Here is a 144,179-nt window from a genome sequence, read left to right as displayed (position 1 = left end):
GCATAGAGACGAGCATTCGGTACATCCTGTCACTTGCAAAACTTGCCTTTGAACAGCTGGAAAAAAGGAACCTGATCTTCTATGAAAAAGATCTCAAAGAGAGTGGCATTGAGTTCAATGAAGCCTCTGTGTACTCTGGAGTGTTCACGCAGATCTTTAAAAAGGAGCGCCACTGGAAGAAGTACAAGGATGCGGACAAGATGTTCAGCTTTGTCCATCTGAGCATTCAGGAGTTTTTGGCTGCTGTATATGTAGTACAGTCACTCATTAACAAAAACAAAAATGTAATGGCAAAACAGCAATTCAAGTTCCGAAGTGTGCACACGCTTTTCAGCAAACTGTCTATTGTAGAAGTCCAAAGAATGGCTGTTGACAAGGCCTTACAGAGTCCAGATGGACACCTGGACTTGTTCCTTCGCTTCCTCCTGGGTCTCTCCCTGGAGACCAATCAGGATAGCTTACAAGACCTGCTGAAACAGACAATAAGTACTTCAGAGGCCAATTTGCAAACAGCACAGTACATCAAGGAAAAGATTCGAGAGAATCTGTCTCCAGAGAGATGTATCAACCTGTTCCACTGTCTGAATGAACTGAATGATCATTCTCTAGTGGAGGAGATCCAGCAGTGCCTGAGTTCAGGAAGTCTCTCCACAGAAAAACTCTCTCCTGCTCAGTGGTCAGCTCTGGTCTTCATCTTACTGTCATCAGGAAAAGATCTGGAAGTGTTTGACCTCAGGAAGTATTCTGCTTCAGAGGAAGGTCTCCTGAGGCTGATTCCAGTGGTCAAGAACTCAAATGTATTCTTGTAGGTATACACATGGCAACTGTGACATGACAACATTTCTGTTGTATTTTATCGTTTTTGGCTAATGTTAATGTTATTTGTCATTACATTTTCTTCAGCCTGAGTGGTTGTAATTTGTCAGAGAGAAGCTGTGAAGCTCTGGCCTCAATTCTAAGCTCCCAGTCCTCCAGTCTGAGAGAGCTGGACCTGAGTAACAATGGCCTGCAGGATTCAGGAGTGAGGCTGCTGAATAGTGGACTGGAGAGTCTCCATTGTCAGCTGGAAATTCTTAGGTCAGCTTACTCAAACAGTTTATAATTTTGTAATTCACTTTTGCATGATTTATGTTCTCTGCTTCAGTCTCGTTTGTGGACATAACTAATATGCATGTATCAGTGTGTCCATGTAGGTGTGAAGGTTTGACGTGAAGCTAATTGTGTCCAGTTTCAATTTTGATTTCTCTTTAGGCTGAGTGGCTGTAACCTGTCATGGAGAAGCTGTGAAGATCTGGCCTCAGCTCTCAGCTCCCAGTCCTGCAGACTGAGAGAGCTGGACCTGAGTAACAATGATGTGCAAGATTCAGGAGTGATGACGCTCTCTACCGGACTGATGAGTCCATGTTTGAAATTGGAAACATTCAGGTTAATGTTCATGAAATGTAAAAGTATATCTGCGAGTTTTAAGGCAGATTGGAGGTTTTTAAAATATGTTGTAAAGCATGAGGGTAAGAGGGCGAATGTGGGTTAGAGAGCTGGTTAAAAGATGATGAAATGCACTGTTGTAATACTGACAGTTATTACTCATTATTCTTGATCCAGTGACACATTTGGAGGGCTAAAGGTGTGGCAAAGAATTGCACAAAAATGGCTAGTGGCAGTGTTGAGCTTTGAAGTATGATCCATGTTTTTTTGTTTTATAACTTTTGTACAATGTACGATCAGTGATTAAACAAATCCCTCAATATCTGATCATTTTGACGTGCTAGTGAAACGATACAGAGCTGATTTAGAACCTTATACATTATATGTGACCTTAATTTATGTTGCAAACTAGCTCTGTATCATTCTTATATGGTCTTCAGGTTGAATGTGTGTAACCTGTCAGAGAGAAGCTGTGAAGCTCTGGCCTCACTCCTCCTCTCCCAGTCCTCTAGTCTGAGAGAGCTGGACCTGAGTCACAACGACCTGCAGGATTCAGGAGTGACACAGCTCTCTGCTGGATTAGAGAGTCCACACTGTAGACTGGAGACACTCAGGTCAGGATTCCTCACTTTGAGTATTTAAATCTCATGCATAGTACAAGTTTTGGAGTAAGACTGTGACCCTTTCTCATGTTTGTGTAGGTTGTCAGGTTGTATGATAACAGAGGAAGGCTGTGCTTCCTTGACCTCAGCTCTGAGCTCTAACCCTTCCCATCTGAGAGAGCTGGATCTGAGCTACAATCACCCCGGAGACTCAGGGGTGAATCTCCTGTTGGCTAGAAAGGAGGATCCACAGTGGAGACTGGACACTCTCAGGTTTAGCTTCAAATTGAAAACATTTTCTCTACAAGGTTATTATTGAAATTTCTTGTAAAAGTAAAATACAACAGTCTGATTTTGTTTATTTCTCCAGAGTGGACCATATCGGCATACAGTGGTTAAAACCTGGTCTGCGGAAATGTAAGTGTGGTTACAGTTTGACTCATTAAATTTAAGAACACTAAGTCTAAGTCATTTTATTAAGTCAGGCAAACTGTGTTAAATTGACTTGTATTTATAGAGTTATTTTTTTATTTATTTTTTTTACAACACTTGTATCACCCATTCACACGTATTTATACACTGACAGCACAAACATCAGGAGCAATTTGGTGTTCAGTATCTTGCTCAAGGATACTTTGATAGGACTGTGGGAACCAGGAATTGAATCAGTGACCCTACAATTACTAGATAAACCAGCTCTAGCACCCGAGTCTTCAATCTGAAAGTGCTATCATTTGTTATTCAAATGAGAGAAAATCAAATATTTTAACTGTAACAGAGGTGGAGTGGGAATTAAAATCTTACTCAGGACACTGAACACACCTGGAGGTACACCAGCAGCACCCTTTACAGACCATGTGACAAGAATGAAATAGTGAAGATTTTTTAAATGAACTATGATCATTTGTACAATGATACAACAATGAAAAAGAAATAGAAGGCAGGCCCAGCAGACTCAGCCAAGTAACCAAACTTGATTGACATGAGGGAAATACAAAACCATACAGAACCACAGCAGAATTGACTGAGTGGACTAAGACCTCCTGGTCCTCCCAATGGCCACTCTGCCCTTTATTTGTAATGATCTGTTCAAAATCAAAATCCAGTGTAGAAACGTGACAGGCCATGTCTTTCATTCCAGGGCATGCACTGTCCACCTGACCCACTGCTGTCCTGTCAGTAAACCAGGCCATTGTTGTACTGCTTAATAACACATGATGGAGAAAATAGAATGGAAGAAGCACAGCTGATTGCTAACTGTAACCGTCTCTTCTCTCCATAAGATGCCTGTGAACTCACCCTGGACCGAAACACAGCAAACAGATACCTCTCCCTGTCTGAGGACAACAGAACGGTGACACTGGTGAAAGAGAAGCAGTCATATCCATACCACCCAGAGAGGTTCCAAGAATGGAAGCAGCTGCTATGTATGAATGGTCTGACCGGCCGCTGTTACTGGGAGGTAGAGATGAAAGGGTGGGTGTCTCTAGGAGTGACTTACAGAGGGATCAGAAGGAGAAGAAGAGAGGCTGACTGCTGTCTCGGGCTCAGTGACAATTCATGGAGCGTGTGCTGCTCTCATGGCCGTTACTCTGTCTTTAACAATAACAAAATGAGAGACATTTGTAAGACCCCCCCTGTTTCTCAGAGAGTAGCAGTGTATCTGGATTGGCCTGCCAGCACTCTGTCTTTCTACAGAGTCTGCTCTGACGCACTGATCCACCTCCACACCTTCAGCACCACATTCACTGAACCTCTCTATCCTGCGTTTGGGTTTGAGTACATGAATCGGTGTGACTCCACAGTGTCTCTGTGTCCGATGTAGGAGGAAGAGTCACCTCCTGTGAACAAGCGTTAGTGTTGAAACAAGACTGCGCAGGATCACTGTACACGGCAAAAAAGTACGTCTTAAGGTGTGGCTATTAGCCCTTGTGTTTTTATGTGATTCATCAGTGAACATGGTTGTAGCATAATTTGTTAAAGTTAAGTGATAAAGTTCTTGCATGCCTGTGAATTATTGACAAATAAAAATATTGTATTTTTATAACTCACCTTCTCAGCCAAAGACTCATGTTAAGTCCGTCTCTCAATACGTTCTAATGTTAACAATCTATCTGTCCACTTAAAAATGCTTCACAAATATAGTTTATTTATTTTTAAAAAGCTCAATCATTTTCTAAAACCCCTGCTCACTGTAGCTTTTATCAAACAAACAGGAGGAAATAGTGCATTTGTTAGGGACTATTTTCAGCGGTGGATAAATCCACATTTGGTGCTCTAGTACGGAAGCGTTTGTTTTCCGGGGTAATTAATCCCGCGAGAACATCCAACCTGCAAGTGACTTTTTTTTTATCTAAACAAACAATATTACATGAACAATGACAAACTCAGACATATCAACACTTGTGTATATAATATGAGGATTACTTCTGTGCAAATATTTTGAGAGGACCAGAGGTCCATGTCTCTGGAGCTGTACAAGATCAGGTCGTGGAGAGATTTCCACAAATTTTGGACAGTCTCGCATTCATAAAACCTGCGAGTGACTCCCGTGGATCTATGGTGACTCCTGCCCTGCACTTTCTACCGTACAGGGTCAATAAAGGTAAGGCATGTGATTACAGTTACAGTTACACACAGGGTATGATACTCTTGTTATGTTTTAGACTTTATCCTTCTATTGTAAGCCTATTGCTCAAAAATGTATCGCCTTTCTTTCATTATATTGGCATCTGAAAAAAATACAAACTGTTTTTTATTAATATTAACCAACTACTATTATTATTTAATCTAAAATTCCCATTCCCACCATCCAGTTTCACAACGTTCTGTCTGGCTTTACTCCTGAAAACAAGAGTTAGAAAAAAAACACTAGTCAAGCCATTCAGGACTGAACAACATTTTATTCTTTTCCAGAACCTCTGTACAATACCAACATTTTTAAGACCTGGAAATAATCACTTCTGCCAGGAATCCTTTATAGAGCCACAGAAGAACCCTGCTTTAAGCACAACACAACACAACCAAACAGGGATATGATTTCTTTACTTCAGGAAGCGTGTTGCAATCAAACATTTTGGCAATCACATATATTCTGCTAGGAGCTGCTTCTCATATAACCATTCTATAACATAATAAAACAAATAAAAAGGAATGCCCTATATTAGTGATCCCATTTGAATCGTTAGCGACTGAACCCTTGCCAGTGGACCAGGGTTTGGACAAAAACACTAACAGCAGAGGCAAACTTCTCTCTTCATCAATGTGGCTGAAGAGAGCACTAAAGGCAGACACTGGAGGACAATGGAAGGCAGAAAGGAAATACAAAGACACCTTGCCTCACCATGTTGGAAAGCATCTTGGGTAGAGTATTAGAGGGGCGGTATGCTGATACTTTTGGATTTAAAGGAGCAGTTCAACATTTTGGTACAGATGTCATGTCTATTCAATATGAAGTTACAGCCATCAGCAAGTTAGCTGAGTTTAGCACAGAGATTGGAAACAGGGGCAAACAGCTCGACTAGCTCTGTCCAAAGGTATCAAAATCCTCCCAGCAGCACCTCCAAAGCTCGCTAACACTTTCTACGTTTCAATGTTTCATCTGAATAAAAAACAAAGTGTAAAAACCTTTTATGGTGTTAAAGGGGATTGTGATCTCCCTGTAAAATGGCCAATTATCATTTTTACATTTTGACTTTGTACCCATAAAACAAACAAGATGTAATGTGAATCATCACAGGGTGTGGTATGTGGATTTTGTAACCTTTGGACGGAGCTAAGCTCCAGCTAACCAACTGCTAGCTGTACCTTCGTATTACCTGTACATGTGACCATGTGACATAAGAGTGACATCAATCTTCTTATTCAACAAATAAGCCGATGAGTGTATTTCGCAAAATATAAAACTGTTCCTTGAAAACATAGGTTCAACTCTATCACAATACAAAACTCACATCCTGTGCATGCATTGAAAGAGTATAATCATTCCTCCTCTCCATACGAACTGTGAAGAGATCCCTTCCTAACATCGCATAAAAGTCAATCTGAAGCTTATACGAGGCTTCAGGGGTCAGTGAATAAAGTCAGATCGGTGGCTCTCCGCTTTGTATAACTTGAACTGGAACAAGGACTGTCAAGCCTTACAGTTGAGTCAAGCTAGAAAGGGATCTCCGTTGCAATGATTACAACAATCAATGCGTCAATGTACAACAGGCATGTGAGTATTGAGATTGACTTAAAGTCTGTAACGTTTCCTTTTGGAGGGTTTCCACTGCTCAGAAAGCCCCCACATACTCTGCTTGCTTCTTTTCTTTTCCTAGAGAACATCTCTCACTGTGTTCAGACTGCAAGCAACGCTGTCCACAAGTTGATTCATTTTGGAAATGTGTCGTTGATGAATGAGTTTGTTTGGTTTCTACTAAAACGGACTGAAAAATATAAATGCCCTGATTTTTGTTGCCAACTACAATTATATATAAGCCATATCCCCTGATACAGATTTTTGTTTTGTGGTTTGGTTTAGCAGTATTTCAAAATAGAGTTTGGAATACCTTGACAATAGACCCTTTTTTCAGATGCATGTTAACAAATGCCAATTTTAAATGTTAAATAAAATATGTAGAGAGCAAATCCAAGCCGTGAAACAGCTTGATTTGCCTTCTGCGTCACCTCTGTACAGATAAAACCAAAGCCTTTGCTCTGGCCCTTTATTCAGTCAGAACGGAGTCACTGAGTTACTTGCAGTATGAACACATGGAAAGTTATGTATGCTTGCCTCCATCAGGTCCCCAGGGCCTGGGCGAATCGAGCTAAAGCATCAGATGGTTTGGTTTGTATCTTAATCACGAGAGCCAGCAACCCAAAGAACAGCAGGGTTTTCCAAATAAACAATGTACCCTACAACACACTGCAAATTAGCATTAGTTTCAGCACAACAATGAGAAACAGCATAACAAAAGGGTATAAAGGTGGATGTCAATGAAACTGACATTTCTCTAATGGCTTCTTATCTGGTAAACAGATTTCAATAGCACTATTAGAAGTGAAAGTTAAGCAGAACCTTTTGTATAATACACTGGAATCATTTAGAATCGCGAGCTGCTGTTGTTTTTTGTGGCCTGGCTGTACAGGCGGCTGAAGTCCAGTCTGAAAGAGCTGCGGCGTGGCTTCACCCTGGCCGGAGGAGACAAGGCACGTGACTAGCAAATCCTTGCCAAACAGTCACTATCTCAAACTACCTTCCATTGATAAAAAGGTTTGTCTTTCCTTCCTCCCCTCTTGAATTGATGAAGGAGAGCCTGATGAACGCCATCACCTTCTGCTGCTACAGCCAACTCAGGCCCTGACTGTCCCTTCTTTTGGTCCAAACCTGTCTCGATTTCAAAGCATGACCAGATTGTGAAAGCTTGTGGGCTTTTTGTCCATTCCTACAGTGCGTTCTATAGCCACGAAACTAACCTTTTATATCCACAAGCAACAGTGGCTGGTTAATCTCAAAATCTAACAGGCATTCGGGCAGTCAACTTGGGTTTTAGAATCAATCTGACAGCATCAAAAATAACAGCTGGTTAGCTACGAAAGTAGCACAAATACACCACTCCAGGCCAAATTTACCAGCATTTGACTAGTGGACGGTGCTTATTTCTCATCGCCAAGAGACCGCTACCATTTCTTCTCCCTCTCTGCAACATCCGTACAACAGAAGCTTGATTCCAATCCTGAACCCTGGACTCACTTTAGCGTAGGTGTTGCATTCTCTTCTGTGATTTTGTTCCTCCACTGCACACAAAACAAAAAAAGGTCCCTTTGTCTTTAGTTCTTGGCCTGGCTTTAAATCCAGCGCAGTCATGGCTGGGAGCTGCCCTGGCTGTCAGGGTCTGTCCCAGAAGAGCTGGTGTCTGAGTCTGAATCGTCATTGTTGTGCTCGTCCTCTGCCAGGCTTTTCTCCCTTATTCGCCTGTGGGTGGCACTGAGGCGAGCCAGCAGGCCCTGGTAGTCAAAACGACCGCGCTTCTCGCCAAATGGGTCCTAGGCAGAGGGACAGACACAAAGTGACGTGAGCCTGGTTTAGGCACAGGGTGCAAAAAGGCATTCAGAAATAAGAGCTTGTAATGATACGTGAAACCATCTGTATCTACATCAGGAAAGTTGTTTTATAAGCCTCATAGGTAACGGTTTCAGTTAATTGTTTAAAAAATAAGCAAACAAAAAAAATTTATAAATTAGATTTTAAAGACGTGGTTTGTGCCTTTATCAGACAGTTAAGAGGGAACCCTTGACAGAGTCATTCACAAGCAGGGATGAGTGTGAGTGTGCACGGGCAAATAGTCCAACAGTTCCCCTTTAACGTCTCAGGCAGCGCTGCATTAAAAGCCAACATGATTCTATAATAATTCTTTAGAAAACCAATGTCAGTAAACACCATCAAGACTGTCCAATGCAAAGAGAAAGATAGATCAACAACATCCAGAAATGCCGCTGACTTCTTTGGACTTTAGCTCATTTGAGATGGAAAAGTGTGCTGTGGTCTGCTGAGTCTGTTTTTTGGAAATCGTGGACGTTATGTCCTCTGTGCTAAAGAGGAAAAGGACCATCCAGATTGTTAGCAGCACAAAATTCACAAGCAGTATCGGCGATGGTATGAGGGTGTGTGACTGGCCATGCCATGACGGTAACTTGAACATCTGTGAAGGCAAACATTAATGCTGAAAGGTGGAGTAACAGGGACCTCCCTGCTTATTTCAACAAGACGATGCCAAGCCAACATTGTGCACGTCACAGCAGCGTGGCATTGTAGTAAACAAGTGCACGTATGAGGCCTGCCTGCAGTCCAGACCTGTCTCCCATTGAAGAAGTGTGGCACGTTATGAAGCTCAAAATACGACAAGAGTGAGAGACTGGTTTTATGACTGAAGTTGTATATCGAGCTAGAATGAAGAACAATAGTTGGACAAGAAGAAAAGGGTGGTGTAACACAGTGCTAAATATGATTCTGCTCCAACTTTCTGGAACGTATTGCAGTTAAAGTTTATCAGTTTGAACATGAAGTATCTTGTCGTTGTAATGTATTCAGCTGAATATAGCTCAAAAAGAATTTGAAAATCAGTGTATTATTTTTTCATTTGTGTTTTACACTGGGTCCAGATTTATTTTGGAATTGGGGGTTGTAATTAAATTAAATAAATAATAAAAATAAATTTAAATGATTTAGAATCAGGAACTGCTGTTGTAATTGTGGAAATATATGTATAGTTTGTTGTTGTTGTTGTTGTTGTTGTTGTTGTTGTTGTTGTTGTTGTTGTTGGATAATGCAGGTCTTTTGGAGGATTGAGCATCTTTAACTGAAAATATGGCAACATCTGAAATACATATTTACCTGCATGTTCTGTCCCTGTAGGTGCAGTCTCTCTTTACAGACTCCCTCGTAGAAATCATAGTATTCTAGGAAGGACTTTTCCATCACACTCCTGAAAAACACAAAACCTTTCAGAAAGACGAGAAGAGACTGAAGAGGAAGCGAGAGGAGTGAACGAGCGAGTGAGTGAGGAAGGCAGGAAAGGAGTGCAGGGAGGAAAAGATGAAGGAAGGAGAGTAAAGTTAGTTAGTCGGGCAATTCTCACCACAGAGCCTCGGGACAGGGGACTTTACCCTCCAGCATGTCGCACACAGCCACCCTCATGGTTTCGTGGCGGATGCACTCGTTGTAGTTCTTACTGTCCCCTGGGTGGCGCTCCTGAGAGAGAAACAGGCACACACACATTTCAGAAGTACTCCCGTACGAACGTAGTCTTAGGGCACATGCACATGTTGTTTTGCCCATGGAAACTAGAGATTGTGTGGGACTGTTGGAGAGTGCATAATGAGTTAAAACTACAACTTTCAGGTGGTGTAGGTCTGTTCTCGTCTACACTCTGTACCTGCAGGAGTGATCAACAGTGGGTTTAGTACGGCGTGATGAAGCTCTGGAGAGCTAGTTAGTGGGGTGGGAGTTGGTCTGGTGTCGCTCTGTATTCAGACCAAATCAGGTCTTTTGAGTTGTGAAGGTGTGCTGGGGTTGTTGATTCTGTTTGGTCACTGTGTTTGCTTTTCTGCGATACGCTGCAGCCCCCACTGCTCCAAATGAAAAGGAAAAACTGTTTGTGGCCTGATTCGGTCTGAATTCGACTCTCTGCTTTATTCTGTTTATTTTCTGGTGCAGGTGGAGCCGACAAGGAAGACAAAAACCAGCCAGGCTGGTTTAAAGAGCCACATCGCACACATACGAATACCAAGAACACCAGGAGTACCTGTTCGAATCCAGGTTCATTGTGATAAGGGTTCTCTGTCATCAGAGACTGGATGGAGATGAGGACAGATGAAATACTCTGAGCTGGACTCCATGCTGGGCCTGTCCATGTCCTACAAACACACACACACACGTCAGTCATCAGTTGACAGTGTCTCAAATTGTAAGACAGAAACATCCTTAATGGATTCCTGTGGACACAAATACAAACTCTAAAAAGAAATTAACCCGCACTCACCCCAGGATGCTGAGGCACACCTTGCCGTTGCGGTAAAAGTTGGGGTTGAAGCGGACAGTGTTGTGTCCGGTGGTGATAAGCTTGACCCGCGGTGGATGGATGGGGTAGTCGGGGGGGCAGCGGAACAGGAAGAGGAAGAAGCCTCCCTCGTACGGTGTGTCGAATGGCCCTGTGATCAGGGCGTGGATCTAAATGAAAATGAAAGAAAAAAAATAGAAGTCAGCAGGCAGAGACGATGGATTAATGGGTACATGGGGAGAGAGAGGAATGCTGGGAGGTGAAAAGACCCTGAAGCAGAAAATCTGACCTAGAATCCATCTGACACCGTCCACATCAGACCATGTGATGAGGAAGAAAGGACCAGATGAGGAGCTCCAGTGACATAAACACTTCCCTGTTTGTTGTTGGTGATTCCCAGTCAGAAATGTGAGACTCTTTTGTCAAATTCATATTTGGACATGCTGTGTTTCACGTCCATAGATTGAATATAGGTCCTGCTTATGAAACTTTTAATAATAATCCTGCAGTTTGCATGAAAACTAAAATCAATCAAAAGTATGAAAAACTTTTTTACCTGTTCATTAATTAAGTTCATATTTAAATATATTTCACATTTGTGCTATGTGCAGTTTTATCATTTATTTATAGTGACTTCATTATTTACCACCTTTATATCAGTATAGCAGTGATCCTGAAATAAAACCAAGAAATACTAGACTGAATTGTTTTTTGGAAATATGACTCCTCATATAAAGTGTCAAAAGGTGTACGATTAAACCTTTTTAGACATTGTCTAGTAAACCCGCTAAAAAGTAAAATGGATGATTTATTGTGAAAATCATGGTGATAAGACTGAATCAGGAGAAGAGCACAGCGTTCCCGCCCTGATAAAGCCCACTTTGCTGTGACTTTGCTGATGCAGTCTGGAGCCTTGGCCCCGACAACAATCAATCGGAATAGAAGGAAGCATTAATCAAGCTTGTCACAGACTCCATTTACACTTTGTCAGCTCATGCATCTTTGGATGGACAGGACAGCTACTGGACCAAAGAGGTGACGTGTAAGAAAAAAAGAGAAACCGGACCGAAGTCTGTTTGCATTCCAGCCACATGTTGAGAAGATGTAAATACATCTGTCTGTCTGTCTCACGTAGCAGTGTCAGTGTATCAGCTTAAGTTACACTGATATTAGCTGTCATTCTCTCTGTGTCATTACACAACAGATAGGAAGAAGCTCCGGCCATTTCAACACATGAGATCATAAAGAACTAATTTATCGGATCCCTGATCAGAACACACTGGTGAGCACATGTGACTGCAACATATTTTGTCTATAAATACAATTCATCCAAGTGTTTGAGTTAGTTCATGGCAACTGGTTGTTAAGAAACTGCTTCAGGTGCACTAACACCGCCTTCTGAACTGGAGGATTTGGGATCTGTGTGTCATCTGGATTTTAGATTTTTGGATGTGAGAAACTTGAAATGACCGCTGTTAAATGGGGTCATGGTTTGAATGCCTTGCCACAGGAGAACTGGCTTTTTACCTTGGTCATGTCTTGAGGATCAGGGACGACAAACATGCCTGGTGGAGGTTCCTTGTAGATGGACATGATATCCCTGCAGAGACAGACGGAGAGAGAGAGAGGAAGGAAAGTTATGGTGGAGAAATCTCTGGCTTAGGTTGTCACTGTAAATGAGAACTGGTTCTCTATGGTGAATGAATAAATAAAGAAATCTCATGGGGAACACAGCAGGCAAATCCAAAGTCATCTACAAAATATGTCTCTGTAATTTGGGAGAACTCAGCCTTTAATAACATTTTACAGCAACATGGCAACTGTAAGAAAGTAAGATCAACACGTTTCCTGACATGAGATGACGGCAGAAACTTTGTGGAAAGCTTTCACTTTCGTTTTATTCACCTCATTGGCATTTCAGGGCCTTAAATGATCAGGGAATCCCAGACTGTTTTGCTGTTTTTATTACCTCTTTATCCTCAGGATGCATTGCTGTGAAGCCTTCTCGTTGTCCCAGTCCGTACTCAGGGTCGGGTCCCAGGAAGTGGCGTGGATTTGGGACAGGAGGCCCGCTCCTACCACTCCGGCCACCCCGCCGACCCCTAGTCCAACACCGGGGAGAGGTGAGGAGGTATGTACGGTCGGAGACACGGCCACGACGGGCGGTGAGGAGCCGGGCGTGAATGTGTTCCCAAAAACAGCTGGGGTAGCAGTGACGGCGGACATAGAGGCCACCACGGCGGTTAGGCCACTCTGCGCGGCCGCTGCGGGTGGAGGGGAGGCCGGGTTAGCGCCGGAGTGAGAACCGCTGGCTGACGAGTGTCCTACCGGCAGAGAGTTGGCCAAAGTCGGCAACAGCGGAGCTCCGCTTCCCTGTCCGGTGACGCCTAAGCCAAGGGCACCGCCGCTTGACGGCTCTCCAAAGCTGTCCGCCATGGCTCGGAGGCTAGTAACGTTAAGCTCGAGTAAAACCGACGGTGTTGACTAATTTATGAGGCTAGCTGAGTGTTAGCTGCATTGACAGCTGAGTACGAAAGTTACCTCTGCTTGTTTTGTCCGGTGGGATCAGAGAGCAGAGAAACGGGGCAGAGCCGAGAACAGAGGCGAGGCCAGAAAACAAGGTATTTCTTCCCACGACATGGTGGCTACTTATCGTTAGCTTAAATGTTTTTCCCCCCCGGGCCTCCAAAAAAGTATCAAGTCGTCAGCGAAATGACCTCGTCCACCCTGCTACGTCTTCTGAAGCAGCACCCTGTCCGGTTGTTATCGGTTTACGGGAATACGGTGTCACAATATTTGGGGTTTTAAACCGACCACATCCCCGCTAGTCCATTCACACAACGCAACTTCAGGATCTGATTTCTCAGCAGTCAAGTTAAACCGTAAGTAATAAAACACAGGACATCCGGCAGGAAGTTTCAAAATAAAATCCCTCTTTGGGTGCAATACGTACTACTTTACTAAAAACATAGTAAAGTGACAATTCGTTTATTAGATGAGAATATTTTAATATTAATTAACTTCATACCTGCTGATGCCAGACAGCATCATAAGTAGAGTATAATGAATAAGGCAACAGTTACGGTCACTGTGTGCAAAGTTTGTCAACCACAGATATCCTGATAACTTTTTAATAAGGCCTTGATGGGTCCAAACCAGTGTGACATGACACCAAGACCATGTTCTTATTTTTTTTCATATTCACTGTAGATCTGCTAAATAAATAAAAATAAATTATTACTTCTAGACATGACAGTGGCAGGATCTGGTAGAAACATCACTGTATTTGTAGTGTTTAATAGCATGTTTTAACTAGTTACTATAGTGTCACATACCAACATTAATGTAAAATGCTTCCTCGTTTTTTTCCAAATTTGTCAGTCTGTGTGTCCAACTACCAAGCACTTACTGTAATTAACTCCAGAGCTGACTTGAACAGATGAGCCAATACAAAATAAATAACACCAAATCTAAGGATTTCCTGCTTCTCTCCATTTTATCACTGTAAAAACATTTAGTTTTTTTAAACACTGTCCCAAACAATGCAACTGAATGCCTAATTTGAAGGGATGAGATTCTAGGAAATTGTGCTTTGACATTTTATGGATGACACCGTTAACCAAAAAAGTAATTGGCAGAATAATTGGCTGAGAATAGCTGCAGCCTTGGTGAACTATCAGAAACGTTTCATGACTATGGTTTTTCATCACATGCTGAAGGAATAGAAACCAAAGGCAAGGAAAAAAAACTGAACACTTGGTTGATCTGCAGAGCCTTACATTTTAACAGCTGTCAGACTTCATGACTTTCTTCATCTTGACATTTCTTATCAACCTTGTGTACACAAACTGTGACAAGTGACTTTCCCAGTGTGGGATCATTTAAGTCTTAAACTGGCTAGATGATCCAAACCCAGATGGATTTCTTTGTAATGAAATGTTTAAACAAAAACACACTCCAGACTGTTTTAGTTATCCCAACCATTTATTTTGGACAGATTTCAACCGAAGTGAGGTCTTACATAAAACTTCTGAAAAACAAAAATAAGTGTAGGAACATAAAAATGTAGGATTGGAGGTTTGTTACCCTCAGATGTAATATTATTCCTTTAATATTTTTCCATTGATTGGAATGGCCTACCAGCTCATTCAGAGTTCCCATTCTGGAAACTTCCCCCCCTCCGGATGGAAATAAAGGGAGGGAGAAGGGAGCGAGGAAGGAGAGGACGCAGGAGAGAAAAAGGTTAAGTGAAGGGAGCTGTGGGCATGTTTCCAGATTTACATGGCGAAGAGGATGAGGAACGCCACCATCAGACAGAAGAGACCCATAGCCTCAGACAGAGCGAAGCCCAGGATGGCATAGGAAAAGAGCTGCTGTTTCAGGGAGGGGTTCCTGTGAGGGAGGACAGAGGAGCACAAAGTCAAATACAGCCAATTAACATAAAACCCAGAAGGAAATCACTACAAGTACAGCTAAAACAAACTAATCTGGGTGTTTGCCTGCGGACAGTTTCATGACTTATAGTTATTAACATGGCAATGTTACAATGAAACATGTAACACAGGGACAACATGTATTGCTTCTGTGTCACTATTGCTTATTTTCGGATGTGGCTACATCAGTGTGTGTTCGGTCCATTGGGTCTGCCCAGGTCCACAGCATTTAGACTGTTTTAAGTGTGTCACACTCACATCATTGGGTTTCATGTAGGTTTACTACTAGGCTTTTGTATCGGTTCCAAAAATACCTATAAAACTAAAACACAATGTTGTGCTGATGAGCAGAGTGATCTGCAACTCCCAAACACATTTAAACAAATTACTTTAGACCTAATGGATTGTTGACATTTTGGGAAGCAAAGAGTTTAAGATCATGTCTGAGCCAGCAGCTGGTTAGTTTTGCTGGGATATTGCTGTTCTGTAGTAGGCAGCCTCTGGCCCTTTATAAAAGCTGTAGCTGTGTACTGAGCATACTCTGCTCCGAGTGGACAGTTTCTACATCATTGTTCTGATGTAGTCACCATACCACACAGGAGGCAGCTATTCAGTTTGTGTAATAAAAGTCATTTAGATGGATTGAGTAGCTCGTTAAATTAAATATTGCAGAGATGACTTTCATAAACTTCTGTTTTATGCATTTTAAATATGAAACAGTCTGATACTTGGCCATTGTTCTTTTAGCTCTTATGGTTGTATTAGTTGAGTGTGAATGTTTTGAATATAGCTTGTGTTCATGTGCTCACAAATCTTGATACCTGTGGCACTTCCACCTCCAGTCAACAGCTAGCTGAGATTTAGGCCAAAATAAGTGACGGAAATACATTGTTGTATTACTGAGCTAACTGGGCCTGTTGGCATGTATAAGAACAGTACATCATCCACAGTATGTAGTGTGCAAGTTCTTGTCCCTTGTGTTGAACGTCATCTTTAGTTGAGAACCACTGCAGTACAAAACGGCCTTGGTTCATATGTAGAACGTAGTTCAGTCACATTGTCGCGGCCGGCATCAGGACCTTAAAAATCAGGGACTACTTTCTTGTCCACGCAGACACGAAGACAATGATAGTTAAATGGTTGGAAGAGGGGAACTCGAGTTGTGACCATGCAGTGTGTTAGTGCTAGTACAATTTCCTATAAATACACCCAACATCAGAAATGTCGTGAGTAAAAACTCTACCTGGCGTAGCCGATGATGAGACTGCCGAACACTGTTCCGATACCAGCTCCTGAGCCGGCCACACCCACTGTGGCAGCACCAGCACCAATGAACTTGGCGGCAGTGTCGATGTCCCGGGAGACAGCGCTGGTCTGGATGGAGCGGGTCAGGACTGCAGACTGGCTGACTGGCAAGAGGGCCTGAGAGAGGAGAAAACATACTGCTACTGCACCGGCCAAGAGTCCATTGAATACATTTATGCATTTCATTTGTTTAAGTGTATCTACTGTAAGTCAGTCATATAGCACCCTGTACTACAGACACTTGTGGGTTTGACACTAAAACTGAAATCTGATAGCAGCACAGAGCATTTTAGGGTAAAGTTGCAGATGTTTGTTCGTAGCACTGTTACTTAATACAGCAGGCCCATTTTACACAGGATTCTGTCCTGTGCTTGGCTTGATGTGACTTAAATGATGCTGCAGTCAGATTCCTACAAATGTATACTTGCAGTAGCTGTCCCTGTTCAACCTTCACGCTACCAACTTTGGATACCTGCAGACCACAGGTATACTTTATCATCTCACAGGATTTATTCTGCCATTCCAGTTATTCATGACACTCTGCTCTTAATGGCTTCATATCAGTTTCTACTTAAATGATAAAGTGTCACTGACCTGCAGTGTGGGAAAAAAGCACAAACCGAACCATTTGTAGGGAGAGATAATCTAATGTTTTCAAGAAATTTGTGGACATTTGCTATGATGGTTGTTTTCATACTTCAGTTTATTCAGTTGGTAGTCCTTGCATGTGACATGTTGGCTGGATGAAGGTTAAAAATCTAAACACAATACTTGCCAATTTGACTAAAAATAATAAAATCAGATGGAAATGAACACTGATAAAGTGATACTGTTATGGTTTGGACCAATATTCATCATCACAGAAGTTATCAGGTTATTTGAAAGGTTCAAGGACTGACCTGGTGCTCCACTGTGGCTTCAGGTCTGTTGAAGAGGGAGACTGAGACTGGCCGGGCGAGGACTCTGGACCCCCCACGCAGCTGCAGACAGACAAAGTTATAGTATTATAGTCACCTTTAAATACACTTCCTATTCAGAAAACAAAAACAAGTACCCATATAAAAAGTTTTGCTTTTATTGGAAAGTGAATTTAATTGAAACAAAGTTTTTGGACCTGGAACACATAATGGACTTTCATCCTTTTGTCAGTGAATGACTGAGAGATTATGAGCCAGGTTCAGCCTCGTACGGATGTTCAATCAGCTACATACACACAGTAACACCATTTCCCTATACTGTTTCTTCCATGCATCTTCTCACCTAACCGCTCCGATTATAACTGGCTCATTGCAGCCAGTTTTGCCAAGCAGTGAGCGAGACTTTGATTAACAGCATTGCTGCACCACTATCCATTTAGCCACCCTTAAATTATGTATGAACAAGCCTGTACCCTGGTCTGCCCTGTCACAACTTTGTCCTCCACAACACCTCCATGACTGAGATGCCTAAATGTTATGGGGTCAGCTAACTGTGCAACTGTCATAAAGAGCACGGTCCAAACATGGCTGCCATTCAGAACTACTGTGTCCTTGAAGACAAATAAAGATGGTTAAAAGCTCACGCAGCCCTGAAACTGAACAGTTATCTTTGCAATGACACTTAAAAGCTTTGACACTTGTCCTCACTGGTGCAGCTGTACATGTCAGTAAGTCAGCCAGCTTTCAGTAAAAGGTAGACAGACAGAAGAATGAACTGTATTATTTTAGTTGACGTACCACAGCAGGAGAAGTGACAAACTTGGCGCAGGCATACATGGCTGGAAGCTGGAAAGAGAGAGGGAGAGAGAACATTTGACATCTGTGGTCAATCACTTCTGGTTAATGAAGCAGTGATCTGGGTCAAGGCTGCTGCAGGAATCAAACCTGCAACTTCTGAGTAATTGCCATCAGACAGTATGAACACAAATGAAATTGAGAGGTTGTAAATGAGTTACCTGAGGCACTGAAGCAAGACAGTACAACTATAACATGTTTTAGGTGCTGAAATCGACAGATCTGAATGACCTGATGTACAAAAAGGGGTGGCAGCTGCAGCTCTGTGCCGGTTTTCCTAAACCTGCAGCTGTGACAGCTTTACTGTAGACACAAGTAACCTTAGGGTCACAGCTCAGGGTCAAAATACACATGCAAGCATGTACTAGAGTACATAAAGACAGCTTCAGGACAAATCTGCAGCATGCAAAAGGTCAAGTCTAGCAACAAGTTGATCGAGAAGAGCAATCGGTGATGGTCTGTCGCTTCAGGCCAGTTCAGCCAAGAGGCTAATCCAATTGCATCGACTACCGCGAGGATAAACTCCGGATAAAGCGCTAAATATCCACACATGCTGCAGAATGAATGGCATTAACACTCCCACTCCCAGGCGCCATTAGCAGACACCTCGAGGACATGCAGGCTTCACTTATGTCACGAGAATATCTAACCTACAGAAACACGGGCACGATTTTAACTCTCGGTGTTCGGTTGTAAGACTGTCCACCTGTTTTTGACCCGGGTTTGGTTTGACTGTCCTCGTAGACGAGAGGGAAAGCGCCGGTGCTAAGCTAAAATTGCTAAGCTAATGAGCCCGCAGACTTGAAGGTCAAAAATGAGCCGCATACGGTCACATTGGGCCTGGAGAGCAAGCACGGTGCGACCCCCCTCTGCTGTAATAAACCTGCTGTAAGGCAAAGACAAAAAAGGGGGACGCGACCCCGCCGGTCTCTGCCGGGGACGTCCTTGCAGCGGCGCGCTGACTGACTGAGAGCACGTTAGGCCGCAGACTGTCAGACATTTTGCGTCCAGTCACGTCAACGCAGCTCGGCCGTGCTGTGGCGGCTGTGTGACCCGCTGCTTGCACCGGCACCTACGACAACCACAGCGGACGCCTGAAACGCGCTACTCGGGTCCCTGTAGTCCCACTACCTGTCACACAGGTAAGTCAACAGCACGCTGGTTTAAGAAGTCCTCCTTGAACCGAGTCATTGAATGGCCGCCCTAGCCTGCTGCTAGCTGAGGTTAGCACTGACAGCTAGCTCAACACACGCCTCCTGACCGCTAATACCGCGCGAGAGGTTTACAGTACCAGAGGCACGTGCATTTAAAACACACGGACTAACGCGTGCGAACTATGAAAGGCAAATATTACCGGTTTGTTACGGCTTTCGGAGGGTCCGGGATTAGCTGCACTCGCACACAGCGGCAGTCAATGAATGTAGGATATACCAATAGTCACCTTGTCATTTATAAGCACGGGGTCTACGTCCTAAACTCCCATTGGTCAGAGAGAACCTCCTCCATTCAGAATTGGCCCCCCTTGGCGCGTTACTTCCCTCCCTGTAGCCTATCAGATGTACCTTTATTGAACTACAATATTTTTGATTGGCCAGGAGGTGTATGAGGGCGGGACCAAAGCAACTTTCATTAATTTCATTGGACAATGTTGCCGGGAATGGTGAGTTTACGAGGAACGACCTTTCAAAGCACATCCAGTGTCCTATGTATCTATTGGTTGGTTCATGGGATGTCCAACCTCTTTATAAATTCAGAAATCGGTCAGAAATCCATAAACAAGATAGATTATTTTAAAAGATCCTCTCATAATACCATTATTTGTAACTAGACGACAGAGGGTATAAGTTAGAAACAGTTTGCAACACAATCCAGATAATTATGTAATGCAGGGGTCTTTAACCTTTTTCAGCCCAAGGACCCCTTGGACAGGACACTAACAGACCCCACATGTAATTAATATTTTAAAATGTGTTACATTTTAAGCCTGGCCTATAGTAACTTTTATATTTACTTAATTTCACTTTTATTTCACCCTATTAACATGTTTATATACTAGGTTATTAGCCTATCTATGTTTATGATTGATAAAAAGTTCATACATTATTATTATTGGTTATTAAATGTCAAGAGCTGTGTGTCTTTGGAACATTATTTTGATGAAAATTGTCAATTATTATGACAAAAATTGGCGAACCCCTTGCAGTATCTGGTCTTGCAGTATTTGGTTGAAGACCCCGGATCTAATGCACTAACACATTATTGTATTTCAGGAAAAAAACATCCCTTGATCTCTTATTATTCTTTTTTATTATTATTCTTATTATAGAGAAGTGTGTATATCATATAGTGGCATCTAGTGGTGAAGTTGCAGTTTGCAGCTCCTTCACTTCACCCTGTTTTTAGCATGCAGAAGAAACCATGGTTGCCAAAAAATGTATGTACGTACAAATGTCCTCATTCTGTAGAAACATGGCTGTTCAACATGGTGGACTCCATGTAAGAAAAATCATCACTGCGACTATTAGTGGTTGAGATATTTCAGTCTAGAGAAAAGTTGTAGACTGACTGGCATTTCCATAGAATAAATATGTATTACAGTACACAAGGAGAGACATCCTCCTGTATTTAGTTGCAGTAAATAAATATAGTTACTAGTTACTTTTCACCACTGCTGCTGTCAGAAAATCACCCAGCATGTTCTGTTCTGGAAAACTACACCTCCTGTCTTCAGGCCAAAAGTTTGATTCAAATGCTTTAAAAATACAAATTTAAATTCAAAACATTCAATCAGTTACAAAATTGACGATTAAAAAGGCTGTTTTCATTTCATTAGAAATTAAGTGACATCAACTGTCATAATTCAGACTCATATGCAAAAGTCCCAGTTGGTAGTTGTTTGGTATATATATATATATATATATATATGTATGTATATATACACACACACATTGTGACAACATTGTATAAATTGTATAAATTGTCTACCTTTATTTAACAAATTTAACATAATTGTGATGCTACATTGTATATGTGTAATGTGTAATACCCATGCTGCACTATAACACTATACTACACTATATACACTAACTAAGTGCTCGACACCTTCATCCGCATGCATCAACTCTTGATTATTTGCAGCATTTTGTGATTGTGTGAGCCATTTGTGTGTGTATTTTGATTTAAACAACAAAGGGTGTTGCCAATCACAGATGAGCACGAGGTGTTTAAATAGAGCATTTACTTATACAGTCAAAAAGTCTGAAACCGTGATTCATGTTTTCACGGAAACGCGTCAAGAAACTGCATCACCTACCAAGTGACTGAATCAGAACAAACATCTCACCTGTCACCCCCTGATATTGTGATATTGCAGTCTGAAACTGGGGCACACATTAGGAGTACATAACATATTATTTCACTACATATATTATTATATTATTTGACAAATAAACCTTTGAATGCCGAAATGATTTTATTTCATTAGTGGCAGCTATAGTCTTCCATAATCTTTCGCCCTTCCTTCATCCCTCCATACGATCCATTATCAGGCCCTGTCACCTCTGACCCCTCCACCGTCTACCGTACTCTAATGTTGTTCGACATACTGCAGCGCACCCATTTTATCATCCTCTAGATGAAAACGTCAGCTAAATGTTAAAAATGTAAATGTAAATAATTCAGTGCCATTTACTGCCACCACTGAACAGAGGAGGCAAGCTGTCAGCTGATTTATGCTTACCATGCTGTCAGGCCATTGGCTGGTCTCAGGCGAAGGCCCTGCTTATAAATATTCATTATATCTTGTAAAAGAATTATAGATTCCTCTATAGAGACTCAGAGAGAGACACATAGACAGAGGGCAAGACATGGAGCTCATTTATTTACACGCCACAGCAGCAGAGGGCGCCAGAAGATAAGACGTAAAAAAGTTTACTTTGGTTTGTGAGACTGAAATTCAAATTGATGCTGCATTGGCATGGCCATATTGAAACATATTGTACAGGATTACAGTAGCATAAGAAATACATTATGTTACACATTATGTGCAGCTCCAAAAGTAGAGGCAGGAGCTATTAATTAAAGCTGAAAACATACAGTGAAGAAGAAGAAGTTTCCTGTTCTGTGCTGTGGTGTCATTGAGAAGAGGGACAACTCCGTCCTCAGGGTGGAACTTGATTCTCTTGTAGAGGTGTCAGAGAGGAGGACACATCTCAACTTACACAGCATCGAGCCTGCACCTCTCACCCCCTTCATGACAGGCACTTTCAGTAACAGACTGATTCCACCAAGGCGCACCTCCGTACACCTGCAGGAGACCCTTCCTTGCGGTGGAATTTAGTCTGTGCAGGTACATATATTTTGTATTTTGCCATGTATGCTAAGCATCTTTGGTATAAAACTTTATATGGACATATGGCTGCCGTTTTTGGTTTGATAAACTTTATTTGTCTGATAAGACAGACTTTTCAACTTGGGTCTGGACCCAGGCAACAATGTATGAAAATCTGAATATGTTTAAACAGAAAGCACCTGATATAGCTAAATAGCCAAGCAACTAACGTTGCTTTTCTTATCCCTACTGTCTTCTGTCTTATAGCTGGTATTGAGGATTTTGAAGAGGAGGATGTGGACTGGTGCATATTCAAAGTGGGCTGTCTCGCTCTTGTTTTTAGTATAATGAGCTGCTCAAATGGCCCACAGAGAGGATGACCCATCCTAATTGGCCCAAACAGCCCATCAGTCAGGCTTCCCTTTTCCAGATGGCCTAACTGTCACTGCACCCACCCCTACCCCCAACATCTCCACATTACATTAATGTTACATAGTAAAATTGTTTTGCACATTGCAAATTTTGAAATTTCGCACATCGCCTGGATAATATTTAGCATATTTCTGCACAAGCTTTTGTATTTAAAATAATAATCAGGTGTCAATTTGTGATGTAGTGGGGCACACACACACACACACACACACACACACACACACACACACACACACACACACACACACACACACACACACACACACACACAAAGGAAAATACATTTGGAATAAATTAAATGACTAAAAACCAAATGACACAAATTGGACACAAAGCTTCCCTTTGTCTGGAGAGCATGCTCTAGAAAAAGGGCAGAGCAGAAACCAAAAAAATAAACAAACAGTTAAATATATGAATAGTTTGTCTATTTATTGATCCTTGCAGTTCTTCTGTATATAGGATAAGTTGGTGACTGCTACTACTCCACAGATGCCCAGGTTGCCGAAGAGAAATGTTTGTCCATCATGGAGCTGTGCTTTTGGCCCTCGTGCTGCCTTCTGCTGTTGCCTTTAAGCTCTCCTCCAGCTGTCCACCAGATGTCCTCCTAAACACGATACTATGTTGGGCTGGAGTTGATTTGTGTCACAGCTGCTTGACGCATGCAGGTGAATGAAGACATTTTACATTTTGTATACATATATTCGGGGTGGACCTCCAACAACTTCAAGAAAGGAGAAAGAGTGAGTGAATGATTCAGCTACTGAATAAAGATCTTTGTTTCGAAGCCAACACAATGGACAGAGTTTCTTCCATAAGAATAAACTAGCCCAAACCTAACTATGGATACATTTGCCACCATAATTAGACATACTATGAAAAAAGACAAAAAACATTTAAAACCAAATATGTATTACTGGAAAAAATAAATTACTATTACTATTTATTAAATGTAGAGCTTGACTTTTTTTTAAAAATCTATTTTATTCTGATTTATTTTGATCATTCTGATAAATAACAATCAACACAAGACGAGCCACGGTACTTAGCACAGTTGTGTTCACTACAGTGCCTAGGCAGTGAGGGATTATTGACTATACTAAGTGAATGCTGAACAAATACTACCTGATCTGACATATTCTTAGTCATGTTAGTGTATTAGTGTGTCACTGTAAATTGTTAAATGCAATGTTAGATTTAATGACAGAAGTTATTACATAAGCTACAAAATCAGTCCATAGTTTTGTAGAAGAAGTACTTTATTTTTTTCTTTTACATAATTTGAATTCCCTGCTTTTATTTTGAATACCAGATTAATATTCAGGGCTTATTTCAAAATTTCTCCTCAGTTTTGCAATTTTTTAAAGTTAAATTTTATTTGTTATATTGGCAGTATTTACATTTAATTAAAAATACCAACATATCCCAGGCCCTTTCAGGTTTTAATTACAGAAATCTTCAGTTGCTTCAATCTCACATCTGCTGCAAAGTCCAGAGACGTACACTTTGTAACATGCAAATGAAATGAATCTATAAGGCTAGAGTACATGAGATATTAATGATATTCCCAATAATTCCCAAGGATCGTCCAAGGTTTTATTTGAACTGCAAAAAAGATCCTGAGGTAGCCGATGGTTATTAAAGTCCAACTGAAATTTAAGTTCTCCTCACTTTTCGCTGAACGAAATAAAAATGATAGTAAATCTATTGTGCATACCTTTGGCGATGTACCATCATGTCACAGCTTTAGAGGAGTTTTCAGTTTCTATTAACCCCTGTCTTGTAGATCCACCAGAGGTCCCTGTCTGCCTCCCTTATGTGAGCTTGGAAATTGTAGCTGCCTGTAATCAGTCAACAATAATCAGTCATTGCTTGAGTATTAAGAACATCCAAGTGATACCAACCAGAGGTTTTGTGTATTAAGCCTCATCTTCTGTTGATGTTTCTGCAGCTCTTGGGTTCTTATTTTCTTCCATTGTAATACATCATACATTTCAAAATGTCTGCCACTTAACAACATTTAACATCTGGCAGGGCATATTGTGCTGTTAAGTTTGTATTTCATTCATGTTTGCCATCTTACTTTTTGTTCTTGTGATTTCAACAATTGCTGAGACGTCGGCAGAGTTATAGTCAAGTGGAAAGGAGGGGGTACTGGGACCAGACATCCTGGTTAGTTTGGTTTCAAGCTAGATGCCTTGAGTCCCGACAGATATCTGTAAAACACCAAAATGTCCTGAATTTCACCACAATTAAAATAATTTCAATATTACTTGGTTTTAGTGCTTACATAGATGTTTCTAATGTTCTGTACCACTCATTATTACCTAACACAAGATGAACAAGTAAAAAATTGAACCATCAATTGGAATTAAACACTGAGTAGTCTACAGTATGTGTCAATCAGTCAATGTGTTGGCTGTTGCTACCTTTGAGTCATAACCAAGCGTAGTGAGGTACTGAAAATGCTGCATTCGTGGTGTCCATGGTTTCCAAGGTGAACGCAATAGGTGTGGTGTGGTTAACATATGAACATGTGGTACACTTAAGGATTAAGGTTTGGGGGCTTGAAAATATGGTCAGCATAGATAGGCATCAAGCATGGGCTCCCTTTCTTTCATGGGTCCAGATGTGGGAATGACAAATGACCAGACTGCCAAACACATGTCAATGGGTAGTCCTGTGACCTAAACACCACTCCACTGTATCCTACATTAGCCTACTTGGTGATTCAAAGACACGGTAGGCCTACAGATTCTGCAGGGAAACGGCTTAACAGCGTTGGTTCATGGCTTGTTGTTTCATAAAAGTGATTACCAGACATCAAGACGGCGGCCATTCATTTGAATGAAAATTGTTTGCCCATAAGCCAAAAAGCCTTTCTGCCTTTTTTTTTTGCCTCCATGTTGTGCAGACTTGCACATGCACATGCACGTTAGAGTTCCTCTCTCTGCCCAATCAGCCCCACTCAGGCCAGACTTATGATGGGATGACGTCTGAACACAAAAATACTTAGCCTACATTTTCAGGGATAGTTTTACAAATATAAAACCTTCACATCTTTAAAATTCCGACACCATGACAGACGTTTATTTTTAATAGAGATGTAATAGATGTCTATGCTGAAAATTGCTGCTGGAGATTTTTTGTTGCATTACTGTGGTTCTCCACTGGGATAAATTGGCAACAAAGTTGGGTGGCAGCTCTCCTAAGATATCTATGTGTTGGTCCGCAGCTGGTTAACTGCCCGTTTGGCTGTTGGAATTGAGATGATAGCTATTTTTAGTGCCCGCGCACATAGATATTACACCAATCAAATTACAGTACCGCTAGCCTGTGCCAAAAATGACCCCCTCCTTCCTCAACTCCCCTCCCTCACGAGAACACTAATGTACGGGTGTGCTGTCACTGCAGAAAAATAAATCTATCAACTTGAATGTTTGTCAGCAAGCAAGAAAACTCTGCTCATTTTCCTGTTTTTTTATTGAGGCAGACAGATTGAACTCTCCCTTTACCATCCAGACATATCCAGGCAACACACACACACACACACACCAAGAGAGACTGAGAGACTGCCATCTTCATTAGTGCTGAGTGCCAATGTGGCCTCTGGATTTATAGGCAGGCAGAGGGGAAGCAGACATGCACACACCACTACACATGCACTCTCTCTCTCACACACACACATACTCAAAGATGCACATGCACAGGCACACAGTCACACACATACACACCTCCTCAGCATTCCACTCCATAGTAGCCTAGTAATAATGACCAACCTCAGTGGGATCAATAGACTGGAGACAGATGAGCCTGGTTAGCACACACACACAAACAAACACACGCGCACACACATACATACACGCACAAACACTTTCACATCTTCACTATGCTAGTCTGATTTAAGATCAGGAAGATTGATAGCTGCATTCACACTGCAATTAATAATGTTTTTACAAGACTGATAGCAGGGTCTGTGTGTGTTTGAGAGAGATCTATTGCGTGATGGAAACATGGCTTGATATTCCTCTCTCCCTCCATCAGATCTATCCATCCATTTTCTGAACTGCTTCTGCTATTTATGGTGAGTCTACAGCCTGCATGCACTGCGGTGGGAGGCAGGTTACAGAACCTGCATGTCTTCAGAATGTGGCACAGACCATGTCTACAGACAAGTCCGTTACAGAGCCTTGATTGCTATTATTATGGTGAGGCAAAACAAAACAAAACTTCCTGCACCTCAGAAAGATACCATGATTTTACTTGTTGCCTTGTCATTGACGCCAGGAACAGCCGTTCTCTGTCCTCACCAACCCTGTGACTAGAAATTACCTTCATCTGTTACTAATTTGTTTAGCCGGTTAAGGGAAATTTAATTGGCACCAGGAATTTTTACAGTGGGTATATGTTTTTTCCAACTGTAGCAAACTGTGAAAATGTCCCTCCTGAGCCACTGTAGGGCTAGAAGTCACACTTCTGTATTTTCAATTAGTGTGGTGTTGTATATGAGCAGTTGAGCTAAACTTACATTGTCCACAAGCAGCAACTTTTGTGGCTTGGAAATGAAGCCAATGCTGAAGTGCCCAAAACTGCAGTTCCTTGAGAGGCCACTTGAGGCTGGTTCCAGAACAAGTCAACCTCATAAGCCTCTATCTTAAAATGCCTTCACGGCAGAAATAAACATGTTTATGGCCTGGTACAAAAAACTGTTTTGGTCTCTATAGCTAATTTCTGCGTTCATGACAACTGTACTGAAATTTTATTTAACTCACCCACTTTGATTGACATTTGGATGCCATTACAGATGGCTTGTTTAAGCAACCAGGCTTCATTCAGCTTTCCTCAGCTCCACCAACGCTCCACAACCTTGCCCATTTTTGATGGTGGCAGAGGCGGGACAAGGCAAGATGGCCACGGCCAGAGCCACCTCACTGAACTTCACAACGGCTCTTCAGGAACCTGTGGGTGACATCATGGATACAGCATCAATCTATTGTCTCCTGGGCCACAAACACTTTTTATTGAATGGTTGTATTCATGATCTATCTGACAGATCCTAACAACTCACACAGATCACAGATTGTCAGTGTTGTGGTTTGTATATCGCAAAAAGTATTTGTGCACTGTGGTGGACATATGATTATCACCTGCACTTTGTGTATAGTGAGTAGTTTATCCCAGTATTCATTTTCTCTACATTACTAAATTACCCCAAGTAGCCATTTTCTCATTGTTGATTTGATTGATAGTATTGTTGAGGTAGGAGTAGGAGGGTATTTAAAATAAAATAGATCAAATTGAATTAAAATAAAATAAACAATTGTCTTGTTTCTACTCTTCTTTCAGTATATTTAATCTACAATGTGTTTTTGGTTCCTGGGTGAAGTTCTCGTCTCTGCCAATCATTATTGGTGAATCTGTGGGATTTAGCCAGTCGCTGGTTGGTTCTTGAATGTGAGTTAAAGGTCACTTTCCAAGCTAAATTAGACATCACCACAGCCTATCCAAACATAAAAACCATTTGCTACATTCTTGTACTGCACAGAAGTTGGGAGCTCACTTGTTGGACTATTTCTTGGCCGGACGTAGTCACTTTCTGGAGTCTTGCCGTCACTGTGAGGTTTCCAAGCAGCACAGACCTCTGTCAATGACTGAGCATGCTGTCTCGCATGTAACTCCCATAAAACCACATGTTGTTTTTACACTAATTTTTCAAAATGATTCGTTTAAATTCTCCTTTTTCAGTCAGAAAAAAAAGTTGCTTTAACTTACAACTCAACAACATTGCATTGCATAGTGATATTTGTATTTTGCCTACTTAGACATGTCTATTCCAATTCCATTATTATTATATCAACTATAACAAGTTCTGTTCACATGTGTCTTTTCACTACACGCTCTGTGTGTGTGTGGGTAGTGGACAGTGGGATGTCTTCTAATAAACTCTTTGTTGGGTGGCTGCGTGACTCTGATGTCACCGGAGGCTAAGACACAGAATATCACTGCCTAATAAACTGGGCTCATAAGACACACCCAAATAGTCTAATTATCGGGACAGAAACTCTGACTTTGAAGTTTCCCATTAATCCAATACATCAGATTAATTCATGAGAAAACTGTAAATGAAAAATTACCATGTAAATAGAGTTTCCATAACCTGAACAAGAGACATAGTCAGAGTCAGCATCAGAGAGAGAGGTTTTATTCAGACACATATATCTGTGACTGATTTAATCCAGCTACCCAGCTGCTCTGAGCCTGACAGAAAGGGAATGGCTGCTGTTGTGATGTAATGTGTAGGGGGGCGTTTTGAGTGATTAATCAGGTTCTGCTTTGCGGTGCACAAACAGGAATTTCAAATTACTCTGATGGCATATGTTTGTAGAAACTGAGACAGTGCAGTGGTGCCGGCTGGTTCACTGCAGGCTTAGTGAAACATCTGGATGGAACAAAGCTGGCATTAATGCTATTAGTTTCACATGAGCTTTGCCCAAGGCTGAGGGGTATCATTTGAAGATTTCAAACACTTGTGCCAATATTCTACCTTTCCTGCAGTACTCATACCAAAGACAATTTAGCACAAGTTTGAACAGAATCTCCAGAAAATCATATGGTGCAACTTTGAGGCATCTCTAAAACATGAATTGTATGTTATTTATGTGTCTTTAATATCACAGATCATACATAAAATTAGGTTATTATGTCAGCATATATGATCAGTTAATGATAATTAATCCAACAGCCATAGTATAGTTCTCACACTTCATGTAAAGTAAGTATTCAGAGTTGGTTCATCGAGATGAACAGGACGACTGTGGCTTTTGTCCTGTTCACTTTACACTGGATACACATTACAATAAGAAGTGTTCTTCATGAACAGGAGGGACGATTACAGCATGTAAAACCTGTTTCAGTGTCCATGTGGTCACCTGACTGTTGTTTTAATTCAGACTCGTGAAAGATTTTTGGACATATCCTTTAAAGATGATGAGGTGAACCTTTGTGGACCCAACTGGTTCAAGCAGGAATCTTTTTTTTAAATAGTTGTTTAGTTTGGCCTTTTATTGACATTTCTTCATTGAATTACAGACAAGTAAGAAGAAGCAGACCTGTGGTCAAAGAACACATTTGCTTGTCATAAAGTCATGCTTGGTATTTATTTAATTTAGTCAACCAATGACCCCAAACTACTGAGAGGTTTGGTTTCACACAGAGCTGCAATGATTAGCTGATGGACGGAAAATAAGCAAGTATTTTCATGAACAAAAAAGTCAAATGTAAGAGTTTGCTGCCTCTCTGACTGAATTCTGAACTGTTTGTCAGACAAATATTTACTTATTTATTTACAACTAAATAAGTAAAATAAAAATGAAGAACCTTTAGTCCTTCACATAAAGCTTACGAAGAACTATCTCCTAGGTAAAGAGGTTCTTCAGCTGCTCGTTGCTCCTTCAATCAGAGAGCCTTTTGAAGAACCATTTAAGAATCATTATTTTTCAGAGTGCACTCCGCCTCCCCTGCAAAAAAGGACTGAGGTCTTGTCATAGTTACCCAGCTGTAGCTATGACAAGTCAAAATGTCAGCCGTAAAAATGGCCTCTGCTCCTTCCTCCTTCTTCATCCGCAGGCGGTGGACACATAATTTCAGGTATCTAAAACACAGATATGTGTGACTTCACATGTGCCTGTATCAATGCACGAACAGTGCTGGGGCCTGTGTGTGTGTGTGTGTGTGTGTGTGTGTGTGTGAGTGTACACGACTGTGTGTTTACGTGCTACATATTACACTGCCTCTGTATGTGTGTGTGGTGGCTGTGAGGGAGTTTTACAAGCAATCTCTTTACTGCTTTGTGTGGTGCACACCTACTTTTACTACCCTACCACAGCGAAGAAAGAGCAGAACACACGCACACACACACACACACACATGCACATACACGCACACATACAGGCAGTTCCAATAAGCGCCATGTGAATGATATAGGCCGGTTGGTTTGGTATTGAGTTCTCTCCGGCTCAGTTTATGAGGAAGCTGCAGTGAGGGGAGGGAGGGGAGGCAGACATTAGTTTAATTGTAGTCGGGGTCTGAGACTAAAGTGAGATCCCAGTCTCATACAGTATTCATGTACAGAGCAAAGTCTCCGATACAGTGAATAAGAGTAAATATTTAAAGTTAAATTTGATTTAAACAACAGTCAGTGCTACAGCATATTGATCCCAGTCTCAGACCATTTGAACTCAGTGTTTGTCACAGTCCCACTTTGGACCTCAGTGTTAACGGTGACCTTCTGCAGTCACTGTGATCTGTCCAATCAGGATCAAGTCCTTACATTCTTTAGTTTCAATAATTACATTCCCGGTTTTTAACAAGTTACATTTATCTGCAACATTACTGAGAACCGATTCCACCAGCTCCGGTTTCGTGACTGTAAAGTGAAGTGAAGTATCCTGAACTACACATGAAAACTAAAACATGTAGGTTGAATAGAAAAAAATAAATCTGACATTAAAACAACATTAAAAAATATAATATATAATCCAAATATAATGATTTGTACATTTAATAGGTGGGTGTGGAGTATTGACTTTATAGCTAAAAATACTACCATTACAGTACAACACAAACATCCAAAAGAACATTACTGTGGCTCATGAGTCTGTCTGTCGCCACTCAGTTCAAATGGCAAAACGATATCAGTGGATGTATTAATAAGTATGACTAAGAAGAAGGATAGTAAAATACGTCAAAAATACATTTAATATTGCAGAGCAGAAATGTTTCATGTGTAACTGAAACGTTTCAAAGACAGCTTCTTAGACTTCCTGTTTAACCCCTCACTACACGACCAGGTGTAGCAGAGTTCTGTTGCTACACCTAAAATCCTATTTCACACTATTTACAGTATTTGCTCAATATTACATACAACTATGCTTCTCTCCTGATTTAGGATTCAAAATATCACACACTATGGTGTGTGTTCATCACTGAACTGTGACCATTGTTGCAAAATAAAATATATAATATTACTTTCTTCAAATACAAATAACAATGAGGAAATATTACAGTCCATAATGTAGTCTAACTTTATCCTACATTTATACAATGCAAGGTAATGATTGCATCACTTTTTTATGTCCTGAATCAAACAAGATATCCATTCATTATCTGTAAGTGCTTATCCTTATCAGGGTCGCAGGGGGCTGGAGCCAGTTACCAAGAGTACCAAGAGGTACACCCCCGAAAAAGAAATACATTGCAGTTATGTTGCAATAACACTGAATTTTTCCCTTTGCAAATGAGGACAACATTTTATGTTTAAGCATGCAGATTTAAGAAGTGAGTTTTACTCATTTTACATTGACATTAGCACTCTGAAACTATAATACAGAGGAAAGTAATATTTATATATTAAATACCTTTCACTATTTTACCTTCCTCTAGTGGCACCCAGACAGACAAGTAGGTTTTCAAATATCCATCTTTGAGATTTCTGCCTTCTCCGGTGCCATAGATGTGAAATGGAAAGGGCTAATGTCATCTTCACACACTTTTTTCCATGGAACACAACAGCATCAGACTGCATTATGACTGTACTGTATATTAAACTGGATTACTATTTAGCACGGGTCCTGCTGTTTATTAATCCTTCTAATCTTGTCATTAAGCAGTTGACTCCTTTGTTGGTGCAGCTTTATTACTTAAAATAAACATCTGATATGTGTTGGTTATGTGTGACGTTTATTTGAGATGTGTGTGTGTGTGTGTGTTTACAGGTCCTTCATGTGGCTTTGTGGTTTGCAGCCTTCTCTATCACGAGCTACTGTTCCCTCTATAAAAATGCTGTTCCTTGCTTCATTTGACCTTCTTTGCCACAGTAATTAGCACCAAAATACAACCAGAACTGCTCTGCTGATTTAAAATGTGAGAAAGCAATACAGTGCTCTACGGTCAGTCAAGACAAGACACAAGAATATCCTGCATGCTGCAACCTGAATATGATGTTTACATTTCCCCTGTACAGAATAATGAAGGGAAGACTGAATATTAGTCTGTGGAATGATCATTTGAGATAATCTTTACTCCAGAAAGGAAACTTTAAGGAAGCAAAAACATCCTTGTCTGATTCTGACTATGGGTCCATCGTACTGATTTAGTACAAATAGTTGGATCATGTGTAGCATGGCTGTGGGATTACAGAAGACATTCCCACCAAAAGGTCACAATTTGTACGAGACTCTCTACTATGAGTTGAGTACAAAATTGATTACACGCATTTCTCTGTCCCAGGTCTCTTTACTGACATGCAACTCAGCACAAAAGTTAATCAAACAAAACGCACTAATGCAGCTAAAATACTACAAGACAGCTGTAAAATGCGGCAGCAGTACAATATGTATCATTGTTTTTAGTGTAGCTTTTATTTTTTATTTTTTAATTAAATGTATGTATTTATCTGATGGACTCAGATTCCATTACAACATTACAATAAAAACGTGGCACCATATGCTTCCTATTAATATTATACACAGTATATGCTACCGAAATGCTGCAATACACTTCAGCAAGCTTTATATTGCTAAAGTAATTGCAGTAATGTAGTTAATCGTCAATCCTATCTTATGTCACACACCTCATGTGAAATCCAGAATCTTTTGCACATATGTCCAGACATCCAGCATCATTGTGCCATAGGGGGACATCTGATCATAAACTCTCCACCTTCATGGGGGCAAGAATCCTTCAGTGGAGCTGAGTTTTGTATTACATGTGGATGTAGTAAAGTGCAGTCTAATTTGCACTGAGTTTGCATCATAGTGTGTATGGACGTAAATGTTTTGACAGTTTTGACAATAGTAAGGAAACTTGCTGATACTCTGTGGAGGTTGGGTGAGAAAATAGTTAATGAGTTCTGAAAGATGTGGTCATTAAAAGTATTTTGTGCCAACGCAATGAAAAGTGATCCACAGATTAATCCACATTGTCTAAATTGAGAAATATGCCAATTTTATATTGAAAAATCATTTAGCAAGTTGATAAAAACTGTAAGTGGGGACTAATGCGTTCACGCAGATACACTGTAGTCAGACTTGTTTGTTTTATCTCGTATTCACCAGGCTTGGTGTTTTAGAACATAATTCATATTGCTGCAGCTACTCTGGTGTGTAGTGAAGTAATGCATAGGTGCAGTACACCCTAGTAAACAACAGGTGGCAGTAGAGATATGTTAGAACCCACAGAGTGTGACGGGATGGTTTTGTTGCCAGGGTAGGGATGGACTTGCTTTGCTGTGGGTTTTCTCATTGGTTGAAAGAGGCACATCCTTTGCACAGTGCCATGCTCCATGACAGAAAGATCTTCTACCTATCTGAGGACACTTTCACTGCCCAGTATTATGAGTGTATATACAACACATTCACTACAGATTATGAACTGTACAGAAGTAGAGCACTGACACAGTATTTCACATACCACGCATGCATTTAGCCAGCATTGTTACCATCAATGCTGTCTCACCAACCATGTGCACATGTGCCCAAACAAACACATCATTAATGATCAAGTTCAGTCAGTTCAATCTGAACGTAGATACATACATATAGTATACTGTATATATAACCTGCAATGAACTTGTGATAAACTGGTGACTTGTCCAGGGTGTATCCCCTCTCTCACCCAAGGTCAGCTTGGATCAGATGAATAAATCATTGTAATAATTCCCAAAATGGAAGTTTGACTGATAAGCATATCTGATAATAAGAAGTTTACCTCAAAACAGCCATTAGCATCCTAATATGACACTGCAATAATGTCACAAGCAGATGCATGCAGTCTCACTGTGAGACTGCCCAGTCAATGATTCACGGGTGGGCACAAAGAGGAGCAAACTGGAGCAGAGTAAACATGTCAGCAGTGTAGATGTTTATTTTATATTTTCAGGGGTTGAGGGAACTGCAACTTGCAATAAATGTTCAGATGAAGTACTATGACGAGGGAAGAGACACTACAAATTTAATTAATTTAAAAAATATTAAAATGTATCATTTACAGAGGACAGTGTTAAGCGAAAGCTGTTTATAGCACTTGGTGATCATGAAGAATTCCTCTGCTGCCATTTTTGTTTTGATGTCAATTCAAATCAATTTCATATCACATATTATCTCAATGGACACTTGGTTTGGAAAACTCTGGAAGATGAGAAGAAAACTGTGAGAAACCTCAGGAAAAGCACCAGAGGAGGGATCCCTCTTCCATTATATTAACACAACATGGTCACAACAGCTTTACAAACATGTGGACGTCTGATGTGAGCCCTGGTATGGTCAATTTAACTGCTTAGTGGTTGGATGAAGAGTATGAGTTGAAGGTGGCTATCTAGCAGAGGAATTTCACTGGGCTCCACACGGCAGCGATGATAGTAAAAGCCTGGACAGCAGAACTTGGCAAAGAGACTACAAGATTGCTACAAGTAACAAATCATTATTGGTTATCATTGTTGGCCCAGATATTCCATACTGGTGCACTTTATTACAGCTTGGTTTTATTTTCATAGCTTTGACCATCAATTCTATATGATAATAATTTAGCCCCCAAAGTAATTGCTAAAACCACAGAACATAATAGGTCAGACGGCAAGAAACATCAGACATGATGTTCTCATACTCTGCTCCCATTCAAGAGTCTGATTCAAGAGATGATCCTGTGCATACAGGTAAGCCAACCACTGGTAACCCAAACTCTAGTATGAAACAATTTTGTAGCCCAGATTCAAAATCTTTATCTTCATTATCAACATTATCTTCCAAAATTCACAGATAAAACACTTTAACTTGTCATCCTATTGTCACATTTTGTTGTTTTTGCTTTGCATTTATCAAAAACTACAAGTTAATGATGACTGCATCACCTCACTGTTATAGAATTTTCTATCCTTAGGTTACACAAGGTCACATGTGGCTTTGTTTGAGAACAGTAGGTGCCAGTCTATCTCAACACTGTGGTGGCCAGGGTCGAAGAGAACTATTGCTGCCTTCCTAGACATAATAGATAGCTGGCTGTTGATGTTCCAATCTGGGTAAACAGACATCTGTGTCTCCAGACTAAAATGTGTTGACAATAACACCTGCATGAATAAAAACATTCTCTTTGACTAATTCTGGGCGTGTAGTATTTGTGGTGTTATCTTGGGGTTTAAAGTCTATCCACCAGGATGAGTTGGGCAGAATGTGAAACCGACTCAGGCACTTCTGATGAACTTTGAGAGTGTCTCTAATTCTCCTTCATCAAGCATCAATAAATAATACAGCATAAGACATCAGAGGCTCCTGAACACTTTTTTCCTTCCTGACCTCACCATTTACCTTTGACTTCAGAAATTTCTCCACAACAATCACAAACTCTATTGATCTTTGATTGTTCCAAATGGTTTCTTCTCTTCTTTGTAGAAAAGCAGAATTAGTGAGAACATTTTGTAGAACTTCCGTGAATTTCTGTTTTATATTTTTGTGTCCAGGATCAAGACTTTGAGAGGCTCACAAGGATAAACATCACAGACACTCAGTCTCTCTCTCGCTCTCACACACTTTCTCTCCCTCATGAACTAAACCACAGATTTCCTGCCGGCGATAGTTAAACTCTTTAGATCTGGTGTGTAATTGAGTGTTGACCACACATCACTGGCTCCATAAAGCATGCTAAATACAAGCTGGCAGTTCTCTCTAAACCCTAAACATATTTCTATAATGTCTTTGTAAAACTGTGGCTTGGTTTATTTCACTCAGGAAGTTTATCTCTCTCTGAACTTCGATATTAAAAACACAAAGTGTTTTTGGCAAGAAGTACTAATTTTCACCCAGTGAGTTTGGGGTGTCGCAACATTTTTCAGGAGTTGCTTAAAAACGTGCACTTCTTTTTCTAGAAGAGATGTCACATGCTTGAAGTCATACTGTTTAAATGGATTGTGTATGTCTATGACACAGGTCGATGATGGTATTAATGCCATTTTCAAGTTCAAGTCATAGTCAATGTCCACTTTAGCCTTGATATGAAGTCCATTCCTACCTTATGCCATGGTTCTGTTGGCACATCATCTACCATCAAAGGCTTTTCAGTTTGCATAATTCTGTGTTTCTGGCATGTTTCACATCTGCTCATCAGTCTCTCAATGTCTTTGTTGATTCTAGACCAGAAGACAGTGTGTCTCCCTCTTTTTTTCAATTTTTTGACAATGAGATGATCTTTTGTTGTATGTCCTATGTCAGTTCTTGTGGGATGACAGTTCTGTTTTGCAGTCCATCAACAACACTCAGTTCATGCGGTGGAATAGTGGACCTGCAGGCCATCCATTCTTCATGTTCTTATGGTACGTTGCAGCTCTGCATGTTTTGCTGTTTCTTTTGCTATTTGTCTGTTGTTGGTTTTTTTTACTATGCTCTTTTTGATGATGACAACTAGTGGACAGTGGTCTGGCTCTACAGTGAAGGAGGGTAGACCATATACTGTATGTAGCTTTAGAACCATATCGACTCGATTTCTGTGATGGACCTGGATGCATAGGCCATGGTTTCCAGTGCTCACCTTCAGCCTGTAGGAGTACTGCACCAATTCCGTACCTTGAGGCATCTGTTGACACTTTGGTCCTCTCTGTTGGGTTGAAAAATTTGGGCACAGGTGCAGTTTTCAGTGTCTTTTTGAACATTTGCCACACATGCTCATTAACTGTCCTTTGGACTCTCTTTGTAGTCACATATGCAGGATGTTTTTGGACACTGGTAAGAAATACATTTACCTCTGAAGTTGACCATCACTATGATGTGTAGCACACGTATCATTTCTGTAGGTTTTGGCATGTCCTGTATGGCACTGATTTTCTTTTGGTCAGGGAAGAGTGCTGGTGTCTGAGGAAGACAAGTTCTTTTCCAAGCTGGTCTTTTCTCTTGTTGCTCTGATGTTCAGTCTATTTTTGAATCTGCTCTAACACTTTGGTGAGCCTCTCATTGTGTCCTTGGACTGTGGACCAATGATGCCATTGACATAGACTCTAACCCCATCCACCTTAATGATGTGTTCTTTCCATTTTTAGTGCTCTTTCCCTCAGTGTAGCAAATTTGAATTTTAGCTTCAGGTCAGTCAGAAAGGTATCACAAGGCTCATGCTGCATCAGAAACTGGAATACATATCTCTCATATGTTTTGTCTTTTGAAAAGACAACACCAAACATCTAATTTATCTCAACAACTGGTTTCTGGGGAACTCTAGGGTATCATGAATCGAGCAGTTCCACTCTGTGACCACTGTGCTTCAATGCCAGCATGCTAACATGCTAACAAGCCCTACCCCTTTATTAAGTATGTATCTGCAAAAATAAAAATCTGTCCCTTGTCAATTGGTGCAATGACAAAATTAGGCAAAATTTGCCGATTACAATCATACTCCTCATACAGGGCTCACCATGACCTATGTGGGGATTCACATCTGTAACCTTTTGATGACTGCCAGTGTTTGTTAGTCACCTTTTTCTTGTGAACCTGTAAGACACTTCCTCTCTTCCCCTCTAGTAGAGTTTAAAGCTGGTTTGGTTTTACATCTAACAGGCTCATTAAACTGAAAATTATTTCCTCAGATAATGTATGCATCACTAAATGGCAGCCTCACCTCTGAACATGCACAAGGTTAAAAGTTAACTGGCTGATTGTTTGTACCGGTAATGGTAATTACATGGAATTCAATGTAAGATCATGACTCTTCCTGTTGATAGAGAGCTTGAAGTTCAACATAATGTAGCTTAGAAATGAAATATAACAAATAGAGAGTTAGCTTGGCTTAGCATAAGGCCTGGGAACAGTAACTTCCTAAAATCTCTGCTGGCTGTCTGTTTTTACCGTTTGATTTTTGTACAAATTAAATAAACGTGATATAATTATTGAGCTTGTCAGGCACTGGTAGATGGATTTTTGAAGTCTGGACAGAGTCAGGCTGTATTGCCATGTCTTCAGTCTTTGTGCTAAGCTAAATTTGAGCTACACTGTGACTATGCAGACATGAGAGTGGTATTAGTCTTCTCATCACTGGGCAAGAAAGTGAATGAGCGTTTTTCCTAAACTAAACTAAACTAAACTATAGCTTTAACAAAAATACATTGGCATTTAGCTGTGAAGTGAATTAGTTCACAGTCAGAAACAGACAGAACCATGTCTAGTCTACTCTGTTGAGACAGACACAAACATAACCAGCTGTTTCCAGAGATGAGGACCTCCAATATGGCCACCAGACAGTAAATTATGTCACATGAAAGCCCTTTATTCACTACTTACCTCTCTACATCCCACCTGAGCCAGTTCAGACAGGCCAGTCTGTCTTCCCCCTCTACTTATGGCCTTACATGATTATACCACATTATTATCCTAGCGGTACCCTCTGTGTGTCCCGCCGTGCTAAGCTCTGTTCAGACGTACTCACCTGTAATTAACCCTTCTGTTTATTGTCCTACATTATTACACTCAGCCTGTGTAGGGCTGCTCCTGGTTTCAGCCTGCACAAGTATGGCTGTCACGGTAAACACCTGTCCAGGTGAGCTGGAAATCAGTGCAGCGTGTCTGAGGTTTAAAGGCACACCTGCTGGCCTAGAATCACCAGAAAGCACAGAACCAGGCTGACGCTTCTTCTCTCACACACTCTGGGACTCTTGTGTTATCTGAACTGTACTCACGACTGGATCTTGAATTTATTCTGCTGAAGGAAATGAATTACCTCACAAAACCCCAGAGGAGATCATATGCTTCAGTTACAGCTTTGTTTTGATTCTGTAAACCTCATATTGATTTGTCAATGAAGCATAACTGTTGCACCATAAAAGCCCTCACAATGAATACACAGTTTTATTATTCATATTCTTATTTGTTCATACTCCAACTTTTACTGCCATAAAACTTTAAGATCCGTCTTTGAAATGTGCCTCAGCGTTCTCATGCAGTTTTTGTGGGCTGAGTTGTTAGAACTATAAAATAAGGTATAGGCCTGGCATATCCAAGTCCACTGTTGTTGAGGAGCACAGTAAAGCATTTGGTTTGTTAGAAAAATGTACTGTTGTTACATCGAGCCAGCGTAGACTACAGTGGACAGGAGCTTGTTCTTGTTGCCTGTTCATTTATTCTGCAAGGAAACATTTCAACAAATAATGTCACATAATTTCAGAACATTTAGAATAATTAAATACAAGACAACAAGAGTTGTGAGACTGTCTTGACACACAATGGTGCTTTGGGCTACATCCTAACATCAACATGATAATCTAGCCATGGTCATTGAGTCTTGTGGAGTCTTTCATCTCCTTGAACTTGTAGTTAGTCTATTTTTCATTGATGCTATGTCCAGATTCTCGTTCTGACAGACTTTGAGTTCAATCAAAAATATATGCCCATGCTGTCTCTCCACCAATTGTCCTATAAGTTTCTGTTTAAATGGATGACTGGAGTAGTTTGCTCAGAAAAGGAGAAAGTCACAGATCTAATCAGATTTAGGGCGTAAGTTGTTGTTAAAGCAGAAAAGAAAATTCAGTGTTAGTACAGTTTAAGCAGCAGTGTGTACACAGCTCGTGTCTCGTGTCTTTTATAGGAACCACCAGCCAACAGACTGATTGACTTTTCTGTCCAAAACCCTTTAAAGCCTCTGCATCATTTACAAGACGAGGGCTGCTACACTCTCTGAGGGCCGTAAGACCGAATAACAACTACAAGGTATGAACAAACATAAAGACACACACAAATTCATGCACACAGCTTAAGACACCACCACATTTAAATAGGACATGCACCTGTATGTACTCATCCATCCCGATTCTAAATTTCTCCATGTCTCTATCTCATTTTGTCTTTCACACAAACACACACACATATGGCAATTTCAATCTTTTAATCAGTTTATTGCCTCAGTGAAAGATTTGTGTTTTGATTGTAAAACTCCATCAGGCCACAGAGAATTACAATTAATCAGTGTATCACACTAATATGAGTCAGGTCAGAGAGGATATTTTATTCAACTGAGTGAACATGGCAGATTTATTATAAAAGTGACATTTAAAGGTACATTTCTTTCTGTGTCTGTAACTAGACTTCGATCGAAGTGCGTTTTTACCATTTACAGTAAATTACAATATGTTACTGTATATTTAAGTGAATGGAAACTGAAAAAAAATCTATTAACCTATCACAAACAGCATAAACATCTGAACTCCATCAGTCAGGCTGTATGATCAGTCAAAAAACTGTAACCAAACAGAAAGTAAGTTGGTTTGAGGTTTTCCAGTTTCATTTTCGTCATTTCACTTTGATCATCGACTGTACTCATTAAAACCAGAGTGGTAAACAGTAAAAGTAGTGGCTAACTCAAATGGGAGCAGACATGAAAAATGAAAGCAGAGGCAGAAAGACAACAGAACAACCGCCCTGGAAAACAATGTACGTTAGGAAACTATCTACTACTACCTATCATCTGGTTATACATTTTCCTAGACCCACTGTGATTATAATGGTAGCTGAGAGAAAGAATTGTGTCGACTGTTGGGTCAATTGAGCAGTTGGCCACAACTTAAGTCTCAGCAGTAACTTCAGTCTGTGAAGACATTGTCATGTTATTCTTTTAATTCTGAAACTTGCAGACAGTTTTTGCTACTTCTCTTTAACAAACACAGAATGAAAAGAAATTCACATCCTCAAACATGAAAACAAACTGCTACAAGCTACAATGGCTGTCCAGGGCAGCTGCTTACTGTGTTTACTGTGAGTCAGACTCAGAGACAGTTGATTTAAATTATTTATGCAAAAATAATTTATTTGGGGGCTCATGCATCTTTCCCCAGGCTTACTTTGTTTTGTGCGAGTCCTTGTTTTCCTAAGTTGGTCAGTATGAACACATGCCAAACAAACACAATCCCAGACGAAGTACCATGAACTTGTTTATCCTTCACAGCTCAGGATGCCATTATGTTAGTGATTTCCTGCATTTTCAACAACAACACCTTAAAGGTCCAGTGTGTAGAATTTAGCGGCATCTAGTGGTGAGGCTGCAGATTGCAACCAACTAAATACCCCTCACCTCACCACCCCTTCTAAGCAGAGTAACTACCAAGGTCGTGAAACTCACAAAAAATGTGCGACCTGCGTCTCATTCGCGGTTGATTATACTCGAATGAAGACATGGGTATATGCATACTTCACTATGATTGTATCTGTATGATAACATGTGTCTTATAAATTATTTGTTTAAGTTTCAAGTTAAAATACCATAAATAATCGACATCTTCTGGTCAATTAAACTGTCACAAAATATTCTGTATATTTCTTTTTCTATATGCACTTGATTACACAGTATATTCATTTATTTGTTTATATTTTATATCAGATAATGCAGACAGATTTGAACTGGGTTGACTCTTTATTTATTAGTTTTATATCCATATCAAAATCTGATCTATGTACAACTCATTACTTCACATGTCCTGACACAGTAAAACATCATCTTCCTTCCTCCAGCAGACTGAGTGCAAATGGTGTCTGTTCACTTTCAGCCATTAGACAAAAACCTGAAACCTTACTACAGCAAGAATTGGATTATCTCCTTAAAGCGTCACTGTATAGACAGAGCCATTGTATAGCTCTATCAACATACTGCAGGGGAGTTAACCCTCCTCTTAAAGAAATGTCAGTATTGGAAGAAAATCATCATAAAGAACCCTTCAAGTATAGAAACATCTTTTGTTTGGTTATGTAGGCAGACAAGTGATAACCATCTAAAATTTAAAAAGCTACGTGTCCTTTCAACAAACTGTTGTGCAACCTAGACACAGGTTATATGTTTGCATCTGTGGCTCTGGGTGTGGTGTTGGCAGCAAAGACAAAGCCTGCCTGTGATCTGTAGAGTTTTATGGCTGTGTAACTGAACTGTAACTTAATGACCGGTTTGAAGTCAGTAAAGGACAGCAAAATGAAAAAAGAAAAAACCCACATGATTTTAAACCTTCAAGTAATTGTTTTTAAAAATGTTCAGTCACATAGTTTCAGGATTATTTTACAGTAAATGATGACACAGAGGCACACATTAGGAACATTTTTCTGTGATACAGAACATCTTGAATTTCTATAGTTAAGAACCAGAGATCATACATTTAGGCAAATGTGCATATCCACTTTCACTCTGAGAGTTGGATGACAAAATCAGTCTCATGTCTGTGTGTTGTGTACAGCAGGAGTCAGAACATGGTTAGCTTAGCTTAGCTTAGCTTAGCTTAGCATAAAGACTGGAAGCAGGGGGACAAGGGGCGAACAGGTTTGCACCCATTGTACCTGTGCAAAGACAGTGCTCAATGACTCAATGAGACACTGCACCAAAGTTCTGACTAGATGGATAAAAACACTTCATTCTATGTAGAAAAAAAAGTTTTTGACATTTTTAATAGTGTACAGATAAAAAAAAAAAAAAAAACAGAGCTTAGAAAGGTTTTCAGTCTTTATGCTAAGCTAGTCTAATCATGTCCGGACTTCGCCTCTAACACACAAACATGAAATTAATATTGACTTCCTCATCTCATTCTTTGAAAGTGAATCTCCCAAAATAATGAACCATTCCTCTAAGTAGATGTAGAGGCTGGCGGTAAAGGCTACGCACTTAGTTAACATATCCTCAGGACTGAATGCGCATTTATTCCACATGTTCTTTCAAACAGTTTGTGCAATATAAATGAATTCTAACATGATCAGACAATGACTGAAACTCTGCTAGAAGCACAACTAATGAACACAACCACTCTGGCTCTAGTCTCTCCTTACCATTAAAGATGTCAGTGAATGCAACTTAAAACAATAAAGTTGTACAAATAAATAAAAGCAGTAGTCATTAGCGTTACAGCAGAGAAAAGTATGAAAACTAACTCCATAACCATAATATGTACATTAAATCTTTGCTTGGTGCAATTGTGCCTACTTCAAAATCTCCATTTGAAGTTTCTTTCTTCTTCATTTTCTCTTCACCTAATCTGAATCTGCCACACTAAAATGTGCACACTGATTGTGAAATTAGCCGAAATGTAGGTATTTGCCTATTTATTTATTTTTTTCGCCAACTTTCCTGAATGAAAAGCTGCAGAAATATTTGCATGTACCGAAGACTACCAAATGTATGGAAACAAAACTAACTTGGTAGGAGGATATGGCAAAAAAAACTAACAACAAAAAAAAACAAAAAAACAGAAGATCAAACAATTCTGTGCAGCTATCTTAATAGGTTGTGCAGAATAGCAATGGAAAAAATGTTTTCTGTTCTCCATAATCTGTGTTTAAAATATTTTTTCCAGACATAACAAATTTTTTATAAATTTATAATTTTATCATCTTGGAAAAACCTTTGACCCAGTAACTTTTTACAACCCTAATGATAAAGATTTTTCCATTATACTGTGGCTTTCAAGCGTAACTTATCGTTGGGCTGAAAAACATCTTTAGGCTGGCAGAATGCTCCAAATGAAACTGAATTTGGCAGAATTGCACAGAATGATGGGCATACTAAGGTTTGGAAACCTACTGAATTTGTTGAAATAATTTCCAAGTCTTTCAATACACTGCAAATGTTTGTCATAATAATAAACATTTGCCTCCAATTAATCAGCATTGTCATGTGATTGCCATTGTTTTAGATAGGACCTTTGAGTTGTGTTTAGTGTATTGCCGTTGCGACTTGGCAAGCTCCACCATGTAGACAGCATTTATTGAAGTCACAGTGATCGCAGCTATTTGTTTGCAGTTTTTTATCTGACAGCAGTTTGACAGCCTTGGTTCATGTCCATCTGTTGTCACACCATCTCCTCCCTCCGCTCCAGACCTGCGGGCTGGATGTTGGCTTTGGGACTACGGGGTTGGCTCAGTCCCAGTGCCTCCCCTCTAGCTTTGAGCAGATGTTCTGGTCCCCAGTGCAGGCAGAGGGGGCAGGGGCATGAAGCTGGATGGTGCATGACGCTGGTGGAGGCATACAGAGAGGTTGGAGGTAGCCCCCCTGGTCTGTTGTGGTACTGAGAGAGGCGGAGGGCATCCAGGGTCCTCATGGGGGAGTTGTAGCGACTGTGTGCTGAGGATGCTGGTGAGGAGAGAGCCAGGGGATAGTGATGGTGGAGGGGGAGATGTGGGAGGTGGGGCGGGATGAAGGGGTACGGTAAGGTGGAGGAAGGGGAGGCACGGCCCATAAGGAGCGCCCCAAGTGGGTCGACGAGAGGGTGAGGCCACGGCAAGGAGTGTCTCTGCCGTTTGTCTTTCATTCGCCTGTTCTGGAACCACACCTATAGAGAAGGAAAGTAAGGAAGAAGTAAGAAAAGGAACAGAAAAACAAGGAGAAGAAGAGAAAAGAAGGAAGAGAGTGGAGGAGGTTTGGATAAGTGTTGAAAAGGAAGGTGATATTGCCGATGAACTGCTTCAGGTACCCAGCACTTGTGTTCATTAAGATGTGACCTTTTGATTTGATTGATTGCTTCCATAAACACTGACAGCAAGAGCTTTTGTTCAAACAGCTTAAAACAACCTATATTTATCTTCAGTATTAGAGGTATAACAGGAAGTAGTTCAACGGTGTAGCACAGGGTGTTTCAAACAAGAGTTGAAAGCAGAGTAGTCTGGGTAGTTTGGGTGATGGCATGCTCACCAGTCAGTACGTTTACATGCAGCAAATTTTTTTAATTTCTGGTCGTATCAGATAAAGACATGCATAAGACCGGATCACTTGTTGAGTATACATGCCGTTCAGAGATTGGGATAAACGGCCGGAGCATGGCTGACTCCGTAACAAAGAGCCACTTCTGGTTGACCTCTACTTATCAACGACAACAAACTATCTGACGGCATTGAAATAAAGATGGCGTACAAGGAGATGGACAATGCTACAGTAGCGTACATTTTGTGCATTATTTTCCTCCTGTCTATTGATCTTTTCTGGCAACAACACCACTATTTAATACTATTTAATTTCACCTCCGGGTGAAAGCCCCAATGGACATTCTCGAGCGTGCGCAGAATCCAAAATCCGATTTAGATCCGATTGCTGAGTATACATGGCGCTAAAATGCTGACCATGAACGAATTATCTAGGTGTTCTTATCCGATTTTGAGATGTCCGTTATGGTCCGAAATAGGTCCGAAGTAGGTCGGGCTAAGGTGTTTACAAGCATTTTAAAAGTCCAAACTATGTCTGATACGATCATAAATTGGAATTTTTTGCTGCATGTAAACGTACTGACTATGGTCAGTAGTTTCAGCATTGATACTGTTTATGACATGATGCAAGGAAATTACACAGAATATCATTTACTTTGATGTCTATCACCAATAAACATCCATAAATCCAATTAGAAAACCTACAGAAAATCACTCATACTATACTTAATATCACATTTAAGTTTCTTCTTTATCAAAGTAATAGTTGTCTCTACACCCTGTGGGTACACTGCAAACAGGGGCTATTGTTGGCTAATTCAGCATATTTTTACTTGTTCCAAATTGTGTAAACAAATAAAGGCTCAAAAGCTAATTGACTGTCCCTGGAGCAACATTATTCTTCACTTCTTGTTTCTATCTTTCAAATACTCCAAATTATGGGAACTCTAAAACAAACAAAAAATAAATAATCTATAAATGCTAACTTTGTGTTTGGGGTTGCCTCAGTTTTGTCTCAAGGGGGCCAACAGTGTCAGTGTATTTGTAAGTGTAAGTGTAAGTTTCCTAGTGTAACAGTATCAGATTGGATGGACAGATGAAGCATGAAGCATTAACACCAGATACTCTTTGAGTTTCCTACCAATAGTCAATATCAATTCTTTGAACCATGTGAGCAATTTTTTTTATAACATCACCCAGATAGTTTTAGATTGCATGACCCATGAACATAGAGGGGGAAACATGAATATACCATGGGGTCTATCTGCAGATGTACACATTGATCAGGTAGTTGTTTGCATTGCTCTACTACACCATCATGTTTGACTCTGTTGCAGCACTAACATCTTCAAGTTGCCTGTGTGTCTGTCCAGTCCTCAACTGTTTTACCAGCTCACAGAATGTCCCGGAAGACTGTGCTTCTAAAACGTCAGGTGGCAAGCGTTTACAAGGCCTCGCCTCGCATTCCTGCTCTTTCATAAAAGACCCTCCACTGGTTGGCAGAAAGGTGGGTGCATTTACTGCATATTAAAGCCGCTGCACTGGGCCAGTGGGCCTCTACGTCAGATGTTAGACGCTGCTAAACCTGTCAATACTCACTCATACTCAATCTACCATGCTGATTGAAATGACAAGAGGGGAGATGATGAAAAGCTCACATTCATGGGAAATGTTAAAGGGCTGTTGTTGTTTAGGTGAGTACATGTCTCAGATATTTCGCTTCCTGTTTTGAACTGCTTGGTTTTACTTTTGCCTTTGTGTATAAACTGATGCTGTGCACCAATGAGGTAAGACTAGAACTTTATGGAGCCCATAAATCAAAGAAAGAGGTAGCAGGTAGAAGGTTGTTCTGAGACCTATGAGAAGATCAATATCACAGTCACGTCAGTGTGATAAGTACAGAGCTGGAGATGAAAGCCAATTGGCTTAGCTTAGCATATAGAAAATGGCTAGTGTAGCTGAGTCCAAAGTAAAAAAATCAAACATCTGAAGCTCACTGACTACCACATTGAATCACACAGAGGTGGTTATCAGAAGACTGGCACCACTCATGTCTGTACTGTAAATATGTACCTGGAGCCAGTAGCCGATTAGCTTAGCTTAGCATAAGACAGGGTAAAGGGGGGAAACTAGCCTGGCTCTGTCCAAAACATCTATAAAGCAACTGTTCATTGCACACTGCCACCACAGCTACACCCACTTCAGGTGCTCACTGGTTTCTATGTTAACATGACAGGTAGCAGCAAGGAGAGGTGGGGCAGATGTCGCTCTTGTGAGCCTTCACTCTTATTTGGCACTGTGGGAAATGATACCAGAACTGATTTTACTGGTATCTGAGAGCACACCTCTTATAATATATATGCACTAATTCATCAACAGAGAACACATTAGAGAAGAGGAGCACAACTAAACATTTCCTCTATTTTAGGCTACAGATAAACTGCGTGGTGAGATGATTCTACTAAGAAAAAAGATCAAGTAAAAACATTTTCGCAGCAGTGTACCCATACAGCAGTAGGCTAAATGGTGTGGAAACTGACAGCTTTCATCATATAGATTTACTTGGAGTCAAATTCTATTGCATCAATGTGATTAAAAAATAACAATAAGAACAAAATATTTTTAAATTATAATAAAGCTTTAGTCCAAATAATAATAATAAAAAAACAGTTTTATTCCTTTGGGGCTCACTGTAACTGATAATAATATCAGTTATAATTGTGTAATACCTGCCATATACATTTTCATACCTTGTGACTCTCATACTATTACAACCCCAGTTGAGACTTCAGGCAAAGTTTTCACAGTGTCTACATTTCAATGAGGTTCCTTGATTAAGCTGCACTGTGGGGAGGAATACTGGACTATTAAATGTACTCTTATTAGTGCATGAAAGCTTCTTCTTCTCTAAGAAAGGGTCCAGTTCAATAGTCAGTTATGTATGAAGTGTGTTATTATTATTATTATTATTATTATTATTATTATTATTATTATTATTATTACTACAAAATGTTACCAGCCCTGACATGGTTGATTATCCGCAGTACCTTTATCGTTGTCTCCGGTAAGTTGAGCGCCGCGGCCAGCTCGCAGCGCCTGGGTCTGGACACGTAGCTCTCCTTGCCGTACTCCTGCTCCAGCCGGGACAGCTGTTCACGCGTGAACGCCGTCCGGTGCCGCCGGCTTTGGTCGAGCAGGGCGCTGCGCGGGCACGACTCCGTCCGTTCCTCTCCGCCGCCGGGACCGTGCATGACGGCGGGGGACCCCACCGCCGGCGTCTGTCTGCCCTCTGACACTGAAATGACGCATACAGTAGACACGTGGGACACTTTACATGAAGCCTAATGTGAGGTCCCCCAGGAGTGCTGCATACTGTATGTCTTTTATAAATATATTATACATGCAATATTATTACAGAAAGTCAGGTCACATGGCTACAGGCCCAGATATTTAACCTTTATTTACTTAATAAATGTGTATGGGCTCGTGGAGAACTTTTAACAGCTCAAAAATATAAATGTAACATTGTTTTATCAGCTTGCTACTTCGTGATTTTTTCTAGTTTTATGAGAGTTGCTTATAAACTTGATTTAGAACTGATGACATGTTTGATGTTTCATCACTTCTGATTAAATCCAACAGATTTCATAATGCTCTATATCTGTGATTGGTGTTGACAGAACTTTTTATACAGTACTTCTTCTCCCAAACACCAAATCATTTTGTTCATAAGAGTCCTCACGGGGAGTTGAACCTCTCTGAAGCCAAACTTAAGTAACATCACTCTGGAGGAACATTTCTTTACCTGTGAGTGACTTTTAGGAATTAGTAATATGTGTTCGTGTAGCTCCTGTAACATATAAAACATAACATAGTTCTTTATTTGCTGTATTAACGGTGATTTATGGTAATTTCCATATTTTCTGACCTTCAACAAATGTCTTAAACTTTAGAGTTACCACTCCAATACTTTTTCGCAGTTCAAATGACTATATTTACGCACACAGCTGTGGGGTCTGTGGGACCATAAAGCAACAAAACACAGCATGTGGACATTTTATATTTGGACTATTTTATTTACTTTTTAATGAGGGATTAATATATTATTTGTAAATGTATCCAGTTGTTACTTCTGTCTCTGATTGTTCACTCTTGGCAACACTCGACGAAAGAGAAATAAGTCATTCTTTGGGGTCTCAGTGAGGAACAAAGTTTGCTCTAAAGCAGTTTTCACATTTACTTACGCATCCGGCTGTTTGTGTGCAAAAATCCCTCCTCTGTTTCTTTTTTTCTCGATCGTTCTGCAGGCCAGATCTCCCTCCTCTGCAGGCTGCTCCGCTCCACGCAGGCCGGCGATGAAGATGCTGCTGCTGTCTGACAAAAACTTCTCTCCTTGTCACTCACACTCACACACACAAACACACACACACACACTTGAGAGATGAGGTGTTTTTGTCTCCTCCTCCTCCTCCCTCTTTTTCTCCACTACTTGTCTGCCGTTCCCCGGGGGCTGCTCTCCTCTCCTCCTCTACCCATATCACAGGCGTGCGCGTCGGCCCGGCGCGGCGCCGCGGCCCGGAGAGGTGTTAAAGGTGTTTAGGGATAAAGCCTTTGGTCTCCGTCTCGGCCTTTGTACTTTTGTTATGGAGAATTAAAGACGCACAGGCAGAGACAGAAGCCAGACCTTCATTGTTCTCCGCCGTTTGATGTTTGGAAGTAAATCATTACAGGCCTAATGGCTCCAAATTGGCCGAGTGGAGCTCGGTGGAGAGGAATTATTAATTAAGATAATATTATGTGTATAAATGTCGATATTATAGCCGACATGTATTTTTTAATCATTAATGTTTTAGTCTTAAATCCGTTTTTCTAAATACATTTTTCTTACTTTTTATCAACATTCTGAGTTCTTCTTTTGAATCCCACCTTTTAAATCATGTTCTGTTACAAAGTGATGGTTGCTCTATAATATTATAGTTTTATTTTCACGTAATACATCTCAAAACATGTCCTTTTTGTCGACGCAGTCTGCTTTTATTTCGTTTTTTCGTCTTTTATTTTGAAGTCAAACTTTGGTAATAAAACAAGCGGCATTGCTTTTGATGGTTTGAAGAAATCTCTCTGTGCTCTTTTGATCAGCCCTTTAAATAATAAGCGGTTATGACAATGAGACTCGACAGGGCAGATTAATTGGGCTTTATATATTTATATAGCGTAATAGCAGTGCAGTATCAATCAAAACTCGATCCCATAAGTGCATAGCTTTGTCTGCAGTGTAGAAACTGACCCTTGAACCTGTGTTTTGGAGTTTATTATGCCTATAATCTGCGCTGATTGTTAATCCAGCGGCCAGATGATGATAAAGAGGACAGGCGGAGGACGGAGACAGACAGACGCCAGGTAGGGTGGAGTCACTGCTACATGCAGGAAATTTATCATTATAAAAAAACACTCAGGTGCTATAAAAGAATCGCTTTCAGTCATCCGCGAGCTGTGGCAGAGTATTAGAGTCATAAATGATATTTTTCATGTCTGGAGAGTCACACATCCTCCTTTGCTCTGCGTCAATTGTAGTTTTATGTTCATGTGCCGTTTCCTGACAAACCTTTGTGTTGTGTTGACATTACTCCCTCACTGTTCGGAGTCTTACCCAGCTGAAGTGAAAAAATAAGAATCTTCATATTTTTCCGGTCAAATATATAAAATTAGTTTTGTATCATTGAGCAAACATATTCTTTTATTAAAGTGCTAATCCTTCCCTTTGTCACAAACTGGCAGCAGATTTAAATGTGACAAAATAAATATGAAAATATAAATATGAAATGAGCAGAAACACGTATATTACACCAATAAGGAAATCTGACTATCTGTTGTTTGGCAGAAGTAGTAGCTGTGTAAAAAGTCCTGTCAACACCAGTCCCAGATATAGAACATTATGAAAATCTGTTTAACCAGGTTTTACAGCTGAAGTCTCTGAGAGCACAAACAGAAGTAATGTGATATTTACTGAAACATCAAACATGTCAGCAGTTCAAGATGAAGTTACAAGCAATACTTAAAAAGGAATGAAGAAAAGTAAACAAAATTTTAATATTTGGGATTTGATTGGAGAAATGTTGACTAATAAAGCCGGAACAAGAGATGGATTAACAAGAGTAAGGTCAGCCATGCTCGTTCTGTTAGCATTCTAACATGCTTACAATAATTATAGTAGCATGTTGATATTTAACATGCTGGTTTAGTGTGTTAGTATGCTATCATTAGTTCTAAACACAAAGAACAGCTGAGGCTTATGGGAATGTAGTTTTGCAGGTGTTTGGACATATAAATATTAGATGCATTCAAATTTTGAAAAGATGATGGTACTGCATAAAAACTCAGGATCAAAGTATTGATCCTCTGGGGATCCTGAACATGTGTGCTCAATTTCTCAGTAAACCCTCAAATAGTTGTGGAGATATTTTAGTCAAGTATGGCTAAAAATGACAGCAGGGGCAAAGATATTTTTTAGCACATGCCATGTGCAAAGGTGTTCCTGGATGTGTTGGATGTTGAAACTTTTAGAAGACAGTACCCACATTTTTTAATTCCACAAGTAAATCTATGCTTTGTGTTAGGAATTTGAAGTCTCAAAGCTCAAACAAGTAAACTGATCTGCATTTACAAAGACAGCCAAGTGTCTGTTTAATATTATTGTCTCAAATATGAAAGAAAATATATAAACTTCAGCAAGCTCATTTTTTATTTTGGTAATAAAAGATATTGTGGTCAGTTGGCTGATCTCACCAAAGTATCCAGTAGGTATGATATAGTGACACGATGATAACAGCACTTTCCCTGAGTTAAAGTCCAATGTTTTGTTGAACTTTGTGGATCTGTAACATCATACTACTTTCTCAAAATTTGCACCGCTCGAAAGAGTTTTGTTTTTGGGAGGACAGTCTCATTTTTCTTTAAACCTCCCGGTGGGATAAACTCATGCTGTGCATGCAGCCAAACTGATCTCAAATATACAAAGCTTTATTTGAAATTCTAATAGAGATACTAACGCTTCCAAAAATGCCAAAATCACTCTGAATTTTGAGGATATGTGCTTCATCTATAAAGCATTACAGAGTCTTGAGTTTGAATATTTCTTGCATGTCATATAGCGCCAGTGAAAACATGAAACAAGCTGATACAGATTATATTCTATTACTGTCAGACAGTGTGGAATAGGATGATTTAAACAACCTTAAAGCTACTTACTGTGAGAGGATGTTAAAGGAAAGCTGAATTTTAATAGGTTCCAAATGTAAGAGGACATATGTGCAGTCATAATTTGCCAGCTGATAGGATGTTTTGGAACATGCTTGGTGTCAGTTGTCCTCTGTGGGCTACATGCTGTATTATTTCTGGTTTAAAGCACAGAGCAGGTGAGGGGCTCAGTGTCTTGTTCAAGGACACTTCAGCAGGAAGTCACAGGATCAGGGTTCAAACTCCTGATCTACTGGGTCTTCAAAGTCCAGTAGCTTGCTTTCTGTCCTTTTGATAAACCCAAAAGTTGTTTTTCTCTGCCTCCATGGTAGACACTGGAGCAATGTCAAAATAAGTTTGGGGTGTTTTGAATTTTGGTTGTTAGATAAACGCTCTGACCTCAGTTTGAGGTCACAGGAATAAAGGTTGGGAGGCTGTCATTCAGAGCGACAAAGTGTCCTGTTCTGTGAGTGATCAAACACTCACAATCTGTCTTCTTCACCATGTCCATATTTGAGGAAGAATGCACATGTTGCATTGCTTGTCTATGCAACATGTGCTACACATATGTAACTAGGCTGCACATGTTGCTATAATGTTTTGAGGACTTACAATATGTCTGTTGTCCCCAAGTACACCCACATCCTGAATGTGTTAAAAATGAACCATCGTAGCAGGGTTTGTGCAACATATGCTAATGTCTTCATCTAAAATTCTAAAGTTCTGAAGAATTTTCATTGTTGTGTTGGCCCAGTGCCTCAGTACGTGGAACTCATGATTGGCATACTACAGTGGCACTAATGATTTTAAGCTTTGTTGCTTTCCCTAATTTATCAAGATGATGGATAGCGGTTCTGTTCTAAGGTTTGTCTCAAATACTTGGAGACAAGCCAGTTGACCCAACTGTATACAGTGTGTTCACATCTTGTCCATACATCAGAGTTGAACTGTCTGCTCATAATTCAATACAGTGTTTTGACGTTGTTAAGCTTTTCATTCATGGTTTTGGATTCCAGCTACAGTCTACATGCTGACAAGAATAATGGTTGAAACATCCATGATGTCCTTAAGTCTTGAAATAGTTCAGTGGTCAATGTGGTTCTGTAAAACCCAGGGAAAAGCAATTGTTTCCATCGCCTGTCAAGGCACAATTCAGTCTGTTTCTGCGCTGACATGTTAAGGTGGATTGATTGACCATACAGAAGGCTGATATTAGATGAATTTGAAAAAAGCCCTGATTATTATCAGAAATCAAGTTTTTAAAATTATTTCTTTCAACAATATCTGCGCATTACAAGTAAGGTTACCTCTGGTTAAAGTCTGTGTAAAGGGAATTCAGAGATTTTTTTTAACCAGTTTTGTGTTCAGGATTTTTGGGGCGAGTCTTGATAATAATTTATGGCTCTGAAGTCATTCTTAGCATAACTAAGAACTTTCAACACATTAGCATCTATTGTTCTCTTGCTTGCTCCTGAGTTATTACACTTTTAGTTCGTACAACCTTTGCTAACTAGCTATGCCTTAAACCATGCCTTTAGTGTCCCTTAAATGTGTCTTCCCTGGATGCCAGAATTAGTAAAACAGCTTGGTCACTTAATTTAAATTTCCCAAAAACAAAGAGATGAAGAAGAAGTGGGTTGACGTTGTAAAGGGCCCATGTTAACAGGCAGCCAAGGATAACTACCAACACCCAGCTCATGGTCCTACCTACAACTTGCATTCCCAGTTCCTGGAGAGTACACGGAGCACAGATTTAGGATCACCTCCTAGCGCTGCAATTTAGTTCCAAGAACTAACTAACTAACTCCCTCTTTTCTAAGGTTAGGCAAACATGTTGGATGTGGTCAAAAATGTTGGCATTGCTTCACACCAGTCCACCATTCTAACCTTCATAACCTTATTTCCCATTACATAAAAGGGTGAGGGCTAAGATATCATCTCTTTTCCATTAAGGAAACCTGAGTCTCCTAACAGAGGCCTGACATATGTTGAAGCCTTTTGTGCTAAAGCTAAATAACCTGCAATATCTGTTTGCTTTGCAAACTGAAACACACTTTTACTTGTACTTTTGTCAAAACAACATTAACACATATTGACACATCAATATGACTGTTCCTGATCTAGGCTCATGCACATAGAAAGTGACCACTGGTGGGAAATGGGAGGCACACGGCGGTCTCCCATGTCAAAGTCACATGCTTTATTGACCCAACCAGTAATGCAGATGACACAATTGTCCAGTTTTCATGAATGGATGGAGAAAGGAATAAGTAATACTTCACTTACTGCACTTACTGTAGTTTTCTCACTGTTTGTGGGTCAGTATTTATTGTAAAATCTGCACCTCCTCTGTGGCTGATATTAATTTCCTTATGATTTATGCGGCAGAAATAGCAATGTGCAAATACTACTGGCCATTTTTTGTGGGAGCTAAACATGCAAGAGTAGTCTTACATGTCACTGTTCATAACACAGAGCATTTGTTTTTTACTGGACAGGCCGCTTTAAGGAAAAACAGGGGCATAAGTTAAGAGTATACCCACTTCTTCAGGCACCAGTACACCACTGGATCCAACAATACAACCAGACACCCCTCGTAACAGCTACCAGCTACAGCTACTAACAAGCTACCTACACCGTTGCTTCTGACAGATGCAAAATCTTGGTTAGGTACATATAAACATAGGAGGTTTTAGGGCATTTTGACAAATCACAAGTACTGTAGTCTTCCTTATGTGGGCAGTCTTGGCATCTGCACACAAATATTTATCATATTAAGCTTTATAAGGAGACTTTTATGATGCTCTAGCGTGGCTCTGCCAGATTACTTATGGAGTGTGTTTGTTGCCCTCACAGGCGAAATGTTCTAACAGTGTTTAAAATAGTAGGTGGAAAGTTGCCTTGCTTGGGGCAGTTAAGGACAACATTGACTTTGATGATCCAGACTACATCTGGATCAGATTCCCACCAGCTGTTTTTTTTGTCATTTCAGCAGCCTTAAGCTAACACCTCTCCCCAAAATCGATACAAGTTCGAATGGTCTGTAATAATAAATCTGACTTACTAACTGACTACAGTGGCAAGTACTTTGTTGCACATGTGCCTCAGAAGAGCAGATCACTGTGTGCTGCAGAGTGATGGGGGTCTTATGAGAAACACATGCCATGCAGAAGAAGGAATAACTTCCCATAGAGACACCTATTGTGCACATATTTTTCTTAAATGAATAAATAGCTTCATTTGTGACTGTGCATACTGATGAGATTTTCTTCTTGGTTTTGATTCCAGCCTCAGCACCAGGACATTTTTGACATGTCATGCTTTCCATTGTTTGCTGTCTCACTCTGCCAAACCCTGTTATCCCAAAGGATTAGCAGTTTTGATCAAATGATCAAAGTACATTGTTATATCTGTAAAACATATGGCTATTGAATCTGCTTTATCGCCACGCTCTGGTATTTTACCATCCTTGTACTGAGTCTGTCCTGCATACTTACTGTGACAAAACATACTAAGTGAGCAGATTTTATTCATTGTTTTGCAGTTGCAGTTTTGCCTTTGGTGTTGTAAGAGTGCCCACATTGTATCAACCTGCTTTTTCTGCCTTTCCCACATTACTGATAACTTGTTTGTATTTAATGTTCTTAACCTATCATGTAGCAACACACCAACCCATTGCCACAAAAGTTAGAGCACAGAGTATGTGAGTCCGGGGTTTGTGGCAGAACATTCTGTAAAACTAAGGATACGTTTGAAGGCTTATTAATTACCTACACACCATGCAGCCATTTATATTTTACCATTATGCAACTCTGAATAGTTAAAGCGACTACAGTAGGTATTTTATATGCTAAAAATTCATCATGTGTAATGTGAAAGGTGATGAACCCATATTGGTTTGGTGTCTTTCAGTTCATATTTCAGTTCAGTTTATTTCAACTGACTGACAAAGCTAAGAGCCCTTCGTACACTGCTCAACACTGCTTAATACCAAACGGCAGACACAGTTAGAGACTGACTGGTGAACATCCATCTAGTTTCTGGTTAAATTATAATGAGGAAAATCTTGCATTACTGTAACTTGGGAGCTTGAATCAATAAGTCCATAACTACCCTGCATTCTCTCTAATGGCCAGCAGAGGGCAGTGCCATTGGCTGCAAAAAATGTGTAATTGTATTGAGATTAATGGAGAAATTAGTCTACCTCTCACTTGATTTATTACCTCAGTGAACAGTTTGATACACAACAACAACAATTTTAGAAATGATGGTCTCATTTATAGGAAAATGAACGATAAAGTTGGGTATGCTGTAGGGCACAGCTACCTTGTGATGACAAGTCAGTGAGTCCATCCAACATCGGGCTGATGAAACTCAGATCAAAGACAGTCTATGCATGTATAAATACCCTCCTAACCCTCTGGTTCCCTTCGCTCACGTATTCCACGCACCCATCCCGCCCACCCCATTTCTCTCACCTATTTCCCCTCTCTTTCCTACTCTCCATAGGATTCTGAGGGGGGTCTGTCATGCCCGGGTGCTATGGCGGATGCCCTACCGAAGCTTCTCCACACCACGGCATCAGACCGAAGAAGTATACGAGGTCACACTTCACTCTCAATCCTTCATTTTGTCAATAAATCATTTAAACGTATCTCGTTGATGGTGTGGTCCATCTTTCGTCAGGGAGTGTTCAATCTGGGGCAACTGGACTTGGTTGTAGGGCTGTGAAGCCTTAATTTACCATTTTGCGGTCAATCAAAATGTTTGTTACCAGGTAGGATTGCTTTTTTTCCTGCCTTACAACCAAGTCCAATCCAATTCTACTGTTAACTTTGTGATCATCACCATGAGAAATGGACCATTCTAGAGCATCACAGTTCCTGTAATATTAAAAAATGCTGTGTAATGCTTTGTTTTCATACATGTGGAACTAGAAGGCCAATTTTAGTCTGAACGACTTCTCAGTGTGGATGGAAGTCTCACATTGAGAGAAAAAAATGTGTTTTCATATTTAGCTGCCTCCGTAGTTGAAAGAATGGTGGTAGTAATGCCAAATGGATTGTTTTGTTAATAGGCTGCTTGCATTAGCATTAATACCTGATGTGTTTGCGGCTGAAGCTGTCATGGAAATATAATTCATTAAGGACATGTTATGACAGAGATTACTGTGATTAATCTCATCCTGACTGATCCACTCCAGTGTTTACAGACGAAAAGATAAGACGATCCCTCTCGTGCTAATGACATCAGTCGAGTCACATGTCAGTGCAGTAACACTGGCTGAATATCAATACAACAATGTAACTCATGACCTCTCTCAAGTTGTCTCGGAGAGAACAATCTTCACACTGAAGTGAGGAGAGCAGCCCCTTCTCACTTAACACTGTGTGCTTCTCATTGCACGCATCAGTTAAGATGCGCAGCTGTTCATTTTTCATGTTTCAGCTGACTGCTGCAGATTATAGTGTTGCCCAGATGTGATGTACTGTTTGCTCAATAAATCTCTGGGCTTTGTGTTAAGAGTCAGTGAAAGCAGCTGCTGCTATGAACAACAGCAGGGACAACAGAACTCATTATCTCCCAAAAATGTGAGACTATCACGTAGCAGCATTTACAGCATGTTGGAAATACTTATATTATCATCACTGTGGCTGTTGTTTGTTCTGTTTAGGTCTTTAGTTTAGTTTATTTTCTAGTTGATCTTTCGACCTGATCTTTTGTGGTGACTCGAGTTCGACTACGATGATTTCACACGAACATAACATGATGGCACTGCTGGAGGAAAAGTCTGAGGACCACCAAAGTCATTAGAATACATTGTATAGGAGCTATTAATGTCTGTACATAACCTAGTGCCAATCCACCCAGTAGTTGTTGAGATATTTCCGTCTGGACCAAAGTGGTGGACAGACATCATTCCTAGAGAATGGTCCTTTCCTGGGTTTGTCCATTCAGGTACTGAACAGATTCATTCTTACCCTTGAATGTGTGAAAATCAACTCAAGCTCCATTAACTAGCTTTAAAAGAGCTCTACACCACATCTCATGGTTTTTATAAGTGAATGGAGCTGGCTCAGCTGCTCCCCTCGTGTGGCTGGACTGTCAAAACATCTTGCCAGAGTCTTCAAGTCGCTTGAAGTCAGCACTTTCCACATTCAACACCTTAAGATCTCTGCTGGTACACCCTAAAGACAGGACCCTTCTGAGGGGAACAGAAACATGGGTAAGGGTACATCATGTTTACTTGTCTTCTTTTGAGCTTTGTTGTCCTTGTTCTAGCTTTATGTGTGTATGTGTGTGTCTTCTTGTTGGAACTGCATGCACAGTAAATACACTGAGAGCTACTGGAAACAGGAGCCAGTTTTCTTGTTCGCTTGAACACATATTGGCCAATAAAGCTGATTCTGATTCTGATTCCTGGCTCTTGCATATAACATGTTCATTTGCAGTTAGAAAGCTTTAGGCAAATGACCAACATGGCTGATACATTTTATTGCAATTTTTTTTGACAGATAGTAAAAGTCAGTTCAAACATTGCAAACTGGCCTGAATGCTCACATTTTTGGTGATTCTTTAGTGATCCTGTTCTGAGAGTACTGGACTGTGTCCAAAGTTAAATAGAGTCAGCTGGCTGCAGGGCCTTATTCCTGTTGTGCCCTCTTTTCCTCTGAAGGAACCTCCCTGCTGACATCAGACAGACTCCATTGAGGCCTTTTTTAATCTAAACTTAAAACTCATAGTTTTGGCCTAACGTTCTGTTGGTTGCTTTTTAATTATTATTATTTTTAAACAACATTAGGTCCTCGTACCTTTTATCCCCCTATACATTTTTATTGATTTTTAACAAAATTATATAAACACAAAAATTTTAAAAGTAATAAATATCAGTAACAATACTAATACACCAAACTAAACAAAGGGTAGTTTACAAGGCATATATGAGATCAAATTGCCATTGATAAAATTGACTATCTTTAGATAGAACAAATACAGAATTATAGATGAGAGGTAAAAATAATGTATGAAATAAATTATTAAAAATAAATAAACACTTTGTATTAACATCATAATTGTAATTGATCAGATCAATAGATCAATCAAAACATTTTTACCTTCTCGATTCTAAAAAAGTTGAGGTTCTGGATAATACATTAAAAAAAACAACAACAAAAAAACACACACACTCACAATGCCAGTTTGACCTATATTCATTTGAATACAGTACAAAGACAAAATATTTAATGTTCAAACTGACACACTACATTTTATATTTTCTTGTAAATATAGACTTGTTCTAAATTTGATGCATTCTGTTTTTATTTACATTTTATAGAGTGGACACAAAAACAAGCAGCTGTACATATGCATTGAGAAGAAGATTAACTTTATTGATCCATCAATCAGGAATTTTTTTCTTCATTTTACACATGTAGGCACACAATACCATAGTGAAAAAAAAATAAAACGTGTTCCGCAGCTTACCAATTTCCAATCATGGTACACACACACACACACACACACACAAAGGGCCTATAGACATGCAAATCTGGAGAGATGGGCAGTCATGTAGCAGCATTCTGGGAGCAGTTAGGGGTTCTTGCCTTGCTAAAAGGCACCTCAGCAATTTTTGTCATTTTCGTAATTTATTATTAAAACTAGCGAATTCACAACTAAGTAACAGCCATCCAGCAAGTGCAACAACACATGACATAGCAGACAGCTAATATTACTTACTAAGCCAACAGCAAGAAGCCCACTCTTGCTGTTGGACTCTTTTTTTCTCTTCTTAACTTCCTCCGTAAACGTTTTCTTTGGTCTCTCCTTCTCCTTCTGCCATTATGTCGATAGAGGCTGCTGAGCCCGGCTACATTGCCTGCTTGCCCAACTCCAGGTTCTGGCTTCTTGTTCAAGGTGGTCCAAAATGCCTGTGGTACAAACATTAACCCCACTGAGCTAACATTAGCTAACAGCAGCTACAGTTTGTAATAGTTAACTTTACTGTCCTTCAGGAAACTCTGTAAATTAGAGTTGATGTGGAACAGACAGAGGACATCAGAGGGAAAATAAATCATTTTCTCACTAAAATATGATCCAGTTTCACCAAAATAAGTGACATAGTTGGTGTGTGATTGTTCCCGGGGCACAATAGTGCACAAACAGGTGTACAGAGTACAGAATAGGAATGTCAGAGACACCTGTTACCAGTCTGTGTAGCATCAAAACGATTTAAAATCTGTTACTTTATGCTAGAAAGTTGCTCGATGTTGCTTTAGGGGTTGCCACCTGACATGTGGAGACACGATGTTCTTTCAACCACGAAGATGCAGAAAGAAAGGTCTAGATGATTTTTGCGAAATCCTCCTTTGTGCCAGGAGGGAACACGATGCAGGAACATCTGCTTGTTTGTTGGGCACGGTTGGCATGTCTACATGGACCCCGAAGATTTAATAAAGGGACATGGCTGCAGGTCTATTTTTCGAAAAGTCAAATAAAGTGTTAAAAATGTTTCTCATTTGGGACAAAAATAAAACATATGGCATGCGTCGTGGCTACACCGGTCACATCTGCTATTCACATTCGGGTATATTTGTGCTAATTTGCCTTTGGAACAGTGAATCCTATGAAAGACCTTGAAGTGTATGAGAATCAGTCTCACACATGAGGTAGCAGAGCTTACCATTGTGATTGCCTTGCTGTCTGAAAACTCAACACATGCAGCTATAGCTTTGACAGCATATTTATTGTTAAAGGACATAAGGCAAAGATGAATCTGAGAGATTCATGATTTCTCAATTGGCCTGAATAGTTCTCTCTAGTGCTTCCCATTGGATACATAATGTCATATCTGAAAGTAACGGATGAAGTAAGAGAGTGGCAGCTGATGTTTGGCCGACAGAGATACAAAGTTAGACCGGTCGCTATTGTAACAAAGGTTGTAAAAGCGTCTTTCTTTTCCACAAGGAAAAGGAGGAGTCTTAGGCTGAATGGGGTAAACAAGTGATTATTATTGATGGAACGTAAACTAGAAGAAGTAAATTTGAAATGGCGCCAAAACTGATACCAGATTTTTCAGGGAAACCAACACAACTGAATTTTGTTGTTTCCCACAGCTTGGACACATGAGCGTCCAAGCTGTGTTCCCATCTCTCTCACTAGTTTCTCCTCAGGCATCTCTTTGCTGGACCGTCGGCCATCCAGGGACCACCCTCTCTTTCTCTCTCTTTTCCCCGGCTGTCTCATTCCAGATGTTTTGGATCTGGATCTTTTGTCCTCCAGGACACTGAGCTTCCTCTGTGTGAACAGTAACTTTGTGTTTTAGCCCGTTTTGTGCGTGTATAGTCTGTCCTCTCTCCGGGTCTTCGTGTGGTATAGTGGAGGAGGTTCTGGCATCACCTGGAAGTTTGGTTTGGTTTTATTCTGTCGACTTACACATAATACACTAGTCCAGATATATAGAATATCAAAATATCGAAGATAAAGTAAAGCCCAAAATATTGTCACCCTGCTTCTCCATATTGTAGCTGTTATTTCTGTCCGTCCTGGGATCCACAGGGGTCAGAAACACATTCACAAAACTGGAGCCAACAATAAAATCACTGCCTTCTTTTTAGGAACTGGTGATCTTTATAAATATTTGTATTCTCATGTCATGTAGAGAAAAGTCTGATCTCTCTGTTAGAGCTCTGATAAGCGCCTTTTATGTGAGCCAGGAGGATCACCTGAGCTGCAGACTGAGGTACAAGGCTCCCTCCTGTTGGCCGAAGAGGGAACAGAACATCACACACAGGGAGACCTGCCACCACAGGCATCATCAACATCCTGCCTGCTAATATAATAATATATAATATATATATAATATAATTTGAATCATAAAATACTAAACTGTAAAATAGGAAACCACATTTTAGAAAGTGTTACATATCTGTGTGAGCTGAATATGTGTGATGGAAAGAACATGGATCATATCAGTATGTGGTTGTGTTTGTATGATTCTAGATAATACTGCCTAAAAACGCTCCATACATTTTTTTTTCTAATGTAATCTGATTCAATCACTGGAGTGTCAGAAACATCATAATGAAACCATGCGATCTTTGAAACGAGACAAACACAACTTCGCTTTCACAAGTTTTTACACATTTATAGGGATGAATGAATCACGTGATCATGTTGCACTCTGGGAAGAAAACACACATAGACACCTTTTTTGGGAGCATTTTTTGCTATATTAGACAATGACAGCTGAAAAGATAGAAAGACAGATAGAGCGGATGCCATGACTCTACCCCGGGTCGCTGCGTTAAGGACTCCAGCCCTGATACATGGGGAGCACGCCCTTTCAGGTGAGCTGCCGGTGCGCCCCGTAAAGTCAATTTTTGATCGTAATTCGTCTCACTTGGATTAGACAAAAATGACTCAGGGTCACGTGAATCAGCTCTTGATACGTTATGACGTTAAAAAATAAAATAGTAAAATATGAAATTAAGGTTTGGATGTATAGATAAAGTAGATTATCATGCTGCTGGAGCTGCTGTCTATTACCAACCCATACGTCACCGCGTGGACAAACCGCACAGCATATGACAACAATATTACCACTATCTCAATTACATTTTACATTACATTACATTTCTATCGAAAACTTACTATAATATGCGGGTTTTCCGGGTTTAAACCGCAAACTGGTTTCTAAATGAGATAAATGAATATGAAATCTGGTTTCCGTCCGGACGTGGATCCTTGTGGATCCATGAAGGCGCACATTGACCTGACACATTCAAATAAAGACACAGGCATTTTTTACATTATGTGGTTATATTACTCCAGCTGTTATCTTCATCCATGTGATAAATTACTCTATGATATAATTAATCTATAATAATCTAATCTAATCTAATCTGAATTATCTGTAACACATATTCTATTTGCAATATCTTTTGACTGACGCGTATTAACCGGTTTCACATAATTATCTAAAGGTCCTTCTTCAAAATGATTATTTAATGATTAAGATGGAATAAATACATATTCCTTGGCAGAATGGAAATGCATGTTATCTCGTGCTGTAGGCCTCAGGATCTGCGTCATTTCCACCCTGACGATTTTGAGGCGTTTGATCCCTGCACGAAGGGACGTTTTCTGATCACTCTGATAATCGATCAGCCGACAATGCTGAGCTGTCATTTTATTCTGGAGGTGAAGCAGCAGACAGAGCAGCAGTGACTGCTCTATTAACAGAAATATGTCAGTGTTGCATGCACTGGATCGTCTCTGCAAAACTTGAAGTCAGTATTTCTCAACACATTTCATATAGTTTCACAATATTTATTATCACATCTGTCAGTATTTAAGTAATTATTGACTGATCTGCTGATGATTTTCTCAAGTAAGTTTTGTTTATTTAAATGATATATTATTCTATCAAAATGTATTTTTAAATGTATTCAAATATATTTCAAAGATATCTAGAGGTCTAAGAAGTCTAATATCGCCAGAGACGGTCTGACATTAAAAAAAGACATGACTCAAGTGATTGATCAGCTGTCAAAATAGTTGCAGATTGATTTTCTAAATAATTAACAAACCGTTTCAGATGACTGCTGGATCACTTCAGCTCTCTTTTTGTAATCATCACCTTCATATTTGGTTGCAAAACACACATCAGTATTCCTCTCTGGCTCACTGCTGCAGGAACACATCTGTTTGTCTGTTTGTCTGTTTGTATCAGACAAACAGACAAAGATCAGTCACTTGTACATCAAGGAGATGATGAGTGAATTAATTAATTATCTGTTTTTGGTCAAAAAAACACCAGAGCAGATGATTTGAGTTAATGGGAGTAGTTAGTGATAGTAGCACACACACACACACACACACACACACACACACACACACACACACACACACACACACACACACACACACACACACACACGCACACACACAGCTGCTCTCCTCTTGTTAAATGCTCAACAAGGTCAAGTTCAAGGACACAACACAATGAACGCCGGCTAAAATCTGCACTTGAAAAATATCTAAAAAAAATCATTGTCTGTATTTGCGTTAGAAGTTTGGTGATTTGGTTAAAGTGAATCGTGGCATATACGGTTTAGGGCAAAACATGTGGAAAAGAATTACTTTGATTACACATTTTCTTAGTTTATGATTACAGTCTGCACAGAGGTATTGATTTAGACAATATTCATATGATCAGATCATCTTGAGTTACACGCTGTAGAACTCTATCGATGGTTAAAATCTATCAGACCTAAATGATGAATTGTCATATGTCTGGATCCCTGGCTGCTGATTCAGGCTGTTCAACCTGCAGGGTTCTGTCTCTGCGCTCCACAGAGAGCGTAGATCCCAAAACAGCAGCTAACTTTTCAGTGTTTAGATATACTGTAGGTCAGCAGCAGCATGTGATCATAGGCAGGGACAGCAACTGTCTACAGACAGGGTCACACGTGTCCTTCAAAGAGGCTGTACTGTCCAGCAATGCCTTCATCTTACACCACTGTCAAACACACAACATGCAGACATGATGTAGATTTACAGTAGAGCAGTGTGTGTGTATGTGTGTGTGAACTGGTCTCAGGTTAACCTCCACTGCAGCATGTGTGACTGTCCACAGAGTCAGTTCTGCTCAGTTACAAATGCTGCACAGTGCACATGAACATGATTTTTGATACTGTGTGATTAAACCGGAGCTTTACATTTTAAGGTCACATTAAACTTAAAGTCAGTTGAAAACTATAATTGCAAACTACTCTGCTCTTGAATGTAACTGTGTTGTGTTGTTGTCTTCTTGTTTGTTCATTGTTTTTGAGAGTATTCATTCTGTACTCTCGACCCTCACTGACTTTAAATGAAGATTAAATGAACACCATCCTGAGGGGCAACTGCAGCAGAGCAGCCATGGATCCTGTTCCCACATGCTCCAGCTTCACTATGTGTAGATTTGTTCTCTAACTTTTAGAATATGCACCACTAACGTGCAAAATCCAGAGTCATTACCTGATCCTGAAGCCGTGTCTTGTAGATGGAAACTCTTGAGTGCCAAATTCTTTGAGATCTTTGCCCTCTAAACAAGTGAGACGTGGAAGGCAGTGATGCCAGTATGGAAGCAGCAGGCTGTTTATTAACCCACAGAACAGTCTCCCTGTCGTCACCGCTGCCCTTGTCTCTGCTGGTGAACATCAAGGAGACCAGTCTACAGAAACAAACAGGCCGAGCTTCAATTTCTTCAGTTTCATGACCTGGTTTGAGACAGGCGTCAGGTACGGCTGCAGGCAGTTTAATGAGCCGCAGTAATAATGAAGTATGGAGCTGAATGAGAGGCTGGCAGGCTGCTGTGTGCTGCATGGAGGCGGAGCGACTGCCATGCTGCACAATGGCTGAAGGCACAACAGCACAGGTTTACATGGTGGCCTTTTTTTTAACCCAAAGATCTCTGAAAGCTGAGCTAACGAAGGTTCAAATATTATAGTTGAACTCACACATGAAAATTAGACAATTAAGCTGAAAAATTCCTGCGACTAAATACACTCTGGAGAGCAGTGAAGTGAAACCACACACACACGTTAAACCTCCACATGTTAAATATTATATCAAATCATATTTTTATTATATTTTTATTTTCTTATGTAATCCTGTGTTAAATGTTATAAAGCAAAGTACCAAACTTTTATAAAAGTTTCATTATTTAAATTCAGTCTTGACCTTGAAAACACAAACAAAATCTTAAGTCAAGGTCCACTTAATAGACTTTTATGCGGCTCTCACCTGCATGTCATGGTTCATCTGAGTCGTCATGGAGATCAGATCATGGTTTAGTCCTTATCACATGACAGAAAAAAAACTATAATAACATGCCAAAGAAAACTGTGTTTGCCATTAAAAGAAGCAGAAAAAGCTATGTAATTTTTTGGCTTTGAGTCAATATTTAATTTAGTTTAAATATGTTTGGGGATACATGTGTGTAAACAAGCTATTTCACATGTAGAATATTTCAGGTATTATCATATTATGAGGGTTGAAGGTCACTTTAGCCGCAGTTTAGTCTGATTGGCATGCAAATAGAGTCTAAATATATAGTCACTGAATCATGCTGACCATTTTGATTTTGTATTTGTGAAAGAAACTCTGCCTCTAACTTTGACCTCAGCCATCTGAAAAATCTGTTTCTACGCCGTACATCTGCTGCACCCTATGAAGCTGTTCAGAGACATGGTATGAACATAGAAGCTAAAAGTTGGGAAATTGAAAAACATATCACCTTTACACGTCATAATGAATGACTATTTGACAATAAATGACTAAAACAAAGAATCTTTCATTTAACTTGACTTTTATATGAATTAGCACTCCTGTCAGTTGTTAAAGGAAACCAGAACTCAGCTTTGTTTGGTAAATGTCCTGTATAATGTTATGGTGAGGATAATGTTTAAAAAGCCTATATTTTTAGAACTGGCGTTACTTTTAATTAATTTCAGTATTTTCTTTAAAACAACGCATTCATGTCCAGCCTAAATATTCAGTTTCAAAAGGAAATGTTCACACTGAGGATACAAGATGCTCTCAAAGATTTTATAAAGAAACAGCCACTGGCCACATCTCACAATCTTAAAGTTAATTTATATGTTTTATATAGATAGACAGCTTCCAGCAGCAACTCTACTGGTGACTGAATGATTCTTCTTTCCAGACCTGACATTTAGCACTGATGTCTTTCAGGAGAAAAATCCACCGGGATGCAAAAAGAATAGGACGCAGTGCAACTGCAGGATGTGTTGTCTCTAAAGAGGTATTTAGACAGACTAACTGTTCAAACTGGCAGAACAAAAAGGTTCATTTCCTGCACTTCACTTTGTCAGATCAGATCAGTTCATTCTGGAGCACACGGCTCTGCTGCTGCCTCAGCCTTTCACCTGAGCTCATGTTTTAGTTCACACAGCACACTCCTGACAGACTGCAGCATCTGACTTTTTAAAAATCCTGAAACTGTGACTCTCACAGTCTCACAGATAAATACTGAATATATCTTTAAGAGGCACACACAGATTGTGGCTACTTAAGGAGTTGTTAATCCTGGATCTGATAGTAATGTTATGAAAATTTGACTGTTGAAGTGGCACAATATATATATATATATATAATATATATTCACAATTTACCTTTGCATGAAATCACTTTTATCAATGACGATGACTTCCTGACTTACCCTTTTTGAGCAAGGCATTGACGCTCAGCTGATCCTGGACAACACGTGTTTCTTGTTCAGCGCTGCAAAAAAAATAATTTGAGCGATGATGAGGAGAAGATGAAGCATCGAGGAAGATCCTGCTCAGATGATCGAGGACGAACTAATGCTCCCTCAGGGCGAGGCCTCTGCTCTTTCGTGTCCTACATGACATCACAATTTGTTAAATTCCTGAAATTCAAGCAAAAATAACTGATTGCTGAAAGATGTCTTGTTACCTGGCCAGTTCATTTAAAGTCTTTCTGTCAGTGTCTCGCATCGTTTTGCGTCTTTTCCCGACACATTTTGCGGGTTAACCACACCTGTAACGTGCTGATGAACTGTAACCGATCTGTATGCTGCCACACTGACACTCATGTAAATATGTCACAAAATACTACAGGACAAAATGCTGTCATGTTTGTATTTATTGACTGATTTAACATGCAGCTGTTCTATAAAGGAGCAGATGCTCAAAGTCAGAGGACTCCGTTTGGGTTTTTTTGACATTCCTACTGACTTTGGATTCTCGCCTGATCCTCGCGGTCCATGCTTTTGTCTTTCAACATTAAGCTTTTTAAAATTAAATGAATTAATTACATTTTCCAGCATTGCATTGTAGTTGTATTTTTTTGTGCGCGCATATTTTCAAAATGTTTTGAAAGTGTTCTCACCTCACCGAGGAACGAATGAAGTGTTTGGAATTTGAAATAAAAACATGACGTAATTTGGAAAAAAAAATCTTTATAAATCAGATTAAACAACTAAAATCAAATGTGTCCGCAGGAGCGAGTTCTGTGCGCAGATTCTGACCATCAGATTTTTGAGGATTAGACTTACAGGATGAGTGCGTAATGCGTAAAATGCGTAATAAAACGCGTGGTGCTGTCAGACATAGGAGGCTACATTAAAATCAAACTGACACCAAACCTGGCCGAAACAAGTTACATCACTGAAGTTTAACACTGAGAGATTTTTTTTTATTCATTCTCCTGGTCGTTTTTTATAGATGGAATATTTTAAGTTTTCTCGTTATTTAAAACTTTTCTTTTTGTCTGGAGGAACAGAACCTCATTATATCACCAGCCCATACAGACAGATCTGTTCATGTCTGCTGTAATTAGTGCCACTCTTAATCCTTCAAACTGTATCAAATGATCAGAAGGCATCACAGTGGCAGGTTTGTGTCATCAATGCTCTTATTTTGAAGGGAAGTCTTTTTGGATTGAGTTGATCCTGATGAGTCTCTTCAGCTGCTGTCGACTTGAGTTAATGATTCATCGAGACACCAGTTGGGATGTTTGTCTTCATACCGGTTTCACTGGTTATATTGGACCGTGCCGGTGCTCATCAGTGGGACAGCCATGGCGTCTTCCGTGTCATCTGCACGGTAGCACACACACACACACACACACACACACACACACACACACACACACACACACACACACACACACACACACACACACACACACACACACACACAAACAGGAGAAGCTTCAAGGTGTGCGGTGGCCTTGAACTTGAGCTCATTACATCTGTCTGTCTTTCTGTCTGCACCCCTCCTCCTCCCCTCCCTCTCCCTCTCTTTCCGTGTTAAACTTGACCTTGACCCTCGGGGCCCAGTCTGACCTCCCTCCCCTCCTCCCCCTCCTCCTCCTCCTCAGCCCAGCAGAGACCACACTATGGGAGAGAGACTGCCTGTCTGGGTGGTTTGTGTGTGCGGATGTTTGTCTGCAGGCCCACGGTGTTTAAAGCTGCAGCCAGTTGGTGTCAGTTTGGGAAGAGTTCAGTGAACTGATGTTGGAGATTGTTGGTAAATGATCTGACGCACACACACACACACACACACACACACAGAGAGAGAGAGAGAGAGAGAGAGAGAGATTAGAGTTTCATACTATCTCATTCACTGGACATGCACACGCGAAACTCTTCTAATGGCTTCACAGTGACACCGTTGATGTCAAAAGCTTATGTCATAAACAGCTTCTTATTTACAAAAGGGCCTGTTTTATTTTATTTTATTTTATTCTTATTTCAGTTGTGAGAGCTTGAGAGTATACTGCAGTGATTAACAATTTCTTTTTATTCTTTTATTTTATTTTATTTATTTTATTTTATTTTATTATCTTGACATTAGGAACAGTAGTAGTTTGACAAAAAAAACAAAACCAACAACCAAAAAATAAAAAAATAAAAATAAAATAACAACTTAGGGTCGACTTTCTCTTTCTTGAACTTTCTGATGCATCAATAAACTGATCTGAAAAAAATAAAAAATATATTTTTTTTCTTATTTTATTCAATTTATTTTGAAGGTTTACCTTTTATCCTTATTTTCGTCCAATCGTTCGATTGGAGAAAAAAAAACACGTCTCGGTTTTTCTTCTTTCCCTCTCAGGATAAACTGGATTAAAGTTTTAAATTCTAATTATTATTATTATTTTTAACTTCAGGTGCTGTTAAAAACTTTTCTTTTACTTCGCGTATCATCCTTCTTATCCGTCTCCTCTTGCAGATCATCCAGACTGACGAGCAGTAGAAGTCACAGAGCCTCACGTGTCTGATCACTGTCCGGGTCTCATCCTCTCTGCTCCCCGCTGCTTCGCCTCCATCACCTGGAGCCGCTTCACACCTGCTTTACGTCTGCTGCCGCAGAGAGCTCGGAGAGAAGCGACGCTGCTGTTTAGATCTATTTAAAATAGATATATGATTAAATAAATAAATGAACACATAGTGTGTTTTACGTAATCAAATCTGCGATTCAAAATGAACTTCTTCGTCTTTTACAGGGGAGAGAAAATGATCACAGCAGTAACCTGAGGTGCAGCCAATCCAAACTAAAACGAAGTCGCACAATATCAAATATATATTATACAGTAATATCATTTATTCCACTTTTGACAGCCATCAGTCCCTCCGCCGCTTCAGCACCACAAGCTGGTTGAGCGGCCGGCCAGCTGGTCCAACCAGAGACATGAGTCCTGATCCCATGGTACCAAGTTTGTGTATAATAATAATTTAATTTTCTTAAATAATTTGCATAATATTAAACAGTAAAATGATGCACGACCTGCATGTCTTCATTCAGTTTTCATTAGAAGTCATGTGGAAAAAAAAAACATGGCGTTTTACACAGAGTCCAGTTTTCTTCACAAATCACCTCTGATGACAATCAGGCCAAACACTGCCATGTCACTGGGCCTTTATTTCCCAACATTTTCATAATGAATAACATCCAGAGGAAGCTTTAAACATCAGTCCACTCACTTGTCCTTGTGGTTGATACACGAGGGCGCATTCATCCTAAAAAAAACCTTCAAATTCTTCGCGCCCGAAAAGCGTCAATTCAAACAACACCAGACGAATAACTTCACATCAACTCAAACCTATAAGCAGCGAGTGAAATCATTAGGCAAATAACGCGGCTCAGACGTGCCGTGAAAACCTTTCTGATCTGCTCTTTGAACCGAAGCCATATTTCTCAAATCTTAAGACCTCCAGATCTTTTCCATAAATCCCCTTTACGCGTCCTGCAGTCAGCGCACATAAATCCAGTCTGAGAAACGTCCAAGAGGGTACAATTATTTTAATAATCAAATGTTTCTTTTGAAAAGATGGAAATACTCCTGGTATGTTATGATTTTTAAAATTCTTTTATGACAGCGATAAACTTTTTTCCACGCATTTGGCAGCGCCGGTTATAAGTCTTTAAATGTGTCCATAACTCTGCGTAATAGTGAGTATTTTTACACCAGAGATCAGATAATTATAGGTCATATTTAGAGGAATTATAATAGCATTATGAACACAGAATATCATTTTTTTAAATGTCAGAAAATTCTAACTGACTTCACATATTTCATATTTCCCCCCTCGAGATTCAATACCGACCAAACATCATTTATGTGAACTAATCAGAGATTCAGCTGTTAGGATACGTGCGCGCTCCCCGTGCGTATTTACGCAAAACACACACAAAAACACGTCTGTTGAAGAGATTTATTTTCTTGTTTCTAAACTCACAAAGACACCGTGGCTCTTCCTGGCCGCAGGAGCTCAGACAGAGTTTGACGTAATGCAGCTGCGCGAGGAAAAGCGGCGCATTCAGGGAGCTGAGCCGCTTCACGGAGCTCACGCTCTTCTCGTGCCACAGCTCGAGCCTCATAAAAATATATTTTTTTGACTGACAATCCCCAACAAGTCCCCCCCCCTCACTCTTGTCCCATCACGTGATTATCCGGTCTCATCCAATGGACACGCGCCCTCCCTCCTCTCCTGCTCCCGGGGGCTTGTTGCGTCAAGGCTGCGGCTGGGATGTAACTGGGGTTCCGGCCGGTTACCGGGAGTCTTTGCCTCCGAGCGAGCGCCGTCACTAAACGGTGCAGCAACGCAGCGCACGCGTGCTATGACAGTGCGCGTGACGGTACGTGTGAATTACCTGAACTGTGTGTGAGCAGGAGAGCCGGCGGTCAGAGGAGAATAAATGCGCATCAGATCGTTTCATTCAGCCAATGTAGCATCATAGCGCACGGGACCGGATAAAGTCTGAGAGGAAACGGCGACGAACGGAGGCCAGACCGGGAAAGGAGCGCCTATGACAGCCTCCCTGGTCCTAAACCCTCGCTGGCCAGCGGAAACGGTAATGTTTGTGTATGACAACAACCTGGACGACCTGAACAAAAACATGGAGGGGCTGGTGGGCAGCGGTAACTTCGCCGCCAGTCAGTGCCGCAATATTATGGCGCACTCGGCGGCCGCCGCTGCACTGGGCGGCCACCCGTCCGGCCTGGTGCACTCTTCGGCCGGTTACTCCACAGTGGACGTGTCCGCTTCAGGCTCCGGCGAGTCAGGCGCGTCTTCGGGGAAGCAGTGCTCGGCCGGACCGTGCCCTGCGGCTGCAGTGCCGCACCAGAGCTCCTCGGCCGCCACCGCGTTACCGTACAGCTACTTTGGTAACGGCTACTACCCGTGCAGGATGGGGCGGGGTTCTCTCAAGTCGTGTACCCAGGCGGCAGGAGCCGCGCTCAGCTCGCAGTACATGGACACAACGGTGAACTCTGACGAATACTCGAACCACCGAGCTAAAGAGTTCGCCTTTTACCACGGCTACCCGAGCCCGTACCAGTCCATGGCCAGTTACCTGGACGTGTCGGTGGTCCAAACATTGGGCACCGGAGAGCCGCGCCATGACACCCTACTCCCTATGGACAGCTACCAGCCCTGGGCTCTGACCAACGGCTGGGGGGGACAGATGTACTGCTCCAAGGACCAGGGACAGGCTGGACACCTCTGGAAATCAGCTTTGGCTGGTAAGACACCGTTTTTTATTTAAAATAATATGTGTGTCTGTTTATTTAAAGAAGCTTTGCATGTGCAACAGGCCTGCTGAGGAGTGTGTGACATTTGTTACAGGAAGAAATTAAAAGACTTTGAGTAACTGTCTTAATGACATGATTCATGCTCTGGTAATGAAATGCAGTATTCATGAGTTTGACGTAAAGCTGCCTAATTAAGATGAGGACTTCTCTCTGCAGTAGATAAAGAATTTAAGTTGTGGCTGATGTTATCACAGCTTCGACAATCCCAAGTGATCTCAGACCGTCTTTTGCAACTGGTGCGTAAAATAAAAGCAAGCAGTCTGGATTATAACTGAATGAACTGTAGAGGACAATGTTGATATTTAGACTTTTAGTATTTAATCAAAAGCTCATGTGCTCCCTGATCTGTTGATGATTAATTATCTGGTGACTAATGCTCCTAACAGAATTATGATAAATCATAACTACTAGCTCAAGGATGTGGGCTCTGAACTGGTTTTGATTTTAAAAGAAGTCCCATGTGCTCATTTGAGAGCAGACAGCTCTCTGCAAATAATTAGAATTTTTGCAATGAAATAATAATAATAATAATAAAACACTAAAAACAATAAATAAGAAAACAAGGTTTGCAGATTTATGTGCATGCACAAATATGACGACTAATCTGAGGACAGGAGGTGCGGGTCAGATTGAACTTCCAGTTCATGCAGCTTGCAGACATCCACCATGTTGTCCGTCTGTGTCGCAGGATGGATATCCAATCAGCTCCAAGCATAAAGTCGCTGTCCTCCTAGTTTAGGCAGCAGGCATTAAATGCACCACAGCACACGTGTGTTTGTGTGTGTGTGTGTGTGTTGATAGAAACCATTAGGTTTGTCTCGGTGTGTACAGCCTCTTCTCTCTGTCCCCCTTTTTGTTTAAACAGATGTGGTGGCACACCAGCACGACGGCTCACCTTTCCGCCGCGGCAGGAAGAAGCGGATACCGTACACTAAAGTCCAGCTCAAAGAACTGGAGAAAGAGTACGCAGCCAACAAATTCATCACCAAGGACAAGAGGAGGAAGATCTCAGCCGCGACCAACCTGTCGGAGCGGCAGATCACCATCTGGTTCCAGAACAGGAGGGTGAAAGAGAAGAAGTTCGTGGCCAAAGTGAAGACCAGCGCGCCGTAGCGTGCGTGTTCTCTGCACTTTGGGACGATTTAATGATGGAACTTGGTGCATTTGCGTGTTATGCGTTAAGAATGAACTGAGAGAAATGACAAAAAAAGGGGAGGGAGGTTAAAGAAACTCGACGTGGTACTTCTTTACGGACTGGACTGTGCGTAACCATGTGCGTAAACAAATGGAAGACGAAAAAAAAAAAGGACAAAATCAGACAGAAAAGAACCAAAGCCCTCTGATACGCCTCCCCCACAGAGGCATCCTGTAAATACAGCACCTTCCTGCCTGCTTTGATGTAACTGTCTGTTCTCTGTCTGTGTTTTACTGTTTGTCAGTGTTGTCCGTGCCCATAGCCTATAGCCGAAAATACACTATTATGCTGTTCATATTGTTTATAACGCCTGTAAACCAGTAATCAAAGTATAGTGCAACACTTAATAAATTCTTTTAATCCTCGTCTAGTCTCCATCAGATCTCACGTCCTTAAATTCATCACTATGTAAACTGGCAACTTTGGATTCGTGCGCGTAATTTGTTTCTGGTTGCCAAACTATGCCCGTAAAAATGTGCAAACACACCCGCATTTAGTTCATATGAAAGGCTGAAAGCTGATACCCGCAAACTGGACAAACAGGACAGGAGGATTCAGACTCCCGATGCAGATGCAAAAGTGTTTATGAGACTGTGAATTCATATTTCGATCCGGCCTCCCTCTGGAACATCACCACAACAATGATATCCATGTCGTACTATCATTTCACAGGCCCGTATAGACCCGTGTGAACAAAACGTCCCACTAATTAAATCTCACACAGTATCAACATTCTTCACCGTTAAGCCGTGAATTCAAAGACGAAATGCATCCAGCAGTAAAGTGTCTTTACTCAGTTCGGTTTGTCTCCCATGTGAAGGTTTAGTTTAAGAACTTTAATGTCTCTCCAGCTGCGCGCTGAACATCTCAGAATACCTCGATGATCTGTGAAGTGGTGCGAGCAAAGGACTGAAACGTTCTGACTGATACCTTGAAAATGAAAATAATTTAATTATGAGATTAATTAAATTGTATGTAAAAAAAATAATTATTAATTGTGTAGTCAAATTAAAGACAAATTACAGCTTCTGTCAGTCATTTATGGGATGAAAGTTCTTTAGTTTGAAGCTGTAATGAATTATTTCCAGGGTGTGTAAAACTGATCCTGATTTGCCAAATTTGTTTAGAACTAAAACACACAAAAAATACAACCACAGTCAAGTATTTTACGGGAAATTTGCGCGGAACATTTCACACACGTGAGAAAAGCAACAGAGACTCAGCGGGAAATAATAAAATAAAAGAAGTACGTTGAAGCTACTTTTTGTTCTTCAAACGTCCCGCGAACAGAAGAGACTTTAAACTGCGCTATTGTTTGTGCGTCCTGTGGTCTGCAGTGTGTGTGTGTGTGTGTGTGTGTGTGTGTGTCTTTGTGCGTGCGTGTGTGTGAGAGAGACACAGACAGAGGAGAGAGAAGCCCTTGACCTTGAGAGTCACATGATCAGCTATCGCTCACTCAAGTCTCCCGCGAACCCATTTACAACAGTAGAGAGCTGTGTCGTCTGCTCTGACAGAGACCCCCCCTCTCCACACACACACACACACACACACACACACACACACACACACACACACACACTGCGGCATCAACACTCCTCTCTCTCTCTCTCTCATCAGCAGATTCCCGCGCGCCATCGACCCCCTCCTGCGGCGCGCTCACGAGATCGCAGCGACAAGTGAGTGACTGCGAGCTGCTGGTGCACGCCGCGCGTCTGCATCAGCTCTGTGGAGTGTTTGTGGGTCATCGTGAACAGCAGCAGCTGCTCGTGGATTTCTAACTTTCCACTCTTCGAGCGCATCGAGGTTTTTTTTTTTATTAAAAAAAGAATCTCGAGGTTTTCCGCTGCGTGCTGGCGTTGCAGAGCAGAGTCTCTCGGTTGACCTGTTCAGTAACTGTGATTCTTTGCATAGTGTGGATCAAGTCCAAGCCTTAAGCTTCACCGGGGAGAAATCTGGTGTCTTGTGAAACACACTCAGCCCCAACAGCCTAAAAAGGCTGTGACCTCTGCTGCAGCCACAGATAAACAACATTTATACTGGATATATTAGTGTTTTGTTTTGTTCACTCGTTCTGCTCTCACAGAATATTAAATGTTCAGCACAGTCCATTAAACCTGCTGCGTAATTACTCCTATTGCCGAAAGCAAAGATTTGACGTGTAACGGTGCACTGAGCGTCGTCCACTTTGGCTCTAAGCAATGGCGCAGGCCACACTGTTTCTCTCCAATGCTCCCCAGGAGGGACAAATGGAGCCGAAAGGCTGCGCCAAAGCGTTGCGCATTCTCCAATACATTTTGAATTTCATCATGAAATTCTGAGCGAAGCAAATCGTTGTTCATAACCTTTATTGAACCAGATTAAAAAAAACACTGAGATCAAGACCTCTTTCACAAGGGTGACCTGGCCAAGAAAGGCAGCAGCGCACGTCATAGTGGTAAAAAAAAAAAAACAGACAAACAACAATAACACACAGTTATAGATACATTACCAAATTTAAGAGCATAGGCACTGTTCAAAATATTTCCATTGTCTTTTTTTAAGATAGAGCGGAATGCTTCCAGAGGAAGAAGTTCTGCAATTTTAAGTTCGCATTGGAGGACTTCTGTGGTATTGGAGTCTAATCGACACAAATATTTATTCACTGTGGCAAGAAACATTTTGATCTGCACGCTGAGGCTCAGATTTATTCCACTGTTTGTGCACAATTGGAAATAAAAAACAAGAAATATATACAAAATTTAATGAAAAAAACATTTTACACTTAATGCGTCATGGCATGGCCTGCGCCACCGGACACTTACTGCTACAGATATAAATATATATTCCGCCGAGGTTTATCTTTATTCGAGGAGAGTTCAATCTGGGGCAGCTGGACTTAAATAAATTACAAGAGATATGCTATGGTTTTCAAATTTGATACATTCTGTATCCAAATAGAACATGATGCTTGTCTTTTTACGTATCATTAATTATCAAACAAACACAGATACTTTCCTCTCTGTGTTCGTTTTTTTTTCTGGACGTCTACTCCCGGCACAAAGTTGAACTTTGTCTTCTCTGCCTCAGACCTTCTACAGTTTGATAGAAACCGCAAAATATTCTTTAAGCAGCCGATTGTGCGTGTGCATGGCGAAATGCAGCTATAACGCGTCCTAAGAGAGAGAGAGAGAGAGAGAGAGAGAGAGAGAGGACTGTGTTTTTAATTAGGACTCATTAATGTGTGTGTGAATATAGAATATAGGCTGTCGCTGCAAATATGAATAGTGTTTATTGGCTGAGCTGCGGCGGTTAAACTGCGCTAATATAAAGTTTCAGCTTCTTTAAAAAGTGAAATCAAACTTTAAACACACGTCATGTTTTAATGAAATGGTCAGCGGAGGCAATTTGTGCTTAAAGCAGGCCTGCAGGAGCAACCAGGAAACACCGAACTAAAATAATATATTCCAATAGCTGCATATATGAAAAGGCTGATTTATTGTTTTTATCGTGGAAATAATAATTCAAACATATATATATAATTAAAACAGAAGCTGGATTCCGGTCATTGTAAAACCAAATTCCATTTCCTGTGTGTGTGTGTGTGTGTGTGTGTGTGTGTGTGTGTGTGTGTGTGTGTGTCGGACCGTTAAACATTAACATTGAACTTGACAAACGGCGGTGTGCTCTGCTGGCCTGTTGACTCTCTTTACTGCTCCGTCTCTGTCCCCCTTTAAAACCAACAATACTGACGGAAGCCCTGAAGCTCATAAAGCTCTTTCTCCCCTTTAGTCCAAATACCAGAGAGAGGAGGAGGAAGAGGAGGAGGAGGAGGAGGAGGAGGAGGAGGCCTGCGAGCAGCACCACACGACTCATGTGGTCTCACTTTATTCTCACACGACAATTCAATCTATGGATTTACATTTATTTGTCTAATTCTGGTATCACACACAGTCACGTGACTTACAATGCAACACGTTTGGATTCAAATAAATAAATACACAAACATACTTATAAAAAATGTATATGATCTTAAAACAGACGTCACACAAAATATCACATTTAAATCTGAAAAATAAAATTGAAGTTTAGTTTAGTTGAGAGTCAATTTAAATAAACTGCACTCTGCACGTGCAGACGTAAATAATGCTGAAGCTCCAACGTGGCCCCATGCACGTGCTAAAATGTTCAGAGTAAATACATCAAATAAAATGTTCATTATTATAACTTAAAAACAAAAAAAGCTCTGGGCATTGCTGAAATGTAAAGAAATATATTTACCAAAGTATTTTACTTAAGTACAATTTTAAAGTACTTTATTTAAGTGAAATATTGTACTCTGTACTTTGTACAGCTACTGTTCAGATTAGGTTTTACATATAAAAGATATAATCAGCTAGAGCATGACAGTGTTAGATATTAAACTACCCCCAAATATTTAAAGTAGTTCAAATAAACTTCACTTGACAAATTACAACATGCAGCGTTCAGTAATATAATATCATATAATATAAAGGCTACAATCTGGGCGTATCCGCTCATAATAATTTAATACTTTTTTTTCTGAATACCAAGATTTTACCTTACACTGTGGTATTTCTGAATAATCTAAATCCTTTCCAAACTACTGTAGTAAAACAGTGTTAATTGCATCCACATTTCTTAAGTGTTATAGTTTAGTTTAGTTTATACAGTGAATATTAGGAGTTATGTGTAAATTTTAAAAGTAAGATACAAAGATTTTCACACATGTGACACGAGCGTCATACAGACAGACTCTACTGAAGACAGCTGCAGCACAGTCAGCCTCCAACATGCACCACCACAACTACAACTCCACTCCATGTCAAGGGTCAGGCCTCATGGCTCCCTGATAATCCATGCAACAAATATTCATATGACACTGAATGTAAGAGTGGAGTGAGAGGAAATCATTTCAAAACTGAAGATCAATGGAGAGAAGTAGATATATATATTTTAATTATCTGTTTTATTTTGAACTTTTCACTCGTTAAAAAAACAAAAAGAGGAAACACCATTCCCAGATTTGTGTTTTATGTCAATAGAACGGAGCAGAGATGTTGGTTTGACCTGCTGTGGCAATAAAAACAAAGTGAATAGACACAGAGCACTTTGCATTCCTGCCTGCAAACAGCTGCACCGTCAGAGGGCGAAGCTGGACAGTCTGCAGAGCTGTAAACATGAGATCTCATGTCACTTTGGATGTATCTTACTCAGTTATAATGATTACAAATGAAGCTATTCACACATTATTCACAGTAGTGTCGAGATAGTAAGTAGTAAGTACTGATGATAACGGTCATGTTTAAAAGATGAGTGTAAAAATACGCACATGATAATACTGAATAATATCTTTTAAATCGCTTCTGTTTCTTTCCATTCTCTCTTTGTGTGTTAGTATAATTGTTTTTTGCACATTCATGGTTACACACTCTCTCTTCACCTCCCTACACTTGTATTTTAATTTGAATTCATTTGCCAAAAAGCACACAATAAAAGTTAAATGTAGCTTTAACTCATAGGATTCTTTATTTCTTCAAAATCTTTACAGATATCACCAAAATAACAAGAATCTGACGTCAGAGCTTAAATGCAGTGGTGGAGGAAGTATTCAGATCTTTTACACAAACAAGAGGAATCAAAACTGCAATATTAAATACTCCACTATGAGTAAATGTCATGCATTGAAAATAAAACTTAAGTCACATTGGCTAAATTGACACGAAGTATCAAAAATGACCCCTGTGAGTGTTTTAATATAAACTGTATTATTAGATGTGTAAGCAGCATCTTACTGTTGTTTGAACTACTGCATACACTGTGACAACAGTCCAACAGTTATGGGCTCATCATATGTTTTGTATGAGAAATATTCATCTGTCAAGTGAGCTGTCACATAAATGTAGTGCAGTAAAAAGTGCAACGTTTCCCTTTGAACTGTCATCATGCAGGAGTATAAAATGGACATACTTATGTAAAGTATTGAGTATCAAGCAGTACTTGGGCAAATGTGGTCACTCACTTAGGTTCCATCACTGACTGAAATGATTTCTCAGGGGAAGAAAAAACAGAAACTTTCTGCCCCATAATTCCTTATTCCAGTAATATTCAGAAGAAAGTGCTAAAAATAAATCAACAAATGATGATTTTCTCCTTCAGATCTTTCTGTGAACTCCTGGTGAAGTCAAGGAGGACTGTTTTTAGTAACAGGGACATGATTCTGTAGCCCATTTGGATGCAGCTCTTGTTTTCCTTTAAAGCAGATGGTGCTTTCTGTCTGTCGGAGCTGGTCTTCATCTGAGGCTGCACGATCAGGAGTAGCCGGGAGGTGTTTCAGACTCCTTGGGATCAGGATCACAGTAAAGACCGTTATTGTGTTTTACAGGTAAATGTGCTTCAGAGTTAAATAAATATGCTCGTACGACAGATGTCAGCTGATGTCAGCAACTGGCATACTCTATAACAAACCCACCCAGCTGGATGGATTTCAGTCACTCTGGGAGGAGAGCCAAAATGGAGCAAATCCAGCTGAGATGACAGAATGGGAGTGCCAGGGGAAAGGATGGAGTTTGGAAAAATGGGTGTAGAATCAAACAATTTGAGTAAAATCCTAATTTACTGTTGTTAAACTCTATTTTCAGCATATTTTTACACCTGGTGATGGAATAAATATGACGTTTCATATGTGGACACTATTGTTTTTATTTTGGTTTTGTGAATTATTTCTCTGTATTTGACAAAAAGTAAAGGTTCTAACTTAAATCATGCCTTAACCTGGATCTTTAAGGCGCAAAGCACCAACCAGTGCCCAGAATATACACAGGACAGCCAATCAGGTTCTGCTTTGTTACTGTGTTGACTCACTGCTCTGTTACAGGAGCTGAACAGGTCAGGAAATGGAGAGCTTGGACAATTTTGAGGCCTCAGAATGAAACATTTTCTGAAGACATTGTGGATAAGAAACGCAGATGAGGTTGACCTAACTCTTTAATTTGCTGAGATGTTATTTTAAGCATTACTTATACAGCTATCTTGCTAAGGTCATTTTTAAAGCTTGTGCTTATATTAATGTCCTGGATAAAAGTGACTATTTCTGACAGCAGTTAAGGCTAAACTGTTCATAAACATCAACAATAGAAACATTAATATGAGAGAGCTTTGCATGTTGTCTGTTCAGAAAGCTCATCTTCTTTCTGCTGGTGTGAAAAATAAAGGCGGTTCTGATGGTCAGCTGTCATAAAAACAGACAGACAGGGGACTGCAGTGCTAGTACCACCGTAAATCACATTTCCCTCTTCCATCATCCATCCTGTGCCGTGCTACATAGAACAGAGTGGAACCCTGAAATGATTTTTACACATTTATATTTTGTCCTGTATTCTCTTTCTTTTTCTATTCTACAGCGGTTTATGGGACAGCGGGAGACGAGGACAGGACCCACCCCCTGAGACACACACACACACACACACACACACACACACACACACAGCTCCCCAGAGTATGCTTTATTCTTCAGACCAGGAATGCAGAACTGAAGCTCGTTTTTCTGTCTCAAGTTCATGTCCAACAGAGCCCCCCACCCCCCTCCCACACACACACACACACACACACACACACACACACACACATTTTCTCTACCGTTTTTACCACCTTCTCTCTCCATCCCTCCTCCTCCTGCCCCTCCTTCTCCTCCTCTGTCTGCATTGCGGACTGTCTTTTTGTTTCCCAGGTTGGACTTTGCAGTTGAACTTGAGACAGACAGACAGCTTGTAAACAGTTAGTAGTCTGGCCCCTGTCTGGTCTGGAATGGCCTGGAATGGCCTGAGGGGGGTGAGGGGCAAAAGGGCGGAGAAATGGACACTAGGCTGAACGATCCTGTTTAACACGAACACCTTCAAATGAATTTGGAGGAGTTTCACATCTTTAAATGGGTCCAATTAAAAAAAAAAGAGAAAGAACGAGACCCTTCACATTTGACATGACATTCACCATAAGATGAATGAAGTAAAAATAATTACTGGTCAGGTCAGGGCATGCCGGATATTTCTCACTGTAAACATATCATCAGGATTCAGTCTTCAAGAAAACACAGTGAGTCTCGGCCTCTCAGTGTGGACGCATACTGTTGTTACTGGACTGCAATTGTGTCATTTTGTAAAACTGAATTGACTTTAAACTGAGATATGCAGTGAAATAAAGTCAGCCCAAGTCAGCCCAACCCCAAGTCAGTAGTGTGTGTGTGTGTGTGTGTGTGTGTGTGTGTGTGTGTGTGTGAGTCTTTTAACAGCTCAGGGAGAAAAGGAAATGACTGTAAACACACTATACAGCTGGACAGGCCTCCAACAAAGCCTGTGTGTGTGTGGCGGTGATTGGCAGGGGGATATGACATCATGTAGTGTAATAAATGGAGTGCCAGGCAGACTCACTCGAATACTACGAGAACAAGAATGTTCCATTCTGATCTGAGGAACACCTCCAGGATTTTCATTAGCTGATTATACTTTACTTTATTGGCAGATACGCAGTAAATTCAGCGTGTTTGAAGGAGACGTATTTGAGAGATTTTGCTGAATACTGGTGGCTGTTTCCTCTGAATGTCTTCTTCTTTAGCTCGATGTGTCCCAAACACTGAAATACAAAACGTCTCTCAGGGATGATACAAGTTCACTGACATGGTGATAATCCACAAGGCTCATGCCCTGCCTGGTGAGAAGAAAAGTGTGAATGAACAAATCCAAAAAGTACATTAGGAATGTAGATTTATGTAATCTGAGAATTTACCAAGAGAAAACCAGTAATCCCAAAAGAAGAAGAAGAAGAACATTTCAGAGAGAATACAACAAAAGAATGAGATGATATGCTTAATGGAAGTCCACTTTCCACTTGGAAAGAAAATGATGAGAGCAGGAATATGGAGCTGCTATAAGTAGAACATGTTAACATTTTATCTGATTCAGTGCAGCTACTAGATAGACAGGGGTCACATATTAAAATAGGTATATATAAGACTAAGTCTGGCTGCTTGTGCTACACAAACACAAGGATGAAGAGTTTCCCTATGTTAGTGGACTGTCACACTTACACAACAACTTAAAAGTTCGACAAAACCAGTGTGTCAGGTTCACTGCAGAGCCTTCATTCTGGTTGATGCTGGAAGCTTCTCATCATATTTTTGTGCAAAATGATCAGTTCAATCATTTCAAGGCAGAATCCTGTGACAATGGTAGCTCAGAGGACATAAACAACATTGGACCACTGAGGTACAGCTGTGCCAATATGCATAAAAACATAAAATAGGCTATAGTAGGCTTTGTTGCAATATTTGTTTGGCATCAAAAAGCAATAAAAAATCCTGAAAGTTGCTTTTAGGGAGTAATTATTGTTGATATATTGTATTTTGTTGCATAAATAATGGGCCTGACTGTAGGCATGTATGGAAAAATAGTCATTCATTTATTCTCTGACATTCTAATGAGTGGTACCAATGGTTATGAAAAATATAATGAAAAATCTCAATGAACTCAAACTTTAAGAAGACACAGAACGTCAGAGACAACTACAGCATGTTGTTACTGACCTGTAACCGCATGTTGCTCTATAGAAATGTATGAGCAATAATAGAAATGTTAAAGGTGAGTGAGAGACAACAAACAGCAGCAGTGGCAACAAGATCATCATCCCCGGCAGTCGCACAAGGGCTCCGAGTCTTACACTACCCAAGAGACGTCAGAGCCAAGACTGCAGCACAGCCACACACAGTTCTGTTAGATAATAATGGATCTGATAGATGAATATGACATCATTTGTTACAGGGCTGATAAGACAACACAAAGTGTTTAATAATGCAGGTGCAGCTCTGATTTTAATACTTTATCAAATAAACATCTGGAAGAAAAAAATGTGTGAACATGGAAATGAATTCTTGACGTTGGAAAGAGCTTTCAACCACATGGTGTTCATGGGTGAACAGGATTCTATTTTTTGATTTGGACTGCGTCTTCTGAAATGATAAATAATACAAATTAAATTGATCTAATTATCTCAGATGTTACTGAGAGACTCCTACCTACATCCCGAGATAATCAGTCAAATTAACTTGCCATAAAAAATTCTCACATTAGTCATGGAAGAAATGGCGGAGGAGTAATTATGTGGCACACTGAGGAGGACTAAACATTTATTGTATCAGTCAAAAATAAGGAAAGCTCATATTTGGATGAAAATTAATGGAGGACTCTTCAATAACTCTAAATCTGTGGGAATGGTGGAAATCAAATACTGGAAAGATTTTATGAGACAAGATGGAATAATTCTGTATTTCAACATTTTGTTATCACAAAACAAAATGTAGCAAATATGTTTCAATATTATTATTACTTGAGGCTTTTATGTCTTTATTTTGGATAATGACAACTGAACTGTAGAGAAAGAGAAAGAGGGTACGACGTGCAGCAAAGGTTGGACTCAAACCTGGGCCACTCAACTTTAGGACATAAGGCACACACTCTATAAACGCAACACCTAACCCAAGAAACCCAGAAGAAAAATCTATCAAACAATATCTTCAATGTGAATCTGACAGTTTTGGTACAATTTTACATCAAACAAAACATTTACCAGCAGCTACAACAGCTAAACATAACATAAAAGTATCATACCAAAACAAACAACAGCTAAACATAACATAAAAGTATCATACCAAAACAAATGTTGAAATCTTCAGAAATCTTCTTAATGAATCCAAACAAGTTTCAGTGTGTTTAGAATTAAAAAAATAAATAAAATCAGTTCACAATTCACGGCAGCGCATATGAAAAGCATTGATTTTTTTTAGTAGGGGGAAATATCGACATTCCTGTTATTGTACTGTCTAGGAACTTTATGAAATAATAAGATGTGAAAGAAATGAAAAATATGTTTTTACTATGAGGGCAGAATACTGAAGCAGCTCCAAGCAGCAATGCTAAGATCATTTATGATAATATTATGAAGTGAAAAATATTTATAAGATATAAAGAGAATAAAAGACATTTCAACAATGGACAGAAACAGTCCCAAATAAGAAACAAAACAAAGATCATAATAATTCATAGGTCATAAAGATATTATATAAAAACTCAGGCAACAAATGCATGTGCATCAAAATTCTGAAGTAAAAATCTCATGGTCAGTCTGAGATCTTTGACCTGTGGGAATTAAAATTAGGACAAAACAGAGCACTGGCCATTTAATGTCAACATTAACTGAGAAAATGTCAGAATAACAGATGAATTTGGGCATCATCTGTCTGAGATCACACAGCTAAAATGAACTCTGAGCGCTCTGGAAAAATTTAACAAGGTGACTGAATGCTGCTTCAGCAGAGAGAGTCTGAAAAAATAAATAAAACAAAATAAAAACCATCAAGACTTTAATTATTTGTTAAGATTTCAGTATTATATATTATATAGAAGTAAAATACGGACCTATTAGTTACACCTAACAAATAGGTATCATGGAATATCCTAGAAAAAAAGAAAAAAAGAGAAAGAAAACTACATAAATACTGAATGCAGAGCTGGATTGGGCCAAATTCTCTTTCTCATGAAGATAAAATTATTCACATCTTCATGACAGATCCAAACTAAGGTTCCTCTTTTTTTTCACAGAAGACAAAGGTGTAAATCATGAGACCTTCTCAGTTCTCCTGAACATTCAGACAAAACATTTAAATATATGGCACTGACTCCCTCGGGATATCACAATGTTTCCTCTCTGCCGTCCCAAAGGTTTTCACAGTGTGTTGCTGATAGCTGCAGCTCATCTTCCTTTGTTCTTTTGACAGAGATATCTTTGCGGGATGGCAAAACAAGAAAAATGAAGAGAATGGTTCTGTCCAGTCAGCTTTTCTGTGAATGTGCCATCCTACAAACTGATCCAATCTGAGGCCAACCCGTTCTCCTCTGACTCTACCTTCATTCTAGACAGATTCTGATCAGTTTCCTTGTCTTTAAAAACCAAGATTGCATTTGATGAAGATGTTTTTATGTCCAGTGCTGCTTTCTACAATTACTGTGCACAGCAACTACAGTATGCTTCTGGTTAGGGAAACGGTTGGTTTAGGGTTAGAGTGAGGTTAGGCTGCATGGAAATCATGAGGTACAGAACAGTACAATTTAACTGTAATTCCTAAAATACTGGGCTGACACACACAGAATACACACTAACCTCTGGAACGCCTGCACAAATAGACACACACAAACACACACACACACACACACGCACACACACACTCACACACACACACACACTGTCTATAATGAACAGCAGGCCAACATGAAGCGGGCACCAGAAAAGGGACTTGTCCTCTTCAAACAAAGCCAGAAGTTAAAGACTGTATGCAGCTGTTAAACAACCAAATGTACTGGCAGCCAACGTACTAGTCATCTGTGAAATTTTACAGCCATCTACAATGATCTTGACCTTATAAATGTGTGTGTGTGTGTGTGTGTGTGTGTCTGTCTGTCTGTGTGTGTGTGTGTGTATCGAGGTTGTTTAGCAGAGAGGTGATGGCATGTTGCTATCCGAGGTGTTAGGCTGTGATATCCATCAAGGCTGATTTTCTCCCTCGTTTGCATTGACTCATGTTGAACATCATTAGGTTTATCATGAAACAAGTGAGACACTCGTTACCACAAAGCAGTCCTTAATTACATTAATTATAGTTTATTTAGTCGGTCCGTTTGCACAGAAACCCTGACATAAAAACAATAATTCAAAGCAGATGTGCACAAACCCAGGTGGGCTTTGCTTATTTGTGTTCTCCTCATATGGGACTGAAAAGCAAACAGCAAAAATTGCACAGAAGAAGAAAAGTAACAATGGTCAAAACCAAGAAATGAAAATGAATGAATGTGTAATGAATGTACACAGTATGTTTCAATTTGTGGAAAGTACGGCGGTGAAGAGAGTCAGAAAAACACCCGCAGACACTGTTAAAGGATGATACTCATTATGTGTTCAAACTTGGAAAGTGATGTAGCAGATTGATAGCCATTCCAAAACTGAGTCTGCGCTTAACTCAAAACATGCACTGAGGGTAGGGAAAAATGTAAGAATGATATCATTTAAAGAATAGTGCCGCTTGAATGACAGAAGATTTGAAGGTATGAGCAAAAAAAAATAAAAGTATATTAGTATATTAAAAAAGTTTAAATAAATATTAGGTTATATTTTGACACTCAGTAATAGTTATAACATTTTGACATTTTAGCCTTTTGGTCTATATTTGTTTGTTTCACTGACAAGAAAAATATACATTCATGCACAACCAAATTAAATCTGTATCATCTGCGAAAAAGATGAAGTTAGGTAACAAAATAATATTTATTCAGTAGAAATAAGAAATAAAAAAGTCCCTAGTAAGGAGCCTTGTGGAACTCCTACGGTGATTTCACTGTTTTAGAGAAAACAAATAACTTAAATAAAAGTTGCCGCTTAGCTATTTATTGTGTGTTTAGAAGAAGTGTCTACACATTCTACTGAAGAGTTCAATATAACATAGTTTAATGTTTGTTGAAAAGGCAAAGTGTAAATATTGACTTGTGGTTGGTCACATGCTAGTGCGACTGAAGAGTTATTTACTCAGAGTTTGTCGTCTTCTTACTATAGACTGACAAGGATGTTATTCTCAGCTGCACCACACTGCTGCTGCAGAATTGCACCTGTTGCTAAGCTCATGTTAATATAAAATTCCTCATTTCCTCACTGATTCATAATTTGGAAACGAGTCAATGGAGTCCAAAGTAGTGGCAGCTTGTTCATACAAGTCAGTGGAATAACAACTGGCATGAGTCTGTGAGACTGTGATACTTATTAAACATACAGAATAACATTACTCATAAAACATTGGTTTTTAGTATATCCTCAAGGCAATATAAGTAAAAAAGTGTGCATTAGAGAACACTATAAAGACCAAAGGAATATGAAATCCTTGCACACTTATTGGCTCTTTTATTTCAGAATTTTCTAACAGTTCTAACAGTCTAACAAGATACAATATAATTTTAGTCAATCACACAGTCATCTATCTTTATCTTTTCAATAAATAAATCATATAGAAGACTAGCAAATTTAATAGTCCTAAACTACAGTAACTTTATTTTGACATTGTCATCATCATTTGTCACAATCTATAAACTGTTTTATCTTAAACACTGTGTTTATTATTTTGATTTATTCAGGTATAAGATTTCCTGCACATTTTCCTGTTTCCATCTGTCTTTTTTATGTCTTATTTTGGTGTTGTTAAAGGTGTAATGTTGCATTTTCTCTGGACGATACTGATTTTTCCATTTCTTTTCACTTAAAATTGTAGTCACAGTCTTGTATGTGACAAGCATTACAAACATGTGCAAATGTCTAGATTATTTATTCATGCTTTGAATCCAGTGAACACACCACTGCAAACGTTCCGTATTCATTCCACATTATATAGTGTCAGTTTGACTGTCCAGAGACTAATAATTATACTATTAAGTATAAAAAGTCACACTCACACTGTCTCAAGTTCATGTCCACCAGACCATCCCACCTCTCTCTCTCTCTGTTTTACACACACACACACACACACACACACACACACACACACACACACACACACACACACACACACACACATACACACGCACACACACAGTGTTGGCATGGTGATAAGAAGCAGATGTGTGTGTGTGGGATCAGCTGACCTCTGAGTCACTTCCTGCTCTGACCGCCATGTTGTTGCTGCTGTAAAACTGTGTTAAAGGAAGAGAAGATTTCCACCTGGGTGGTTTATCAACACCTGAACAGACGTGTGTATGCATGTTTTAATGTGTGTGTGTGTGTGTGTGTGTGTGTGTGTGTGTGTGTGTGTGTGTGTGAGCGTGTGTTAAAGAGTCCTTTTTACAGATCCTGTCTGACTTTTCTTTCTATGTCCATCTGTAGCTTTTAAAACAAATTCAAAGAAATGAAACTGAAAGGATTAGAGCAAGCCCATCAGCTGAGAGACAGACTGTTCCAGATGGCTGTTTTTTCTCCATCTGTCTTACAGCATCAGATAAAAATTAAAGTTAAAATTAAAATTTTGGTTTGGAGGGAGGGACTTTTCAGTCAAAGTTCTCCTGAACATCTGCACAGATATACACATATTGTTTTAAAGAGCCATGTGTCCCATATTTAAAGAAATGTCATTTTTGGAGACTGAAAAAAAAAAATCTATGTGGATTCAACGAGGATTTAGACTTAACCCTCAACAACTCCTGATCTTAACCCTAATAATTTACACTAACTATACAATAAATATAAGTAAAGCGGATGTAAATTTATGTGTTTGCTATTAGTTCAAACCAACTTGATTAGTTTAAAAGCTGTACACATAGTCCAAATTACAAATATTATTTTGCATATGGAAATCACTGAAGCCAATCCAATATGTATATAGCATAATAATATTCATATCTATATATATTATATATTAGATATATATATTATCTATACTATTAAATATAGATGATATGATATATATATATATCCATTTCATTATTTTGTCTTTTTCTTTCTTCAGGACACAAAATGTTCCACACACAGTATGAAGTATGAGATAGAGCTAATTTAATGTATTTTTTTAATGTATTTATTTATATTTCATTGTTCATTGTAAAAGGTTCAAATGTCAAACCGATAGTTGGTTCAAAAACTCTGAAAACACAGAGTATCACTAGTTGGAAGAATGGAAACAAAAAGCAGAGTTAGCGGCATGTTGTTACAGCGCCGCAAAACCTCCCAGGTCAGAGTGGACGGTTGATTTTGACACTGGAAACCTGTGTTCATTCCTTCACCAGTCAAAGTAGGTTTATTTACACCGTGACCATAATCTTTCTCTGTAACTATAACTAGTGTCAGTGGTCTGAACTCTACAGGGGAACCAAAAGAAATGCACTCATACCAAACTGTCATGGTGTGTTCATGGCTCGGCACTGAATTACCATCAGTGGTACCATCTACCCAGCAGCACAACAGTGAAGGACAGCACTCACCTGCAGCCAAACCCCGATCACCCCGCTGAAATATCTGCTGTAATGACCGACGACAGAGCAGCTTCTTCCCTTAGGCTGTGAGACCACTCAGTCCATCCTCATCATCATCCTCACACTCTTCTTAAATATCTCGGCTCAACATGTTATACACTACAAGTCCAGAAGTCACATTGGTTTGCACTGTGCTGCCCTCTTTGCAATTTTCTTTGTTTCTTCCATTCCACTCCCTTTGGACTACCCTTACACCCGTCCCACGAGTACCTCATTTGGTGTGTGTATACAGCAGATGTATATTTCCTATAGGATTATTATTCTATTCTTGTTGCTTAAAATAAAGTGTATTTTTCTTATTATTTCTGTATTTAGTTAGATATAAAAAACTCCTTTTTATTTTTACAACTTACACTTGAAATGATGAAGTCACTTCCAAATGACAAAGTAGTAAGTGTAGGGGCAACAGCACTTCACTTTAAAACAAGAATAGATTATTAATTTGTGTTTTTAAAGATAATAGAAAAAAAACTTAATGAAAAAGAATCAGATATTTGCATAGTGTTTTGTCAGTGTAAAATATATGAGAGACTCAAATACATCCCATCATGATGACTAAATATACACCCAGTGTCACACACAGAACACTTTGTTAGCTGTAGGAATTGTTTGTCATAATGCTGTGCAGTAATTTATAGCTTGTGTTGTGCTGTGGGTTTCTTGTGATTATGAGCCACTCTGTGTGGTGGCTTTAACACATCATTAGTAGGCTTACACATTTGTTCCGCTGGTTAAATCTGTAGAAATTTGTCACTGAGCAGTAAAAAGCAGTTTAAATGAAGAATTTGCTTCTTCATCGTTGTAGACATAAAGTTAGCCACATCCTTCCGGAATAAGTTCATAATTTGTGCCTGAGGACGGTACAAAAACCATAAAGGGTTAGATAAAACTTAAGTTCATCAGTGAATGCATTTAAATTGTCGGATAATTGACATTACAAGTTGTGGTAAATGTGTTCTTTCTAATACTGAAAATGAGAATAATCTCAAACATTGTCATGAATGAGCCCAGGTTTTAATTATATTTATATATATATATATATATATCTATATTATATATATATATATATATATATATATATAATATATTATATACTATATATAGATACACACACTTCAGTATCGGTTGTACTGACGTGTAGCTTGCACATTTAGCAAACGTGTCTTGGTAGATTGAGCCACATTGAACATGGAACATTATGCAGAAATATACATGGTATAACACAGTATATAAAACTAATCAAACATGGCAGGATCTGCACTGAACCGATTGAACAACTGGGAGGCAGGAAGTCAACAGCCATTGAAGTTATAACACCCCATATGACGTGAAGAAGAATGGCTTCATTGATCTCTGTGAATTAAATAGCTAGCAGCTGTAACATCTCAGCATTTTAATGTTAAGAATCAATCATTGTATCTATGAGTCTATCAATACTCTAACCAGATTACATACCAGGCACTCCTCTGCTGCTTGACAGAACCTGCATGCTGCACAGCAAACCAAGGCAGAACACAATGAGTTAAAGTACGAGTCTGATTGATGTGGAGTCATAGTCAAGAGTCTTCCGTCTTTAGCTCTCTTTCTCCATCTAGTGTTCTTCATAATGAACTGCATCTCAGAGACAAAATGAAAAGGTCAGTGAATGTACAGAGTGGAGACACTCATTTACAATTCTATACAATTATAAACAATCCATTAAGGCAGCAACCTGCAATAAAATCTTACCTTTTTAGAAACTTGGTTCAGATGTTCATGCTCCCCAGAGGTTGCATCTTAATGACATTGGTGACTAATACTAATGATTTTTGTCTCCTCTGTGAGACCTTTAATCCTGTACCAAACAAGCAGGTCACTTATCCAATGAAATATCTGAACATCTACATGTGGATTGGTAAATTTGGCACATCATTTTAATAATTGTATTATCCTCTGACTTTTCATTATCAGGACAAGTATTCTTTAGTTGTCCAATACTTTGGTTAATGATCAAATACTTCCAGATATAGGACTACAGTAATTGCTAAGTGCCAATTGGTGTTTGCTTGCTAACAAGCAAAAATTGCCTTGTGGGAAATATACAAGATGATTAGAGTCCAGGCTAGAAAGGAAAACCTACAACTTATTTATTCTTAAAACACATTTGAATGTAACAACAAATTTAACAAATGTAGCTGACGAGTGCTGGGCAATTATACTGTGTTAAACACGATGCTGGTCCTGCTACTGTTGTCGTAACTATGTTGCGGCACAGACAGTGGCTGTTCTTTGAGATAGCCCATTTTTACTGCAGCCATCTGTCAGTAAACCAAATATTCTAGCAGTCCATAATGCTGCTGGTGGAGCAGGAGTGCTGTACTTACTCACTTGCACTTTTGTTTACTCTTAAAGGAAACACAATCTTATATTTAGCATCTAAAGGCAACCCAAAATATCACCCATATGTGCCTATATTACAAAGAAAATTGTGTGTATTAAGAGAAAGAAAAGAAAAAGAAAAAACTCAAGGCTTCTCTCAAATCACCAGTGATTACAGGGAGCCATGTACACAGCGGCTGAATATACAGGGGAGTGAGATCTGGGTAAAATGATAAATATATAAAAGTATATCTGCACTACCCCATAAACATAAGCTGATACTATACGTAGGATGTTACAGTATTACTGCTCGGGGTCTGATCCTTAAGAACACACTATTTGGATTTAGCACTGAATGCAACATAAAAATAATACATTAAAGGATACTATGGTATTAACATGTGCTGAGTTTTCCTAAAATCAGTGCTACCAGCTTATACAGACCAAATCAGTATCAGTAGTATCAGCTAATATATACTGTAGGTATAATGTGTACAAATACTGCATATTATTCTGTATGAGCTGATAATAAGACTCATCTGAGGTGACAAAGATGGCCATGTCCCACTGAGAATATATACATTTTTAAGTACAAGTTTTATATTGAAAATAATCCAGACACAGACATACATAGATATTTAATAAGTTATTGTCAATTTGGTCAGTTTTATTTTTAACATAACATTATTACAACCATGACAATGTTTGTACAAAATGAGAACATCCTTGAAATGAGCTGATGAGAACAATGAAAACCCAATGGATCATCTTCCATGTGGTCACAAGCGTTGGAGTCACTCTTTAGTAGTGTAGTAATACACGGTAGTCTTTCATCAAGACAAGTGCCTATCTGTGAGAGTTTTGCAAATCTAGGGTTACTAGACACTAAGTACTGTCTGCTGCAGAGCTAGGGTTTAGGTATACGTTGGTATGGGTTTGAAGGGTTTAAAAGGTTTCAGTGGTTGTATACCCAAAGAGTTTGGTGGAACCACATCTTTACACTTAAGTAAGATGACTAACAGTGCAGCCTACACTGAATCATCTAAGCATGTGCACAAAGGATGAGTTGCACATCACTATGAACACATTGGGCATATCAGTGGTTGCATCTTTATATTTGTATGAAGTGATATTGAGTCATGCTGGCAGTGGGGCTCTCATGATGTAATGATAGTCAGATGGTGCACCAGTTTGATCCAGACTGAAACATCTCAGCAACTGTTGGATGAATTAACATGGTGCAGACATATGTGGTCTTTCATCTAGCACCACCATGAGGTCAACTTTTGTTTTTTAACAAATACCTTCAAAGTGACAACGTTAATATCAACCTTAACTGCGATTTACATCTAATGCCACTTTGTATTGTTGTTTAACGGACATTAATGTATTACAGAGTCCATTTCAGTTTATTTATATGATACCATATGTAGTGTTGAGTGAGAAAAGATGAGAAAGTCTTTTCACCCAACACCTGATATCATAAAATCACACAAGTAACTGAACACGTTGACCTTTCTGCTCACACCACCACACAAATAAACTATTGCCACACATACACACACATCTCTGAACACTTTCATGCTGACTACATAATAAACCCTTCTGGGCAGGACTCCGTGGAACAGTCCTAGAATGGTTCAGGTCCTACTTGGAGGAGCGGAGTTATTTTGTGACCATTGGAAGTAATCAGATCGAGTGGCTATGACATGTGGGGTTCCTCAGGGGTCAGTTCTTGCACCCCTTTTGTTCAGCATATACAGTATATGCTGCCTTTGGGTCAAATTCTGCAGAATTCTAATGTCAACTATCATAGTTATGCAGATGACACACAGATATATCTTGCACTGTCCCCAGATGACTGCAGTCCTATAGAGTCATTGTGTAACTGTCTAGAGCAAGTCAAAAATTGGATGAACCAAAATTTTCTTCAGTTAAATCAAGAAAAAACTGAGGTCATTGTTTTTGGCAATAAAGAGAAGAGGGTTGCTGTCAGTAAACACCTTGAGTTACTGTCTCTAGAAACTAAAGACCAAGTCCGAAACCTTGGCGTGTTGATAGACTCAGATCTGACCTTCAACAGTCACATAAAATCAGTCACCAAAACAGCCTTCTACCAACTTAAGAACATATCCAGAGTTAAGGGCTTTATGTCCCAAACAGATCAGGAGAAGCTGATCCATGCTTTCATCTCCAGTAGACTTGACTACTGTAATGGTCTTTTGACTGGACTCCCCCAAAAAAGTATCAAACAGCTGCAGCTCATTCAGAACGCAGCAGCTCGAGTTTTGACCAGAACAAAGAGATCAGAACACATCACCCCAGTTCTTAAGTCTTTACACTGGCTCCCAGTTAGCCACAGAATAGATTTTAAAGTTCTGCTACTAGTTTACAAATCACTGAATGGTTTAGGCCCACAATACATAAACGAAATGTTAGTAGAATATAGACCCAGTAGGGCTCTGAGATCTACTGACTCAGGTCAGATAGTGGAGCACAGAGTTCAAACCAGACACGGTAAAGCAGCATTTAGCAGTTATGCTGCTCACAACTGGAACAAACTACCAGCAGGACTGAAATCAGCCCCAACTCTTAGCACTTTTAAATCCAGGTTAAAAACTTTTCTATTTTCACGTGCTTATGGCTGAGCTCTTTTAAAGAACTTTTAAAGAATTTTTAATCATAATCCAGTGATTCGTTTATTGTTTTAAATTGTTTTCAAATTTGCTATTTTAATGATTTTAAATGACATTCTGATGTTTTTAATTAAATTTTCTTCTCTTTTTAATTTTTTATTTCTATTGCTATTGCTTGTCTTAATGTCAAATGTTTTTCCTTGCCTCTGTAAAGCACTATGAATTGCCTTGTGTACGAATTGTGCTATACAAATGAATTTGCCTTGCCTTGCCTTGCCTTGGTGCACTGTAGGTTGCTAAAGACTTTATTTGGATACCATCCTCAGAATATACAAAAACACAAAAGCTTTTCTTTGACCTGTATCTCTAACATTTTAATTTTCTTTTCAACGCAATCATCACAGCCTCACAGAGCTGCCACAGCAAGATGTCACCATGCTATCAGCCCTGGTGGAGTCAGTAACACAAGAAGCAAACAAAGCTGAGAAAGCTGAGAGGAAAACGGTCCTCTCAGGTTGGATATGGTGATTTTCTGATCTTTTAAGGTGAAAACACATTCTGGCACAACTTGTGAACTGGCTGTCATGTTGTCTCAGCTCAGGTGTGATGCAGTAGGAAGGACCACTTTGGCTCAGTCTCAAGGTCAAATGAGACCTGTTTGGGGTTGGGTGCTGTAGGGTTCCTGATTTTATAGAGCTCAGAATAAAACCCTGATCGCAGTGGGTTTTCTATCTGCCTCCGCTCCCCCTCCCTGTGACGGCACGGCCACTCGTTTTTCACAGAAAGACACTTTTTATGGAGCCGCAGCCTGCTGACGGGCAGCAAGCGTGTGTTCAGCAGACTTTAATTGTCTGTCGGTGGCAATAAAAGAGCCGGTGAAATACACAACCGTAAAAGAGCTGCAGACCGGAGCCCAGTGCATCCTGGGAGACAGAAATGAAGAAAACACTAGATTAGGGGGTTGATGGTGAAGAGATCAGACAATGAGCCTTTCACCTTAAAATTTAAATTACTGGATGCAATTCAGTTTGGAAATGACTCTACATGAAACCCATCAATCAGCTTTTTCAATAAAAGGTGACTTTACATACAGCTGCTGATGTCATAACGTCCAGATCATATAGCACATTTATGAAAAATGTCCTTTTTAAACAGGCTGAAACTTAATGAAATCTGCAGCCTTAATGAATTAAACATGTTTAAATTAACTGATGATTCAAAGTTAAAAGAATAATATCAATAATTGATTAATCTGACACATGATATTACACTGATTATGAAGCTTTCAAGCTGTTTTAGTCTTTCTTTCTTTCTTTCTTTCTTTCTTTCTTTCTTTCTTTCTTTCTTTCTTTCTTTCTTTCTTTCTTTCTTTCTTTCTTTGTACCACAGTGCCATCTCCTGGTCACAATTAAGTACTACGGGGGCATTTCATTTCAGCAATTCTTTTAGTCAGATTACACAAAAGACCAAAAGATTGTTGAAAGTCTGATTTCTATGCCATAACAATAATGTGGTAATCTAAAAAAACAACACTTTTGGTTATCTAACATCTAATATCATCTAATAAGAACACCATCTAACACATGCTTTTTGGATATCAAAAATAAATCCTTAATTTGTACCAGCATCCAGGTCAATCAATCAGGTTACTTTAATGATTCAATCAGTTTTAGATTATTTGCAATTATATAAATCTGAGATTATCCTAGGAATTGATAATAATCCTTTAGATGTATTCCAACTGCATACACGTAGTGTGCCCTACACACTCAAATGCACAGTGGGAGCATGAGTTCCAGATCAGTAACACATCAACATCTTGTATACAGCTGCCCTTGAACATGACTCAGAGTGCACCATGTGGTTCTGAAAATGAACAACAAACCCCTTGACTGAACTCAAAGTGATTGATCCAGAGTTTTTATCTTCCCTGGCATTTCTGAAAATGTTCAAATAATTTAAAAGGAGAGATATCTGGCAGTGCAGCAAGTATCTCAACGATAATTGTGACTCTGCTATTTCAGACGGACCACGTCCAGAAGCAAACATCTGGCTTTGGTAAGAAAATGAGTTTCGAAAACATGCAGCTTCACAACATGTGCTGAAGAGGATAAACTTCATCTTCTGGACACATCTTTTTCTAACTCCACATGAAACATCTGAAGCTGGAGATGAATTAGTCAATAATGCAGAGTGACTGCTAGAGAGCACTTTTGCTCAAACTTACTGTATAAAATATGAAGCATTCTTAAAGATGAAACTATTATAAAAGTTCAAAGTTTATAGAAAAAGCTCCATAGTAGTGCGGCTTACATGTTAATGTATCAGTTATGATATACAGTTACATGTATATAGGCTTTACATAGGCTACATATGTTGTACATGGAATGTAGAGTTCAGGAATAGGTAGGATTTTATATATGAATAATTTAGTTAAGGTTTCAATCTGACAGGAAACAGAGGCAGAAAAAGTGTAATGTTTATAAAATTATTATATGATGAGTTGTAACTTTATTTGTGTCGTTCAGCTGCTGTTTGGACGACTAATAAAGAGTGTGAGTGTGATTCATGATTACATTATCTGGAAGTGTATTTTCCAGAGGTTTACCATTATCAAAAATATAAACACTTACTCAGAGTTACTCAGGAATCATTTAGTAATGATTCATCAAAGTATCACCAATAATTCTTCCATCATTGCCATTAGTGTCATCACAGAGAGTCTCTGTCAAGGTTCTATTATGTGCAATTGATCTGAGGAAAAGGAAAAGATGTTCATGAAGGCAGATCAATAAAGATCATTTCATTTATATCAAGTCAAGTTTATTATAGGGCAGTTTTACAAAGCATGCCTCACAGGGCTGTATTCATAACAACAATAAGCAAATCACACAAAATTGTATAGAGATGAGATAAACTGTTAAGACTGTACATTCACAGATTACTATTTATTTTCACAGCAAGTTAATGTAACATTTTATGGTAAATCATTGTCAATTGACCTTACCCCCCATCATATCACTGTAATTTAGTAGTATGGTCCTGTAGAATTACAATATTTAACTGTAACTTCATAGTAAACAGAAATCATGTTACTGTAATTTAGCAGTATGGTACTGTAGATGAGCTTAGTTTTGCTCAAGCTTTCTTGCCTCTGTCACCAAATGCTTGCACATGGTGGCACTCTGGAGTACAGAGTACCTGCTCTATATAAAAAGTGTTGTGAGATAACTTTTGTAATGATTTGGCACTAATATAAATAAAATTGAACTGCATTGAATTGAGTTACTGTGTGTAACTGTAAGTTCATGTCCACATACAAACTGTTAGAATCAGAATCACTTTTTATTTGCTAGGTGTACACATACACACACAAGCACATACAATACATACAACAAAGATCAGAATTTAGCTTGTTCATAAACCTGGATAAGATGGTTCCATATGACAATATCCAGGTTTTTTTTGTATGATGTTTGCATGCATGGACACTTGTTTTTTTAATCAGGCGTTAGTTAAAAAGAGCCTGAAATGTCTGAACAGGATAAATGCTTTACCTTCATTTTGTGCATATGATTCAATGATTCCTCCTGGTCCAGCACAAACAGAGCACTGGAAGTCTGACTGTGGTAAGCCGACCTCTGCAGTAGCAGTAGCGGCAGTGTGCGGCTGCTGGAGCGGGTCACACATATTGATCAGCTCGGTGAAACAAGATTGAAACTACATTTAATCCAAACCGACCTCGACCTCCAGACGAGCAAGGTCACCGAGGGCCACGTGCGTCTGTGCCTGTAAGAAATGCAAATGCAGCTCCATAAATATGTTTTAATCCTCCTAATGCGCTCACTGGCTCGATTTAATGAAAAATGCCTCAATTCCCCTGCGACTCGTTTTTATGGAAAACAACTTCTGAAGGCATGAGAGGGAGAACGAGAGAGATTACAATCTGTTTGGACATGGATTCCGTTTTTTCTTTACCGTTCCTTCCAGTGACACACACACACACACACACACACACACACACACACACACACAGTGAGGGAGAGGGAAAAAACGCAGAGTGGGAGTTTCGGGCCTCTTTCTGTGCTGTAAAACTTTATAGCGATCTGGGGCCCTGTTGTCATGGTAACCAGTTATACGAGCTTGACCGGGGGTGTGGTGCTGTGCAGAGGAGGGTGGAGGGGGGGTTCACCATTTGCAGAAGTGTGTGTGTCAGTAACATTTCTTCTGTTTATAATCATGGTGAAAGTGGGAAAGAGGTGTGTGTGTGTGTGTGTGTGTGTGTGTGTGTGTGTGGTTGTGTGTGTGTGTCAGTAGGGATCTCTGGTTGGTGCTCTGGTCCATTAAACCCTGTTAGTGGATAAAGTCTGATGGCTTTTAACACCGGGGGCACAATCAGTATCAGTGTTCCTTTACGTGTGTTTGTGTTGTTGTGTATGTGTGTCCTTTTTGATATATAGAACAAATCGCAACGCGTGGTTTTACAGCATCCAGTAGACCAGGACCCCTCTCACTCCAGGAACTTCAAAACTGTCCAGAGACCAGGACAGACGGACAGATAATCTACATCCCAGCGATGAATCGTCGCCGTGCAGCGTCCTACGTCATCCTGCGTCAAACCACGGTGAGCAGCGCGTTCATTGATGTGTTCAGTGCGTTAAGTGTCAGTTTACGCACAGATTTGTCTCATTACGGTGAAGTTACAGCGATCCATTTGTATATCTGCACGCCACATGTGTGCGCGCCCATGCACAGCCTATTTTTACCCAGCATCCATCTGGGCTTCACATGCAGCCTTCACTTTACATGCATCTTTGTCTTGAGAACAAATACGACTTTAAACAGTTTTATACCGTTAATGTGAACATCAGGGACCGGTTCAATGATGATGGTGATCCGTGGAGACGGGAAGCTGCATGGATTAGGAACTCACTTCACCCTAATGAGGCTTTTCCTAAATGAACTAGAAGTTCTTATAAACATGATTTATGACATGTTTGGAAAGTACACTAGAGAAAATGACGCATTGCACTGTAAAACATGCATGGTTAAATGCAATGAATTTCATTTGCTTTCCATCTGTGATTGGTGTTGACAGAACTTTTCAAAACAACCTGTTCTGTTTGGACTTTTATGGACAGTTTATTCATAAGAGCTGAAAGAGATGAAAAACTCTACCTGACCTCAAACTTCAGTAAACAACATATAATTCTATGCAAATACATGTTCATGTAGCGCATACATCATAAAATACACAGTTCTATTTTGTCCCCGGTATTTTTTTTGATAAGGCCAGAAGACAATATAACAACATATGAGTGCAACAAAATACATTTAGATATATTTTTGCATGCAGTGGTGTCTGTGGGACCCCTAACAATGAATCCTGTGTCAACTGTGTGTCAAACTGTTGGAGATAGGAAACTGCACTCTATGAACTGAATGGAAAGAACTTTAATTTATGTGATAAGTGATCACCTTGAACGTGGTTTTAGTCATGTTTTTGTATATTTAAAGGAGCTGTATCATATATAATGATTATATATTCCAAATACATTTGACTCTCTTTAGTCTCACTTCAAATCCTGAATGAGTCACTTGGTCCTTATGATCACTTTCATAATCTAGGGAATAGAACAGAAGTTTTTTAAAAAACAAACAAATCTGTTTGTTGTTGCTGAAATTATTTGAGTGTAGCACAGAAAGAATCCTTCAACATCTGGAGTGGACACATGTTGGAGCTTACATCAACAGTTTACACTGTAAGGAAGAAAAACAGGAGATTAATGTGTGATTGTAACTTTTATTAGAGATTGTTCTCACACTTTTCAAAACAGCTTTATATTTCTATAAAAATAAGTCCAGCTCGGCTTTCAGAGGCTGATCAGATGCAGCTCATACAACTGTGATTTAATCTATATTCATTAATGATCAATTAGTGCTTTAGGTATCCCATGAACTCTAAAGTATAGTGATCATTTCTTAACAGAAAGCAACAGAGCTTCGTGGTTCACCCTGCATTCATTCATTCATTGAGGGTTTAATGAATGGATGAGTCATAACTTACCCAGGTATTGTTATTATAAAGTATTTCCTTCTCCAATCTATTTACCTTCTTTACAATACTCTGTGCTATATGTTTTTGCAGTGAGATCCTTCAAAACACTGAGCTCACCTCAAAATATATTCTCCATTAGAGCTGTTCAGTGAGTTTTTTTGTGGCTCTACTAAGTGACAATTTATATCATTTACACCAGTGTCACGTCTTTATGCTGCAGATATGTGTCTGCAAATACTTACTGCTGTGGGAATTCTAGAGTTGTCAGACGAAAACAGCGACTGATGGAGGCAGACATGAAGCACTGCACATCCCCAGTCTAGTTAGTGACAAACACAAAGGCTGCTTTGCTTTGAGAGGCCATCACGATCCTCTTATGCTTATATGGTCTTCTTCTTCTTCGTCTTCCTTTATTTACTGCGCATAATGAAATACTAAAATGAATTCTGTATAATAATCACCATGCTTACATTTCAGCAAAAATATTTACAGAATTATAATTTATTCTAACAAAGATGGCAGCTATGTCTGACACATGACAAACGTCTTTTTTGTGTTCAATCATTTTCCAAATCTGAGTACTGACATTCAGCTTCAGGTGATATGAATGTCTCTGCAAAATTATAAAAATTAGGATAGTGCGCATCTATAAAGTGTGTTAACACTAAACTGCGGTTTTTGTTGCGGAAATTTAAAAAATGTCGTAAACACGACTGAATAAGTAATGTTTAAATACTCTGGCCGTTTTAGATCAAGACAGAAACATCTAAATATAATTATTAGTTATTTTTATCAGTATGAAGTCTTGTTTTAGCTTTAATGGGGTTTGAACGCAGCAACTGTTTTCACGTTGTTGGGTAAGAACAAAGATAAATAATGAATAGTTTTCTTTAATGGAATTTAATGTGAGCTTGTGTGTGCACAATGTGTCACATATCTGTGATATTATATTTTTATTCCTCATAGAATGTGGGAATAATGAATTATGGGCCAGGTGTGTAGGAGTTTGACTCCAGTTTCACTTTCCTCTCTGGGTTGGATATAAACATGAATACAGCTAAAAACGAGGCCAGTAAGCTCGACAGATAAATATTAAACTACTATGTACAGATACAATATATATAAATATGTATACATGTATAAACAACAACATTGTGGACAGAATTAGACAATAATCTCGCGCGCTCTGCTTAAACCTGATCATCACGTTCCAGCTCTTTTAGGATCATTTTCTCCTTTTATGGTAAACAAGGACTTCACTTCTGTGATTATCCCCCATGCATTCCTCAGAAACATAAGAATAGTTCATAGAGCATCCGCTATTTTAGAGCCATGTTCAGGGCCCAAACCGAGGGGAAATTCCACTTCGTTCAACTGGACCGTAATTGGATGCAGCTTTGGTAGTCAGGCCGCCTCGGCCTCCTGCCCGCTCTGAAACATGCGTGGTTCTCATTTGAAGCAGCGGTAAAATATGGTGGAGAGAGCCTTTTAATGCAGCCTGCAGTTCATTTTCCAATCATGAAGAAAGAAACAAAAGAAAGAAAGAAAGAAAGAAAGAAAGAAAGAAAGAAAGAAAGAAAGAAGTTCGTGGGCGTGGTCTGTCCATGAACCTCAGACTGCCATTGGCCGCCTAACAGGAAGCGTTTCCAGCCAAAGTCTGTCTCTCCCCCCATCAACCCAAAATAAACCCCCTCCTCTTCGAAAATGTTTCCACAGCAATGTCAGTCAGACTGCAATACATCTCCAAGGTGCATCTCCATTAACTCTCCCGCCCCTCCACAAACAGACTCAAAGGTAGTCAAATCACGCGCTCCTGTGTAAAGGGACTAATATAATCAGAGTAGGTGTGCGCACGAGGATGACGCGCCAGCAGCAGCTCGAGCTACACCCTCTCCATGTCACCTCAGTGTCAGCCGCCGTCAGGTGGGCTCTCGAGATGCCGCAGAGCCTCCTCAGAGGTACCGAAGGAGCCAGAACCAAAACACGTTTGCCCTGGATGCGCGTAACGCACGTGTTTACAGAATTCCAACAAAAACGACCCCCCCTCCTCCATCCACCCAACCCCAACAGCAACATCTTCCTCCTCCTCGTCCTTCTCTACCCACATCACGCAGGAGCCGAACCGGCAGCTCAGGTCCAGACTGCCGCTTGCAACGGGGACACGTGTTCCGTTTTGGGAGCCTGGACGCCGTGCCAGCGCGTCACCATCACCACTGTCATCATGGATGCGTCTCTCAGGGTGGTTCCGGTGCGCATGGAGGCTGCTCGCCGTCACAGCTGCGACGAACCTTTTCTCTTTAAACTCCACAACGATCTGCGAATTTGCAGTCCACTACAGCCGGATCTGTGGTGGCGGAGATGATCCGGTGCACACCATCCCCACCACGAGCTGCCTCGGGCTTCCTTGTGGATGAGAGCGACCCGTTATCGCTGGACTCAGAGGATGATGACAGGCTATTTGTTGTCGAGAGGAAGAGTGCTGCTGGTGCTCCATGACAGACGATAAGAGGAATTAACGGGAAGGAGTATCGAGGGATGTCATTCGGTTCCGGTCCAAAAACAGTCGCAGGGACAGCTGCAGCAGCACGGAGGAGGACGGACAGGAGGACCGGGACCACAAACACAAGGTATGGAAGAGAGAATGAGAAGGAGAGGAATGCAGGAATTACTGAGGCGGAAAAGGTATGATAAGAAGAGGGAAAGAAGAGGAAGCAAAAGAGGAGGAGAAGCGGAGTTTAGAGAGAGAACGCAGGGATGGACAGAAAAAGAAAGGATAGATGAGAACAGAAGGGGGAGGAGACACGGTGAGGCATAAACAGGAAAGAAGAGGAAGAGGAGGAAGAAGAGGCAGACGGCGTGAGGGCAGTAAAGTCAGAGCTCGACCATGGCAGCAGCCGGAGGGGAGGGGGGCTGTTTGGTCTGGAGGCGAGACAAGGTGACTCCTCTGTCTCTCTCTCTTTCCTGTCTGACTGAATCTCACACTCTTTCTCGCTCCTCTTTATTTGGTTTTATGGAGGGGCTCTTAAAGGGTCATTTTACTCCACTCTCCCCCTCAAATGAATTTATTGCTCCACCAGGGTTCAATTGCCCTCTTACCGTGTCCAGCAGCCGGACAGGAAGGGCCGAGCGAAGCTGGGCCTGCTCTGGTCACATCCGGACATAAAACCCCAAAAAGCAGAGTTTGTCCTTGTTCATCTCAAAGCAAACTGAAGGGAACGAGACGTCAAAATAGCGAGAAAAAAATGGAATGGGATCAAATCTGAAATGCAAAATTAAAACTAAACAGCTACTTCTGGTTACCCCATTGTCCACACACACACACACACACACACACACACACACACACACACACACCAACACACATATATATATATATATATATATATATATATATATATATATATATATATTGTGGTGTGTAATATATATATATAATATATATATATATAATATATATATTATATATATATAATATAATATATATATGTTTATATATATACACATATATATATGTGTAAAATATATATTAATATATAGGTATATATGTGTATATATATATATAGTATATATATATCTATATATATATTCTATATATTATATATATACTATAATATATGTTGTGTTGTGTGTGTGTGTGTGAGTGTGTGTGTATAACACATCATAAAAAAACACTGAGGGATCAATAAAGTTAATCTAACGTGATGTGTGTGTGTTTTTTTATTTTAGCTTTAAAACATTTAAATAATAAAAAAAAATAGTTGTGACCCATTTATATACATATATATTTTATATATATTTTTAAAAGGAACAAACTGAACACAGTTTTCAGGGTGTGTTTCGGGTAAAAGAGGGAGACAAGGCTAAAGGACAAAGAGAATATAATAGTTTTGATTTTATTTATTTTTTGATGTAGAAAATCTCACTTTTCCCTCCTTTTACATCCCAATAATATACACTGAATTATTAAGAATAGTTTGATGTGTCCAGGCTGAATGAGGCTCAGTAAACTGGGATTCAAGTGGAGTATAATAAACGACGTGCGTGCTGTACAGTTATTTTTGCGTTCTTGAAGCTCGGGTCTGTGATGTGAGACTTAAAGCAGAGATGAAGTGTTAAAATCGGATCTGCTCGGCGGGTTTCGGAGGGACGTCATCGTAAATTGTGGTTATTAACCTGCAGGTTTAAAAGGAGAAAGCAAACTGAGGTTTAATATCAGCTGTGAGGCTGCTCTGCTCTGCAGGAGAGTTTCTGCGGAACATGAACGGAAATGAAAAACGAGCAGTCACACACTCACACTCTGCCAAGACACTAAAGGTGCACAGTGAAAATATCTGACGTGACCGAAATAACCCGATTTGATTCGTCACGACGTCACGTATTCAAACAGGAGATGATTTCTGAAGACATGACATCATTTTACGAAAGACGACGCTCTCTTACTTCTGTCAGGTCGGCCTCTCTGCACGGCCACAGTGTATTCATTAGCTCAGTGTTTTTAATTATTAGTACATTATTTTATCAGCTAATTATGTTTTAATTATTCTAGACGTTTTATGTGCATTTGTGACAATTCTACTGTCTATTTATTGAAATGTAAAAAATTCTAATACTCCACCGACACATCTGGATGGACAGCAGTCTGACGTTCAGATGTGCTGAAGCTACACATGTGGAAATAGATAGTAGTAGTAATAATAACAATTTATTTATATTTATTTATAAAATGTATATTTAATGTTACATAGTTCTATAATAACTATAACATTTGCTAATTTATATATTTAACCTGTATTTTACTAAAGTAAAAACAAAACAAACACGAAAATTGTCTCCCTATTTTGTTCCTTACTTTTTTTTCATTTTATGTCTTTTGCTAAAGTGTTTTAGTGAACAATCCTCCACCATCACTCGTGCTCGCTGCTGCACTCCAAGTGTGTGTGTGTGTGTGTGTTCATTCATGCTTTTGACGCGTTCAGTGCTCAAGTGAAATTAACTGAAGAAAGAAATCACAAAAAAAAAAAATGTTACGCAGCATACCAATATCCAATGATGGCACACACACACACACACACACACACACACACACACACACACACACACACACACACACACACACACACACACACACACACATATTCTACATTGTTTCATCTTCTGTTTGATAATCACAACACTATTCTTACTGTAGTTGATATTATTATAATTTTAGTAGTATTATAAGACAGCGGTAAAAGTAGTTCCAGCATTAGAATTTGGCCTTATTATGTATTTCTTTCTTACCGCCTGTGTGTGTGTGTGTGTGTGTGTGTGTGTGTGTGTGTGTGTGTGTGTGTGTGTGTGTGATTGAAAAGTCGAGGTTAATTTTAATGTCGTCACAATGTTCACCTTCACCTAAAATATGAAATATCAATATATTCAAAATAAACATGCTGCATATATAATAATAATTCCAGGATTTGATTTGATCCACGATGCACAGGACAGTTTCTGTTCTAATCACCAGGCTGCATTGTTTTTCCTCTTTTAAAATAAAACTCTATTTTCAGTGTTAGTAGTCTGTTGACGTGACGAAGATGTGACGGTTATCTGTCTTTCTTCCATCTTCTCCAGGTGATCCCGGTCAGCTGTGTCTGGTTCCGGCGGCGGATTCCCCGGTCGTCGGCGCCTTGTTGTCGGCCCGGGCTAAGAGGAAGACGGCAGTGCTATTCCCGCACAGGGCAGCAGCGCCCGGAGATGGAGCTTGGCTGCTCTTCAGCGTGTACTTGAACCTACAGCGCCGCCTGGAGATCAGCAGGAGCGTCGACCTGACCTGATATGAAGGTGGTCATTTTGATTTGTCTCTGGTGGGTTGGTATATTAAGATAAAAAAAAAAAAAAACATCAAACATCTAATTTGGACTCTTGGATTGGACTGAGGAGTGTCGGCCTGTTACCGCCCTGCATCGAGGATTCAGCTCCGAGCAAACGCAGCCTTCGAGGAGGAGGAGACGGCCTCAGAGGAGAGTATAAGCTGGATATGTCGGTGGGTGGGACAGTGTGTTGTCTTGTCTTCTCTCGCCTCTGTCCACATTCTTTCTAAATATAAATCTGAAGTTTTTTTTAATACTTTATCCAGTTTAATATGAATTTGATCTTGGACTCAGTCTGTCTTCATCTCAAGGTGAGTGTGTGTCTTTTTTCTCTACATAATGACAGGAGGTCGTTGAGTAAATGACCACAGACTGTTTACAGCTGATGGCTGCTGATTTGCAGTGATCACTTTATTTATTATTCATCTGAAGGGTGTGAAGGAACAAGGACTGTAGCAGGATTTTATTGCACCTCCCAACACTTGATTTGTTTTGGATTTTCATATTGTATGCATTCAGCTGACTTTTCAGCTTCTGTGAATGTTATTTATCAACATGGGCTTCTGAAGTAGAAATTGTGAAGTCTTTAGTGTGGCTTTAGCAAAAGTGGGACACTCTGTGGAATTTATGAAGCTTTGAATGGAACTGATTACTGCTAAAAAATGAGCCCTGACACATTTAAAGCCACCAACACTCCCACTTTTTTTTCCCCTCGCTGGTGTTTTTAAATTTTAGTGGGACGTCTTGTCTACAAAGACAAAGACAATACCTCTTTTAGACTGTATGAGGACTAGGGTTCATTTGAGAATTATAATTACATTTTAATCAATTATAAACTTATCATTAACAAGCCCTTCAACATACTGATAATTGATATAATCACAAAATGGATTTCTTAAGTTAAAAGTATCATACCCATAAACACGTGAAAACTAGCTTTTTACAAATGGCAAATGTTACTTTGGACAGACCAACTCTATTTGTTATTTATCGATACAAGTTATTATAGTTAATATTTGTTATTTAATATGGTTTGGAAGCAGTCGAAATGAAATAGAATGACTTAAATACTGAAATCAGCTTCTAAAATATCAACCACATGCACATTTTAATTATAGAATCTAAAACTACCCCAAATTCACAGAAGCTACAGAGGAAATAATCTCTCTGCATCTGAAAGTCTAAAATCAGCATATTTGTAATTCTTGAAAATAAATAAGAAACTTATTATGATTATGTTATTCCTTTTTTTGTGTGAACTCTGTAAAGCTGCTAAAAATTTTTTTTAATTATTATTATTTTTTAATAAAGTATAAACTCCTTCTACCACAGAAGTCTGGTACAAACAGTAAAAGTTTCATAAATTATGCTAATTTATTAATTTGTGATAGTGAATTATTTTTTCAAAATAAAATACAGGCTGCATGACAATAATGTTTTAAAAGCACTGATACATGTTTCTTATTACAAGCACACTGACATTATTATAAATAATCAAGTAGCTTCTCTATGTTTGTCACCTTAAATTCAAATCAGATGTACTTTTACTTGAAATAAAGCAGGCTGCATGTCTCAAATCAGATGTACTTTTACTTGAAATAAAGCAGGCTGCATGTCAGCGACGGTCTACTGTGACAAAAGGTTTATGTTTCATCAGATCATAGTTTCATGTCATACTCACAGATTTATTTTTAATATTTATTTTAATTTATATCACCGTAAACAAGACATGGAATATGCAGAAGAGTTAGTTACTGGCTTTGGTGACCTTGTCTGTTAAAGGAGTTAATAAAAACACAACAAATATGAATTAGTGAATGCAGTACATATTGTCACATGAGTCCAAGACATCAAAATGGGGCCGATTTGTAGTTCTGCTGTTACAGCTGATCTTCCAGCTCACTCCAGTCTGTGGGAAACATGTTTGAGGTTGTACTGATGTAATATTTCCTTTGAGAGCTTTCGAACTTCTATTTCTGAATTTAACGAGTTCCACTTCCTGTTCGCTTGAGCTGAAAATGCAGGAGGTACAGATGGTCCAGGGCATTTCCTTTAGACAAAGAGACAGAGATAAAAGGCCAAGATTTTTACTTTTGTCTTTTAATTATTGTATGATTAGATCAAACAGAGCACTGTATATTTATACAGTATATACATCCAGTATTTTATACCTAGCACACAGTTTTATTTTATTTTCATGTTCCTTTTGTATTCTTTAAGAGACTGTATTGTTCATAGCATTAGCACTAATGGCAGCAGTAGCAGTATCACTGGTAAGAGTGTTATTTATAATGTCAAAAAATGCTTGGTTGCATCCACAAGGTCTGCATTTGAGTCCTGCCTGAGGCATCATATACCTTTCTGTGGACATCAAATAGTAGATGCACTGATAGAGCTGCAGTAAATGGTCCCTGTTGTGTCTGAATTTCTTTTTATAGATGCAACATAAACTCATTTTCTGTTTCCTGCAGGTTAGATGTTCAAGACGGTGCCTGAAGAGTGGAGTCAGCTCTAACATATCATCTTACAGGACATATTGAATCATCTCACCGAGCTGAAATAAGATGTTGGGTGGTACTACATGTGCATATGATGGGGTAAGGTTATAAAATCATACTGCGGTTGGGCATATCATCATGTTAGTCAGCAACAGATCCTGATTCCTCACCCTCACCATCACCCTGTTCCATCGCAGGCTAAATGCAACACTCTGAGTAGTTCTGTTGCATGAGAAGCGACCCACGGGGCTTCTTTGTGGAGCTTTGATCAGGAACACATGGCTGAACTTCCTCTGCTGCTGCAATAGCCAGCTGCTGTCCGTTTGTTAGGAAAGAAGAGGAGAGGAGGAAAAGAAAAGAGTAAAAAGGAAAGCAACGCTGACTGTAACTCAGCTGAGAGAGAATAAGAGCAAATAAAGAGAGCAGAGTGCGGCAGGCGGGAGAGAACAGAAGGAAACAAACAAGGAGAGGAAATGGAAGGAGAGCACAAAGATAGAGAGAATAGTAATAAAGGAAGGAGGGAGGACAGCCTCAGTTCCCGGGCAGCAGGTCTACAGGCGCCATGTTGAGACAACATTTCTGCAGCGCCACACTGTCTCCAGCCTCATCGCTGTCCTGTCTGCCTCCCTGTCCGTCTGCATGACTCTTTCCTTCTCCCATCTGTCTCTTTCTCCCACCTTTATTTTTTACCACGGGGGTAATTGACCAACTCATTTATTGGTGGTTGGAGGAAGTGGAGGAGGCAGTTGTACTAGTGGTGTATATTACTGCATAGTGTGGTTTTATGGCTGCCTTATTGCCCCTTATTGCCTATTGGTGGTCAACAAAAGACACTCCAAAGGATGGTTTGCGCCTCCTGGAAAGTCTGCCTTCTTTGTCGTCCTTCCTGTCTGCATTCCCTTTTGATGGTCGGCTTTGTCTCTCGGACACACATGGCTGAGACTAAACAGATATGACTCTTCTTTTCTTCTTTCTCTTTTTTCACAGGGATCCTCGTCTACGAAAGCATCCCCCGAAATGATCCCTAAATTAAATTCTTCTCGATTTCATCGTGTATCATCACCTTGCTTCTCGTGAAGCAACAGGAACAGCTCGAGAGGTTTTCCAAACTTCTTTTCGCATCGGGGTCACGCAGTTGGATATTCATTAAGCCAAGCAGGAACCTGGTGCTGAAGGGATTTTACTTGTTAGATATGATTTACTGCAGCAGTCTGACCTCCCGCTGCTGGATTCAGTCACATGCACTCTAATCATTTGATTATAACCAGAGGACGGCAATACTTCCAGTCTTGCAACTATCACAGAGTTATTGTACTTGCGTACAATACGATTAAAATGTAATTCACTTAGCATGGATTTGCATTTGTCAGTCTTTCAGATGACTATTTGCATTAATTAAACTTAGTCTGCGTTCTTTAGGTGACTTTGTGGGGCTAGCCTTGGAATGTTTTGGGAAGGGTAAGAGTGAAACTGATGAAGCAGTCTAAGTCAGAGTTTGTGCTAATGTCTTCTGTAAAATAGAATCAATAAAAAACAGCTAAATTACTTAATTTTCTTCCCCTGTTCTTGTGTTCTGCAGCCCGATGACTCCTCATCCTTACAGATGGTAAAGCCAAGCTCTGGTTTATTATCTGGATCTTATTTTCATTGGTACGGCCAACAGTTAGATCACTTCTAATAACACTGTGCTCATTGCTGCCATGTTAGATCTACATGGCTAAAAAAGAAGTCCAACTGGGCAAGAGACACGTTCATCAAGCTGAACATACAGGCTGCAAACATCTGTCTCAAGATAACAAATCTGCAAATGGATGTTTTGTATTACACCGTCATGCTTAACGCAATTAATCGGTTTAAAATGAATCATTGTGTCTGTCCTCACAAGAACCATTAATCATTTCTTCACACACTTTTTCCTGAAATGTGACATCTTCATGTGAATACTGACTGCTTTCTCTGCAAAGCAATGGTAAAAGTAACATGTTGTTCATATGGCACCACTTTAGATTGGTTCACAAAGCATGTGACTTTAACATAGGAGATTACTTTACGTGTCCTGTTACCTAATAACTGTCAACATTAGTTTCTTTTAACTTACTCCACCTACATTTAAAGTTCAACATCAATAGTTTGACCTTTTGGAAAATACGCTAATTGACCTTCTTGGTGAGAATCTGTGGTATATATGAAGCTTCCCCCAGAACCTAGGTAGCTTAGCTTAGTATGAAGAAACATTTAGCCTGGCTTTGTCGAATTGTAACAAAATCAGTCTATCAGCACCTCTAAAGCTCGATGATTAATGTGTTATACCATGTCTGTTTTAATCTGAAAATAGTGAAGTGTAAAAAAAACTCAAGGTTTTATACATAGTTATGTCTCAAATGTAATCTTGGCAAGGATCGGTAACTTCATGGAGCCTCTGCGGGATGCTGGGCAACCTCATGATGACAAGAGCCCAAGGGGTTACTGCGTCAGGCCAAAAAATACTCCAGAAGCCTCCATATTTAGTGAATAGACAAAAGAAAGGAAAAAGCCACTAATCATATTTTAGTAAATGTAAAAACTAGTGCTGTAACCAAGTAGTGTTTTATTTAAAATTAAACTTAAAAAAAACATATGAGGGTCATTTGAAATGGTTTTAGAAGGAACTTAAACTCATTATGATGTTATCGCCAGTCAAGAACGTTGGACGATTCTGCAAAACTCTTGAACATGTCCAATGCCAAAGTTTTTTTGGTCCATGGTAATATAAGGTGATACAACGTAAAATGAGGGGTTGTTAAGGTATAGTCCATGTTTGGCAACCAAAACAAAGATAGTTATTATGTTAATTAAAAGGAGAAAATAAATTTAAAGCCTATGATGGAAGGCAAACTCCAGTCTACTTAACATCCTGCGTTGGCAATGATCGTTAGTACTGGATGTGAATCTAGACGTGATTGTCCAATAGGCATGCAATTCCTTGGGATACTAGGCTCTCACAATGGTGGTGCCCAATCAAAATTGCTCAAATGGATCATCAGTGACAAACAATGTATTCTGAAGACCTGTAGAGAGTTGAAACTGTCTTTTCTATTATGTTTGAGTGTTATGCTGTGTTCTGTTAACCCTGTGTGAAATCCTAGAACCAGCTGGAGTGTTTCCTCCTGCAGTTTCCATAACTCCTGCTGCCATGACTGGAGTCACCAGATTCATACAGGAGCTGTGTGATGTAGGTAGTTTCAAGTTGTTGGGCTGGATGATTAAGATCACAGGAACCTGAAACCGCCTGAATCACACCAGCCTCAACTGCGCAACGGCACGGCAACCAAGGAAACCCACCACTTAACCCAACACAATATCTATCATCAGTGCACTGTTTGGGAGGTTAAATGTTTTGTTGTAATGGTGCTAAATACACAAAACTAACTGCAGCTTTTTCAGATTGGTTGCTTTTGCAAAAAAGCCACATGTCAATGTGAAACACATGTTCTTTGAATTTGAAAGTGAAAATGGATATATGGTGGTTTTCCCATGTGTTCCTGCATCAGAAGATCCATAAATATTGTCTTTATTTGCAGCAAGGTGCTTCCCAACATTTTTCTCTCTGGTGTCTTTGGAAACCCTCTTCACTGGATGATATTATTTAAAGACAGAGTGTGTGAGATTTAGGGGCATGGATTTGGGGAATTAATGATAAAATACGATTATAAAATTAATGTTAATATTCATGTTTCAATGAGTGTATAATCACCTGAAATGAGTATTGTTTGTTATCTTAGTGTCTATCATGTTGAACTGTCATGTCTCTACAGCAGCCCAAGCAGACACTGGCTCTAGATAGCACATTTCAATGCAGGTTGCAGCCACCACAGTGTCTCCTTCACACTTGAAAGGGGAGGGTAAGGCAAGTCAGGCAATGCCAATAAATCCTTTAATATCTTTATCAGCATGTTCCCTCTTGGTGTTTGAAACTAATCTTTCAAATGTGGAATATTTTTTTTTATTTACAAAGGACAGGTCAAAAAGATATGGAAGCAACAGATCTTCTTCTTTAGATCTCCTCGTCCAGGAAGAGAAGTTGATATCACAACATAATTGGGATCCTAATAAACTAAATACAAAATTAACAATATTATTTTTGTGGATAACAAAATGTGTCCACTTTAAAATAATTTGTAGATTTTAATATGAGACCTATTTTGGATGGGTGGAGTCGCTTCAGAATACAGTGAACTGATTCTTGAAGGGGGTTAACAAATCAATAATGTTGAATTAAAATGAAAATACAGTTTTGTTAATAAAAATAATGTTTCAATCTAGATGTGGGTCCTTTTCTACAGAGTCCACCATGTTGAAGTACTATGTTTCTACTGTAGCCCAGAATGGACAAACTAAACAAACTAAACTGGCAAGATAGGTTTTATGGCCACCATAGTTTCCACATAGAAATGGAGGGTGCAATCCACAGCTAGATGCTAGATGCCACTAAAACGTGCTTGAGTCTGTAGCACAACCTGGAAGTTGACAGTCAATTCCCAATGACATCAACAAACATCCAAATTGGTTCAATCTTCCTTTAAAAAAATGGAACATTGTGCACAATACCTTCATTATAGTCACAATTTCTTCACACGCAAAACGAGGAGAAATCTGTTTTGACTTTAACACCAAGAGTGTTGGCAGCACTTTAAAGACTGCGCCCTCGCACACAAGTGTGTCACACAGTTATTCTGGTCAATTAAACCTCTGCTCGGGTTAAAGTGAGTCCTGAGTCTAACTATCCTATAACAGGTGCAACAAAACTGAACACCCAAACATGCAAATACTGAACTTACACATAACAGAGTCCACACATTTCTGTGTCGAATAGTACAATGTACACCTTGAGGTGTATGTGGCCTGAATTTATTATTTTTGCATGGACATACTTTTGTTCCATTTCCACATTAATGTCACTCTTTGGGTCCTAACATTGGAAATGGTGAAAAAGGTGCACTTTTACATTTTTGGAAATCCACCTCTTTGCAGCTTTCTTTCTGAGTGAGCTCAATATCAATCTCATGTTTATGTGTTAACTACACAGCTAGAGTCAGGGTGTGGTTAGCCCAGCTTAGAATGAAGACCATACACATACATATGAGAGATATGAGATCCAATGTGTTAACGAGTGAGCTTTAGAGGTGCTGGTAGTTATATTCTTTACTTTGGACAAAGTCAGGCCAGTCAGGGTAACAATGTCCTGACACCAGCCCTGATTAGTTTACTCACAGAAAGGTTTAGTGGAGATTTAACTGTTTCCAAATGCACCAAATATATTTCTGAACACATCAAGAAAGATTCTACGAATTAGCTGATATAGAATATATATAAAGCTGTCAGAGTAAGATCATTTTAACAACCTTAAAGCTACTTAAGAGGGAATTTGTTAAGAGATTATCATCAAGTCGAGGGTTAGTGTTTTGGTTTTAAGGCTTTCCTTAAATCTGATTTGTGATGTTGGGCTGGTTGGAGACAAACTAAACCAAATCTTTTCTTTTCTATCTTCTCAAGATTTTGATGTTGATTGTTGATGGCACTGTTAAGAAATGCCTATGTCTGTCTATTTTTTGCAATGTTGGGCAACAGAAGCAATAGCAAGTCGATGTCTCCAAAGCAAAACAGGCTGCAGTTCTCTTTGTCCACATTCCTATTGAAGTCACGTCCATATTTGTCCAGACGACTGCACTTATCCTCCTGGCCAGCAAACAACCAAAGTCAATAAGCAGGTTGCAGCAAAGTAACAACATAGTCTGAGTAAACCAAGTACACAGAGTCTGGCTCAAAGAGGAGTTGCTTCACCAGCAACCTTCTTCTAGAATCGTGTATCTTTAGACATTCCCATGGACAATGCATGGAGTCAGATTATTAGTATTAAAAATGTATCCAACAAATAAATCTGATGTATTATTAAGCTTCCCAGCAGGTCTTCTACTACTGGCCTGCACACATTATGGCAACCAACACCAAACGCTGCACGCTTTTTCACTTGTGAAGCTGCCATTGTGCCTTTGTAAACACATTAAATTAAATAGTGTCTGGAGCTTAGATTAAGTGTGCGTGTTCTATGCCTGTAGGGTTAGACATGTTTAAAAAGGGTCTGTCTCTAAAATAAAATTTTGGTCATCACAGACAAATTATTACGTGTGTGTGCGTGTGTGTGCGTGTGTGTGTCAGGGAGAGGTCAGATGGAATGGGCCTTCCCTGCTCCTCCTCGTGCACCCTCTGTAGTGCCGTGATGATAAATGCTGGCCGTGTTCATTTTCAAACATAATATGTTTTATGAAGTTCAACGTGCTGCCATAGAGCTGTAAATCTCGCCTCTCTCTTTCTCTCCTGTGTCAGTGGCGGAGGGTTTCTGTATAATTTGCAGTGCGTTTAATAGCACATTAACATTTAGCAGCTACAGTTCACTGTCTGGCTGCTTTCTGGCGCCGGCACTACAGCCTGTACAAGCTCCCCATTTTCTCAACATTACCTCAAACACAGGATGTAGATTGTTGCTGACATCCAGACTGTAAATGAAGCAGTTCACTCTAAAACTCATGGTGCATTTTATGAAAATCCACTTACGACATTTAATCATTAATTCAATGAACGAAGATAACTCTGTTTCAACATCAAATCTTGTAGTGAGCTCCTATCATATATCATCATATTGAAGTTTACTGAGACGTTTAGAAATTCTACAAGCTCATTAGCATGCTCCTTATGGTTATAGGTTGTTTTTATAGATTTGTTGCACACTTTTTATTTGGCAATGTGCAGATTTCCAATTCAGTTACATCCACATGTAATGAACAATTTTAGTCCTTTTTGAGCATAATTCAAAGCTTTCAGGTCTGGGAGTAACTGGACATAAACTTACAGGGACACTCCACCAATCTTAGATGTTCAGTTTACTCATCATTTGGAGTCATACTCAGCCTGTACCCAAATGATGCCATAGTGATGTCATCTGGGTTATATCAGCTGTTGTTTGGAGATGACAAATATCTAACAGGAAGCCTGAATTACAAACTGTAACCCTGTGAAAGACACGGGCATTTATTACGTAATGGATAATAGGGCACAGTCATTTAGAGTTTGACAATGTATCTCAGTAAAAAATTGAAGTTTTTTTTTTGCATGAACCATAGCTTTATAGAAGTCAGTGACCAGTCCCTGTTCACATTTTGACTTAAAGGTGCACTATGTAGATAAAAAAAAAAAAAACATTTAAACTCAGAAAGGTAATAAAATATCATCCGTATGGTAAAATACAAACTCATATGCTATTTGCTATATGATTTTTCAAACTGAAGAAAACAACCTGAGGAAGATGAAGCCTCTTTAACACAGTTTGACACTGGCTAGAATCTTCACCGATTTTCATCACTGAATAAAGAAACTGTCCTCAAATGAAAACACAGTTTCACACTGCTTTATTTTGTTTGAAGAACTCTTCTAAGTGTTCGTGTGATGGTGCTGCTGCAGATTACTCCACAGCTCCCACTACAGTGTTGGACAGCAATGACAACTCACACACAGCGACCTGCAGAGAGCATGCTCGAACCTTCATGCTCCTTCTGTTACATTATCATTTTATATACTATACTATAGTTTTATTGTTACTGGTGCCTCAGTCATTCTAGTTATAGTTAGTGGAGTGAAAACAACAACATTAAAACAATACAATATAAAATCTATCCATGAAGTATTAGTGGAGTAAACATTTCAAACAACATGTAAATACCCAAGTTTGGCTCAACCATAAAATGGACGTAGTGACATTCCAGCACTGTCACTATCTGACCTCTACAACCTACTGACACCAGCACACGTCTGGTCTTTAGTGGCGAGCAAATGCTCAGTTGAGGTCAGGTAACCTGGCCATAAAAAGTCACATTGTCTGTATATTTACAGTAAATGTACCGAAGCACCGTTTCAAACTAAACAGGCTACAAATCGTCCACTGTTCAGATGTTCAGCCTCTGTGGATGTAAACACCCACAAAACAAACTGTCAAAGCTCGGAGGCCACATTCAGACCTCGTATCCATAAAAATGCAGTGAAAACTGTTCAACTTACATCTCGACCTTCATCTGATTGGCTGATGCTCATCCTTCCCATCATTGATTAAAGAACTAAAAATCTTTTCTCTTTCCATCAGTACTGGCCTCCTTGCGATCACCATGCAACAGATGCAACACATCTCGCACTGTACCACAATGTAACACTTAATTTCAAATAATAATAATTTGTCTGATTTGTTAATTTAAAAAAAAAAAAAACCCATAATCAATTTGGTTAAAAACAGAACAAAACTACATTTAGTCATTTCGTGATCAGCTGTGTCAAAAAACATCTGATTGATCTAAAAAAGTTTGTTTTTTTTATCAATAACTTTGAAGGAGCAATGTGTAATTTTAAATAAAATATTTCACTTTCTCCCACCCTGGATGTGATAATATTTTTTTAACATTGTTTACAATTACGCACATGTACAAACCTTGCAGAAAATATCAACACAAATGGTTGCGATACCACAGCAGGATTGAGAATTTGTATGAATTTGTGTGAATAACCATGAATTGCTAGACAGACTTTACAGAAGTATGAACCCAAAACAAAGAGATTTTGATTTGATTTATTTGCAATAAATGGACCAGAGGGATGGTGATATTATTACATCATGATGGCAATTTGTTGAAAGTCTGAATTCATATTTTGTCAAGTCAGTTTTAGTCAGACTTAGTTCATAATAGGGTTATGGTTACCTAATGCAATCCTAACCCTAACTTTAATGCGTTCAATAGCTGGAGTCAAGTAACAAATATTTTAAGCACTTACCAGGTAGTCCACTTGTCTCTGCTCTACATGGATAATGAAGATGAATCCACTTTTTAATCCCAAATGTTTAAAAAATAAACTCGGTTTTATTTCTCCAGAGGCTCTGGCTCTGCCTCAGGGTCTCTCGTCTACAGCGCCCCCGGCCTCAGCAGCTGTCTGTCGGCTAGCAGCAGCAGCTCTGTCCCCCCACTTTGCAACACTCTCTGCTTCTTTATCCTCATGTTGGACCACAGCCGGACTACAGTGATTCACTATCGCCTTTCAAGACACAAGAAATATCACAAGAAAGGGCGGGCTGGAGCTAACCTGCTAATTTCATTAAATATCTCACACAATACATAGATGTGGCAGGATGGCATAGCTCTTCACATTCTGTTGATAACGTTGGCTCCCAATTTGACATATTGTCGCTTTATGCAGTGTACCAAATATACCGTGCAGTGATTTATTGGGTCTGGAAGCCACATAAAAGAAAAGTATGTTTTTAATCTATTTAAAGAATCAGATGTAGACAGACATCAGATGTCGGAAAACCAAAACCTTCCCTGTAGCTTCAGTCCCAGAAGTCTGAGGTCTATTGGATTTCAGTAGTTTTTGGGGCTCTACATCCACTTTATTGTTTCAGTTTACTGACCTCACATGACGCATATTCCCAAATAACTTATGATCTATTATGATTGAGAGACAGAAACGTTGAGACCAGTTGATGATCCGATGATCCAATCATGAGAATATTGGTTGGTTTCTGCATCTTTGCATACAGAATAAAGTTTCCAGTCTACTGCATACACTGTGCTTAATGAGAACAGGGAGATGACAGGGTACAATGCTCAGACAGGAGGTAGAGATAGATGTTGGGGATCAATAGCAGCTCAACAGCAAAATTTTGCTGGACTCCCTAACTGTCTCAGCCAGGGCCTTGATAAATTTGAGTAATCTACTGTGACACAATCAGTCGTCACGACGTCATGTTTAATATTTACAACAAGGAAATACATTGACTAGGCTCTGCTCTGATATGATTAAAGTTTGAGAAGCATCTACGGTGAGGCAATAAAAGGAAAAACAGGATGTAATTAAGGATCTGGCACAGTGAGACTTTTATAGTGACGTACAAATGTTTAAAATTCCTCTAATAAGCATTTAATCCACATGTTAACAAGTATTCCTGATATTGCTGAATTTATGACCTCAGCTTCTCTCACTCTGTAATGTCTTTAAATGAACTCCTCATTCAGTAATGTCAGCGTAAGCTGAGGAGCAGAAAATTCATCAAAGTTCCATTACAGAGTTAAGATGAGTTCAGTCAGCAAATAGGTTTTGAGAGATCTAACGTTTCATTCCCATTGTCGAAGAACATTAAAGCAAGGCACATTTAAAAAGCTCTAAACTGAGCTGCCTGATATTTAGCTTCAAGCCATTACATCTTGAAATGAACCCGGACAAAAACTGCAAATTAACAAACATTAGCTCAAAAAATGTCTGATTGTTACCTGATTTATTGATTTATTTATTGTACAATGTTGTCCATTTTATTACAACACATGTCAACAAATGTCCGTGAAGTCACATATAGAAAAAAAAGACTGAGAGGAAACATACATTAAAAGCATCAAATCTATAATTTCACACACCAGGGGGAGAGACGGATGAAGAAAGGTGAAAAAAATGAATGTGTTGTTATTGGTGGAAGTGTCTCCTGAAGATATGTGTATGTTGTGATTAATAGCCCTGACCTACAGGTACTCTGTAAGTTAGCCTATAAACTAAGTTTATATGAAACACTGACGGTAACAGCGGGGTCAGATCTCTGCTCAGAGTCAAGCACAGCTGAGCTTTTTTTTATTATTTTTTATTACCCTAATGAAAAACTGAAGCCCTCTTAGATAACTTCAGTCGATAATCAAATAATTATGTCCACGTGTGTGAATAAGGAAAATAAAGCCCTGATACAGAGACAGGATTGCTCTCTGTATGCTGGAAATATATCTTCATGATCAGTAACCGGAGAATCTGTATGTTTTATAGATCTCATAACCATAAACCTGAAATAAAATATAAATACAGGTTAAGATAAAAATATACTTCCCTCCAGTCCCTGTGTAAGAAATTCTGCAGTGTTTTGTTGAAGTCACAATATGTTATGAAAAACTTTCTTTTTTTTAAAAAGGTTTGGGCTCTGAGTTCATTTTAGCAAACTCAGAAATGTCAGTGTTTTATGTTTTTGCGTTTTGTTACATTATATATAGTTTATTTATGGATTTTCAACAATCACAAATGAATTATCATGTATGATTAGAAAAGATCTTTCTCTCCAACAAACTCACACACATCCAGCTGGTCTACATGTTATGCATGTTATGCACTCAAATTATATGTATAATTTGAGACGTAATTAGAGACTCAAATAGCTGAGGTGAGGAAAATGTAACCCTACTGGAAGCTTTCCTGATTTGAAATCTTTAAAATGCACAGTGGACCTACTATATCTAAGCATTTTATCCATTTCTATGAAGAAAACTAAATTAAATGATGTAAAGTTGAATTATTATTTGAGATAATCTGGCAGTATTACGACCTATTAAGACCTGAACACAAGCTCTGTTCACGGAGCCTTCACTGCTTTCACAGCCTTGTCCTGCCTTAGAAACGTATGCAGTTCAAACAACCAAAGAAAACAATGAATCTGTTGAAAAAGAAGCCTAATCAATATGTATGCATGTAAAAAAAAATATATATATATATATTGTATGAAAACTCATCTCTGATGCAATATTCACAGGAAATAAACTGCTCTGTATTCAGCCAAAACTCCCTGCTGTTATTGTGTTCATTATTTGGGGTTAATTGTACAGTTTATCAGCTGCTGTTTTGTTATTGTTCCGCATTGCATATAGTATGAAACATCCATATGAGATATCACTTAATCTGTTTACGCAATGATGGGAAAAAGTGTTCCTGGAGGAAAAAGGTTGTGAACCAGAGCTTTAAATCTAAATCACACAGGACACTGGACTTCTGCATGTCTGTTTTGGTGTGTTTACTGACTCGGACTGCAGTAGGTGGTACACAGCTCTCTCTCTCTCTCTCTCTCTCTCTCTCTCTCTCTGTGTGTGTGTGTGTGTGTGTTGTCCTGCATAAGTGTGACAACAAATCGTAAAAGGTTCATAGATTCCAGCCAATATACTTTCTAATAACGTTGCTGCTTTTATCTTCATTGCTGCAAGAGGATGCAAAATGTTTGAGGGTTTTCCAGGAGGGGGTGGAGGTAGTGGACACACACACACACACACACACACACACACACACACACACACACACACAGTCCAGCAGCTGGACTTCTTCTCTCCCCGTAGTCAGTGTGCTCCAGAGCTCGTCCCCCCCATCATGATACATTTCTGCCTCGCCCTGCCATCGTGCATACTCAGTTAATAACTCTCTACTGACTTCATTTACAAAGGCAACTTTACCATCTGAGCTGTAAAGAGGCTCAGGGAGATGCCTGGAGCCTCCTCGAGCTTTTCAGCTGAGAAATATGATGCTGTACATGATCCACGAGGCCCAGGCATGGGCTGTTATTAAAATATATAGCTTGTATCAATCAAACACTTTATCATGCTCAGTAGCCATTATTGTTAGATATCTACTGATGCTTTCACATCAGAACGGAGAGCTGAAATCAGTCATTACATTAAGTGTATCATCCACATCCAGTTTTCTTTTAATTAAAGAATAGTTCATGTTTGTTGCGGTAAATATTAAATTATTAAATTTGAAGACCTGGAAGTGTTTGATGTATTAAACAACATTCATACCACATTCATGAATCCGTCATGATGAGTTATTATCTTAGCAGCTTTATTGTAAAGATAGTGTGTGTGTGTGTGTATATATATATATATTACAACGAGTTTAGATGTTTAGCTCAACATATACAATATGTCCACTTATATTGTGTTCAGTGGATCAAAACATGTTTATGTATTGATACTATTCTTTGAAATACTCTACGTGCTATTAAAACAAACTTCTTTCTGCGTTGTGTTATACATATACAGCTACTATTTCAAGGGCCAGCTGAGTTAGACATCTATTTTATTGACCCGACCTCCGAGATATTAAACATGCTGCTGTGAAATATGTCTGGATGCAGCTGCGGAGCTGATGTCTGCCCTCCTGTTCGCTTCCAGTGTTTGTTTCCAGCACTGCGCACTTAAAATATGTTAAACAAAAGAAAAGAAAGATGAAAATTGTTTAAAATCAACTTTTAAATATAGGGAAGCATGCGCAGGTTTACCCGCTATGACCTAATAACAGCAACATCTAAAAAATGATTGGATGACGGGAGCGCAGTCTTCGCACTCCAAATAATAATAATAAAAAAGGTTTCCTCTATAATAGGTTGTTTAAAAGTAACATTTTATTCTGGGATGTTATTTGTATATAAATTATTAATATTTATACCCGTCCTTTACGTCCGCAGTCAGATTTTAACCCCATGAGTTTCAGATTATTATTAATTGTTGAATACTGGTGAGTACCTCTCCTTTACGCATACTTTACCGTGTTCATTGGGTATTTTTTCTTGAGATCTACTTGACCCACTTTCTAACTCTGAAAAAATAAAATAAATAAAAAAACAAATCTGACGTTTTAGAGATTTTGTTTTAGAGATTGGCTTTTTGCTGGAAAATTTTACAAGCTTTTTACGCATGTGTTGACTTGACCTTTTTATGAAGGTGCTTGAAACTTTTATGTCCTTTGCAAAAAAAAAAAAAACAAAGACAACAGACAAGCTTTAACAGACAAAAACAAATTGTAAAAAAGACTTCAAATCTAAACTCTAATTGATTTTGATGCGCTCAATCCTCCGTACAGGCGGTTTGCGCACACCTAGACTTCTTGTAGACGATAATTCACTTTCAAAAACAAAATACCTCGTGGATGTGTGTGAAGTGTAATTATAAATCCGGGTCTAAATGTGTGCCTTCTAAATCCAGATCCGACGGTGGAAATGAAGGCTTTGGCTCCAGGAAAAGCAAATTACCGCCTGGAATTCACATGTCAGTATTTCAAATCAGACAGAGATGAGCGCGGCTTCGCTTCATCCTCTCTGACACGACTCGTTATTTAAAATCTGTTGGAGAAAAAGAAAGGGAGAAAGAAAAAAAATGCAGTGTTGAAAATGATTTTTTCCCATGATGAGTTCACTTGCCTTTTTCTTGGGTTTATGACACTTTTTTAATTACCCCGCTGCGTTTATGGTCGTTCAACGACTTGTTTAGTGGGATTAATATTAAGTCCCATGTTAGAAAGGTAAAGCAGATACTATAAATACAATTTATTGTTCTGTAAATACTTTTATTGGTGGCCTGTAAAGCTAAAATGCCCTCAGTCGATTGATTTGATCACAGCATCGGTCACTTTTAATATGTGAACTTTTCAGTTTCCTATCAGCTGACAGTTTGACGTGAATTGCTTTAATTGGTCACATTTTCTCAAATCAAATCAGCTGCTGAGAGAGAAGAGGCAAGGCTGGAGTCTGCATGGGACTCATTAGTGCCGTGTTTTGTTTTTTACGTGCGTCAACCTGCAATGACTGATGGAAAAATATGTGAACTTTACCAAATTGGAAGCGCACTTTGAAATTTTGTGGCCAAAGTGAAGTGCAGCAAGTCAAAATATGCAGGCTAGCTCTGATTTCACCCCACGGATTCGTGGTTGCTTGAAGGACACTTCTAACTGGAATCGTGATTCTGCGTGTGTGTGTGTGTGTGTGTGTGTGTGTGTGTGTGTGTGTGCGTGTGTGTGGAGTTAGTCACTTCTGTCATAGTACTGAGGCAACGTGTAGAAAATGAAGGTGTTTTTTTGCAGATAATGTCTTCAAGCTTTTTCAGCGCCAGTGTCTCCAATTAACGCTCTGTCTGGTTGGCAGCCCCGGCCTGAAGGGCGGAGGCCCTCCCGAAAATTAAAATTCCCACAGCCTGCGGTCTGTGGAGAGGCCATTTTGACTGGAAAAAAAAGAAGAATATCCCGAGCATCTATGACTGGAAAACAAAGTCGGTTTTTACACCAAACATCGGATCGGTGCGTAAAATGCAGGTTCAAGATTGTGATGTTGGAAAACAAACAGTTTGGACGCACAAATGAAACATCCTGATGCTGAGGGACTCACCGTGGAACACTAGACACTAGAACACAACACACTGTGACTTTTCATTTTAGTCATATCTAAATCTGAAGAAGCCTCTCCGTGCCCACACTTTACGCACCCAACACATTAACCTCTAATGAAGTTCATACTTCCTTACTGGTTACTCTTATCCAACGGAAGCTCTCCAGATGAGTTGGAAATTGCTCCTTAAAGACAGAAGGACGTAGGAATGTGCTGAATTCAAGCTCAAAGGCCAAAGCTGGGCGCCAAAGTCCCGACTGATATTGAAAGGACTCTTGGTTTTGGGTTTTTTTTTTTGTTGCTGCCCCCTGAAATGAAAGCGCACCAGCCGCTCAGTCTGTCTCCGATCCAACTCATCATTTCTCCTCAGCAGATCTGAAAGCCGCGCTATAGCCCACCTTCATCCTCGTAAATAACGGCTCTAGAGCCATAAGAAGTGCGTAGTTCATATTTAATCGTCGTAAATAACCGTGTTAGCTGTATGTGCGACGCACAGATCGGATTTATAGCTCCGACTAGCAGCCTACCATCCCCAAAAGAGTCCAAGACTCCACGTCTGTGATAATTGTAAAGAAATATAAAGACTTACAATCCCGGTGACTTTGATAAAGGTCAGCAGGAAGTCAAATGTCTGCGCTCACTGCCAGTCCGGTCTGCTGCTGCTCTTCAGTCTCCTCATTAAAAACCCAAATGACGGATTTTATCCCTCAAACGCTGCAGGCTCAGAGGCTTAGAGCACAAGTGAACACAGCAGGCAGGTGACCTACTATTCCGTTTACAGGAGAAAGCTGTGACCGGCGTCCTCTCACTCGGTTCCTCGGTACCTCTAGGTCCGAGTTGTGTTTACTCATGGCAGCCTAGCCGCTGAGTGAGAAGAGCCCTAAGCCGACCGGGAGGAAGGCTGCAAACAGCTTCAGTCGCGTTTACGGTCCGCACTACCACAGGCCATATATTAGCCCTATAAAACCAAAGCAGCCGCCCTGATGTAGGATTTTATTGTGGTATTAAACGGACCCCAAAAAAAGTAGTTGAAGTAGTTTGCGCTGTAAAGACAAGGGGCATAACCACGCAGGGCCCGATTTAATGGAGCTCGTTAACAAAAATGACTGTTAATCTGCCAATAAAACAGAGTCAGGCGGCTCTGCAGCTCACAGAAAACCTCTGCGAGCGGAGGGAGAGAGCGAGAGAATAATTAAACACACCGAGGTGTCAATTTCACTGTTTATCTTGTCTCGGATTCAAATGATTTCTGCTGTTGATTCCACTTTAGAGGCGCACTGTGACGCCCGGATTGATCCAAACACAATTCATGAAGAGTGGATGTGCTGCCGGCTGTGCGTGTCACACTGGATTTCACGCGCATCTATTTTGATTAGGTTCAAAATAAATAAATAAATAAATAAAATAATGGCGCCACTTATTTGTCAGCCATTGTCTCCGCTCTGCATTTCATGCATACTGTCCAGACGAAGAATAATTTAACGGGTTTCTATAATTCTACTTTGACAGCAGCCATAGATACACAGACTAGATATACGGACCGAGTGTTCATTTTGCATATTGCATATAAACAAGACAATTTATTTAGAAGGTGGCAATCTATTAAAGAGACGGAGAGAGAGAGAGGGAGAGAGAGAGAGAGAGAGAGAGAGAGAGAGAGAGAGAGAGGGGGGAAGATAGAGAAAGAGAGAGAGAGACAGACAGAGAGAGGGAGAGAGAGATTGATTTACGCTCCATTGACGCTTTATCAGGCTCGAAGAAACAGTCCGGCCAATCACTTTGCGCCTCACGCACAGACCCCGACAAACCCCCGCGCACCCAGTGCGAGGCTGAAGGCTGTAGCACTTTGTTTCGCTATAGTGAGCAAGTTGTCTGAAAGGAAGGAGGCTAGAGAGGGAGAGAGAGGGAGGGAGAGAGAGAGATAGATAGATAGAGAGAGAGAGAGAGAGAGAGAGAGAGAGAGAGAGAGAGAGAGAGAGAGGAAAGAAAATCTCGTAATGTCTCTCTTCTTGTTCTCCATTTAGTGAACTCGCGGCGTTTCGCAGATAATGTCCGAGAATGTCCATTTCTGGGACTTTGAGCAACTATTACGTGGACTCCATCATAAGTCACGAGAGCGATGAACTCTCAACCCCGGCTCGTTTTCCCACCAGCGTCCAGTATTCCGGCTCCAGCTCCGCCGCCGCAGCCGCTGGCGGGAGGCAACCCGGCGGCGCAGCGCACGGGGAGCATCCCCATCCCGAGTCGTACCCATCCTGTAGCTTCCAGCCGAAACCTCCGGTCTTCTCATCGTCCTGGAGCCCGTTCAGTCCGCACCACGGTGCCAGTGGTCTCCCTACTGTCTACCACCCTTACATTCCAGCCCAGCACGTGCCCGCCGCGGACACACGGTACCTACGCTCATGGCTGGACTGCGCGCCGCGCGGCTCCGAGTCTGTCCCGGGGCAGGGCCAGACGGGGCAGGTCAAGCTGGAGCCTCAGCTCGGTCATCTCGGCGGGGAGATCCCACCTAAAATCGGCGGACAGCACCAGCACGAGACCACCACTTACATCCTGGAGTCGACGTCCACGGCGGCGCGAGAGCTAAGCCACCATCCGGCCGCCATCCCGGGAGCAGGCTTCGAAGAAAATAAGGACATTTGTGAAGGGAGTGAGGACAAAGACGGCCTGGATCAAAGTAAGTTATTAAAGCAGGAAATAGCGCGCGGGAGAGGGAGAGGGTGAGCAAAGAGAGGGAGAGGGAGAGGGGGAAAGAGAGAGAGAGATTGTAAAGGCGTTTAATGCCGCCATAAAACAAGAACAAAGAGCCGAAGTGCCTCCACCTCCTGCTCTCTCTAAGTTTACTGTGATATTTATCCCGTATCAACCCGGTGTTAGCAGGTACTTTTCTAATGTGCAAACACATCAAACAGTCAGCAAGTGGTGGACAAAATAACACGACCAAGTTGCAATATGATTAAAAGCAGCTCAGCAACAAGGACCGTCCTGTAAATGTGACTTTTTTTCTTTTATTGGTGACGATGTTGTTGCGTCCACATGACAGTTTGAGTCAGGATGGTTCCTCTGGAGAACCTGACAGACACATGGAGCAGACACACAGCCTCACGTGCAGCATCTAAAGACAGTGTAGATGTTTTGATCATAAATGTAAACACATTTAAAGCTGAAGCAGATTCACTAATGAAATGATTGAATTACGCATAAAGATCACAGTCACATCATCTGCTCCTCTTCCTCAAGTTGTGTTTGATGTTTGGCTAACCCCAAGATTACTTTTTTAAAGAACTGCCGGGGCATGCGCACTTCTCTCCCCTTTGAACCAGGTGGTTTGTACTTAAGATTCGTCTTTTTGGTAGTTTTATTTTATTATTTTGTAGATTGTAGTTATGATGCTCTCTTTTTTAATTCATACATTGGCGTGCGCGCACATGGGTTCGAGTCTCCTCACAGTCTGGATCAGCTCGGATGAGTCCAAACTGTGAAAGTCTGGAGCAAAATATAAGTTGTATGTAAACATGTTTAACTGCTCCTCACGGTGCAGAGCTTTAACGAGGCTCCACTGATCAGGCTGCTTTTAGATTCAGCAAACATGTATAGGAAAAGTGACGCTCTGCTCACAGTATGTCATGTAGTTATGACATTCACATAAGCTGAATACCGTTCCTGTTTTGTTCACTGTAGCACCGATCTGTAAACACAATAACAAAACGTGTCTCTTGTCTATGTGTGGCAGCTGTATATAGTCTGTCTTCTTCTGAAAATCATAAAAATCATAAAAGCAGTCAGGTCGTCCATCACTGACCCGGCGGCTAGATTAGTTCTCAATAGAGCAGAGGCCTCATAACTCAGCCCGCAGCGTGGACTAACTCTGCTGTGCGGGACTCAGGCGTGAAGGGTGGGGGTGGGTGGAGGGCCAGTCAGGACGAGCTCTCGTGGACTTTTTAAACATTTATAAATCTGTACAGGATGACGTAAATCTGCAAAAAGACAAAAGTTCCACACACGAATCAGCTCGGACTATAATATTCTGTGAGTTTATATCAGAGACGTGTGGCCAGTTTATTTATATATTTTAACAAGCGAGCACTGAGTATAGATTCAACATTTAGATGCATCATTTATTTCAGATGATGTGAAAGCGTCGTCGCTATACCAGAAAAAACAAATATATAAAAAATATGTATTGCTCCATAAAATTCCACACGGGCACAAATGTTTTCATGTTATTTTAGTCGGGTGCTATGCCGGCCGCACAGTCGCATGTGTGTTGCTGTTTTATTCATCTGCTGACTCTGTAATAATAATAATATTTCACCTGTCATGAAATCGCAATCATCTTGATATAAAGCCGTCGAGGGTTTGGCTACGTACAACACGCGTTTGTTCTATTTCATCACTCGCACTAACAACAACATTTAATCCATCATGTTGCCGGCGGGGTTGGCTCAGTTGGAAGCTCTTTTCCAAAGCCACTTGACTTATTTTGGGTGGGACAGAAAATCCCTCCCTGGAAAGATATTCATTTATTATTTTTTTTAAAGATTTTTATTTCGTGTATTTTTTTCTTCGTCTGTTAAACCTGAACGTGAATGTGAACGGGCTCTGTTTCCTCTCGTCTAATCCCACCGGATAAATCTAATTTCTGCCGGAGGAGGACTGATCCATGCGTCTGAGCGCGTGGCCGTTTGATATGTGCATGTGCATTGCGTGTGCGCGTGTGAAGAAGGGAGGCCTCCACCCCTGTATTGGCCTTTTCAGAGGAAGAAATACAAATTGCAAATATTACACACTTTATTACTCCTTGCACACATTACACATTTCTTTCTCCTTCTCTCTCTCACACACATACACACTCAGCCACCTTATTACAGCATCTGAGCATGCAATCCATCAGAGCAGGGAGCTGGTTAAGGGCTGGATGTAGCCCAGCAGCCTCCAGTCTGAATTATTAGATTTTCCACCAGTAACACTGCGTGTCCCAGTCTGGCTTGTGGTAGTGAAAGCTCTCCTGTAATGGATTCTGTGTTCAAAGAGACAAAACTGAAAGGCTACTCAATTAAAACAAGAAAAAAAAGTTTCTCTGTGAGCATCAGCACTTCTTGTGGTTTGTTTATGGACGTGTCTGTAGTGCAGTGGGTCAGTGTGGCAGGTAGTGGGAGCTGCACCAACCAGCAGAAGGCAGTGAAGGCTGTTTCTATTGTTCACGTGGCAGCCATTTTGAAGGCCCGCACAAATCTACATATAAACACAACAATCCTCACTTTGACACATCTGATTGAACTGAACTGTTACCAAGCAACGCCCGGAGAAACCCACTTGTATTGAAAAGGCAGGTTGGTTGGTGCAGCCTCCTGCCTTCTCTCCTGTGTAAATATGAGTGGACTCCTTAAATGGAATTCAGTTCCCATCAACTCATTATGCTTCATAGATGAGGCTGTTTTCACTTAGCTGTGCTAGGTTACTGTGTGCTTCAATGGCAGAGTGGTACAACCGATAGCAACTTGGACAAAAGTGTAACAGTGCATCTTTTTAGAATGGTCTTCAACCTTGCAGCTGTCTGGCTTACCTTGGCTGTTTTGTTCTGGATTAAAGAAATAGTTTGACGTTTTGTGAAATCTGCTTGTTCAATAGATTCAATTCAATTTTATTTATATAATGCAAAATCATAACAAAAGCCATGTATTATAATTACCGAGACCCAACATTTCCCACCATGCGCAAGCACTTGGTGACAGTGCCAAGGAAAACCTTCCTTTAGGAGGCAAAAATCTTAAGCAGAACCCGACTCATGGTGGGTGGACATGAGCCTCGACTGCTCGAATGCTCGCTAATTAAACAATTTATATTTTGTTTATTTAATCTCTATAATAAGTGTAAAAATGTTGCCGTTTCTAATGTCTGGTAAGAGAATAAATGTACTTCCTTTGGATATGCCTGATGAACTTTGGTGAGGCTTTGGTCTTGGTTTTGCTTAGTCAAAGTCATGAGAACTTCCCAGCTGTGTTTATGTTAATATTTGAGTAAAATATCCCATTTCACTTAAGATAAGATGCCAAACGATAACTTTTGATGTTCTGAATATTTGAGCTGTATCATTGTTGTCTGGGTGCTGTGACGACACAAAGAGTTTTATGTTGTCCCAAAAGTCTCTGAGTGGCCTGACAGTGTATGGTAGTATTCAACAGTGGCCAAATTCCTCTGAGAGCTTTGAATTTATGAGTTTTTTGCGTGCAAATGTTACAGCATGGCAGGATTCTTGGAAGTCCACACTATTATTGATAATACGAAGGAATTTTGTTGACAGTTGGTGTTTAGGGAGCTTTAAAGGCAAATACATTGGTGCATCTTATGTGTTGCCAAAAAGGAAAACATTTCTAATAGTCGGAATGCCTCCCATTTCCAAACTTGTAAATGTGACAAGGACACTGCGAAGGCTGAATTTGAAGGTTGCCAACTTGGCCTGAAGGCAGGATGTGGCAGCTTGTAATACACTGTACAACCTGGACTCTTTGAATTTGGTTGTTTCTGGTGCACTTTCCAGTAGATAATCTGTAAAATGATGACTTTCTGCATCTTGGCACATAACAGCAGGACAAACTGAGGCTGAGTTTCCCTCCCCAGGTCTTCAAAATGGCCGCTGTGGAATCCTACCTTTCAAAACATCACCTCCAGTCAAAGCCAGCATCCAGCTACAGATTCTTTTTGTGTTACTGGTGCTGGGCGCCCATCCAGAATAAACTACAAGATTACACTTCAGTCTTTGTGCTGCTGCTGCTACTGCTGCTGCCGGGCAGAGCAAGAAAGTTATTACCCCCGAAGTTTATTAAGTTATAACGCTGGGTGAACAACCCCATTAATTGGCGTGTTGCTGTTGGTGGCTGGGTGAGATGGGGTGTAAGGGTTGGGTGGGGTGGGGGCATTGGGGGAGGGAGATAAAATACGACTTCGGGAAATGTAATAACGTGCCTTTGGGATATATGAGAGGTCAATTTCTGGAACTATTAGGGTGAAATTGCAAAGGGGGGGAGAAAGAGAGAGAAAGAGACGAGATGTGATATTAGTCTTGTAGCCGTTTTGGTCACTGTTTCCATGCAAGCAGCATTCATCACCGTGGACACGCGCACACACCTATAGGCAAAGACACACATTGGCCTGCAATTGAACACATCATGCTGCAGGGCCGTAGCTTTACGGGAAAATCAATCTTTTCATCCATGTACCTGTCAATGTGACATCCAACCACACATCACTTCTGAGATACATGGACATAGCCTAAAGAGAAAACTTCAAGTTAGGACTAAACAAGCTATACACCCATAACCCCCCACCCATACTTTGTATTTATCATCATCCCTACTGTATTCCCACCCCTCAAAGAAAAAAAACAGTCTATAGCGGCCCAACTCACCTCCCTCTTCCTCCACTCCCCACCCCTGAACCGGTTCCTCATCCTGTGTGACAGCCATGGTCGCGGTACAGCTCCGAGGGTAATGGATGGTGCTGGAGGTGATTATACACCCGGAGAATGCAAAGCACCCACTTTACCGTGTGACAAAAGCACCACACACCCCCACCCCACCTTCCAGCCTCTCTTCACCTCTTTACCAGGCATTATTTTGCTCTGAGATGAAATCGATCCTTTACATGCTGGCCATGTTGGAGAAAATTGATTCCAGAGGGTATTAAGGACGTATTTACTGATGATGGCCGGCTGGTGGGAATAATACAGGGAAGCTGTATTCTATTAGATCCATGCAGGGACAGAGGCTGGGTGATGCAGTGCACATCACTGGCAGCCATCTTGACTTTTGATCTTATTCCGGACCCAAAGTCTGAGTATCTAATATTCTGATTTACCCCAAAAAACTAAAGAGAAATGGTTGTGACAGAATCCCAGTTGATTTCCTCAACTCTGACATCCACATGTCCTGCAAAAAATAACATGGCCATGTTTGTAGTGTTAGCCAACAAGAACAAAATGTTAGTTCTTTAGCTTTTTTTTAGGTGTTTGTTCACATTGACAATGAAGAACACACATTCAACTTGTTTTAATAGATTTAAGCAGCAAAGCCGTGTCTTTTTGAAGTTAAATGAACTTATGTCCTTATTTGTTATTTATCCCAATTTCAAACGTTATTGTTTTGATATGTGGAATGTTCTCTGAAATGTTGGAAATGTGGGAGACAGTTGTGTTGATTCAGATTTGGTGATGACATAGTTCATCAATCAGAGAACTTTTTGTGTAGTGACCATGATGTGTGACAGATGATATATGAATGATGGGGGGAAGCTGATGCTTTGGTGATGAATTGGTCAAGGCGGACATCTGTTAGCAGTTTCTCAACATGGTTTACAGCTTTTGGCTAATCTTTGAAATTAAAAATGTACAATTTAAACTCAGGACATTGATTTAGATCATCTGCGAACAACCTTTTATTGATTTAAAGCGGCCATCTTTGTGTTTGTCTTTGCTATCAGTAATTATAGAAGCCTGTACAGGAAAGGTAAAAGAAAAAGTAAAACTGAAAAGTCAGGAATGAGAAAATAAAATTTAAAAAAAAGCTCAGTCCAGCTTGTAATCATTATGACTAAAATGATTAGACTCATTTTAGACACATTGTACTGTTGATTATTCACATTTGCTCATCTTGTCCCTGAACAGCAGAGTAAACTTCAAACTCTGACAAAGGGTCTGTCTCTTTCAAACTGTACTTTTCATTTCTTATCCCACCTTTCAACATTAGATTTAAACCATTTGTCATCAGTACTTTTTATTTTCATCATCCATTGATGCCATTTCTTCATCCCATTTTTCTTTACCCGGTGTAAATGTTCTTCTACGCAAAACAGAAGCTGCACATTTAAATGTAAACCATTTCAATGCCGATGAATCTGATCAAATGCGAAGCTGCTCGTGGTGCCACACAAAACAGTTCTTTGTTCATAACTGGCAGAAAAAAAAAACATTGTTATGAATGTTATATGCAGTTGTGTGAATTGCCTTAGCGTTATAGCATGTATGATTGTCATCTGTAGTGAAATATTACCGGTGAAATTAAAGACAGACGGAGCCAACACCCAACATCAGTTAGGGAAAAAGACTGGCTCCTCGGGGAGGGACACACACACTCTAATTCTCTCTGCTTGGCGTCAAAAGGCGCTGAAGCTCGGGCTTTCCCCATGTCTTGTGAGTGATCATTCCTTCTGCCATTTTAGACCAGAGGACTGAAGCTGCATTTTACACAGGGACAGAAAATCTCCTTTGTAACGCATAGCCCTGCAGACCTGATCTGCTCTTGACTGCAAGGATAAATATCTTTTTTTTCTTCTTTTTGCTGTTAAAAAAGCAACAAGGAGAGTCTTTTTGGTCCAAACTGATTTAGATGAAGCTTAAATTCCCAAATCCAGTCTGATGGTTAGGCTGCATGTGTGCTGTGTTTCTTTCAGTCTGACTTGAACTGCCGCAGGAAGGCTTTAATATAACAAAAACAGCCAGTGACTCCACACAACCTTTTTTTTTTTTTTTTTTTACCTATAAATCCAGAGTGGAATCCCCTCTTTTAGTGACATTTTGGGTTTTACACCAGACTTGGAATTACACTGCTGACTGAGATTGGAGTCACAGATAAAATGTAATGAACAAACAGCAGCTTCAAAGAAAACAGCACCGGTGTGGTCCTCGCTGCTGTTCCTCATGAGAGATTAAGGTTTTTGTTGCACATTTTTATCAAACTAATCCCAGCAAATGGGAAGAATTTCAAGCTGCTTGCCTTGAGACTCTTTTTGGTTTCAGAGACTCGAGCAACTGTTTGTTGGCTGACTGAGTTGTGATTGACTGGATGAGGAGCCTGACCTAACCACAGGAAATGATTGCTCTTGGTTAAAGGTTTTATTTAGAAGATGTAAAAGTGGAAGTGAACCAGAACCAAAGCTCTCGCCTCTCACAATCTTCTTGAACATGGTTTGATAGTCTTCAAAATGAAATATCTTCTCAGATTACAGGTGCCTGGCTGAACTGATTAAGAACAGCGTGATATTTGGAGGTGTTTGAGATGTAACAGCTCAGTTCCTCTGTTTTTGTCATGGTGGATTTGTTCCTTAAAGAGCCTCAGTGCTGTGAGAGTCCCAGCAAGCGGCCTCATAGTTGAGATGCCTTGGTGCCTTGCAGAGGGGAAGAGCAGATAGCTTTCAGCCTTAAACCAGACCCATGCGTCCCAAACAAGAAGTCTCTGCTAATTACATCGGTCTGAAAGCTATAAAGAGGGGTGGGGTGGTGGGGAAGGGGGGTGGTGGTGGAGGAGTCAGGGTGGCCTGGCAAACAAGACGCATGGAAGAAAGAAATGGAGACAGAGATGAAAAAAAAATAAAATCAAGACAATAATTCATAATTGTCTCTCCGCTGAAAATGAAGAACGTCCAATTTAGGAGTCTCTATATTTATGCGTTACAACGTTGTTATTTACTATTTCAAAGACAAGTTTCCACGCAGAAAGACAGGGTTTCTACTCTCTCTGTCTTTCTCTCTCTCTCTCGAGCGCGTTGGAGCCCGTCGCAATTCTGATGTGGCAAAATGGAGCCGAGTGTCATTACAAATCCTCCATTTTATCACCTTTAATTTCACAACGCTGTAAAAAGAACTCCTTGTGTGAAAACAGTCTGCTTTTAAAGTTAATTTACGTCTTTAATTATGAAGAATAAAATATGTCCCCCACACTGTAACGTGTGTTTAAACGGGTTCAGTGCCATCTATTGTGTGAAATGTGTGAATATCATATTGGATCTATAGAAGATTAATAAAGGGCGAAGGAAGAACACAAGAAATATTTGTCCTCTAATCCCACCAGGGCCATAAATCTACAGTCGCTTATTAATTTAGGAGCAATCAGAAGTGACGCAGTGACAGTGTGCTGTGCTGCAATGTGCTCGTAATTCTTGCGCAAACAAAAGAAGCGGTATTAGCGCCGTGAAACATCTCTGATGTGTTTTTGTGTGTTTGCTGTCATCACGCGAGGCAGAATATCGGCTCCTGTTAACAAAACTCCCTGATTCTGGCTCTGGCTCTGCTTTATTTCTGTTATCACGAGTCTGTCATCAATATTACCTCCATTATTAAAGCATCTAATATTTATCCGCTGAAGGTCACCTTCAAACAGGAGCCAGATATGTCCCTGCATACGAGCTCTATCCTTTAAAAGTACTTTTTCTGTGTGTGCTTTTGATCAGATTATAAATGAAATGAATATATTTTTAATCTAGTTTCACACATCAGTGTCAGATTGTGTTTTGTACATTATGAAATGTTAGATTTTTTCTCTTTTTTTTCTTTTTTAATAGAAAAAAAATCTTAATTGTGACCTCTGTTCATGTTTGTCCATACTGTCTTAGTCCTCGTTCATGGGTACAGCAGGAAGGAGCAGGCCGTCTGTCTTCCACGTGGTGTCAAATAAAACAGCCATGGATCTACTCGTGTCAAATTTGCGCCCTATGTTGACACCATAAACCCAGTTTACGCACCAACGTGCCAATTGCAGAGTCAGGTGTTTTTTACGCACAAGCGTCTGCGACTTTTACGCACGGGAAGATGATGTTTTGATCATTTGAGGAGTGTTTTGTCATCATTTATTTTTATTTTATTAATAACCTTGCCTTCTCTCCTCTCCCTTCAGATGACCCCTCGGCCAACTGGCTCCACGCGCGTTCCTCCAGGAAGAAGCGATGCCCGTACACCAAATACCAGACGCTCGAGCTGGAGAAGGAATTCCTCTTCAACATGTACCTCACGCGGGACCGGCGGCATGAGGTTGCGCGCGCTCTCAACCTGACTGAGAGGCAGGTGAAGATCTGGTTCCAGAACCGGAGGATGAAAATGAAGAAACAGAGCAAAGACCAACCCAAGGACTAACCGGACTCTCGCACATACACATTCAGACGCACATGCACGCACGCTCACACCATGTATCCAACATAAAGTCCCCGATTTGTTATAATCTAGAACAAAATGGCCTTCCCCAAAAAACTGCAAACACACACACACACACACACATATATATATACACACACACACACACACACACACACACACACACACACACACACACACACACACATACACGCACACACACGTACACGCACACACACACACGCACACATCTGCTGTTTCCAATTTGTTTTAACCTTCGGGCACTAACGTGAGCTTCAGTCTAATCACACCAATCTATACAACTGATCAATGGCTTTATTGATCCCTAACAGACGCTGAGGACGCCGCCACGTTAACTCGGAAGTGATAAGAAGGTCTGACGTTAGAGGAAGGTCGGAACTTTGGAATCATTTGAGTTTGTGGTCGCGAGGAATGTTGGGTAAAAAACCCACAGACCAGCTTCTGGATCTGCTCTCATGAAACTGTTTGAAGATGAACTGACAGCTCATGTTCTTCCTTCATGCTTTTATATTACGCTATTATTTAGGCTTTGATATTACGCTCCATTATGGAAGGGAAGATGGCAGCAAACCGCCATGGAAGACTGGTGTGTGAGTGTGTGTATGGTGGGTCGGGGGGGCTTTTTTTCTCAAGCACTACTCTTCCTTTTATTAGTTATTTATTGTTCCGTGGCTGACACCGGAGGCGCGCGGAGGTGCTGAAACCGGGGTTTCACTTGGCCATTAATAAGCACGAAGGGTGGAGGGTGATGTACACACACACACACACACACACACACACACACACACACTGGTGCTCATCCTCTTTTTTTCTTCTTCTCCTATTTTCTAGTTTCTCTCATTGCTGGCAGAATTTGATTAGAAAGCGCCTGATCGTCGGCGTTGATACAAGCAGCAAGCCGCCGTTTGTTTCCCGGTTGTCGGCCTAGTAATGAGCAGATACCGAAGAGGGAGGAGGGCAGGAGGGGGAGGAGGGTAGGGAATGATGGGGTGGCCGAGGGTGTTAACCCGACTCAGCAACCGGGGATCCGATTAGGCTGCTGTCGATATCTTGGATCCCCGCCCTTCAGCTACCTCTCCCGATGCTTTATGAGCTACAGCGGCGGCTCATCTGCGGCCTTTTATCGGCTATCGATAGTCGTCCCCTCCGCGCCACATGAGCCTGGAGTTAACAGGGTTTATCTGAGAGGAGACACAGCAAAAAGCACCAGATTTCTCTTTCAAAAAAAAAATTATATTCAATTTTTTTTTAAATAAGAAATACAGTTTTGTGTGAACCCACGTCCCCGGTGAAGTCGGCCGTGATCTGCTTTGACTCTCCAGACGATGAAGATAGTTCTGGTTTCTTCTACTAAAATCCTGACCCTGCATGCTTTCACTCTGTAGCAGCATTAAAGATGAATTAGACTGGCCTAAACTAATTATGAAGATGTAAACATGCTTATTTCAGATTCTAGTGCGCACAAAGTCCATGCGCGCACGCAGCGTTCTCCTGCGCCAAACATCTCCATCTCCTCCGCCACCATCTCCCACTCTTTATTTAACGTTCTTCTTATTTTGCATTTCAAGAAAGAATCTGCTCTATTTTTATACATACAGTATGTTGTGTATTATCTGCTATGCAAGGCTGGTTTCTCTCTCATTTCAGGAAATAGACTGACAGTGGTTGCGACCTGGGAGTGAAGACATAGCGCTCACACGTTTATTCACAGTATCTGTTGAGTTTTATTTCCCTGAAAATATAATTCCTAGAGGTTCTATATACGCTCATATCAACAAACATAGCCCAACAGAACACTTTGAGATTTATCCCCGCGTGAAAAAAAACGCCTCCGCAAATGTGTCTACATTTAATAGCTCGGAGTATTGTCTGGTTAGACTTCAGTTTATGCAGAGTTTTATGGATCTGAGTGTTAAAATATGAAGAGGACGTGTTTGGGAGGCAGGTCTGCTACTTTGGCGTTATTTGAAGTGTCGGGCGTAGTTAAATGGCGTCCGACGGCAGTTTTATGGACGGATCATAAACAACACATAGGCTTTACAACGTTTACAACAGTGTGTGTGTGTGTGTGTGTGTGTGTGTGTGTGTGTGTGTGTGTGTGTGTGTGTGTGTGTGTGTGTGTGGTGTTAGGATGTAGCGGCTTGCAGATCACAGGCTGCTTGTGTACCAACATTGTAAAGATTAGTCACGTATATAGGCCTACAGAGTTTACGCACACTTGCGTGGATTTCTTTTGCCTCCATTTTTTTTCTTCTCATTTCACACAGAACTGAACGGGTGTACAACCAGACTTTGTTTTTTTTTTGTAAAAAATTTTGTTTGTTTTATTTTGCAAAGTCTTAAAAGAGACATTTTCTCGACAAGCAGCATCAAATCCTCTATCTACGAGTAAAAATGTTTACATGGTTTGCGCATGCCTCGAGTCATTTTCGTCATTCGAAGTCGTCGTTTAGCTCTTTGTGTGTTCTATCTGTCGGAGGGGAATGCTTACAGAAGAAGAATTAAAAACAGACTAAATAGAAGTTTCTTGATAGGAAATATTTCTAATTTATTGTATATAAAGTGAGTAACCTCGTCTTTTTTTTCTTATTGGAATGAGTTCAATATGCTGATTATTGTTTTGTCTTATTGGAACATGGCATCTTACTGTAATATAGATGATTTTCCTCTTTTTGTCTGTCATGTTCTTTACATTCTGTTCTCCATGTTGTTGTGCCGACTGTCTGAATGATCTGTTCTCACGTCAGTCCGATGAGCTCTTCTATGATTTGTTTTAAATGGTGAGAGGTGATGAGTATTGGGACAGAGAGGACGAAGAGGTTTGACTCAAAAGACTTTTTCTATTTACTTCCTGCCCTTTCTATGACTTTCCCCCCGCGCCCTGTCCCAGTATTTACTCTCCTGACTGGGGGAACAAAGTTTCTGGAGTGTTTGCAGTTGATAAATGTGGACATGTCATTTTATTTTCCCTCTGCTTTTTTTTTTTTTTTTTTTTTTTTTTTTTTTTTTTAATGAGACAAATCTAAGCCATGTGGCCACAGTAAAGGCTTTATTAACGAGCAGGCGAACTCCAGTCACTCTGATCCTCTCCTCCATGTGAAATGTTCCCTTCTTGTATGTTTATTCCTTCTCTTTCTCTGTGTTGTTGTCTCTTTGTTTCGTTGTGCGATGGCACTGCTGATGCTGGATTCCTATTAAAGAGACTTTACAGTACGATCACGCTTCATTTCTGCTAATTGATCACAGGGTTAATCTGGGAGAAATTGTGGGGGAGCTGAAATCGACAATTTGCATAATTTCCGTCCTGGAAAGACCTCCTTCTCCTTCTTTCCTCTGAAAAGTTCAGAGAGAAGAAACTCGGCTTTCCTTTCGGTTTCTTCTCTCCAGATTGAATTTGGTCTCTGTGGGAAGACAGGCAGAGACAGAGGAGAGTGGGGGGGGGACTGTGAGAGACAGAAGCGGATGAGCCAGCATGTGTTTAAAATATGTGTCTCTTCAGTTGTACACTGAAGCTTAAAGGAGAGGGGCGTCTGTTTGGCTGCAACACCAAAAGACTGTCATAAACCCATAAACACCCCCCCACTCACACTCACACACACACACACACACACACACACACACACACACACACGCACACACACAGATGATGAGTGCATTCATTAGGAGCGTCGTCATCCGTCCATTAGCAGCTTTGTGAAGTCGCTGCGGTTCCTGTGTTTGTCTCTGCACCAAACGACTGATAGACAGAGAGTCTGATGAGGGCTGCAGGAGCTCTATTTCCACTCTGCTAGTCACAATATGTACAAACTGTTGTAGCTCACTTGAAGTAGTAAAAGTTGCAAGCAGAGGAAAACAATGGCATGGAATGGTCAGGTCTTTAATTGTATTTGCAAATGATTTGAAAATCAACAATTGTTGCTGTTGTTGCTTCACTTGTGGCTTGCAGGCAAAGCCACAGTCATGATTTTAGGAAAATACTAAAGTCCAAATTCCCCCAATGCAACTCCACCCTTCTTAAAAATGTTAGACTCACCACAATTTTTATTTGTTTATCTGTTCAAGTGCAAACTTTGGCTCTATCTTCATTTTATGAACGTTTTAGTTTGTATTGTGGAATATCACTATCCACCTAAAACCTGGCTGAGGACATGACCTCACCAGTAAAATCCTGGCCCATGGTTGCAGGAGTAGTTGCAGCCTGACGCAAGTCTATAATTTAAAGAGTAATATCAGTAGAAGGAGTAGTAGCACGGAACAGCAGATGTCTTGGAAACACTTCATCTCAAGCTTTATAACACCAAACAAACACTATTTAACGCACTCTCATAAAGTCCTCCATTGAGCAACTGTTAAATGTTAACTATGTATAACATATGATCATCCTGAGTAATACTCAGTTTATAATTTTATAGTTTCAGTCGTTCACAGGTGAATTCAAACATATCTCACCCTCTAAACTCTACGGGACACAGAAGATGGCCGTCCACCATGAGACGAGTTCTGCTCAAGGTTTCTTCCTCTTAAAGGGAAGTTTGTCCTTGCCACTGTCACCAAGTGCTTGCTCATGGTGGGAATTGTTGGGTCTCTGTAAATAATATTATAAAGAGTACAGTATAGACCTGTTCTTTATGGAAAGTGTCCTGACATAACTTCTGATATGATTTGTCGCTATGTAAACAAAATTAAACTGAGTTGCATGAAGACAAATCATTACAACATGTTATAATATCAAGCACTGACTAACTGTTTATAGTTATAATACATTAATATCTTATAACACTTAAAATGGTCTCATATCTGCTTGTAACTAGATGCAAGCATGAGAATATCAATTTATTAACTGTTTATACACTGTTATAAATATATAACAGGAGGAAATATAAAGGATAAGTTATGGCTCTTGGCAAATACAGCAATGAACATATAAAATAATGGTTTATGATGATGATAGAGCGTGTTGATGTGTAACAAATGTTTATGTGCTAAATGCTAAAATAGACTGTAACATGATGTCTCAGTCAGTGTGTGTGTAGCAGCGGTGTCAGGCAGTGAAAGCAGTGTAAACAGCCCCAGTGTAAAGAAAGAAATGTGATGGTGAACAAAGTCTCAGCACAGCTTCTCTGCTTCACCCTGCACCGCTGGGCCCAACCAATGAGGCCTCAGGATTTAAGCAGCTTTAGGCTTGGGCCCCAACAAAGCAATCCCATAAACCATCTGTGGACTCGACGGCGGATGATTGTGATACTTCTCTGAGGTCTAGCAGGGTCGGAGCTTCATTAAATCCAGAAGCTGCTCTCTGCTGCAGGCCTCCCTCCAGCCTCAGTCTGCAGTCCCAGGGAAGGACAGCAACTGCAAGCTGCCCACCTCTGTGTGTGTTTGTGTGTGTGTGTGTGTTTGGGGGGGGTTCACACATGGCACAGTAAATCTAAGAGAATGCAGCGTGCAGGAATCCTCACACCACAACACACACTCACATCAGGTTAATACAAGGATGACTTTCAGTTGTGGAGGCTTGGAAACACCAGGGAGACATCATGGCCTCATCTGTAGGAGAGGGCAGAACCAGGAGCAGCACAGCTCGCCTCGTGGATGAAATGAGAGGCAGCAGGGCTTCTACACACGAGAAGAGTACACTGATACAAACACAGCCTTTTGTATGCACTCATGTGGAAAGACTACTCATTAAATAGTGAATAGAACCAACATTTGTGACAAATTATTGTCATGTTCAGGCATACAAAATAAGCCAAAGTTTCACAACAGCAGAAATCTGTTCATCTGTCTCATCTGGAGTCAGTCTGGAGTTTGCTGCTTAGCCATGTTTTTCTGATCTATACATGCAGTAATGAGACAGATATATGCATTATATACTGTATAAATCTAATGTCACTGTCTAATTACGCTCTGTAATAGAGTCTGATCTGGATCTAGGCACCAACAGAAACCTGGATCAGCAGAAAATTTCTCTTCAGTCTGTTTCTCATAAAATCTCTGCAGCGTGCATGTCACTGGTCTGGAGTCAGTTGTTAGAGGGGGGCTATGTTGCTGAAATTGTCACCCAAACACACAACCCACTGCGTCCCACAACCCCACCCACCCCCACCTCAAACTCCCATCTTCCCCTTCTCTGTAATATATCCCAACTGTGAGGCAATGGAAAAATCCAGATTGGCTCATTGTGCGGTGATTTAGCTGTGCGGCTAAAGTAGGTGCAGGCCTCATCATTTCAGTGATATTTTCTGAAACTAAATGGGCTGCACAAGACAAACCACGTGCTGCTGCTGGCAAAATTCATATTTCAAGTCGGGGCGAACGTGGCCAATCCAATATGTCTTCACTTTATCCTCCTATATTAAAACAGAGTCTACAGATAATAAGCGGCTGCGCTGACACACTCTGGGTGGATGTTAGAGCACGGCAGGCCCCAGAGCAGCTCTCCCCTGTCCCCCACACTGAATGAGCTGTTTTACACCGCACAGCTTCTATAATTCATCAAGCAGCAGAGAATATCATTCATATTCATAAATTCTCTCAAAGAGAGTTATGGTCCCACTGATACAAACGGCTGTATGGATCAGATCACATCAGCCATTCTGGACTCATTAAAGTTGGACGGTGAGCCAAAATGCTGCGGGCTGCTCTGCACGTGTTACAGCTGAACTCTGAGTGGGCAGAGAAATAATAATACTAAAATATATAATAATAATATAATAATAATAATAATAATAATTAATAATAATTAATAATAATATAAGAATAATAAATAATAATAATAATAATACATCAGATATAATAACAGTGTGTGCACTGGGTGATATATATATATAATATATATCTTATTATTATACACCATATATATATAAACATTACAGAAGAGAATTACAACATTAATAATATAATTAAGTGTGTTGCGTGTGTGTTGCCCTTCATGTATTAAAGTATGTTGTTGATCTATTCTGTATTCTGCTCAGAGATACGCAACAAGAGTTCAAAACAGTCACCCCAAAGTGCACATGGGGTAGACGGTTCAGACGTGGTTTGAAAGCTCTGGAAAAAAAAAAAGGTTATTATAAAATAATATGAAGTATTAAAGAGGACTGGATTTAAGAATATAATAAATATAAAGCTTTC

General features: G+C 40.0%; 6 protein-coding genes and 1 long non-coding RNA gene across 9 annotated transcripts in view; 4 read left to right on the top strand and 3 right to left on the bottom strand.

Moving 5' to 3' along the window:
• The window catches only part of LOC104927159 (NACHT, LRR and PYD domains-containing protein 12), an 18,534-nt gene extending 14,448 nt beyond the window's left edge, over positions 1 to 4,086 (top strand). For all 3 annotated transcript variants that reach the window (XM_019257031.2, XM_010741176.3, XM_027285969.1), the window contains 7 exons: positions 1 to 805; positions 904 to 1,077; positions 1,252 to 1,425; positions 1,866 to 2,039; positions 2,127 to 2,300; positions 2,398 to 2,444; positions 3,311 to 4,086. The exon at positions 1 to 805 is cut by the window's left edge and continues 1,062 nt beyond it. In XM_019257031.2, coding sequence (XP_019112576.2) covers positions 1 to 805; positions 904 to 1,077; positions 1,252 to 1,425; positions 1,866 to 2,039; positions 2,127 to 2,300; positions 2,398 to 2,444; positions 3,311 to 3,852 — 2,090 coding nt within the window. In that variant the 3' untranslated portion in view covers positions 3,853 to 4,086. The remainder of the gene's footprint in view (positions 806 to 903; positions 1,078 to 1,251; positions 1,426 to 1,865; positions 2,040 to 2,126; positions 2,301 to 2,397; positions 2,445 to 3,310) is intronic.
• An 824-nt stretch (positions 4,087 to 4,910) lies between these two features.
• Positions 4,911 to 13,456, bottom strand: ube2z (ubiquitin-conjugating enzyme E2Z). Its single transcript, XM_010741175.3, has 7 exons — positions 12,537 to 13,456; positions 12,095 to 12,167; positions 10,550 to 10,737; positions 10,313 to 10,424; positions 9,647 to 9,759; positions 9,403 to 9,493; positions 4,911 to 8,054 (listed from the first exon to the last, which is right to left on the bottom strand). Exons 1-7 carry the CDS (start codon positions 13,001 to 13,003, stop codon positions 7,872 to 7,874), a joined length of 1,227 nt encoding a protein of 408 aa, XP_010739477.1. The 5' UTR covers positions 13,004 to 13,456; the 3' UTR covers positions 4,911 to 7,871.
• A 1,076-nt stretch (positions 13,457 to 14,532) lies between these two features.
• Positions 14,533 to 19,561, bottom strand: atp5mc1 (ATP synthase membrane subunit c locus 1). Its single transcript, XM_010741174.3, has 5 exons — positions 19,432 to 19,561; positions 18,021 to 18,068; positions 17,205 to 17,285; positions 16,244 to 16,422; positions 14,533 to 14,959 (listed from the first exon to the last, which is right to left on the bottom strand). Exons 2-5 carry the CDS (start codon positions 18,057 to 18,059, stop codon positions 14,845 to 14,847), a joined length of 414 nt encoding a protein of 137 aa, XP_010739476.1. The 5' UTR covers positions 18,060 to 18,068; positions 19,432 to 19,561; the 3' UTR covers positions 14,533 to 14,844.
• Positions 19,562 to 43,292: 23,731 nt separating this feature from the next.
• On the bottom strand, positions 43,293 to 49,932 carry eve1 (even-skipped-like1). The gene is made up of 3 exons (XM_027284914.1): positions 49,766 to 49,932; positions 48,569 to 48,816; positions 43,293 to 45,154 (listed from the first exon to the last, which is right to left on the bottom strand). Exons 1-3 carry the CDS (start codon positions 49,767 to 49,769, stop codon positions 44,675 to 44,677), a joined length of 732 nt encoding a protein of 243 aa, XP_027140715.1. The 5' UTR covers positions 49,770 to 49,932; the 3' UTR covers positions 43,293 to 44,674.
• A 22,373-nt stretch (positions 49,933 to 72,305) lies between these two features.
• hoxb13a (homeobox B13a) lies at positions 72,306 to 74,945 on the top strand. The gene is made up of 2 exons (XM_010741172.3): positions 72,306 to 73,316; positions 74,251 to 74,945. Exons 1-2 carry the CDS (start codon positions 72,602 to 72,604, stop codon positions 74,496 to 74,498), a joined length of 963 nt encoding a protein of 320 aa, XP_010739474.2. The 5' UTR covers positions 72,306 to 72,601; the 3' UTR covers positions 74,499 to 74,945.
• A 26,531-nt stretch (positions 74,946 to 101,476) lies between these two features.
• On the top strand, positions 101,477 to 111,632 carry LOC109138007 (uncharacterized). The gene is made up of 4 exons (XR_002041806.2): positions 101,477 to 104,362; positions 107,346 to 107,757; positions 110,056 to 110,181; positions 111,070 to 111,632. It is a non-coding gene; the product is annotated as an uncharacterized LOC109138007 (long non-coding RNA).
• A 15,145-nt stretch (positions 111,633 to 126,777) lies between these two features.
• Positions 126,778 to 140,264, top strand: hoxb9a (homeobox B9a). The gene is made up of 2 exons (XM_010741171.3): positions 126,778 to 127,784; positions 136,774 to 140,264. The coding sequence occupies exons 1-2, from the start codon at positions 127,166 to 127,168 to the stop codon at positions 137,007 to 137,009; spliced, it is 855 nt and encodes a 284-aa protein (XP_010739473.2). The 5' UTR covers positions 126,778 to 127,165; the 3' UTR covers positions 137,010 to 140,264.
• Positions 140,265 to 144,179: the final 3,915 nt, after the last annotated feature.

The sequence above is a fragment of the Larimichthys crocea genome, chromosome XII (genome assembly GCF_000972845.2).
Source record: "Larimichthys crocea isolate SSNF chromosome XII, L_crocea_2.0, whole genome shotgun sequence".
In the NCBI taxonomy this organism is placed as follows: domain Eukaryota; kingdom Metazoa; phylum Chordata; class Actinopteri; family Sciaenidae; genus Larimichthys; species Larimichthys crocea.
This window is presented reverse-complemented; position numbering and strand designations above follow the sequence as displayed.

Bases quoted from the DNA above. Each gene is read 5' to 3' on its own strand.
- hoxb13a (XM_010741172.3), top strand. From the start codon at position 72,602: ATGACAGCCTCCCTGGTCCTAAACCCTCGCTGGCCAGCGGAAACGGTA. The intron at 73,317-74,250 runs GTAAGACACCGT...TTGTTTAAACAG, and splicing joins CTGGAAATCAGCTTTGGCTG to ATGTGGTGGCACACCAGCAC.
- hoxb9a (XM_010741171.3), top strand. From the start codon at position 127,166: ATGTCCATTTCTGGGACTTTGAGCAACTATTACGTGGACTCCATCATA. The intron at 127,785-136,773 runs GTAAGTTATTAA...CTCTCCCTTCAG, and splicing joins CAAAGACGGCCTGGATCAAA to ATGACCCCTCGGCCAACTGG.
- atp5mc1 (XM_010741174.3), bottom strand. From the start codon at position 18,059: ATGTATGCCTGCGCCAAGTTTGTCACTTCTCCTGCTGTG. The intron at 17,286-18,020 runs GTACGTCAACTA...GTCTGTCTGCAG, and splicing joins TTGTCACTTCTCCTGCTGTG to CTGCGTGGGGGGTCCAGAGT. The intron at 14,960-16,243 runs GTAGAGTTTTTA...CCTCCCTCACAG, and splicing joins CTCATCATCGGCTACGCCAG to GAACCCCTCCCTGAAACAGC.
- ube2z (XM_010741175.3), bottom strand. From the start codon at position 13,003: ATGGCGGACAGCTTTGGAGAGCCGTCAAGCGGCGGTGCCCTTGGCTTA. The intron at 10,738-12,094 runs GTAAAAAGCCAG...ATTTTCATTTAG, and splicing joins ATCCTCAAGACATGACCAAG to ATCCACGCCCTGATCACAGG. The intron at 8,055-9,402 runs GTAAATATGTAT...CCCTCTGCCTAG, and splicing joins TACAGGGACAGAACATGCAG to GACCCATTTGGCGAGAAGCG.
- eve1 (XM_027284914.1), bottom strand. The intron at 45,155-48,568 runs GTACTGCGGATA...CCTTCTCTATAG, and splicing joins TACCGGAGACAACGATAAAG to GTGTGGTTCCAGAACAGGCG.